Below are 125,805 nucleotides of genomic sequence, written 5' to 3'. Positions count from 1 at the left end.
TTGGGGATGCCTGATCTAGAGCCCCACCTCAGGATTATACTGCGGATTTAGGCTAGATAGCTCAGTTGGTTAGAGTGTGGCGCTCATAAGGCGAAGGTAGCAAGGTAGCAGGTTTGATCCCCGTATGGGACAGCTGCATAGTCCTACACTGCAGGGGATTGGACTATAGATGACCCTCAGAGTCCCTTCCAACTCTATAATATACAGTGGTACCTCCAGTTACAGACGCTTCAGGTTACAGACTCCGCTGACCCGGAAACAGTACCTTAGGTTAAGAACTTTGCTTCAGGATGAGAACAGAAATTGTGTGGTGGCAGCAGGAGGCCCCATTAGCTAAAGTGGTACCTTGGGTTAAGAAAAGTTTCAGGTTAAGAATGGACCTCCAGAACGAATTAAGTTCTTAACCCCTAGGTACCACTGTAGTGGGGACGCAGGTGGCGCTGTGGGTTAAAGCCTCAGCGCCTAGGGCTTGCCGATCGAAAGGTCGGCGGTTCGAATCCCTGCGGCGGGGTGCGCTCCCGCTGCTTGGTCCCAGCGCCTGCCAACCTAGCAGTTCGAAAGCACCTCTGGGTGCAAGTAGATAAATAGGGACCGCTTACCAGCGGGAAGGTAAACGGCGTTTCCGTGTGCGGCTCTGGCTCGCCAGAGCAGCGATGTCACGCTGGCCACGTGACCCGGAAGTGTCTCCGAACAGCGCTGGCCCCTGGCCTCTTAAGTGAGATGGGCGCACAACCCCAGAGTCTGTCAAGACTGGCCCGTACGGGCAGGGGTACCTTTACCTTTACCTTTACCACTGTAGTCTATGATTTCCAAGCCAGTTCAAATCTGCTGGTCTGATTGCAGCATGAACTTTCGTGAACTAGAGTCCACCCCACTTCATCAGATGCTATAACAATTAAGTTTTATCCCACTCACCTGGCAGGTGTGTGTGTGTGTGTGTGTGTGTGTTGCACACAAAGAAATTCAGAGGGCCAAACGACAATGAAAGGGGAACAAAGGTGCAATTCCAGTTAAGCTTCAGATAGCAGTAAAACAAACACCTGAGCTTTGCAATGTTAATTAACAGCTGTGCGGGGACAGAAAACCATTGTCTCAATTAAAGACAAAATAAACACAGCTAATCCCAAAGCCTGTCTTGCCTCTCGCTGGGAACCTTCCTTTCAAATTCCCTTTCTGGGAAACAGCAACCATCAGGTCAGCAGCAGGCTGTGTTGAGGATATTGATGAACCAAAATGTTCTCCAACTGGTGTCTGCAACCCCATTTCAGGGCCATCTGAGTTGGTGACTTTTACCACATCTTGTGGTAGAATATTCTGAAATTTAACTGCATTGCCTTCTGATTCTGGGTTTGCCTCATAATAGATTATTCCTGGATACCACTCCAAGCTCCCTCCCCCCTTCAGTGGAGTGTAAGAAATGCATATTGTAAATCCTTTAAATGTAAGTTGCTGTCCAATTACACTGGAACAAATGTGTACACACCATAAAGTATATTTGAAGCACATTTCTCTCTCAGATAATGACTTGCTTCTTCATAGATATGGTTAGGACTGTATTTTTGTTTTATTATATGCAGGGTTTTCAATGAGCTGCCATCCCATTCACCCATAGAATTTCTCATTGTATTTCTATCCTTGTAATAAGTGCCACTGCTTTTTCTAACAGCTTCACCAGCCAGAAATTCAAAGATCTTCTGAAGAGCTGAGAAAAGCTCCACACAAAACAAAACCCTTCTCTTTGTGAAAGAAGAGCATTTTGATTGAAGAGAACAGCTTTTAAAAGCAGGCCTCACAAGGGAACAGCTCTCATCTTAACCCAGCTGCTTCACACAAGCACGTGAGGACACGCTTTTAAAAATAGAAAATCAGACAAAAAAGGCTGCTTTTTTGTATTACCTTAATGATTTATTACAGCGCTGAATGACCCAACAGCTGTGCACTGCTGCCAACATTCATAAGCAGTGTCACTCAGTATCAAAACAGTTATCTACAAGTGGCCTATTTCCAGACACTGCTGCAAACACCCTGGGAGAACAGAACAGAATGCATAATAAAGGCTCCTTGTGAAAGTGTGCCGCTTCTGAAAGCTATTCAGAAAAAAAGGGTGAGTCACTGAAGGGGAAAAAGACGACTAAAAAAGGAACAACTTTCCATATTCAGAGATATGGTTAGATTAGAACATAAGTGTTAGGCAGGAATAACCAGCTGCATAAACATAAAATGGCTTACCAATAGTACATGTGAGGGTCTTAGTAGGCCACAAGCTTAACGTGAGTCAACAGTGTGATGCAGCAAGCAAAAACGTTAATGCTATACAAGGCTTCATTAACAGAGCTATAGTGTCCAGATCAAGCGAAGTAATAGTACCACTCTATCCTGCCTTGGTCAAACCACACCTGGAACACTGTGACCAGTTCTGGGTGCCACAATTTAAGAAAGATATTGACAAGCTGGAACATGTGCAGAGGAGGGCAACCAGGATGATCAAGGGTCTGGAAACCAAGTCTTATGAGGAAAGGTTGAGGGAGCTGAGTATGTTTAGCCTGGAAAAGAAGAGACTGAGAGGAGACATGATAGCCATCTTCAAATATCTAAAGGACTGTCACATGGAAGATGGAGCAAGTTTGTTTTCTCCTGCTTTTGGTGGAGGGTGGGGTGGGTAGGATTCATACTAATGGTTTCAAGTTAAGGAAATTCAAGAAAGGAGATTCCGACTAAACACCAGGAAGAACTTTCTGACAGTAAGAGCAGTTTGATAGTGGAACTGATTCCCTTGGGAGGTTGCGGACTCTCCTTCACAGTGGTTAGGTGTCCATTTGCTATGGATGCTTAGTTGAGATTCCTACATTGCAGGGGGTTGGACTAGATCAGTGTTTCCCAACCTTGTGCCTCCAGCTGTTTTTGGACTACAATTCCCATCATCCCTTGCCACTGGTCTTGCTCGTCAGGGATGATGGGAGTTGTAGTCCAAAAACAGCTGGAGGCACAAGGTTGGGAAACACTGGACTAGATGACCCTTGGGTCCCTTCCAACTCTACAAATCTATGATGCCCTCCAACATTCCTTGGATGGCCATATTTATTGTGAAGAGAGCAGATGTGAAGCCTCAATAGACCTGTTCCTGGCCCAGAATGGGATGTTGTGCCAAAAATTGCTCTTATTTGCTCCAAAACATGTTTTGCACTAAAAACCACCTCAGGAGATATCAGGAGGCGGATTTTCAGCAGGAAACTGGTGCTCAGCCGCAATCCATAAATACAGTACTGTAGCCTTATGAGGCTTTGCCCTCAGGTGGGAAAAATATTGTGCCTGGGAAAGGGAAGTGGGAGTCAACAGACACTCAAGGAATAGTTTCAGAGAAAAGGCTTTTTAATTCTACCATCCATGAACTGGTAGAAGGAGCAAGTGTGATAGTTCACAAAAAGCATGCACGAAGTTCACAGTCATGTGCACAAGCATATATACCCCTTTCTAGTTCCCTCCCCTTTTCTCCTCCCTCAGGAGTCCTGCCCCATGTTGAGGTTCCTGAGCATGTACAGAAAGCTGTCTTGGGACTATTGTGGACTCTTGGCACCCTTCCCAGGAAAGGGGGGGGGTGAGAAGCCAAGGGGTTTCAGTGTGTTCCAGACACGAATGGCACAGATAAGGCTAGGTTCACCGAATTACTGGCTGGCTTTATGTCAATAAATCAAAGAGCGCCAGTGACAATCTGCAATCATACCTTCCCAGCCTAAATCGTTACACCTGAGTCCACGCCAGGAACTCTTTCTGGCTTGGTGTGGCCTTCGGAAGGGGAAGGTAGTGTCTCTGCTCACAGACATGTGTCAGGCAAGCTTATGGAAGGCAAGCTTCTCATATCCACCCACAGGGATTCCCAGCCTACCGAATACCTACCATGGGGATTCCTGAGCAGGTAGCCACTGCACCCCATCGAAGGAGGCATTCAGCTGACCTAGCAACAATTGCAGGAAGCAGCTCCCAGCTCCCAAACTTGGGGCAAGCATCAGTGGCCTCAAGAAAGGATAGTGGTCCATTTGGGACAGGCCTGGCGGCTGTCCAAAAACAAACAGGGGGGAATGAAGGGACAGGATACCCAAATCCTGTCTGAAATCACCCCAGGCTTCAATAATCACCCCAGGCCTCAAAACTGTCCAAAACTCCTTTTGTCTTCTAAAAATCCAAAACAGCTTTTCTCTGCTTGTCTCTGCTTTTCTCACAAGATGCTGTGGCAAAAGGCAAAATGTTACTTTTAAAGGCTAATGAATGGGCTCTGTTCATAGCAGGTCTGGGAAATGAATCTTATCTCATTCTAGTTACAACACCTTTGCACATGCTGAAACACTTTCATTCCCCTTTCCTGGGAAGGGTGCCAAGAGTCCCAAAAGAGTCCCAAGACAGCTTTCTGTATATGCTCAGGAACCTCAACATGGGGCAGGACTCCTGAGGGAGGAGAAAAGGGGAGGGAACTAGAAAGGGGTATATATGCTTGTGCACATGACTGTGAACTTCGTGCATGCTTTTTGTGAACTATCACACTTGCTCCTTCTACCAGTTCATGGATGGTAGAAATAAAAGCCTTTTCTCTGAAACTATTCCTTGAGTGTCTGTTGACTCCCACTTCCCTTTCCCAGGTGCAATATTTTTCCCACCCGAGGGCATAGCCTCATAAGGCTACAGTACGTTCTCTATGGGGGCCATGCAGCTGCTTTTTCTTCAAAATAATTTTTCAATTTAAGCAAGCTTTTTAAAAAGCATGAGCACCATAGGGTTGTAGCCAATGCTCATCCTACTCAAGAGTAGACACATTGAAACCTAAACCATTCAGCTCCATTAACTTCAGTGGGTTTACTCTGCATAGGACTAGCCTTGGATACAACTCATAGTGTCTAGTTTGGTACTGTGTGCTGGTGTTAAGGGTCACAGCATGGCAGAAGCCTGATGGAGTAGAGCTGGGTCGCTCATTGGTGATGTCACTAGTATGACCAAATTCATGTCTATGACACAGGCAGAATCACATTCCAGAAAATGCTTTCAAGTCACAATGGGCCCTGGAGAGAGAAGGAGATGTGTGCTCAACAAAAACAATTTGAGATTTGAGTGCTGGGGAAGTGCAGTAACCTTAAAAGTACGGTAGACTTGAATGAAGAGGCCTATGTTCCATGCAGCAATAATGTAGGAAAAATCCTAGAAAGCAGCAAGCAAAGCATTGAACAGTTGAAAGGATATCAATACGTGACAGAGGTAGCTTGTAGTTGTTTTTTTGGCTCCTGGTTTTGCTACCAGGCCCTGGGAAGCAGCATTTATCAGACGCCCCCCCCCCCCCGAAATTATAATAATTTGGCTTCACCAGTAGTCTGAAATATGCATCACCAGTTGGTGGCTTTAGATTTGTTGATGTTTAATGCCCTTTAAACCTCTTGTGATTAACATTTGTAATGCTTCAACATGCTCCAGCTGTGAGCTAAGATCCAAGTGCCATTGAAAGAGCAGGTGAACTACGGCACCTAGAGTGGTAACTGGGAGTGGCTGCCGAGAAAATATAACACCAGTCCTAAAGGATCTTCATCGGCTCCCAGTACGCTGGCGAGCACAATTCAAAGTGTTGGTGCTGACCTTTAAAGCCCTAAACGGCCTCGGTCCAGTATACCTGAAGGAGCGTCTCCACCCCCATCATTCAGCCCGGACACCGAGATCCAGCTCCGAGGGCCTTCTGGCGGTTCCCTCACTATGAGAAGCAAAGTTACAGGGAACCAGGCAGAGGGCCTTCTTGGTACTGGCACCCACCCTGTGGAATGCCCTCCCATCAGATGTCAAAGAAATAAACAACCATCTGACATTTAGAAGACATCTGAGGCAGCCCTGTTTAGGGAAGTTTTTAATGTTTGAAGTTTTATTCTGTTTTTAATGTTCTGTTGGAAGCCGCCCAGAGTGGCTGGGGAAACCCAGCCAGATGGGCGTGGTAGAAATAATAAATTTTTTATTATTATTATTATTATTATTATTATTATTATTATTATTATTATTATTACACTGTACCATCATGGATGCTGTCTTATAGGATACATGCACTGTGATTTACTTGTTTGTTGCAAGGGCAGCTCTGGCCATGAGGTGGCACTCTTCTCTAAATCTCAGAGGCAAACCTTGGAATGCATCCAAGTGTTTCCCATAACATTTTCCAGTAGTTCTGAAGACAGCAGCTAGGCACTGTGACTGCCACAGTTATTGCATAATGGATTTAAATTGAACACTTGCCTGACTCCTACAATACCTTCCTGCTGCTGTCCCTCATTCCTTAGGTAGAATGATTTTTCTCCAAATTCTAACTGATGCACACTTATTTTTTTCTCTTGGAGAAGCATTCAAAAGATGCATGCTTCCTCACAGCCTGAAATGGAATAATCCAGAAAATAAAAATAAAAATTCATGGGACGCTGCCAACTGTATAACACACCAAGTTCATGAAAGAGACAAAGGAAGCAGATATTCATGGGGCCTTTCCACAGCCCCAAATTAACTACAGTGGTACCTCGGTTTTCGAACGTCTCGGAAGTTGCCCAACTCTGAACTGCAAAATGTAAATAAATGCCTCTCCGTTTGGAAGGGCTGGGGAGTGGAGAACAATACAGCGGTACCTCAGGTTAAGAACTTAATTCGTTCTGGACCTCCGTTCCTAACCTGAAACTGTTCTTAACCCGAGGTACCACTTTAGCTAATGGGGCCTCCCGCTGCTGCTGCACCGCCGCTGCGCAATTTCTGTTCTCATCCTGAAGCAAAGTTCTTAACCCGAGGTACTATTTCTGGGTTAGCAGAGTCTTTAACCTGAAGCGCCTGTAACCCAAAGTGTCTGTAACCCGAGGTACCACTGTACATTCAAAATGCAAATATAAAATATCCCACTAACATTTAAAACCCAGTTTAAAAAAATACTAAAGCCTGCTGGTTTAACTTTTGCTTCCAAAAGCCAACCAAACTAGAAATGCTTCTGAAATGTATTAAGGCAAGTTCTCAAGAGGAAAACTTGCCTGGGGCAGCCCCAAAGAATGCTTCTTACAGCCATGTAATACAAAGATGGCATCTCCATGAGCTGTCTTGTTGCCAAGGGAAGGAGAACGTCATCAAGTATTTTCAGAGTTTGGAAGGTCAAAGCCAGTGCTATGTAGGATTTGGGCTAGTGAGACCCAGGTTCATAATCTGTCCTCATTCATGAAGGTCACTGGGTAAAGCTTGGACTAGCCACTATCTCTTGGCTCAATCTATCTGTAAGACATTGGCAGGTGATGGGGTCAGAGGGATACTGGCCCAGGACTCCAACCGGCATAGACACACTGGAGCTCAAGCTTGTTACCACAGTTCATTTTATTATTTTTTACTATAAAAATGCATTACCCTTTTCTGCGGCAAAATGGTACTTACTCCAAGTAAATGATTTTTAGCATCGGGGCAGCAGAAGCACATTTCCTCCCATTTCTGTTGTCATGACGGTTCGAGCTATGAATTTAAAATGCCAAGCTGCACATGCTCAACACATTTATTTCATTTTTTTGAAGTCAGGGGCGGGAAATTGTTCTATTTGCTTTTTTGCTCTCATATATCATGAAGGCAGACATAGATGTAAAGCATGGAACTCCATACAGATGGAGGATTGGGAAAGACTATGGCAAAAAGATTTAAAATTCACGGCCTGTTACACAATAATAATAAAAAACTTCATGAAAATGCTATATAGGTGGTACATGACCCCCAGCAAATTTGCCAAAATATATAAATCAAAGTCAAATCTATGCTGGAGGTGTAATCAAGGGGAAGGAATGATGTATGACATGTGGTGGGGTTGTGGCAAAATGAAAAAATTCTGGAACACTGTCTATGATGAATTTAAAAAGTGTTCAGACAAACTTTTGAGGAGAAACCTGAAGCTTTTCTTCTAGGCATTATGGCAATTGATATTTCAAATGATAAATAAAGGGTATTCCTATATGCTGCAACAGCAGCAAGAATGTTAATCGCTATAAATTGGAACTAAATTGTATGAGTATTTGGAATTAGCAAGAATGACAGAGGCAATGAGGAACCAAACAAACCAAAAACTTGAAAAGGATTGGGAATGTGTAGAAGATTATCTGGGAAAACGTTGTTCTCAAATAAAACCCTTGATATGTTTTGACTAAATTTTGCAAAGTAAAGATCAGATAAAGGTAAAGGTAAAGGTACCCCTGCCCATACGGGCCAGTCTTGACAGACTCTGGGGTTGTGCGCCCATCTCACTTAAGAGGCCAGGGGCCAGCGCTGTCCGGAGACACTTCCGGGTCACGTGGCCAGCGTGACATCGCTGCTCTGGCGAGCCAGAGTCGCACACGGAAACGCCGTTTACCTTCCCGCTGGTAAGCGGTCCCTATTTATCTACTTGCACCCGGAGGTGCTTTCGAACTGCTAGGTTGGCAGGCGCTGGGACCGAGCAGCGGGAGTGCACCCCGCCGCAGGGATTCGAACCGCCGACCTTTCGATCGGCAAGTCCTAGGCGCTGAGGCTTTAACCCACAGCGCCACCTGCGTCCCACTAAAGATCAGATAGAGAAGATATATTATTATGTATTAGAAAGGCAATAAATAAAAACAACACATTTGAAAAGAGAAATATATTGTTATTGTTTGGCTTTTATATGTGTACAATACATGTTAAAGAGTGAATGGAATATGTATATGAATAACCAATTTAAAACTCAACAAAAAGCAATTAAAAAAAAGATGCGTAAAGCATGGAATGTGGAGCGGGGGAGAGGTATGTAAATTGTGTGCTCCACAACTGAAATAATACTGTCTAAATCCTCTGCCTCCCCTGTAAGACCATTAAGTCCAGGGTCTTAAATTACCTAGCTGTGCCACTGGCTGCGTTCTGCAGCAACTCATCCTATGTGAAGCAAAACTGCAAAGCCTCACTATTATGAAGGCATGGATGAAAGTCACCAAATCCAGACCTTATAAGTGCCCCTATTTTCCAGGGACAGTCCCAGATTTACAGAAGCTGTCCTGGTTTCTGATTTGATCCCAGAATGTCCCTCCCGCTTTTCCTTAGGACGAGCCTATTTTCATTGGAGAAATGTCGGAGGGTGTGCAAACACCACTAGTTTGTGTGAAAGAAAGAGCTGTATTCTGTTGTTTGCTGTACAATTCAACCCGCAATCTCCGGTAATCTGCACAACCACAGGCTCTCATTGTATTTCCCTGTGACCTTGAACGGAATCTCCCCCCCCCCCCCCCCCCCGGAGCTAGTCAAGTTTGAGAACATGGGCGAGTTTCATGAAGCCAAATGGTACCCAATTTACTCAGGCCTTTGAACCCATGAAATTGTCCCTGCCAGAGACAAATCTAATAACAGCTAATTGCAGGCGCATGGCTCTGTACCGGAGGAGCAAAGGACTCTGTTGAGAACACAGGCAGCTGAAGGTCTTTTTTATTTTTATTTTAGTACAAGTGTTTATTATTCGTTTCCCAGTCAGTACATACAAATCAGGCATAGCTCCAAAAGGAGCCCGAGATGAGGTTAGCTCGCATGCGTTCTTTTTTATTTAAAAAGTACTGAACGGCATTGTTACAATGAGACGATTAACAGCGTAAAACCAGGGTTCTCCCCGCCCCACATGCCTTAAGTTGTACAGCCACATATAAGATGAATGTATAAATTATGTTGCCATACATGATATGTACAAGTTATCCTTGATAAAAGACACAGTGAGTCGTTGCTGTCAAGTAATTAAAACCTCCGTGTATGCTTAGGAGGGCAACTTTTTGTACCTCTGCAGTTTTTAGCACTCTTAGATCGTGGGCAGTGATTGGGCAGAAGCATTTCTGAAGGATGTGCGGCCCAAATGCTACTCAGCCAGGCTGATGTTGCTTGAAAAGTCTCCCTTGCAATCCTACCCATTGCTGAAGAGAAGTGGACGAGGCATTACTCAAGGGAAATCATGTGAAGTGCCCAGGTTTGACAAATGCTTTCTGGCCTTTTTTTTTTTTTCATTTTTAGTAGTTGTGCTTTGGTGGGTTAACTGTTACACATTTGTGTTTTCCCACGAGAAGAGTTTATGTATTGCTTTCTGTCCCTGCGACACCAAGGTACAAAACGCAGAGCAGTTCGTTGGGAAATCTGCCTAAGCAAATCCGACCTCGCCAACGGAAGGAGGGAGGGGAGAGTTAAAAGGGATTTTGGGAAAAGCTGAAACCAGACCTGTAAGGCAGGAGTGGCCAACGTAGTATCTCCCAGACGTTGTTGAAATCGGCTCCCACCAGCCCCAGTGAGATTGGCCCAAGGGTCAGGGATAGAATCATAGAAGTGTAAGAGTTGGAGGAGACGCACGAGGGTCCATTGCAGCTCAACCCCCTGCAATGCAGGAATCTCAGCTAAAGCATCTATGGAAGATGGCCATCCAACCTCTGCTAAAAAACTTTCAAGGAAAGAGAATCCACAAGGGTGGTGGGAGATGGAATTCCAACAGCATCAAGAGGGCAACACACTGACTACCCCTGAGTAAAAGGATGCCCTGGAAATGAAATGACATTCCACTCATCCATTTAGACTTACTTGGATTCTCTTCCCACCCCCCAGAAATTCCTCCATTGCCAGCTGGACCATGGGCATAGCCAAGGGGGCGGTGTGCGTGTGCAAGCCCCGAATCAAGTAAGTAAATAAAAATACTTAGCTAAATGTATTTTTCCATGTAGAAGACTAGGTTTTTTTTTTCTTTAAAAATTATGCTAAAAAGTGGGGGTCATCTTATACATGGGTAGTGCATAGGGTGGACAGAGGAGAGGCAGATTTTGCTGCATGTGGGCGATTTTTGGCATTCCCTCCTAAAAAAAGCTCAACAACCTTGGGTAAAGGTAAAGGTAAAGGGCCCCCTGACCATTAGGTCCAGTCGTGGCCGACTCTGGGGTTGTGGCACTCATCTCGCTTTATTGGCCAAGGGAGCCGGCGTATAGCTTCCGGGTCATGTGGCCAGCATGACTAAGCCGCTTCTGGAGAACCAGAGCAGCACATGGAAACACCGTTTACCTTCCCACCGGAGCGATACCTATTTATCTACTTGCACTTTGATGTGCTTTTGAACTGCTAGGTTGGCAGGAGCAGGGACCGAGCAACAGGAGCTCACCCCATCGCAGGGATTCGAACCGCCGAACTTCTGATTGGCAAGTCCTAGGCTCTGTGGTTTAACCCACAGCACCACCCATGCTCCAAAATCCCCTCCAAAAAAGCTCAACAACTTTTCCCCATCCCCCCCCCATTTTCTTAAATTTGAGTCCCCCAAAATAGGGGGCATCTTATACATGGGGGCGTCTTATACATGGAAAAGTACGGTAAGTTTTAGTTTTTATAAGTTGCAAGATTTCGACTCCGAAGCTGAGCTGCGGTACACCATGCGGAAGGAGAAGAAACTCAGCAAAGAGGAGTTAAAAGAGCTGAACACAGCGGACCTAGTAAAAGAGGTGGAAATCTTTTACTCTTATACTATGAAAAAGGCTCTTGCTCAGCCATTCATCCAGTACCCTGTGGAGAGTAAAAACCTGGTTAAGGTCAACGATGGACAGTGGAGCGTCTCAATGGGCTGGGCTTACTGAGCGTGCACAGAAAAACTGCATGGGTGGGGGGGGGGGAGAAATTTGAGAAGGAAGTGCTGAAAAGGTTTTCAGCCAGTCCAAGAAAACTTGTTTTAGTTTAATTTTTTTGAAAAAAGATGTGCCCTTTGCAATTTTGCAAAATATACCGCATGAAAAGCACTCCCTGACCATAATTTTTCATTTAAATTCCTAATTTTCAAATGACTGAAGATTTTTGACAGATTTTTCTGAGCACCTGAGGTCAAAAAGAAAGCCATTTAAAACAGCTGTTGTTGAGACGTTTCATTCTGAAATCTGCTAGACAGAGGGCGATGACAGGTGGGTGTCCTGCCTGCCCCAACATAAATCCTGGCTACGCCCATGAGCTGGACTTAACTCAGAGACACACACACAGACACAGAAGAAGGGTAGAAGAGAATTCTTCTCTTCAGTACTGGGTGGAAATGGAAAACCATGTTTCATTTCTATTGGCAGCCAAAGTTGTGCTACAATCGCTGCAGTGATGAGCACCAGTTCTAGTTTAAAAGGACTCCCTCGATTAGCATCGATAGCTTTCAAGAGTCTCTAAAGACAGTAGGTGTACCACAATCCACGACTGGAGAAAAATAGATGAGACATTACTCTCAAGGGAAATTGTACTAAGACACTGTCTGTCAGCAGCACCTTAATGGGAATGGTTAGAGCAATTTCTCCCTATTACATACCAACCCAATTTTCATTGTTATTTTTATCCACCCTGCCCGCCCCAGCATACTGTGAGAAAAGAATGCTTGAATATGTCAAAGTTTCCCCCTGCACGGGCAATGGCATTTGATTAAGAAAAATCAGTGCTAAAAACAGAAATTTGTAAATTATTCAACATATTAAAAAATAACTCACCTCACATGTAATTAATAAAAAAATCTTTTAAAAGACAAAAAAAGAGAGATAAAAAGAGGTTATGCTCTTTGGATAGCCAATATAAAAACACTGGAAAGAATAACAATTATTGTAATACGAAGAACAAACAAAATGCATAAAAGAACAAAACAAACCCAGTTTGTTCTAAATAATACCTGAGGCCATTGAAGCAATGTTGGCTGAACTGCATGTTAATTCTATTAACCAATGACAAAGGGAGAATACTGAGTGTGGATCTCGTACCATTCTACACCAAAGAGGTGCTATGAAAAGGGCAATGATGAAGATGATGAAGTAGCAGCCAGAAATAGGCTTTTTTTTTGTGCAGAGACCTCTCTAGAGGAAAAAAGAAAATTCACTCTAGCGGTTGGTATTGCATTTGACTCCAAAAAGTGGGGTGCGTTTTTCTTTCGTGGAAAGCAGTCCACCTCCCTTAGGTCACTGTACACCGCGAATCAGTGTTCTGTTTTACTTGTACAGTGTACTGGTCTTTGTTATTTGCTCCTAATAAAACAAACAAAGTCAAAAAGGAAGCCCGAACCACACCATCAATGATGGGGGGAAAAACCCAGCCCTCAAGTCAGTGCAGAGAGAAAGCCTGTGCATAACCTTCCGACAGTCCAAACCCTAATTTCACCCCGTCTCTCCCCTGCCCCCCCCAAAAAAATAGGTTTGGGGAGGGCAATGCACTGGTGGCAGGAAGGGATCGGGAGGAAATGGCGAGTCGAGGAGAAGACTTCGGAGCAGTTCGCTCGAAGGATGGAAGCACCGGGTACCATCCTGCGTGTGCGAGAGAGGAAGACTAAACGTTGTGAGAGAGAAAAGGCCGTTGGTCGAGCACCTGGGAGGTTATATCCGTAGTGCCAGCGGGTGTCTTCTTCAGCCGACTCCCTCTCAGAGAGCCTTTCTGCATCCCTGCGGAGGCAATTCTATTTCCCTGCAGTCCGTGCGCCTTCAAGTTGTCACTGGGTTTTCCACTATAGCAACATCGTACGTTGTGGGCTTTTGTCTACAAGGTGAGTGCTAGGCTGGAAATTGGGGGCCGTGCTGTCGCCTGTGATCATCATTAACCGATAGATAGGTGGCTCGCATACTTGGAGAATACTAGGGAGAAGAGAGAGAAGGGGGACAGGAATTATGCGTCTTGCAGTTCTCTAATGGACAAAGACTATGAGATGGCCATCCTCCCCAACCCCACCATTAAATGCTTTTTATTTTAATAAGAAGTCCTGCAGAAAGAACATGGGATGCTGCAAAAACGGTCCAGGACTTGGCTCTTGGAAGCTACGTTGGGCTTCACCCGAGGTCTCATGTGGCTAGAAAACAACATCCTGACCATTGGCAGCAGGTGGAGTGAAATGAGGCGGCAATAGAAAGGCACCCAGAAAAAAAGAGCGAAATGCTGGCAAGGGGGAATGGACCTGGTGTTATTTGGAAAAGAAAGCAGGATAGTTGGAGGAAGTGGAAGCACACGGAACACCCCGCTGAAAATAAGGACCTATGTTTTCTCCACCGAAGAGTTACAGGCAAAACAGGGGGCAGAGAGGACCACCATCTGTTCTTAAAGTTTTGAGAGACATGGAACAAAATTCATCTGCTCACTATACCGGTTTTTGTTTGGGTAAATTCCTGCTACTGACACTTTTTTTTTTAATCGTCACAATGAATTCCTTCCTCCAACTACAGGTGATAAATGATGCCCCCTACTCTAAAATGTTTTCTACGAGTTCTTCCAACCCTCTGGAGCAGATCGGGTGGCGGTGAGGAGAGAGAACCATGATCAGGAATGAACTTACATTTAATTGGCTAAAAAGGGTTGTTGAACAATTGTTTAAAATTAAGGATGCAAAAAGGGGAAGGTATGGGGAAGTCCGGGAAAAGAGGTTTATGGAAATAAGGTAAAGAAAATATGATTTTTTTGTGTTTGTTTTTATGTTGTTGTTTTTGTGTATGTTAAAATTTGGAAATCAATAAAAATTATTTAAAAAAAAAAAAAAAAGAGAACCATGATCAGAGGACCCCTCAGCTGCTCAAAGGAGTGGAGGATACACAAATGCAAATAAACCACAAGGGCCTGCAGCGGATTTCTTCTCTTATCTACAGTATCCACTACCATTAGCTTCTGGAATGTGGTGAAAAAGTCAAGAGGCAAATTGTCACTGGTTAGGCAAGCATCATCCATAACTTCTCCCTCTTCCCACACTCCTCTCATTTAAAAAAAAAACATCTATTTCTAAATATTCCTGAAGAGAATGTTTGAGGGAAATTTATGGTGGCAAAAAAGGAGGACAAAAACTCCAGGTTCTTGAAGCAGCCATTCTCACCCAATGGACAGGAAAATACAGTGAGATCCAGTTTAATTTAACTGAGGAACCTAAGGATTATTTTCTGAAAGCTTTTTGTTTCTAGAGTCCCACTTTTACCCATCATTTTTCTTTTTTGGGCTTGCCACTAGTGCTTTCCCAGCTTTGTAGCTGATGTTTATAACCCAATACAACCACTCGTGCATTTATTCTTAATGCGCTAGTGGTTGTTTAGGGAGGTTGGGTCTTCATTTAAATATTTTGGTTTTTAAAGCTTGAAAAGCAGAAAACTCGTGACATCTCACCAGTCTTCAGTGTATAAAGCCACATTTTGAGCTTTCCTATGAAAAAAAAAAACCCCTCTCAAGAACTTTGTAAAGCCAGCTCGAGTTAAGTTTTGTTTAATAAACAGGATAAACCAATATGGGCATCTCACCCATCTATTTTGTGGGACAGGGTTCCTGCACTTCTGGTATTATTGGAAGTATAAGACTAAGGAAAACAGCTAGGTGGGTTTTTGTTTTTCGTTTTAGGTGTCAGGTCTGAAAAATGTGTGTTGAGGGAAAAGAGCGTCTTCCAAATCACAGCATTAAGGAAAACGATTCACAGTCTTATTTTTCTGCAGCTCAAAAAAGCTCAAAAGCCTTTCCTTGGGGGATTTAAATTCCATTTAAATTGGGCTGTTCAGAGTGTGTGGGGGGGAGGGGTTTGAATTAATCTGACTGCACTTATAGTTTCATCATCACCCTTGAGCTTTGCAACTCCAGCCTCTGCAACAGACCAATGTTTAAACACCCGATTTAAAAATAGTTCCCGTAAAAAGAAGGAAGAATTGTCACTTAGGATTAAAAAAATGGATGTTGCGGACGCTTGTATTCTAAGTGCAGCTCTTCTGCTCTTTTTGAATTACCATCAGGGTGGCAGTCCTGATGCATAGCCCAGGGTCTTGGTTCCCACCTACTGTTTAAGCTACACATAGAGCTTTCCCAGACCAAGACTTTAGGAACAGCAGAAGCAGTTGTGAAGAAAGGAGTTCTGGGATATTTTTTCAATAAGTTTTGTGTCTTTGCTTCTCAATTTGAACGGTGTTATTTTATGCACTGTGACTTGCTGTAATTTTTTACTGATTACGGTTTAGAAATTATTTATTGTAATTGTTAAGAGTGAGTTTGTTTAATTATTACTTCCTGATATTTTATTTTATTTTGCACTGTTATATTCTGATGGATGGTTGAACATTACTTTATTTGATACAGTTGTTTATTTGAAAGTCATGTTTCTATTATGACAATTTCGTATTTGATCAGATTGTTATAAGGTGCATGTGATCTTTGTTGTTTCTTCAACTTGTAAACCACCTGGTGTATAGTAATATAGAAAGGTGATATACAGATTAAAAGTGAAATGAAAAAATGAAATGAAATGGGAGAGCCGCCGGTCCCCCACCACTGATTTATTCACATTTGGGGTGAATGAAATAATGACGTTCTGGAGTGGCTGGTTGAACACCTCTTATCAAAGAGCCTCAGTGTCCTGCTTGCAACAAAAATATAATTTGCAGCAATGCTCTAAACTGAGTTACTGGATGATGCAAAATAAGCCCAAAGGGCAATTGTGTAATTTTGTTAAATGAAGGCACACTGTTTTACTGATGCATGATTTTTTTTTTGTTACTTAGGAGTTATTCCAGTGGCGATTTTATAGTTAGAATGCAATTCCTTCTCTAATTGGCCAATTTGTACATCTAATTCAGTTTCCCACGTTGGGTCTCTAGCTGTTTTTAGACTACAACTCCCATCATCACTAGGTAGCAGGGCCAGTGGTCAGGGATGATGGGAACTGTAGTCCAAAAACAGCTGGAGACCCAAGTTGTCTAGATAGCATAAGAGCAGGTGTTTGGTGCCCTCAGGTGCCTTTCGCTTTGCTTGAAAACGGGACTTCCCAATTTCCCCCTCCCTTTCTGTTCTAAATTGAGCTCTTTAATTCGGAAAGAGGCAGGGCACTGTTTGCACAAGGGAAAAAAGAGAGTGTCTTGCAGCACCTTCAAGGCCAACAGATTCCCAGTGACAAAAGCCCTCGTGGGACAGAACCCGCTTCATCACATGCACAAAGTTCTGTCCTCATTTGGCAGGCAGAGGGTGGTGATGGTGGAAAGTTGTTATTGCAAAGTGAAGCCAGAGAGGCCCAAGGCATGCATGCAATGCGAGTGCCACATTATGAGCATGAGTTGCAAAGGAAATTCAGTCAAAGGAGTCCAAGATGCAGAGTAAGGAGGAGCGACTCCTAAGTGATGATGAATAATGCACATAAAACATGTAAGGAAAGATTATTGCTTTCTGTAAGTGAGCAAGCCATTCCCAATCCCCATTGAGCCCCGTTCTGCTGCCATCAAACCTGCCAATGAACTCCAACATGGCAGCTTCATGCAAGAACCCGCCTTTTAACATTTTTTATCCCTTCTACCCCACTTTTGTCTGCAAAAAACTTAAGCCATGATAAATCTTTTAGTCTTTTAAGGTGTCATGACTCTTCCCTCCCTCCTTTTCGTGCAAAAGATTAGCATGAGTAAACTCCATGGGAATTGGTCTACGAAGCACAAGGGGAAATCCCTAGCTGGGTAAAGCGGAATGAAACTGCAGCACTGATGTTTCATTGTGTCATATTTGAAGAGCTTCTACTGATTGTCTATTTAAAGCAGCATTTGCTTGGCAAATGTTTATTCCAAAACAATAACAACCAACTCTATTCACTTCACAGGTTCTCAGCATCCTGGGGATCATTTGACTTGTAAACTAATCAAAGGATTTTGTTTTTTTAAAAATTGCTCTAATTCAGGCATAGGCAAACTCGGCCCTCCAGATATTTTGGGACTACAACTCCCATCATCCCTGACCACTGGTCCTGCTAGCTAGGGATGATGGGAGTTGTAGTCCAAAAACATTTGGAGGACCGAGTTTGCCTATGCCTGCTCTAATTACTACACCATTCCCAAAATACACTGTACTTTTCCATGTATAAGACTATGTTTTTTTCTTTAAAAATCATGCTAAAAAGTGAGGGTCATCTTATACATGGATAGTGCATAGGGTGCCACGGCTGTCAGCGGCTATTGTGCATGTTATTGGTTGCTGCATCAATGGGTGGTGTTGATTGGCTGATGCTCCGGCAGTTGGGCAGGTGATTGGCAGCTTCTGCCGGCAAAGGGACAGACAGGAGGTGGATATCGCGATGCGTGCAGTTGAGCGATTTTCAGCAATACTCCCTAAAAAATCCCCACCCAAAAAGCTCAACAACTCTGTGCCATCTCCCCTCATTTTCTTAAATCTGAGTCCCCCAAAATAGGGGCACGTCTTATACATGGGGGCGCCATATAGACGGAAAAGTATGGTATGCAGCAGGCCTCAGTAATGCGAAATCTCAACCCTAGCAGCCTGAAATTCTGGGTGCCTACCAAGCTTTGTTTTTTGCATTATCCCATTCTGGAGAAAACCTCCAGTTTCATCCAATGGAATCCACTAAACTAAGCACACCTACTGCAAATCAAAAGACTACAGGAACACTTTGAATTCTGGAGGTTCCCATGTTTATGAGGGTCAGGGGAAACGTACAGCACACAGGGAAGTGACGGGAAATCACCAGGGAGGGAAAATAAGCCAACTCCAGTCCCCAAACCAAGAAAAGATACAAACAGAAAACAGATAAGCAACTTACTCTTGAAGGGCAACATAGCTCCAAAACAGGAGATGCAAAAACAAAGCAAAAGTTAGCAGGCAAGATGTGTTTCAAAGGAACGTTATGCCAAACTTAATAAAGAGCTTTTGCTTAAGAGTGAAGCAAGTTTGCAGAAAAACATGGAAGGATTATTAAAAAACAAAAAAGGAGGAAAAAAGCAAGCAAAGAGTATATACTCATCTTCTAGATCAGGCTTCCCCAACCTTTGGCCCTCCAGATATTTTGGACTACAATTCCCATCATCCCTGACCACCGGTCCTGTTAGCTAGGGATCATGGGAGTTGTAGGCCAAAACATCTGGAGGGCCGCAGGTTGGGGATGCCTGTTCTAGATGGTTAGAACTTGAGCAGTTGAACACAATTTTAAATGCACACAGGGATTTTTTTTTTTTATGGCACTGTGTCACATGCTAATATATACAACACATAGAAAAGGTAATGCAAAGTCATAGACATCTATTGGCAAAACCGGCAAACGTTTGCAGGATATAACCTCACACCATGGGCTGCGAAGTACCAGTACTATAACACAGAGTTGCTCTCTGCCCTATTGCTACAAAGCTGCCCATAGCTTAGCCAACAAGGATGCAGTCTCAATGGACTGCACCCTGTGTTGCCAAAAGGTGAGAGTGCTAAAACGGCTGTGGGAACAAGAAATGCCGGACTCAAAAAAGCAGGACTTCTTGCATCAGTTTTCACCTTCTAGCAGATATGAATCTCTGGGTTAAGGACTGTCTTTTTTCCCTGAAAGGTGTGCATTCAGGGGAGGTTCCCCCCCTGGGCTTCTTTTCCTCATCTCTAGCATCAGAAACAAAACTATTTTGGCGTTTGACAAAAAGCAGGAGGCTTTCTCGTCCCGGGTTTTTTTTTATTTAAAAAAATTATTTTTCAAAAATGCATTTTAATATAGAGAGGTTAGTAAAAGCAGAGGAAATGATAATAAAAAAGAGGGTCTGTTATAAAAATGATTTGGCCTCCGACGCCCACCGTACCGTGGGGGGAGGCGATCCTCTTCCAATCAGTGGGACGTTTTCATAGCGTGGGTTCCCACCAAAGAGCACAGCTTGGTTCCTGCAGGTAGAGAGGAGTTAAGATCAGGAGGGCAGTCTGTTGAAACGAACTCCGTTCTGAGCCTGCGGCTAGGAAACAATCCCCGTTACATTCCTACACAAGCAACCAACTCGAGTTGTGGGTAGGGGACAGAGGAGGAAGAAGGGAAAGAAGAGACGCCAATTTAATAATGCTAGTTTTAATAATGCCAATCCTGTTCTTTGAAGCAGAGACAATCTATTCAACTCAAAAAATGTTGCTGGCCTGGTGCAGAGGTGGCAGAACATCAGCCACAGTCCGTTGGGTGGACCGCTATGATTTCTTTCTTTCTTTTTTGTACATAAACTTTTATTAAATTTTCTGTTTTACAGTTTAAACTACTCGTTTTTACATCCTTAAAATATCAATGACTTCCCATCTTCTCTTTCCACAGTTCATTTTACATATCATAAATCCCTGCATATTTTACAGAAACTATACCATTCAGTATTCCATTATTGCATCCACCATAATTTATTTGCACTGTTGAATTTATCTTAATGCTGCCAGCGTTTTCAGCAGCACACAGTTATTTCCCATACACTCAATAAGCATTTTCCAATCTTCTCTAAACGTATGTTCTTCTGTGTTCTCTTATTCTATATGTTAAGTCTGCAAGCTTCACATATTCTGTCAACTGAAGTTGCCACTCTTCTTTGTTTGGGACCTCGCTTGTTTTCCATTTTTGGCCTAGGAAAACATGGGCTGCAGTCGTGGCATACTTAAATAACACTTTTTGACACCTGGGAATTTCAGTCGGTTGACCTCTATGATTTCTAGAAGACTAATATCTTCCCTTTTACTTTACCTCACACCACAACAAGGAGTGAGGAATAGAGGAATGTACCAGCCGACACAATACATGGATCTTTCCACAGCTCTGCCCTTTATAGGTGGAACTTATGAAGCAGAAAGGAGTCATGCTGGCAAGCAGCTCCTCCATTTTCTAGAGGTACCCGTTTACCTCAGTGAGGGATGCTGGCAGAGGTGAGGGGCAGGCTAGCAAGAGCTGCGAGACTAGAGCAATGAATTAACAGGTGTGTGTGTTTTTCTCTCCACATGACAGGAGGAAACACACTTCCGTTGGTCTACTAGAAGTCAGCCAGTGATAGATAAAAATGGGTAAGCAATCTGCTTCCTGCCCACCTCTGGGCCTAAAAATTCTCAAGTCTTATCCAAGCAAAGAGAAGGACTGGTAACTCTGTGAAGATAACCTGATGAAGATTTAATCAAAACAAGCCAGCAGCTCAGGAGGCAGTACACGAGCGATTCTACCACATGCAGCTATGCATGCACTATTGTGCCACAGTCCATTCACGAGACTGTACAGATCTCTGAACGTCCATAGGGAAACTACTTGTTTGAAAACCTTGTCCCCAGGTTCCTATATTCTTTCACATGGAGACTTACAAGAGGTAAGGTAAGTCTTGGGAGGGAATGTTCCGTGCAAGGACTTAGTGTTGTTGCATGCTAGAAACAGGGTGTGTGAATCAGCTCCCACTTGTCCCAAATGTGGAACAGCTGGCTAAGGACTGCTTATTGGGGCTCTTATTTGGGACACATGTGCAGGAAATAAAAATCTCTTACTCCCCACCCCCCTCTCAAGAAGCACTGGGCGCATGCAACAAGGAAGCGTTTTGGCACAATAGTTTCAAAACTAGCAAACACTTAAAACGTTGTTCCGAAACGTGTACTTTATTTTAAATTAAAGATTCAAATCCTGCAACTTCAACTGGACTTTAATGATCTTTCCACATTTTCACTCACTGCACTCGTCATGACAAGCGTGCTGCCGTCATCCGGTGAGCAGAGACAAGCCTCAGCCTTCCTCCTAACCTTGGAGCTATGAAAATGTGCGGGGGTCTTTCCAGGGGTTGTACAATGACCTTCCCTGCCAGGCTCCAATGTTGGCTGGAAAGTTGTGGCTCATTTGGGTGCTGCTCATCTCAGGCCTGGGGCATTGCTAGGCACTTAAAAGATTCAAGGCAGGGGCCCAGAGCTACAAATTTGCGTAAGCTAATTTATATGCACAGATGCAAATGTAGAATTAAATGTCACAGAAGGCAAGCAAATTTGCCCTTCCAGGCAAATCTTTCCAATTAATTTTCACCCCACCCCAGATCACCCCAAATTAGTTCCTCTTCAATTCATTTACCCTCAATTAACTTTGCAACAGATCGTGCTCTGTATCAGCTGAATTACCCATCGACTGCTCCCATTCATTGCCTCCCAAAATAATTTAAGGTTACTTAAATTCTTATCCTGCCTAGCGAACCCAGATTACCCTACCAATTCATTCTCTCTCAAAATCATTCTGGGCCTTTGCTCCCCGCTGTAGCAACACTCTTGGCTCAGGCACTTTTGAGTGCCAAGACCAAGGAAGTGGCCAAACAGCTGATCTCCCTGCTTCCTTTTCCTGTAGGAAACAGCGATGGAGGCTTCTTCAGTCATGTGACATCATTCATTATTTAGAAAAGAATAAGATATATATACTGGATGCAATGCGTGTTTTGAGACATGGCGGAAAATGCAGGCAACACATACTCTTCCATCTAGGAAAACAGACACTCTTCTAAAACTTTTCAAATAGCCATTCTAGCAGGACTGTTTTTCCCCTCCTTCAAAACAATCAATCAAGAGCAACTCAGGTTAAGGCAATCCAGTGTTAGATCTGTCTAATGATGGGAAAAGATTGCCAGTATACAACTCTAATAATAAAGCTTCAACAGCTGACTGGAGGTCCAAATGACTGCCAACTGATGCCTTCCCTCTTTGCAATGTTTAGCTAAAGATGTCCTCAGGGTTCCTCCACCCAAACAACACTTCGCTGGCTACTGCCCTCTGAGGACAGAAAAATGGTACCAGGATACATGTTGTTTTAACTAAACATTACCAGAGGTGCATGGAAAGGCTGGGAGTAGTCATGCGTGCCTTCTTTTGCAAATTATGAACCTGAACCTCGTTTATTGTCATTCCTTCATCATTTCCTTCCAATCTACCAGGAATGAAAACTGAGGAAAACAAATGAATCAGGCGGAGGAAGCAAGGAGGAGCTAAGTGGGCAAGGCTCCTCACATCAAATCGAGCTGTTTTGAAACAGAGAAGCCACATGTTTCTCGCTTGCTGGATGACTAACTTCCAAAAATAAAAGTAAGTGGGGAAAAAGACCATATCATGGTAAAAGAGGATGCAAATTTAGACGCTAACACAGCACAGAAGAAAAGAGACTGTGTTAAATCAAACCTTCTGTAGATACAGTCGTACCTTGGAAGTAGAATGGAATCTGTTCCAGAAGTCAATTTGACTTCCTAAGCCAGGCATCCCCAAACTTGGCCCTCCAGATGTTTTGGGTCTACAACTCCCATCATCTCTGACCATTGGTCCTGTTAGCTAGGGATGATGGGAGTTGTAGTCCCAAAATATCTGGAGGGCCGAGTTTGGGGATGCCTGTCCTAAACATTCGGAAACCAAAGCGCGGCTTCTGATTGGCTGCAGGAAGTTCCTGCAGCCAATTGGGAGCTGCGGAAGCCCCGTTGGACATTCGGGTTCCAAAGAACGTTCGCAAACCAGAACAATCAATTCTGGGTTTGCGGTGTTTGGGAGCCAAAACGTCCAAGTACCAAGGCATTTATGATCCAAGGTATGACTGCATTACCATTTCAGGGTCTGTGTCTATAGGCTTTTCTTTAAAAACACTTCTTTCAAAAAGCAAGGCTTTTGTTTCTCTGTATCTTTCAGTGAGCCAGAGACGGCTCACCCATTGGGCAGTTGGGAACATCTGTCCAAGGGATCAAGTATAGAAGGGCTACTGGGTTGCCAGCTGTCGAAGAGGGTGGGATGGAGAAACACAGCGGTTCTCAAAAGAGGGATGGAAAGATGGAAGCAATATGAAAAGTCAGCATGAATCCCAGCAGGGACAGATAGTATCGAAGGATGGAGAACAGAGGATGGAAGGCACTCCTGAGCATACTGGGCCACCCGAAAAGGTTAGCCAATCCCTGTTGTCACCTTGAGAATTCTACAGACCCAGACAGGCGCCTCAGTGCTGATGTTTGGTACCCCAAGCATCTTGTACTCACATGTACTCTGATACTGGCGCGTTGGAGATGGTCTGTGCTGGAGGCTGCAGGCTGGTCTGGCTACCCAGGCTGCTACTGTAGCTGCAGAAACTACGAAGCTGCCCCCGGCTAGGGTTGTGGGCAGCAATTCGTCGGGCCTGCGGATTGAAGGGGTCTTCTTCATCTATGTCGTCATAATCCCGGTCCCTAGTCAGAAGGAAAAGGGAATAAATTAACACTGGACTGAGGCACCAACCCAACCTCTACTGGCCACTGGTCAAGAAGACATGAGTTGTAGACACCTGTGGACCTTCAGATGTTGCTGGGCTCACACCAGACCCATTCAAACTGGCCAATGGTCAAGAAGAAATGAGTTGTAGACACCTGTGGACCTTCAGATGTTGCTGGGCTCACACCAGACCTATTCAAACTGGCCAATGGTCAAGAAGACATGAGTTGTAGACACCTGTGGACCTTCAGATGTTGCTGGGCTCACACCAGACCTATTCAGAATGGCCAATGGTCAAGAAGACATAGGTTGCAGTCTAGCAACATCTGGAAATCCCCACAGGTTCTCTACTCTTGCTTCATCGGGTGGTATCTGGGACGCCTCTGTAGGCTCTTTGACAGGAACCATCAAATCTGCACAGCTCCAACTTGTGGTGAGGGAGAGAACGAAGTCCATGATCCTGGTTATATAGTTCCTGGCTTAGAGGCAGCAAGCATACAGAGCGACAGCACCCATTGTTGCCACTGCATTCATCCCCATTTAAAATCACCATCTGCAACGAGCAATTCTGTCTCCAGCATACCCATGTGTGCTCCTGGCAGACCCTCTTCCATTTTACCTGCTGGCTAAATGCTTCCAGGCACGTGGCACGGCACAGACGACGGTGGAGAAGGACACGGCAGCCAAAAGGGAGAAAAGAATGAGGTACAGCAAGCCTTCCACCCCATCGTAGCAGATCCCAATCAAGGCATCCAGGTAGTCCTTTAATTTGAGGAGGGGAAGAAGGGAGGGGAAATGTCTCAATTCCTTGTGTGGCAACAGGCCCCAATCCACACAACAGTGTCTCCTCCACACCTCCCAGCACGCTGTGCCTTACGCTGCTCACCTTGTGTAAGCCCCGGCAGTCCAACATGGCGGTCAGCTGGTGGAGGCTGCCCTCTGATTTGTTCAGTAGCTGCTGTATGCCTAGCAGATCTCTCTGCAGCAAGGGGGGTGGGGGTTGGCAAAGGAGGAGGAGGAAGCAGAGACATCTTTGCAGCAGGAAAAGGAGCATGGTTACTGTGAAGCTGCAACATGGCCTAGCAGCCCTATGAAGGTGGATACACTTCCCAAAACGCAGGACCGGAAGGGGGAGCCCCAAACTGGTCCCTTCTAACTGTGTGCAAACAGCTGGCTCCTTTCTACACACACACACACACACTGCTCCGTAACAGATGGACTGTGGTTGGGTGAATGGGGCCAGTAGGAACAGCCCCCGCTCTCCTTTTCATGCAACTTATTTGTGTGAGGGAATAGGGCTTGTGTCTTGCGTCAAAAACCATCAGGCTGGAGCCCTGGTCTGGAAGGCAACTAGGAAGTTTACCTGGTTCAGGAACCAAACTGCCAACAATTAGTTCCTAAATGTATACCCCTGATTATGACTTGTTCAAGAGGTGCTGAGCAGTGATCGGGTTGCTCCTAGCTTGACTGATTCTTGCTGCTCTGCAGTTCCTCTGTGTTCTGAAATTGGCTTCCAGTAGCTGCCCAGACCGCTCGTCTCTTGCCTCAACCTCTTTGCCTTACATTCAACATCTTTTCTGTCGCTTGCCATACCCTCGAGCCTCTCCAGGAGAGAACCTAACAACCTCCATGTTCAATTTGTGTCTCTCCCCCCCCTTCCCACATTGCCAGCCCAGTCCTTGCCAAGAACTAATCTCGCAAATGGAAAGTACAAATCTGCTTCAGCCCGGTTCTACGCAATATACGTTGACGTGGAAGGCTCCACAAAATGGCTTAGCGCAGCCCTGATTCGTTAAGACAACCCAGCACTGTGCTGTTTACCTCGGCTGTAGGGAAAAGAGGGAGAGCAAACTGCATGAGGCCTTGGATCTGGATCTGCATGGTTGTGAGAGAACGCTGGTAGATGGTCAAGGCCTGCAAAGAGGAAATGTAGTACAAAATGCATGAGCCAAGCTTTCACACAGAGGGCCACAAGTTCTAAGTCTTCACCGCTTTACAAGTCGACACAACCAGCCTCTTCCAAATCCTGGGAGCCAGTCAGCCCCCCTCCTTACATGGCAAAACTTTAGCCTCTCTCTTCCACCCCCCAACCCGCTGTGAAGTCTGGGTGGTTCGACCTACATTTTATGGCTTCTCCTTTTCCTCTTCTCCACGAAGATTACCAGATTTGGGGAAGCCCTAGGGATAAGCTCCACAACAGGGATTGAACTTGTGAGGCAATTCCTAAGTTCAGGCAAGGAAAACTCCTTTTATTGGAGAGGTCTGGCACCCATAAATCTAACTCCCCACTCTGCAAAACTTAGCTTCCGATGCGATGGGAAGTTCATTCGTAGAATGAGGGTGCAGCTATCTCTTGCAAAGTTGTAAGGAAGCCCTGTGGGCTATCTAGCTCAATGCAATAAATCTAGAATTAAGAGCGTCCTCAAACAGTCTCTGCATGGAAACCATCAGCATGGTTACCCCTCTAGATAATTGGTTCCATTGCCAAACTGCTCTTACTGCCAAGGAAGTTTCCTTCTAATGTTCAAATATAGTCCGCCCTCCTGTAATTTAAGCCTGTTAGATCTTTCCACTACAGGTAGACTGAAGACATACTATCGGGGAGTTCCTATCATCAGGGTACCCACATTTCTTACCTGCTGGAAGGGGTTGGTCAGACTCTGGCTGCAATACAGGTAGTACCGTACAATTTCTGCAAGGAAGAGGGTCATAGGTCAATGGGACAGTGGCACTCCTATTAGCCCAACCCAACTTGAGAACATCTCCTATCTGGGAATCTGCCTGCTTGGAACGCAACAAACCCTCTTGTGGCTCAGATAGCACCATAAATAATTGTCTCCCTTTCACAACGCTGACTCTGCTTAATACTGTTTTGAAGGGCGGTGCTGCAGGAAAGCCTTGGGTCTGACCAAAGAACCGCCAAGCCCAGGATACAAAAGAAAACAAGGCCAGGATGCCCATATTCCTGGTGCCCCACAGCACAGAATCTGCCATGGAGGCATGCTTCTGTAAGAATTCCAGCTTTAATTACGGGTGACTATTATTTATTACTGTTTATTAGTTTGTATACTGCTTAATATGCCAAAATGGCTTCTAAGCAGTTTACAACTATAAAAATCAATGCGTAATTAAAACACACAGTAACAAATCCACTGGGGCATTAAAACGCCCTTAATTAAAATATGTAATAAAACAAGCAAATTAAAAAGTGTAACAGTTGAAAAACAGTTATACAGAACGTTACGCTGACAAATGTCGTTCCCTGAATGCCTGTCTACCCATTAACGTGACTGTGTCATTTGCAGAGCATACTTGGCAAAGGGGTGGGGGTGGGGTGTTAATGCTTTTTGCACTGATTTCCCCATGTAAATGCTCCCCATGTGTAATTTTGTCCTAAAAAGGCGGGGGGATTGGAGTGAAGTTGTGCCCACAATTTCTGAAAAACAACAAGTCCTCAACAAATACTTACAACACAAGAGAACTTTTGACACAGCGTCCAAGAGCAATAAATGGTCTATACAATGTTTCTGTACCACTATGGAAAAGACCATCATTCCACCTCTTCTTCATCACTCCAAATTTATGCAAAACATTTAAGCAAAATCCTAACAAAACTTCCAAACACTGCAATCAAAGCTCAGGTTTATTCAAAACTGCCCCAAAACTGTGTAATTTATTATTTGGATTTTACATGAAAGGAACTTGTTGCAAAATATCCCAACCACCAAGGAGAGAGACGGATGCACTGAGAGTCTTAGAAGAAGTGTTGACAGGCCACAACATGCTCCCTGGTTCTCGTTTCATGTCCACTTCTGGTTGCAAAGAGACAGATTCTGCATTTATTGTGGGCCAGAGGCAACTGGGGAGGTTTTGACAGCTCTGGAATTTTTTATCAGCTACGAAAATAAAGCTACTATGTCCCTGGAGGTCCGTGGATTGGAGCTTCCTTTCTGAACTAAGTTGAATATTTTAAAAGCTAGACTGGTGACTGGGAGCGGCTGCCGAGACCATATAACACCGGTCTTGAAAGACCTACACTGGTCCCAGTACATTTCCGAGCACAATTCAAAGTGTTGGTGCTGACCTTTAAAGCCCTAAACGGCCTCGGTCCTGTATACCTGAAGGAGTGTCTCCACCCCCATCATTCTGCCCTGACACTGAGGTCCAGCGCTGAGGGTCTTCTGGCGGTTCCCTCACTGCGAGAAGCCAAGTTACAGGGAACCAGGCAGAGGGCCTTCTCGGTAGTGGCACCCACCCTGTGGAACGCCCTTCCACCAGATGTCAAAGAGAACAACAACTACCAGACTTTCAGAAGACATTTGAAGGCAGCCCTGTTTAGGGTAGCTTTTAATGTTTAATATGTTATTGTATTTTAGTATTCTGTTGGAAGCCGCCCAGAGTGGCTGGGGAAACCCAGCCAGATGGGCGGGGTATAAATAATAAATTATTATTATTATGAATATTTTAAAAGCCAAAAGTCCGTTCCAATGCAAGCACAAGTGTGACCTCGGGTGCCCTTTGTTTGAACAGGTTTGGCGGCCTCCCTCGATCCGAGTCTGCAGCTGTACACCCTAAGGATACCCTGTGGACAGCAATGCCTATCTGAGAGCAGGAACAGGGTCAGGCGAGACAAACGGCAATGTTTGTTGCGCTTTACCCAACTTCTGTCCCAACTGAGGCATCACCCACACCACCCAAACAGCATAGGAATCTCACCTGCACTGAGGTCGCTTTGCGTCATGTTCATGATGAACTTATCTGGAGCCATGCAGAAGTCACTGGTACCCTATGAGAGAGTTTTAAAAAGGGAGGCACTGTGATGGCTAGAAGGTTGACTTGAGGAGGTCATACACCTGGTTGGGTGGGGAGGAAGGGTTGTAGCTCAGTGGAAGAACATCTACAACAGCCTTTCTTGGGTCCTCAGATGTTGCTGAACTACAACTCCCATCACCCCTAGCTAGCAAGGCCAGAGCTCAGGGATGATGGGAGTTGTAGTCCAACAACATCTGGAGACCCACAGGTTGAGAACCGCTGATCTACATGGTCCAGTCCCTGGAATCTGCAGGTAAGGCCAAGACTCCCTGTCTGAAACCCTGCAGGGCTGCTGTCAGTTAGTGTAGAGAAGGCACGTCCAACTTCCAAGAGATTGCGATCTACTCCCACTATAAATAAAACTGGCAGTGATCTACCCATTGGATTGACCAGAATATTTTTTTTTTTGAAAGCTTCATCAAAGTTGTTGAGCTTTTTCCCCTTTGCTTTTTTTGGGGGTGGGGAAGAATCAGGATCCTGCGATCGACCAGAAGCGACAAGGGACATTCCGCAATCAACCAAGTACATCCTGGTGTAGAGAATGCAATTTTCATTACAGGTATGTGTGTCTAAAAACCACACCCGTAGACAGGGTGGATTTGATTAAAATCACGATTTAAATCACTAGTCAGTAAGACTTGATTTAAATCATTTTTATTTTTACAAAAAGGCTCATTCTTGGTGGTATAATCTTAATATTTACAACCAGGTGAAGGTTTCACTTTCGCAATAATAAATTTTCAGAGTAGGTTTTACAGTTATAATCAAAAATTACTGATATGGTTATACTATTGGAAATACATAGACAGATAATTATGAAATTATTGTGCAGGTTTAATAAGTTCACTGTTTATATTTGGACAACTTATAGGAAGGAGAAAAATAAATAATCATTTCCCTAATAACAATTTGAACAATTTATTTAACTAAAACAGTAACATTACAGCATATGTTTACATGTTTGTTAACTGATGTGGTTAAACATTTTTTTTTTTTAAAAAAAAAACCTTAGACTGAGTTTTAGCACACATGAAAAACTTAAATCCTTATTTCCTGATGAATAGCCTTTGGACTAAAATGCAACTTAAATAGAAAACTATCTTTAGAAAGATTTTTGCTCCAAAAGCATTTTATTTTTAAAATCCGATTTAAATAAAAAAAAATCCAATTTAGATAAAAAAAATCAATTTTTTTAAATTTAAATTTTAAAAATCATTGATTTTTTTTAATCCACCCTCCCCATAGAACAGGCAACTGCTTTTAAGACTTTAGCACTTTCTATGAAGGTACATTTGATTTCTATCTTACACTTCCAATTCCTCTCCTGTTATCTACAGCATTCATACAAATGTGCAAATATGTGTGTGTGTGTGTGTGTGTGTGTGTGTGTGCGCGCGCACACACAAGTGTGAGGTGCTTCTGGTGGCCTCTCATCCACAAAACCAACCTTTTGGGGTGTAAACAAGAGCAGATCAACAAAGAGGCTTGTAAAATACCTCCTGCCTCCAGTGCTGGAGAAAAATGGAACTATTTTTGACTTTTTAAATTTAAGGCATTTCTACATTGCCTTTCGTTCATATTGCACTCACAAAGCAAATTTGAAACACCAAAAAAAAGGGGGGGAGCCAGCAGTAGCAGTAAATCACACACACACACACAAATTTATAACCAAAAACCAGTTTGTAAATAACAGAAAAGGAACTGGGAACCAGCCTCCCCTGAACCACCAGCAGAAGATATGCTAAACCCAAGTCCTACCTGAACAACACATAATGAGAGCTTTTGAAAGGGGGCTGGCAAATCCATGAGTCTGACAGCAATGACTGCCCTGTGCCAAATCAAATTGGAATCATGCAGACTGAATCTGAGCAGTTGGACAACTTAGGGAAGCTTACTCAAAATCACTTTTCGCACTTTAATAACTGACCCCTTTCGTACTCCCTATCAGGTTGGCAGTGGGAATCCCAGTACATGTTCGTGATAAATGAAAATGGAACTAAGAGCATCTTGGCTGTGAGTCCTGGAAGATCTGCTCCCTGACTTGCAGGCTTTTCCCCACCTGGCCTGGGAGGGGCGGGACCATGACTGACTCCAGCTACAAAAATCAGAGGCTGCTGAACAGACTCTTGGGTTGGGGTCTTTGTTTAGGGGTTTTTGTTGCTGTTGTGGGTATGAATTCTTTGTATCTTTATATTTAAATCTTACGTTTTACATGGAAATTTCTATTTGGCAGCTAGCGTACTTTTCGATGTGTTTTATTTATTGTTTATGGCTACTCTTATGTTTTTAATGATGTGAATCTTTTTATGCTGTCAGCCGCCTCAAGCATCATTTTTAAGTATGGAAAAGTGGGATACAAATAAAAGGATGTTGTGGCTGTTAAGAGGTGTCGTTCCTCCAGAAACAAAACGAAACAAAACTACAAAAAGGACAGCGGTAGGCATAGCGAGAAGACCAAAAAGTTTGCCCTGGCTTACCGTATTTTTCGCTCTATAAGATGCACATTTTCCCCTCCAAAAACTAAGGGGAGATGTGTGTGCGTCTTATGGAGTGAATTCAGGCTCCATGGCTTCAGCGATAGCAACGAGAAGCTTCCGAAGCGCAGTGGGAGTGCTCCCACCACGCTCCGGAGGCTTCGGGTTGCTTTCGCTCTCCAGGCTTCAAGGATAACCACCTGAAACCTCCAGAGTGCCTCTGGAGGCTTCGGGTTCCTTTCGCTGAAGGGAGGAGAAATGGAAGGGGCTCCATTTCTCCTGCCGCTTCGCTGAAGGGGCGCTGCGCAGAGAGGGGGAGAATTTTTTTTCTTGTTCTCCCCCTCTAAAACAAGGTGCGTCCTATGGTCGGGTGCGTCCTATAGAGCGAAAAATACAGTATATGCATCCAAAAATCAGAAGGCTTCAGCAGCTCACATGCTGGGAAGCTGGGTTAGGCAGGCTTTCACCAGCCAGAGCTACCAGGTGAGCGAGGAAGGGAGCACAAAAACAAAACACAAGCCATCGCAAGGCACACAGATATCATTCCAGCTCTTAAAGCAACCTCAGATATATAACACAAGGGAGGAGAGAAGAAGCAGGATGCTACGTCCCAGGTTTCGTGCTTACCACCGCTCCCGAAACATCTGCCGCAAAGGAAGACCAGCTGAGAATGAGTGTGAAAAGCCCACAGCACAGAATCCTGTGGACAAAAGGCAAAACGGTCAGTGGACAGAAGCGGGGCTCGCTGAGAGGGTGTCGAGGCAGGAACCCCCCCACCACTTATGTACACAGCGCTTAGCTTAGCGCAATGAGCGGCTTTTGGTCTTCGCTGCCCGCAGCCTTACAACGTACCTGTAAAGCAGGTTGCGACTGCACCTATTTTACAGACGCAGAATGGAGGCACAGCAGGGAAGGACTGTGGAAGCAGCGCCCAAAATGAGCCTAGGGACAACTATGCAGACTTAACGTGCCGTGTGATGGTTTATATATTCATTCCGGTGATTTATAGCCCAACTCTCCAGTAAAATCTATCCCAGAGCAGGGCCCCAACATGAAACATTGCAATACATAATGAAATAAAAACGACCTGAAACAAAATATGAACCCTAACAAACAAGAAAACTATAGATTGCATTAAGGAAGCGTGAGAGCGACAAAATGCCTGCTCCGGTCAACTAACCCAAGTGCAGGAGTCCTGTACTCACACAATAAGCAGACATTTGGAGTGCTTTGCTAGGCCCAGGCAGGCAATAAGGCAGATCACCAAGTCCAGGATGAAGAGCAAGAGGTAGGAGAGCCATCTGCGGAGAGAGGGGAGGCTGGATATAGAATCACAGAATTGCAGAGTTGGAAGGGACCCCGAAGATCATAGAGTCCAAACCCCCAGTAATAGGCAGCTGCTCCATACGGGGATCGAACCTGTAACCTTGGCGTTATCAGCACTATGCTCTAACCAGCTGAGTTATTCAGTTATGATTCGGGCAATCCTGCAGAAGGGCTGGAAAACGTGAAATGCAAGCAAGACCACAGATATTAAACGTGAGGAACTGCAGTACCTCAGAACCAGGCTTCTCCAAGCTGGAAACTCTGCCACATATTTTGGAATACAACTTCCATCATGCCCAGCCAGCTTGCACCAAGCCACGCCCAGCCAAACACTTTCGACATCTGTTAAGACTGGCTGTGGCATGGAATGGAGGTGAGAAACAGCCCAACCCCTCTCTCCCAACCCTTCTCCTCCTTTCACGTATTACTCAACATTTTGCAGGAGAAATCACAGGCAGCTACGTCACTGTTTTCTTGGGGGACAGTTATATTTTTGTGGGATGCCAACACAGCAAATGTGAAATTTCATGGCATAGGCTTTCCTAAATTTTCTGTGTAGAAACCCCCCCCCCCGCCCCCTGACAAATATATTTATGGACACTATATGGCCCTATTCCTCGTTATTGTGGCAGTAGGGGGGTGAGGGACTTAAAACAATGCAGTTGTGCAACAGCTCCTTTGATTTTTATTGGCATTGTTACGAAGAACCATGTTCTCCACACAGAGAAGCAGGACTTTGACTTTGGGATGTGTGGGTAGGCATCAAAACACAGAAGGAACACTGTCATGGCTATGTCTGAAATTGAAGAGTGAACTCGGCCCTGCAAATTACTGAAAATAAAGGTGACAACTGTCCTTTCCACATACTTGAAAAGCGTATTTCCTTGTTGAGGCTAGGGCTTTTCAGTGTCCAAGTCAGAAGATGGGCCAAGACAGCTTCCCTGCAGAAGAAGTCTAGGCCTGAGAGATGTTGACAGCAGCTTCACTCTATCAGCCTCAGGGCTCAGTGCAGCATATTTCCTTACAGGGATTGACAAGGAGAGGTTGGATCTCCTGCCCTTTCTCCCTTTTTAAAGTTTCTTTTTAACCCTTTGCTTACAAGGTGGTTTTCTTTTCAAGAGGTAAATGAAATCTGCAACTACATATAAAAATGAGCATATCATATGCAGCTTTTTAGCTGAGATCCAGCTCCAAGGGTCTTCTGGCGGTTCCCTCATTGCAAGAAGTGAGGTTACAGGGAACCAGGCAGAGGGCCTTCTCGGTAGTGGCACCCGCCCTACGGAACGCCCTCCCATCAGATGTCAAGGAAATAAGCAGCCTATCCTATTTTTAAAAGGCATCTGAAGGCAGCCCTGTTTAGGGAAGTTTTAAATATTTAATGCTGTATTGTTTTTAACACTCAATTGGGAGCCACCCAGAGTGGCTGGGATAACTCAGCCAGATGGGTGGGGTATAAATAAATAAATAAATAAATAAATAAATGATTATTATTATTATTATTATTATTATTATGCTAATTTGCATCACGGCCCCATGCCCTGGATCTAGCAAACATCCCTGGAGACCAGACAAGTGCTTCTAGGACAACCAGAAGCAGGGTCTGAAAAACTCTAGTCTTCTGACAAAGCCATTTCTGAGTTGCTGTTTGTGATATATTCCAGCTTCAGTTCCCAGCCCCCTCGGCGGTTCTGAGAATCGTTGCAATTTCCAGCCTACACGGTTGTGAAGATGTGCTTGTGCGTGCGTGGGGAAACGCTTGGAGAAATCTTGGAAGCTGTTGAGTGGGGAAGGGTGTGCTGAGCACTCAAGGGGCAAGAGGGCTTCAGCACCTTGAACGGTTCTTTGCCCTTCTCCGAAAAGGAAAGTGGAAGGATGAAGACTTGCTTCGTTCGAATAATTTATTCGGGTTGCAGAATTCACTATTCTCTGGCAGGGAGTTCTCTTTTTTCTAAAAAAAATGTTGGCATCTGTCTGTCTTGAGAGAGAGTGTCCCTCCAGGGATGAAGTCAAACTGTGTAGGGACCTCTCCAGGGTGGAAGCCTGGGCAAATGTATATGGAGGTCTTGGGCTGCCCAGATGACAAGACCCCCTTCTCAGCCTCACTGATGTGGTCCAAAGGAAATCAGAGCAATACATTTGGCATCAGCTTGGCTGCAGGTGTTGCCGGAAGGAGGCGTACAAGGCACCATCGAACTGTCTTAAGGACTCCACGCCAGATTTGTGTAGGGTTTACTCCTTAGCCCTTTCTTCTCCCAAAGATGTCCCACAAGGGTGCAGGTTTAACTATATATACAGTGGTACCTCGGGTTACATACACTTCAGGTTACAGACTCTGCTAACCCAGAAATAGTACCTCGGGTTAAGAACTTTGCTTCAGGATGAGAACAGAAATCGTGCTCTGGCGGTGCGGCGGCAGCTGGATGCTCCATTAGCTAAAGTGGTGCTTCAGGTTAAGAACAGTTTCAGGTTAAGAACGGACCTCCGGAACAAATTAAGTTCTTAACCCGAGGTACCACTGTGTATATATATATATGCACACAGAATATACAGTGGTACCTTGGGATGTGAACGGGATCCGTTCCGGAGCCCCGTTTGCATCCTGAACAGAACAACAGCGTGTCTGCGCAGGTCGTGTTTTGCCGCTTCCGCACATGACGTCATTTTGAGCGTCTGCGCATGTGTGAATGGCGAAACCCGAAAGTAATGCACTCTGTTACTTCCGGGTTGCCACGGAGCACAACCCGAAAGTGCTCAACCTGAAGCACATCCAACCCGATGTATAACTGTACACACAGGTTTGGCTATTGCCACTAGCTAGATTTGGTGATATTTCTGGCTCCCTAATACAAGATGCTCTGAAGGGAGGGATTCCACTGCAACACACTGCAGCTTGTACAGTGCCGTACGTGTATGTGTGCGCATGCAGCAGTGCCATGCAGCAGCTTCTCCCCCCAGCCTTCCAGGGCAAACAAATACGTTCTCTTCTTGCTGGCAAAAGATGGGCTTTTGATCTCTCCTACCCTGCCTATGCTGCTCTGCTCTGTCTTTATTCACAGCCAGTGGCTTTCTGCCTCATTAACACTACAGAGGAGAGAAGGAGGAGCAAGATCAGTGGGTTCTTCCTCTGTTTTAATCACTGCCTGGAGTCAGGAGAGACCCAATTAAAATTCCTCTGCCTTGGTCAGGAGCTGGGCACAAGCTAGTGGCTTGGGGTCCACTGTCACGGCTCTCAAGGCAGATGCTAAATTTGGAAAGCGGGAACCGTCAGCGGGGAGCTCCAGCCTCATTTGTGGCCTCTGCTGCCATGCTGTTTAACACTTGCTGCCTCCCGAAGGTAGCTTACAATAAGGTAAAGGTAAAGGGACCCCTGACCATTAGGTCCCGTCATGACCGACTCTGGGGTTCATCTCGCTTTATTAGCCGAGGGAGCCGCCGTACAGCTTCCGGGTCATGTGGCCAGTATGACTAAGCCACTTCTAGCGAAACAGAGCAGAGCACGGAAACACCGTTTACCTTCCCGCTGGAGCAGTACCTATTTATCTATTTGCACTTTTGAGGTGCTTTCAAACTGCTAGGTTGGCAGGAGCAGGGACCGAGCAACGGGAGCTCACCCCATCGCAGGGATTCGAACCGCCGACCTTCTGATCGGCAAGTTCTAGGCTCTGTGGTTTAACCCACAGCGCCACCTGGGTCCCAGCTTATAATAAAAGGTAAAGGTACCCCTGCCCGTACGGGCCAGTCTTGCCAGACTCTAGGGTTGATGCGCCCATCTCACTCAAGAGGCCGGGGGCCAGCACTGTCCGGAGACACTTCCGGGTCACATGGCCAGCGTGACATCGCTGCTCTGGCCAGAGCCAGAGCCAGAGCCGCACATGGAAACGCCGTTTACCTTCCCGCTAGTAAGCGGTCCCTATTTATCTACTTGCACCCAGGGGTGCTTTCGAACTGCTAGGTTGGCAGGCGCTGGGACCGAACGATGGGAGCGCACCCCGCCGCAGGGATTTGAACCGCCGACCTTTCGATCGGCAAGCCCTAGGCGCTGAGGCTTTTACCCACAGCGCCACCTGCGTCCCCAGCCCAGCTTATAATAAGAAGGCGCAAATTATAAACCGAAGGGGTTAAGTCACCGAAAACACAGAACCTCTGTGCTGAATTCAATGTACATTAAAAGCTGGCCACACAGTAAAGCGGGTGTTTAGAATTTCTGCTGCACAGTCGGTTTGATTATAAGATCCTTATGACAACACAGGATGGGAAGTTAGCACGGGAGAGGCCTTGACTAAGTGGGGAAGCACATGTTTTACATGCAAATGGAATCAGGTTCAAACCCTGGTGTTGCCCATTAGAAGGGTCAGAGGAGCAGGTGATGGGGAAGATCTGAGATCCTAAAGTGTGCAGTGGACTGGTGGTGGGGAACCTCTTCCAGCTAGGGGACTGCATGTCATGGAACTGTAGACCCCCTGAGGGCCATCTGGTCCAACCCCAAGCAATCCAGGAATATGCAACTGTCCCGTAATGGCATCGAACCTGCAACCTTGGCGCTATCAGCACCATGCTCTAGTGAACTGAGCTATCCTTCTGGGCAGCCACATGCCAGTAGTGGGAGGGGCTAGAGCAAAGGTGAGGAGGGCAATTAATGCAAATGTTACCTCTGTGCAGTAGGCTAATTTCTACGCACATACATTCACCCTCCTGAGTGCTTAAGAGACTGCTACCAATTTGTGCGAGGCATTCAAGCGCATACTGGAACATAAGGTTTGCACAGCTAAATTGGACTAGAGCACTGTCACCCTAGCACATGAGATCCACTTTATATTTTTAAAAAAGGCAACAGAGTTTGTGGTTTGCAAAGTGACGAGGCAATACAGTGAGAAATGTGGGGGAAACAAATGATTAAACGGGAAGAGAAGCGCAAGCACTCTGCAAGAAAACCAGAATGAACGTTCATAGTCATATAGGTCTCCCCATAAACAAACTGAGAGTGAACGCTGAATAAAGGAGTTATTTGGAGGAGCCCGCTCTCTTCCATCCAGGCAAGCAAAAAAGAATTATGGGGGTTCAAGGACATTTTCCAGCTAGGCAAAAACTCCCAAAGAAGATGTGATGGAGATAATTGCAGGGTATGTGTGACCTGGGCAGGAGTCCTGAAGTTCTCTACGCCTGCCATAAGAGAGCTGCTGCCAGCAGACAAGGGTGTGCTAGACCAGGGGTCAGCAACCTTTTCCAGCCGTGGGCCGGTCCACCATCCCTCAGACCTTGTGGGGGGCCGGACTATATTTTGGGGAAAAAAATGAACAAATTCCTATGCCCCACAAATAACCTAGAGATGCATTTTAAATAAAACCACACATTCTACTCATGTAAAAACACCAGGCAGCCCCCACAAATAACCCAGAGATGCATTTTAAATAAAAGGGCACATTACTCATGTAAAAACAATCTGATTCCCAGACCATCCGTGGGCCGGATTTAGAAGGCAATTGGACCGGATCCAGCCCCCGGGCCTTAGTTTGCCTACCCCTGTGCTAGACAGACAAACACTCTGACCTGGTAAAAAGCAGCTTCCTGTGTTTGGAAAGTCATCTGCCAGCATTGCAGAACTACCAAGTGACCGCTTCCCTCTGCCGCCACGTGTGACATGTATGGTACTTGCATTTATCAGCCTTTATGCAGGCGGAAATAGCACACATGGTCACATGGCCACTTCTGAGCTCTTGAATGGACATTCTCCTTAGGAAGGTCGCTTTCAGCATTTATTAAGGCAAGAGAGCTTTCCCCAGTTCATGAATACTCTGCACATTTTTCTTCTTCTTTTAAACATACAAAATAGGAAGGTTTGCAATTGCCAAACGACATAAGCAGCCACAAGGTTCCCACAGTATTTTGTTCAATATTTAAGGTTGCTGTGCACTTGGATGAACTCCTAGGCGAATGGCATGCGGACAACTGACCCGTGAGAATGGAAAACCGTTCATGTGGACTGCACAAACCCATGCAAGCTCTCTGCCGATACCTGCGCAGCACTGTAGCAGCGCACCTCGGGGCAGAATAAAGCTCCCCTAAGCACCTGGGCTACCATCAGGAGTGCCTAAACAGATCCCCGGAAGAGAAAGCCGTCTAGACGTATCTACCAACAGCCCAGCCATCTAGTAAACCTTTTATACGAATGTAGTTTACAGGAAGCTTAAAAGGCCTGCTCGTATTTCCCCTTCACATTAAGCCATTCCTCTTTTAATTAGCAGGTCCTTTTAGCTACGGCAGTCTTTTACTAAGCAAGCATCATTCTAGACATTCTGACGGCCTTTCAGATAAACAAAGCTGCGCGACTGCCAGTCATTCAAGCCTGAATCAAAGACCTTGGATTTGGCTGCCACAACCTGCTGCTGTGCCACATGACCGGCTCAGAAGACCACTCATTCAACAGACTCCTCCCCTCCCTAACAATTCATAGAATCATAGAACTGGAAGGAACCCTGAGGATCATCTGGTCTAACCCCCTGCAATGCAGGAATATGCAGTTGTCCTATACAGGGATCGGGACACGGGTGGTGCTGTGGGTTAAACCACAGAGCCTAGGACTTGCCGATTAGAAGGTCAGCGGTTCGAATCCCCGTGACGGGGTGAGCTCCCGTTGCTCAGTCCCTGCTCCTGCCAACCTAGCAGTTTGAAAGCACGTCAAAGTGCAAGTAGATAAATAAGTACTGCTCCGGCGGGAAGGTAAACGGTGTTTCCGTGCACTGCTCTGGTTCGCCAGAAGCAGCTTAGTCATGCTGGCCACATGACCCAGAAGCTGGACGCCGGCTTCCTCGGCCAATAAAGCAAGATGAGCGCCGCAACCCCAGAGTCATTCACGACTGGACCTAACGGTCAGGGGTCCCTTTACCTTTACCTTTATACAGGGATCGAACCTGCAACCTTGCCATTATCAGCACCACGCTCCAACCAACTGAGCTACCCAGGCATTCAAGCTCTACCGAAACCCCAAGTGCACAGAGACATTCAAACTTGTGCAACAGCCGCGTGAGCATTTTCGAATCCAGAAATCTTTCTGATGCCTGCCTTCTCCCTCAACTGTAGAGGCACACTCAGTTTCTACCTTGGAATCGTACTGACACAACTTACCCTTACATCTGAGAACAGTAGAATTCCCCCCCCCCCCCAAAAAAAAGTGGAGCTTATTTTCCCCAAGTGCCACAGGCTCCTTTATGCAGAGCCCATGCAAAGAGGTGCCATCTGCCTTTATGCAACGCTAACATTTCCTCCTGAGCAGAAATGTCACAAATGCCTGCAGCGTGACGGGCTGCTAGGTTTGCCTCTTAAGAAGAAACACCTTCCTTTTAAAGGGTGCTGCTAAGCACTGAGAAGGATACATAACTCAAAACATATTTGCTTTGGCGAAAACCTGGAGGCAGTGAGAGGAGGGGGTAGCGGCAGAGTTTGACTGAGAACAAGGTTAGGACAGTGCGCTCACAAGACCCACAGTTGCTCGACGCCACAGATAATTCTCCTTGTGCCCTTGCTGCCTTAACAAATGCCCCGAGGGTTCGCACAACAGGAAAGATGTCCTCGAGTTGAGCCATCATCCTCACCCTTCGACTAACATGTGGGCATCCCATTCAGACACAATCCTGCTTCCATTTATTCAGCCCAAAAGGACCATTGAAGGATGGGGACAGTAACTTACGACTCTTCCTCCCCCTTTTTATGGCTGTACAGAAGTGGTTCACCTGGTGGGAGTGGAGATGTAATGCTAGCTTCCCAACAGCGGGGGCGCTGCTGACACTTAGTGGGAGAGGGAGAGGTGAGGTGGCAGGGAGATTGCAACAGTGGGAGGTGCCAGATTGGCTCTGCCTGTGTGCCCACACCATGCTGACCTCAGCCATGACCCTGCAGCTGGAAAGCTAGCGTTGCAGCTCTTTCCCTATTGCGAGACTTACTTCTGCTGCTGAATTAATCCCAGTCTTCCAATTCTGTACTCACCATTACCAGTGCGGATTAAGACTGCTGCTATGATGCACTGATGTGATGAAAACGTTATAGCGCTTTGAGCATATCACCTTCTTATGGTGCAAAGTGAGTGATCCTGAAAAAGTGGCCTTATTTACTGCCCCATGCCATTGCTATTACAGAACGGCTGCATGGATTGCAGCCCCTTTCTCTTCCCCACGTTCCTCCTGTTATCTTTCCAACCACTTTCCTACAAGACACCACCAAGAACGGGGAATCTACAAATATGTCTGGATTGCAACTCTCACCAAGGCCATCGGCCACGTTGACTGGGGTTGCTGGGAATTGGAGTCCAATAATTTTTGGAAGGCTCCCACCCCATCCTAGGGGAGGGATTCCAAAGCGGAGGAGAGAGATGAACAAGGGGATTCCCACCTCCTGACTCCGTGATGATGTAACAGTTTCCATGAGTCTTAGATTAAACACGTCTCCATTGTCTTATGGGATGCTGGTGGCGCTGTGGTCTAAACCAGAGCCTAGGGCTTGCCGATCAGAAGGTTGGCAGTTTGAATCCCCACAACAGGGTGAGCTCCCGTTGCTCTGTCCCTGCTCCTGCCCACCTAGCAGTTTGAAAGCACGTCAAAGTGCAAGTAGATAAATAGGTACCGCTCCGGCAGGAAGGTAAACGGCATTTTTGTGCGCTGCTCTGGTTTCAGCAGAAGCAGCTTAGTCATGCTGGCCACATGACCCGGAAGCTGTCTGTGGACAAACGCCAGCTCCCTGCAACCCCAGAGTCGTCCGCGACTGGACCTAACGGTCAGCGGTACCTTTACCTTTGTCTTTGAGATGCTCTGCTTTTGACAGGAAATGCAAGGCTGCATAGCAAACTCCATGAAGTCTCCCAATGGGCCATGCACCCCGCCCTCCGCAATATCCCCTCTCAACTTACCTGTAATATTCCACGTAACCAACTTCACCAGCGACTTGAGACAGGTCTACAGTGACGTCGTTCCAGACAGGGAGCCCCGAGAGCTGCAGCACAATATTGCCTGCCATCTGCTGCAGGAACTTGAGTGTCTGCACATAGTCGCCTCGGGTGGCAAAGATCTCGTTCAGCCGCGCCAGGTGCTGCTCCAGAGCCACCTTCATCTGCACAGAGGTGTTTGAGACCTGGCAAAAGACAGCAGACAGAACATTCAGAACCAGCAAGCTGGTTTATTTCTGAACCAGTCATATTTTCTATGGGTAGAAGGGACAGCCAAGAACAGCTCAAAGTCAAAGTCTCCTTCGGCTTCCATCATGTGCACAAACAGGACTTTGACCAAATCTCTTCAAATACACTCAAGGAAAAGATCCGCTGAAACCAGAATAATCACCACCACCTCAGTTTCTATAGCCCAAATCCCAAAAGCAGATTGGTGAAATTACGTATGCATGCACTAGAACAACAGACCAAAAAAACTCTACCCTAATAATGGAACTGTAGAGTTGGCAGCGACCATGAGAGTCATCTAGTCCAGGGGTTGGCAAGGTTTACTTCACCTGGGCTGGTTCACTCCAGTGGAGGTCCCTCCATGGGCTGGATCGTGTGTGTGTGTGTGTGTGTGTGTGTGTGTGAGAGAGAGAGAGAGAGAGAGAGAGAGAGAGAGAGCGTGCACGGATGCAATTTCTGGTGTCTGCATCTGTGCAGATGCGATTTCCGGTGTCTGTGTCTGTGCAAACGCGATTTCCGGAGTCTGAGCTGCGCAGACGTGATTTCTGGCACCGCAGAAGCGAGTCCCTGCATCGCACTGCACCCGTTTAGCGCACTGTGTGGGGACTTGCAGAGAGGGCGGCTCGGTTTGGGGGCGGCTTGTGGGATGGTCAAACAACCCCATGGGCCGCTTGTGGCCCATGGGCCTTGGGTTGCCTACCCCTGATTTAGTCCAACCCCCGGCAATGCAGGAATCTTTTACCCAATGTGGGAACCCTGAGATTATGCTCCAGCGACTGAGCTATCCCATTTTAAATCCCAGTTTAACCACTTGAATGGCCTCCATTATGTGAACAATGAAGATGGCTAAAGTCTGCTCCAAGTAATCTCCCTGTTTACTGGTGTTGCACTGGTACCCACAAAAAGGAACTCTTTTCCAATATAAAAGCTGCTATGGAATCTATCTATAGGCCTCCTTCTGGCCACACGGAAGTCAAAGGATCAAGAAAGCAAGGAGAAAGCTCTATGCAGCAGAGCCTCCTCCCTTCAGAATATTCTGCAAAGTCAGAAAATCCATAATTGACATTTTTATAGTAGTTTTTAAAAGTGAATAACCCACCTGGAGGCATTAGGGTGAAAGGTGGGTCCATATTGCTATTATTATTAGGCATAAAGAGGAGCTTGGCATGCTAAAAGGCTCAGGCACTCCAAGAGCCAGTGAAAGCAAACCAACTACAGGGAATGGATATATACTGAAACTGAGGGCATCATCTGAATACACTGTGCTCCCCGCCTAGTACTTAAATATCGCTAGGCTTTTTGGATTACCACCACCACCACCACTCAGAAACAGAAAACCCAGTTTGTGTATATGTGAAGTAAACCCAGGAGAAACACAAATTAAACCAAGATGCTAGGAGTACCATTAGTCCCCTAGATGGAAAGAGAGGTTTCATTTCCAAACTGGTCACCTTTTGGTAGTAGTTTGTTGTTGCTGTTGTTGTTTTGCAGTTGGGGGGTTTCCATCTCAGGTCTTAAGCACTGCTGCTGTCTTTTTTCAGCTGTGACTTTCTGCCAGGAATTCCTGAAGAAGTCATGAGAAGAATGGACCCAACAGACTCCCAGGTGATACGCTACTAGTTCTCCCTGGGCACGGTGCCATCTGAATTGCTCCAGAGCTGTGTTCTCAACAGCACCAGAATCAGAGGTGTGCGGCAACATTTTTGGCAGGGGAACAGTTAGGGCCAGAGGGGCCAGCTTCTGAGGGCGACTGGGAGGGGAGAGGGACGCCATGCTTGTGAGCATCACGCCTGCTTCCTTAAGCTGGGCAGAAGCTTCCGGGGCTTTGGGAAGGAGGCGCCAGGCTTTAATACTCTAATTTACTACCACCAGCAGCTTTAACTATAGCCCCCACCCACCAACCCTGTGCTTTCAGCACTGGACTCTCCAGTCTTCTGTGATTCTGGGGTCTAACAATCTCCCCTGATCTCAAGTTCTACCTTTTCTAGGCACTGGGTTTTCAAAGGTTATCAGGAAAAAGCTATGATCTGCAACTACAGAGAGTTGCACCCAACACTGACAGAGGGGAGTAGAACTGCTTTGTGCTTCCCATCCCTTCCTATCTCTATCCCAATTTCTGAAACGAAATTGTCTCCATTTTCGCCTCTGGGAAACACAGAAAGTAGGGTCAGGCTGTGAATTCTGACAGCAGAGAGCACATGCTCTCCTCCGGATTAAAACGGAGAGAGACGAAGGAGGCTTTAACACAATGTTTGGCTTGTTTGCACCAGCCTCTGTGCTCTCCCTAGGAAGAGACATTGTTGTTCTCAGACAGCTGCTCTCAATCTCAGGCATTCCAGATAATTCATCAGGACCAGAGCGCTTGCATTAGATGAAAGGGGGGGGGGAGAGAGAATAATAATATCGGCTCAACCCATCAGATTTCTTACCAGCGAATCAATCTCCGAAAGAGTGCGATTAGCATTATTTAGGGCGTAGATCAGTTGATAAACCCCATCGTTGGTTTCGCTGTTGCCATAGAAACCAATGCCAACAGCAGCACTGGGAATGAAAGAAACACAGAAATATGGGTTAGAAGAGGAGAGAATAAAAATCAGTGTTATTTAAGGTAAGGGCTGAAACAAAGGCCTCATTTAGGCCAACCCGTCACTTTAAGATACCATTCTCAATTCCCCACAAACAGAGAAGTTACACCTCCCCTTGAATATACAAAGTACATAATTGGTTTTGTCTGGCAGAGAGACGGAGGATAGCCCATCTCCCGATTTCCAAAAGCTGTCGAAAACACTTTCACTGACAGAGCCACTTGTCAATCATGAAACTGAAAATATGGCCCTTGCCAAACAGTCCTTTGTCCCTCTAAGCCCCTCAGCTGGACTATCAACATTGCTGCATTACACATGAGGAGACCAGGTGCCCGTTTGTAAGCAGCTGCGATAGGACAGGCTTGAACTGAAACATTTTCTTTCTTTTAGAAGCACCATTCTGCTTTTAGCTTTGTCCTCCGGTCCTTTTATTCTGAATCAACTTCATAAAAGTTGTATGATGGAGTTTGGGGTGCATTTCTGCCAGACTCAAAGGAAAGTTCCCCCTCAGGCGCCCAGATCAACTTGAGTCATGGTGTGTGTGTGTAGTGACAGAGAAATCAAACTATGCTGGTATCTGGGGAGAGACACAAGAATATAAGAGTCTGCTGGATCACACCAATGGCCCATCTAGTCCAGCATTCTGTTCTCACAGTGGCCAGCCAGATGTCTGTAGGAAATCTACAAACAGGATTTGAGCAAAAGAGAACCGTCCCCTGCTGTGGTTTCCATCAATGTATATTCAGAACCATTACTGTCTCCAGCTGTGGAGGCAGAGTAGCAGTCCTCTATAGTCCTCTCCTCCGTGAAGTTGTCTAATCCTCTTTTAATTTTTTTATGTTTCCAGGTGTCATAAGAAAGCTGCAGAGATAGTGCAGGATAGTGCACACCCCGGAAATTATCTCTTTCAGCTTCCGCCTTCTGGAAGAAGGTAAAGGGTTATAAAGACTAGGACTAGCCGCCTGAGAAACGGTTTCTATCCAAATGTGATTTGGGTTTTAAACGCAGTGTAAGGTAGTCTTTATGTGAGTACAGTGGTACCTCGGGTTACATATGCTTCAGGTTACATACGCTTCACGTTACAGACTCCGCTAACCCAGAAATAGTACCTCGGGTTAAAAACTTTGCTTCAGACCGGCGCGGCAGCAGCGGGAGGCCCCATTAGCTAAAGTGGTGCATCAGGTTAAGAACAGTATCAGGTTAAGAACGGACCTCCGGAATGAATTAAGTACTTAACCTGAGGTACCACTGTATATTGTATTCACTTATGGGGTATCAGAGTTTTTAGGGGCTGACCAGGCTGGGATAGCAGGCTTGAGGGTTTTTGAATCTCTGATGTAGATTTTTTCAATTTCGTTGTTCTGTATGGGACAATGACAATAAAAAATATTGTATTGTATTGTATTGTATCGTATCGTAAAGCAGTCCGTGAGGCAGGCAAGATAAATGTTCTCTTTGATTCCCCTTGCAATTATTTGCTTTGCACCCCTGGAAAGCCTTCTCATCTAGGAGTCAAGGGAAATGGTCTACCTAGACTGACAGCAGTGGAAGGGAGGGAGTGAAAGTTCTCCCCCCCACCCCGCAAACAGACTTAAAGGGGCTTTGTAAGATATTCACCAGGATAGTCAATCTGCCCAAAGAGGAAATGCAGAAACCCCTCCAAACACAGCACTCTGCAACTGTATCTTGGGTGTGATTTGTAAGAACTAGGAAACAGCTGGAGTAGGTTTGTTATAGAAATCCTAAGGTCTCGTGTGTATATATATAAAATAAATGTACAAGACAAACACACACGTAAGTATATAAACCACGTGTCTGAAATAGTACAGGAGAACAATCCTAAAGCCATTTTGACTCTTCTAGTAACCTCAAATATTCTCCCCATTGTCTCTTTGCTCACAAATCCTGTTGTAAGGGTGAGCCTGTGACCTGGATTCAGGGACTAAGTATTTACAATCACAAAAGATTGGCCAGGCTGCCCAGGTAGAACAACGATTGACAATTATCAGGTATCCTGACAGACAGGTTTTCCACTGTAGACCGCACCCATGGTGTATTTCTGGTGGGGTCCACCTCTTTTTGTGATGTAGGTATGATGTGCAAGTAGATAGATAAATAGGTACCGCTCCGGCGGGAAGGTAAACGGTGTTTCCGTGCGCTGCTCTGGTTTCGCCAGAAGTGGATTATTCATGCTGGCCACATGACCCGGAAAAACTGTCTGGGGACAAATGTTGGCTCCCTCGGCCAGTAAAGCGAGATGAGCGCCACAACCAGAGTCGTTCGCGACTGGACTTAACTGTAAGGTGTCCTTTACCTTTACCTTGAGCTACAGGGTAGGCAATTTCAAAAGTCTATGTAAGAGCTTGCACACCATTGTTCTGGGTTCCTCTCCTCCCTCTCTGCGTGGGGGGAGTGGGTGACCCTGTTGCAACAGTTTAATAAAGATCATGCTTATTAGCTGCTTTGCTTCTCAATATTCTCTGGTTGGCCTCTGTTATTTTCTCCTTCCAACAGGGGACCTACTTAAGGATTCTATATGGGCTCCTGGATACCCCATAAGGGGAAAGGAGCAGTTGTTGTTTTTTACTATAACAGGTTCCTGTGTACAATTTGAGGAGGTGGCTGGGTGGTCTTGAGGTTCCATTTTTTAAATAAATGCTGAGCTAAGCCAAGCCCTTTTCGCTCAACTTGCCCCAGAAACAACCAAACGTTCTGCCGGCAGGATCGTAGGATGTCTGGATGAGCCCCACTATGGCGTGTGCTTTATGTATCAGCGCAAAAGAGCAATTGGTGCAAGACAGTCAATACTGGAAATGGAATAAAGCCAGAGAGAACTTGCTCACATATTTCAAGTGTCTTGTTACAACCCACAGTGTTTAACCCAAACAGAGAGATGTTTTTAAGCCACCGATAGCGGTCAAATAGGAAATGATTGTTTCACATTTGTAATAATGTAAGAACCTTGCCAGTTTGCAGCTAAAACAGCTTTTTTTCGGAGAGAGCTTACAATTTACATTAGATAAGCAGGACTGGGGTCAGAGAGAGGCCAGAGGATGACCATGATTTAGCGCGCGGGGGGGGGGGGGATGTTCCAGTTCTGGAGGGAGAGGAGAACAGAAGTACTGCGAAGGTGCCAGTAGAAACTGTCTCCTCTCTTGGCCTTTTAAGACATTAGTGGTCCCCTGCCAATTGACAACAGAGCACTGCCAACCAGAATCACTCCCTCCAGCTCTGGGGCTTAAAAAGGATGCTACAAGCCTGCTACACACTGAGCTGTAAGCGAGTTCTCTCCCAAACCCCCAAGAGATTTAGGCCAAAAGGCGGTGGCGGGGAACCCCTCCAACCTCGCCCCCGCCCCTAAGCAGATTATCAGAATCTGTTGAAAGAAATGTTCCTCTGGATTACAGCCGCTCCTTGGTTTAACCTTCAAGAAAGAATTCTAGGGTCTCTGGAAAACTCCAGCCAGAAACAATTCCTCTATGCCAGGGTAAATGCCAAGGACCCGGAGTCAGCGATCAGGACAGTAAATTGATGGCTCTTTTATTTATGGAAGGGAGATGGGTGTGGGGGGAAAAGACTCCTTTGGCAAACCCCTTCTTCCAGGTAAATCACATTATATCTACAGTAAGGGCCTGGGGGGCATTATTGTTTTGGTTAGTTATTTACTTGTATTTTATTCTGTGAACCACCTTGATGATAGGCAGTACAGTGGTACCTCGGGTTACATACGCTTCTGGTTACAGACTCCGCTAACCCAAAAATAGTACCTCGGGTTAAGAACTTTGCTTCAGGATGAGAACAGAAATCCCCATTAAAGTGGTGCTTCAGGTTAAGAACAGTTTCAGGTTAAGAACGAACCTCCAGAACAAATTAAGTACTTAACCCAAGGTACCACTGTATATGAATTTAATAAACAACAACAACACACCAAACACACGCAGAAGGGTAGTACAATGGTACCTTGGGTTACAGACGCTTCAGGTTACAGACGCTTCAGGTTACAGACTCCGCTAACCCAGAAATAGTACCTTGGGTTAAGAACTTTTCTTCAGGCTGAGAACAGAAATCACGCAGCGGCGGTGCAGTGGCAGCAGAAGGCCCCATTCGTTAAAGCGGTACCTCAAGTTAAGAACAGTTTCAGGTTAAGAACAGACCTCCAGAACGAATTAAGTTCTTAACCCGAGGTACCACTGTATATAAATTTAACATCAACACATGCAGAATACCACAATTCACATTCATTTCAGAACTGCTAACACACTCTGGTTTTACAACCAGGTTTTTAGAATTCCTGAGCGCTGGAAATGTAGGTTCGTGAAATGAACCCATTCCTAACTGCTCAGCAGAAGCAGCCAATAAGGAAGGCTGGTTGACTCCGACTCACACTTCTCCTTGCTGCATTGGCAATAAAAATGAATCATCCTGGCCAGTTCTCCCCTATTAGCCTTTGAATGAGCTCCCTATTTCAAATAGGCCCCTGCTGTTTGGCTACAGCATATCTCTGGCTGTAAATAACAACAAAAGCGATGCTCGGTTATGGCTATGCTTCTCTCCGCTGCTTCCGCTGTTCACTGAACGTTGAAGGTTAGCTCCGAAATTATGGCCCCCGTATGGAAGCCTGCTGATGCTGCTTCCATGGGGAGGCTGCAGCACAACTGCACCATGAAAACTCGTGCTTTAGTGGATAAGAATGTGCTCCACCGGCATGGAAATTCCCTGTAGCTCAAATTCATGTGGTTGATGCATCTCAGAAGTAATGGCATCTAAGCAGAGCTCCTGACGCAGGGGAACTGTTTCCAGCGGTCAGGGATGGCATGGTTCTTATCAAGGCACCGTTTTTAACCAAGGGAAAAAATAGGTTCTCCCACCTGGAGAGGCACTAACAGCTCCTATTTTAATATAACTCTTATTCGCACATGTCACATTACTGTGAGTTACAATCCAGCTTTAGCTACACTTCAAATTGCGTAAACCTCAGGGTTGCACACACGCACACACACACAACTGAAAGCCAGCCTGAATACACCTGAATACCTGGGTTTGAGTTGTGTGTGTTTACATTGCTGGGAATGCTTGTGATAGATCTAAAAATTCAAACTACTGGGCAGTGTAAGTGGGTCTCTCTGCCGTCCCTTTTAGGACTCCATTTGCAAATGCTTAGCAGAAGCCTTGAGAGGTTCTGCTCTTTTTAATAATGGCGCGTTTTGCAAAAAAAATCCCACCCCCCAATTAGGCTTGCCTTCCCATTCAGTTTTTCTTTGCCATTTCTGCATCTAAAGGCTACTTCTTCCACGGTTGCTGGGGGTGGGGGGAGAGAAGTGAGATGCTGCCACACTCCCATCAGATATGAAGTGTGCACGCTTGCAAATTGTAATGTAATAAAATAGTTACCGTATTTTTCGCCCTATAGCCCGCACCGGCCCATAGGGCGCACTTATTTTTTTTTGGGGGGGGGGGGGACTAAAGGAAAAAAAAATTATTCCCCCCCTGAGCCCCAAAGAACAAAGAAGCCATGACAGCGAGCGGGATGAATCCCGCTCGCTGTCCTGGCTTCGTTTTTAGCCTCGGGGCTGGGGGTCCAGGAGCAATGGCGAGGTTGCGCAACCTCGCCATCGCTCCCGGAGCTTGCTGGGCTGGGGCCCGAGCTTCCCCCGACCCCAGAACAGGCTGCTTTCCGCAAGCCTTGGGTGCGCACCGACCCCTCTCGCTCTCCAGGCTTCAGTGAAAGCCTGCATTCGCCCCATAGGACGCACACACATTTCCCCTTCATTTTTGGAGGGGGAAAAGTGTGTCCTATAGGGCGAAAAATACGGTACTTTTCCCTTAAAGAGAAGCGGGTGGGGAGCCCTTCTGATTATAATGTCAGCCCTTTGGGATCAGAGCAAAAGACCTACCAAATGGCTATTTGAGGAAACCTGTAAGCTTCGCTGGCAGAAGAGGAATATTTGTCTACATACTTCCCCTGTTCTTCTGCAGGTGGGTGTTTTTTTGTTTTTTTATGGCTCCATCGATGCCTTTAGTACTAAAGAAGGTTCTTTTGGGTGAGTAGGGATAGGGGAGAATGCAGCGTGAAATGATTTTAAGCAGAAAGGGGTCTGCTTATATAGGAAGGAGCTCCAGCCTGGAAAGGCAAGCTTGACTGATCTAAAGTAATAGGTTTGAAGAGCAAGAACAAACCTGAAACTCTGGATTCTCCATTCCCACAGATTTCCCTAAATCATCCATTTTATAGCATACAGCAAGCAGAAAATAGAAGTCTGCTAGGTGTAGCGTAACAGGCAGGGAGCTTCGCTCTGATCGATGCTCTTGCTACGCATTTAAGATTCGAAGAACCAGATGCCCGCAGTCAGTGCAAGAGCTGCTCTATATTGTTGCACTCGCAATCAAAGCGCCCTGGGGACCTGAAAAGCACTTAGGATATTTATTACTCTGCCTACCCCTCATTGCACTCATCCAAAGCTTATGGATAGGAGACAATATAGCCAGAATTTCAACAAGCCTAAAGCCCCAGGGGTGGGGTGGGGGGGAATCATGTGTTTGGGTTAGGGAAGAAGGCAAGTCATGGGAACAGCACGCCGGTTTAATCAGCATGTTTACTCCCAGATACAGATACTTCCATTCAGCGAATAAAAGATCACCCTCAAACTATTAAGCACTAAAGCCCTTTGGAAGTCCCTGGAACGTAGAATTGAATGAGCTGATTGAGAAGGGTTTGCGCAGTATATGGCTGAAGCCAAAAGAGTGACATGAAAACCTCCCAGCAGATGTAGGTAAAAGGTAAAAGGACCCCTGGACGGTTAAGTCCAGTCAAAGGCAACTATGGGGGTGTGGTGCTCACCTCGCTTTCAGGCCGAGGGAGCTGGCATTTGTCCACAGACAGCTTTTCCAGGTCATGTGGCCAGCATGACTAAACCGCTTCTGGTGCAACGGAACACCATGACAGAAACCAGAGCACACTGAAACGCCATTTACCTTCCCACCGCAGTGGTACCTATTTATCTACTCATACTAGTATGCTTTCGAACTGCTAGGTTGGCAGCAGCTGGGACAGAGCAACAAGAGCTCACCCCATCGCAGGGATTTGAACTGCCAACCTGTTGATCAGCAAGCCCAAGAGGCTTGCTGGTTTAGACTACACCGCCACCCGCGTCCCTCAGCAGATGTACGAATTGGGGGAGACATACCAAGCTGATAATACAGTGGTACTTTGGGTTACAGACGCATCAGGTTACAGACGCTTCAGGTTACAGACTCCGCTAACTCAGAAATAGTACCTCGGGTTAAGAACTTTCCTTCAGGATGAGAACAGAAATTGTGCTCCGGCAGCATGGAGGCAGCGGGAGGCCCCATTAGCTAAAGTGGTACCTCAGGTTAAGAACAGTTTCAGGTTAAGAATGGACTTCCAGAACAAATTAAGTTCTTAACCCAAAGTACCACTGTACAGCGGTGTTATTTCCTCTGTGTTTGCAGCTATGGGTGGCCAGATGTCGAAAACCATTTGCCTAGTTCTACTATTTCTAATCTCTGTGAAAGTAGAAGGAAGATCGGGGCCTGAAGATGGGCAACCCCCACTCCCAACTTCATCCTTACAGCCAGAAGTAACCCAACCATGAAAGCCTCAGGCAACCGAGTTCATCTGATCACTCTGCCTTGCACTGAGCGCAGATCTGCCACCTGGGATGAAACCACGTGTCTCAGGCAGAGGCCAGGGTTAAGAGTGTAAAAAAATGGGGGAAGAGGCTTTGTTTTCTCCAGTACGCCCAGGTTTGCCATCCCAACCACCTCCCAACCTGCGTATGAACCCCCCTATGCAACCCGAGCGATTTGCGCAATGGCGACGCGAAAGAGGCAGAGCCCATCGGTGCCCAAAATGGACGCCTCTCCTCGCCTCACAGCTGCAGCTGCCCAACACAAGCCACACTGAAGGAAAAAGACGAACAGGAAGCGAAATGAGAACATGCGCTCACAAACTGCTCCACTTGCGGTATAAATGTTTCCCCCTTTCGTCTGTGGCACTTAACTCACACGTTAACGCACTAGCAAAATTCTGCATTCCGTTTCCACAAAGGGGTGGCTTAGCAGTTGTGAGCAAGAGAATTCATTTTCTGTAGGTGGTGCAGTCAGGTAACTTGTGTAACGGTGGGAAGGGAGCAGCCAACACAGGGACACAACAAACTGTAGCTGCCATTAGGAAGGCAGGTGGGCACCCCAGCCCTAAATTGGGGGAGCAGAGAGAAAGGGGACCCCTTTGAAGGCAAGGCGGCATCTCAGCAACTAAACATTTCCCCCATCTCAGGGAAAATTGATGAGTTTCACTTGCACTGATTATTTTACCAAGATACAATCCCCCGCCCCCAAAAGCTAAATTAACTGGCAACTGTGCTGTGCTGTGCTGTGTGTGTGTGTGTACACACACGCCACAACAGATGCTGGTATGGCTTGATCAAGTCAAAGCACTCCTTGTCTTTCTGTTTTACGTATTTATATAAAAAAAATATTTACATACATATTTACATATTTATGAATTTTACATTCATAAAAATTCAAGAGTGTTTACAACAATTATATATGAAACCATCCAATTAAAAAACAAACCACCACACATACAAAAAGTTAAAAACAGAAACCAGCAAACTATTAATGGAAAGATGCATTATTTATTGCCTGCATAAGCCTGACAGAAAGGCGGCGGTGGGGGGGGGGGGGAGAATCTAGAAGGCGTTTAAAAGTTGAAACAGAAAGCAACTGATTGATCTTTTTTGACAGAGTATTCCACAGAGTATTTGGCAGAGTACTGGGCTGGTGACACCAAAGCAGGTTTTTTCCCCTCTGGGCCACACTTTTCAGAATAAAAAAATTGCTCAGGTCGTACCAATTTTTTTATTGGTAAGAAATACAAAAAAACAACTCATGGCAGAGCTGCATTTTGAAAAGATATTTATCCATATTCTGCAAATTATTGTTTATTTTATTTTGATAATGTTCTATGCAACACTACACTGAAATGTTTAAATATTTCTTTGGTTGTTCTTGGATCCTCCTGCCACACTTGCCATCCTCTCCTGCCGCACCCTTTGAGAACCCCTGAACTAAAGGCTCAGTTTCTCATTGCATCCAATAAGCTCCACCAATTCAGGGAACAACCAACGATGCTCATGCCAATGATTGCATGCAACACGCAACACTAGTGAAGCGCATTGGCCTCCAACGACTTGCAGCAGCGGCACTAACAGCCGCATAACTCCTCGGTTGATGCCTTATATTGTATACACGTTCAACCATTAGATTTTTTTTTTTTTAGGAGTGTTTGGAAGGTTCTGCGGTGGGTAGACTTGATGCAGGATGGAGAACCTGTGGCGCTCTACACGTTGAGGGACTCCAACTCCCATTAGCCCCAGTTAGCATGGCCAAATGTCAGGGAAGATGGGAGCTGTAGTCTGGCACCATCTATGACATCGCAGGGTTGCAGGTTTCTGCCCCTGGACTTTGCAATTCTGTGATGTAGCTATGACCTGTGCTAACATCACTTGCCTACATCATTGGGGTCAGGTGGGGCGAGAAGTGGGCTGGGCTTATTATCAGTTACTTTAACTTAGGGTGAAGTGACGATTTCTTTCTATAATGGTTTTTATTAAATCTTCCAATTTATTACATAACTCCAGTTGTATTTATTAGGATCCCCCCCCTTGACTTCCCATTCCTCCTTCCCTGATTTTTTTTAATTCCCCCTTAATAGCTGCTTTAAAACACATCTACACTTATTTTCTAAGCCCCCCCAAATCCGTTCTCTACATTCTTCCCCCTATATCAAATTCTGCAAGTGATTTTATACAAGAATTATAATTTGACAGATAGTCCACCAGTGGCCTCTGTTCTTCTATGAAAAGATGACATTACGATTCCTTGCCACATGCAGTATCTACCTCTGGACTTGCTCAACCAACCGAGAGATGAAATACCACCCTAGACATACAGGAAGCCTCTAGATCAGCCTTTCTCGACCTGTGGGTCCCCAGATGTTGTTGAACTACAACACCCATCACCCCTAGCTAGCAAGGCCAGAGCTCAGGGATGATGGGAGTTGTAGTCCAACAACATCTGGGGACCCACAGGTTGAGAACCACTGCTATAGATGAAAAGTATTCTTCATCCTGGAGAGGTATGGGCAATGGAGAGAAAGCAATAGACCAGAACCCAGGGACCACCAACCCTGCTCTCCCTCCTTTGAGTCAGACTCCATACACAATTAACCTCAAGCCTCACGTGACCCTGGACAGCCAGCTGTGCCATCTGCTTAGTGGTGGGATTAAAAGCTAAAGGACTCCTCCACACCCCCATCTCCCTCCTCCTCTTGGGATTAGCCCAAAGAGGAATGAATACTGGAGCAAAGAAGCCCTCTCGAGGAAACAGCGATTAAAGTGAGGCACCCAGGAGCATCTGCAAATGCGCACAGCATGCTCGCTCCTCTTGAGCCAGACAGGGAAGGGCCTTCAAGAGCATTGAATTGCAATGTCCAAACTAGGGGACTGGTGGTGGAAGATGAAACATGAGTCTTTGGCTCAAGGAATAGGAAGCTGTCAAACCATGCCCTTTAGCAAAACAGGCACTGAAACAGTAGCTGAACTGTCTCCCTTTCCCTTGTGGAACCTTTGTTTCTTTAAGGGTGAGAGAAATACAATAGGACAAACGGAGTGTGAGCTGCCATGTGTGCATGTGATAAAACAGAGGCGTGTGCCACGCATTATGGCCTACAGGCAGTTTTCCAAGGTGGAACTTGACCTCTGAGCGTATTACAGTGGTACCTCAGGTTACAAACACCTCAGGTTACAGACTCCTCTAATCTGGAAGTAGTACCTTGGGTTAAGAACTTTACCTCAGGATGAGAACAGAAATTGCACACCGGCAGCACGGTGGCAGTTTCAGGTTAAGAACGGACCTCCAGAACGAATTAAGTTCGTAACCAGAGGTACCACTGTACACCGATCCTGGTGGCCAATTAAGTTCCGGGCCCAATTCAAAGAGCTGGTGTTTACCTATAAAGCCTTGAATGGCTCGGGACCACAATGCCTCGAGGACGTCCTCTCTCCATGTCAACCAACCTGGACTCTGTGGCCATGATTTGAGGCCCTTCTTCAGGTGCCTCCTCCACGAGATATCCAAAGGGTGGCAACGTGAGAACGGGGCCTTTTCTGCGGTGGCTCCTCGCTTGTGTAAAAGGTCATATATTTAAGCTCTGGGTAGCCAAGCACAGACAGATTTACACATTCGTTGGCACATGCGTGTGTGACAAATTCCAGAGGAGCCATCTTATTAGGCTGCAATAGATTGCAATGGGTTACTTTGAAGTCAATGCAGTACCAGATTGGGGGGCAGGGAGAGGCCCCACATTATATTTTTTGTCAGTACAAAGGTGGAAACCCTAATAGTGAACCCACCCGCTCCATCACCCATGGGCCTTCTGCTCTCTAGGCTCCAAATGAACTCACCAACAGATGAGGCCGGCGACCACAGCAGTCCAGGTGATGCAGCACGAATTGGGCCTCTTCGTCTCGGACTCCTCCTCCCTCTTGCAGCAGCACAGACAGATCAGATAAATACCAAGGAATACCAGGTTGAGGCCCAGAAAGACAGCTCCCACGAGAGCCAAGAGCAACAGGGACTAAGAAAGGAGAAAAAGAGAGAGAGAGAGAGATGATGAGCATCTGCTTATGCCAACAGAGAACAAGTCGCATCCCCTCATTCCACTTTTCACAAACATACATTTGAGGCTACGAAAGCTAACCTATGAAAAGCCCATTGCTTCAGAAACCTTTTTAAACACTATTTCTTCCCCTGTTCCATCTATTAATAACCCTTAGCAAGCAAAGTGGCCGTCGTTTGTCTTTCTCCCATTAGAGAAGGGCCCTTTTGTAAAAAGATTGCAGCATGGACAGACTCAGCCAAGCACTAACCCAAAGCAGTGGAACTAGTGACTGGCCACCACCAATGGAATGAGAAGCTTCCCTGGAGGAGAAGATTTTTGCCTTCTGTGTATCTAAGGCTTGTTTTCTGCAAAGCAAACACACTTTATCTCCTGAAGAGCCTGCTTCGTGTAATGTGTGCCGCTCTGCGGTTGTGTACACACTATAACTTTAAAGCACATGTGAAGGACAATTTTCCCCTTCAAAGGTTTCTGGGCACTGCAGGTTGTTAAAGGCCGAGGGGAATCGTAACTCTGCGAGGGGAAAAACTACAGTGCCCAGAATTCTTTGAGGGAAAGGATTTTCTTTGAATGTGCTTTCAAGGTACAGTGGTACCTCAGGTTAAGTACTTAATTCGTTCCGGAGGTCCGTTCTTAACCTGAAACTGTTCTTAACCTGAAGCACCACTTTAGCTAATGGGCCCTCCCACTGCCGGAGCCCGATTTCCGTTCTCATCCTGAAGCAAAGTTCTTAACCTGAAGCACTATTTCTGGGTTAGCGGAGTCTGTAACCTGAAAGGTATGTAACCTGAGGTACCACTGTATAGTGTATGACGCAGGAAAGGAGGTGTCTCCCTATATATTCCAACAGGCACAATGTAGGACACCTCTATATTATTTTTCAAAATAACAATCCCTCCCTCCCTTCCTTCCCAAAGAACTCCAGGGCAACAAACAATAAAAATGCAAAACAACACAAACATTTAAAAACATCCTCCCAGCTAAGTAAGGTCTAGGTTCAGCTCAGTGTTAGAACTCAGATATGTAATTTAGGTGCCAAATGGCTAATTAAACCAGGCTTAACAGTCACCAAAACAGAATGCCTAGTTGCCATTTTGGTGGCCAGAAGGCTCAAAAGTTGTATTTTTTCAATAAGACTTTTTGGTTCCTGAAATTCACTCTGATTGTGTAGATAAAATATAATGGATATGATTCTACAGGATGTGTTGCTACTGTGTGAAAACAGTCAAGATCCGAGGATCCCCAGGCATGCACCTCCAGGTGATGGAGACGTCAGGCCCCATCCTGGCGCCCGGGCATCTTCGCTTGGTCACAAGTGGCCGATAGCCAGGTGCAGAATACGCCTGGGGGGTTTCAAAGGCTGTTTCAGTTATCTAACACCTCGCTTTACTGGCCGAGGGAGCCGGCTTACAGCTTCCGGGTCATGTGGCCAGGATGACTAAGCTGCTTCTGGCGAACCAGAGCAGCGCATGGAAACGCCGTTTACCTTCCCGCCGGAGCAGTACCTATTTATCTACTTGCACTTTGATGTGCTTTCAAACTGCTAGGTTGGTAGGAGCAGGGACCGAGCAACCGGAGCTCACCCCGTTGTGGGGATTTGAACCGCCGACCTTCTGATCGGCAAGTCCTAGGCTCTGTGGTTTAACCCACAGCACCACCCGCGTCCCAAAATTCCACATAGATTTTAATGAGGGAGATAAGACACACCGCACAAGGGAGGACATTTCATAAACAAGGAGTCACTAGGCAGCACCCATTGGCAGCCACCCACAACAGGGACTCCTTGCAGTACCCTTTCTGTTCAAGGAGACATCAACAGGCAAAGCAGCTACATTGGCCGCAAGCTGCATCTTCGGGAAGAAGCCCTACTTAGACAGTCACCAAGGGAAGGATTCTGCTAGCATGTACAGATGTATCAGGCAAGTGTGTCATGCAGTCTATTGTGTGCTCCTCACTTCCAATAGCCTTGGGAAATATTTTCCATGTTGGAGCACAAGATCATCCCACTTCCATGGGTGCTTTATTTCTCTTCAATTCTAATCAAAGTTAGCATCCTAATTTAACAAAATCCCTCATCTGTATCTGCGAGCAACAGCTGTGCCCAATTCTTTCTTCTTCTTCTCCTTCTCCTTCTTCTGCTGCAGAATCAGAATCATAACAGCAGCACAGAAAAACCTCGCTAACTCAAAGCAAGCTGTTAGTTCTGCCACAGCATCTCCACAGCTATTTATTTACAGTGCAAAGCGTCGCATCATCCAGGGAGCTGTTGAACAAACAAGGTAAATAAAGGTTTCTTTATTTAAAGGGCAGGGGGTTAAAAATCAGCCTATGGGAGGAGGCATCACAGTATGCAAATGATGTTCATTTTCCAAGAATGCATTTTTGCAGCCTAGTCTCAGTGCCACACAACAAGCCACATTAGATTTCCAAATACACCACACGGAATACGCACAAATTATGTAAAATGGAGGAAGTCATAAATCTGCGAAGATATGGAAGCGGGTCTGAAACATGCATACTGCGTGGGGGCACAAGAAGCTTCCACACGAAGCGTGAAAAACTAGCCAATTTCATCCATGAAGGATAAAAACCGTGGAGATCCATAGCCCCAGTGACTACTTCAGCCTTGCAAATAAAGTCACAAACATTAGTAGCCCACAGATACTAGGTGTGTCGAGATGTACCTATACAGTGGTACCTTGGGTTAAGTACTTAATTTGTTCCGGAGGTCCGTTCTTAACCTGAAACTGTTCTTAACCTGAAGCACCACTTTAGCTAATGGGGCCTCCCGCTGCCACTGCGCCGCCGGAGCACGATTTCTGTTCTCATCCTGAAGCAAAGTTCTTAACCCGAGGTAATATTTCTGGGTTAGCGGAGTCTGTAACCTGAAGCGTCTGTACCCTGAAGCATATGTAACCTGAGGTACCACTGTATTAGATACAGTATATTATTGCCACAAAGGGTCAAAAGCAAAGAAAAACCAAGTGCCACATGCTGATTTTCATCTTGCGAAAACACCCCTGCTTGATTGCCAAGAATTCATACTTGCCACAGGCAACCAAGTTAAGCGGCTGTTTACAAGCCAAATATAATGTAAACAGAGTCCATTCACTAGACTTTGCCACAATTGCTAAAATGAAGTTGCTGGTGTGGATTCTCTCAAAGCTCCCTTCTGACACGACACTAAAAACCCCACTTTTTATTTACTGCTTTATTAGTCGTTCCCAAGAGCATGCACCTGCTTCTCCCGGCAGGAACACCAAAATTGGAAGGTCCATAGCCAGTCATTCCAACATACAAAACAGTTGTTGTTTTTTTGTAGCCACAGCCACACTGCGTTTGAAACATCTGAACAGCTTAAGCGTTCCGGGGAGGCCCAGTGCTAAAATCCAAAGGAGGTCAGGAATTAAGCAGAAAAGCAGCACAGGGTTGCTCTGATTACACACATTCTGAAGCAAGGAAGAAAAGCTTAACACCCGCCTGGCTAAGGGCAGGCTTGCAAATCACGTGACCTCCAGCTCGCCACGTGACCTGTGGCAAGGCTACGTTTCCAGTCAAGCAAAGTGAGGTCCTGGGCATGGGATGTAGCACGAGGCATTCTCGTACTGGTGAACATATTTTACTCCAAGCAAAAAACAGTCCCTACCAGCCTTGGAGGAACATCTGGCAGCAGGGAACAGAGAAAGAGAGGAGAGGCAAGGGAGATTTTACATGGAAGCCTAGGAAAGTTGAGCTGCAGAATGAAGGACTGTAAGAGACATACAGTGGCACCTCGGGTTACATGCACTTCAGGTTACAGATTCTGCTAACCCAGAAATAGTACCTTGGGTTAAAAAGTTTGCTTCAGGATGAGAACAGAAATCACATGGCAGCAGCGGGAGGCCCCATTAGCTAAAGTGGTGCTTCAGGTTAAGAACAGTTTCAGGTTAAGAACGGACCTCTAGAACGAATTAAGTACTTAACCTGAGGTACCACTGTATTTCACTTCCTGGTTCCTTGCCAGGATTCACAGCTGTCTAACATTTTTACTCTCTTTTTGTTAGGAAATAGAGGAAAGAAGCTACTGTATTTTTTTGCTCTATAAGACGCACCCGACCATAAGACACACCTAGTTCGCTGCACACCGATCCCTCTTGCTCTTCTGGCTTCAGCAAAAGCAATGCAAAGCCTCTTGAGCGAAAAGGGAGGAGCGCTCCAGCTACGCTCAAGAGGCTTTGTTGTGGTTATCCCCGAAGCCAGAAGAGCAAGAGGGATCACTGCACACCGATCCCTCTTGCTGTTCTGGCTTCTGAGATAGCTGCGCAGCCTGCATTCGCTCCATAAGGCGCACACACATTTCCCCTTACTTTTTAGGAGGGGAAAAGTGCGTCTTATAGAGTGAAAAATATGGTATCTAGCTAGGCCGGGGTTTCTTTGAGATAGGTGTTCCCAACTATCTGCTTTCTAAGTAGAAGGGGGGTGGAGCTACATTTGCAGAGAATGATTATTGGGTAGGATGAGAGGGACAATTAACTATTCTTCTGGAGCCCCCTCCCCCCGGCTCTGTTCCCTCACCCAGTGCACAACCACAGTGGGCAGGCCTGGGGGGTTGGTGTAACACTCCCCTGAAAATGCTGCCCACTTCCTGTGGCCAAAGATATGTAGGAACCATGAGCTTGTTGGTGTACCATGTGCATGTAGTTTTTACACGTGCACAACTATTGCACATGTAAAAAATTGTCACCCGTCTCTCCTCCACAATGACTTCTTGTCAAACAGAAGTGGTTTGGTTTTCCAAACGTGCGTTCTCAGATCCGTATATCAGAAATCCTTGGAGCATTACACAACATATCACAGCGTTACTGTTCGAAGGAGAAGCTGAACAAACCTATTCTATGATGTTTTCCTTCAAACAACCAATGTTCAGCTATCCCTTCAAACCGTATTTCACAACCAACATTTAAGAAGCACGTTTGAGTTTCTGACAGGGCCCCTGATGCCTAATGCAATCATTATTCAGAAAGGGCAGAAAGCATGAGAACCATGTTAAAAAGCAAGTGTACATTTGGGGCAGTGAGTATAGGTTTTACATTTCCATTATGAGATAAGCCTCATGTGTATAAAAGCTTTTAACAGGCAAGAGTTGAACATATGAACCATGAGCTATGGAGAAAGCTACAAGTACTTAAGACATGGATTCAAATTACCCCAAAGCTTTATTTAACTCACAAGACAGAACACCTATAAAATAAGAATCCAGTTATGAGAAACCAAGGCCACTTACCATATACATCAATTAGAATGTGGAACAAGGACTGCAAAACACTCTGCACAGTATGGATAAGGGAATCTAAGTCCAGCCGCTCTGTTAGAAGGCACGTTGCAAGCTCAGTTTTATTTGATATAACCATAGCAAATATATCAATATCCTCAACGGGAAAGTATTTTTTATCGGGCAATTCAAACTATGGACTGCTCTCAATATGGTGCAGAGCTTGCCTCATCTTAATGTGTTGCATATGCAAGGCTTCCATGCTAACAGAGCTCAAATAATAAAACACAAGCCATATTTTCCTCAGAGAGCCGCTTTGTTATTTAGCCTCTCCTATCCCATCCCAGAGCACACAGTGGCCTTTTCATTAGGATGACCGAATGCCTGCTCATGCCTTGGAACCATGAAGCAAAGCTTCCCCCTGCCTTCTCTACATCTCCACAGAGCTGTTTGGTTCTCCCTTTTGTTCTCATTTCCTCCCTCCAACAGGATCTTGCCCTCCCCACCTCCCAGACCCACATTCCATTTAAAACCATGGCATGAGAGTAGCTTTCCTGTGGTTACAATCCATGGCGTTGCTGTAATAGTTGAAGGCCCAACATCATGCAGATGGGGCAATATATCGGGCCCTTGCCACACATTCGCTGCCTGCAGACCTGGGATGAGATACTCAGCCGGTTCCTAAACATGAAGCATTAACTTAAGCCAGGTATGGCACTGGTGGAGATCACCTGGGCATCCTTTGGCTTGGAGCATCCGTCTGTCTCGGGAGACAGTGGAAGAGTGTGCCTTTGGGGGTGAAGTCAAGCTGTTTGAAGGCTGCATCGCCTGGTTTTGGCTATTGCAGAGCATTCCATACTGGTGCTGGCAATCGCTACTCTATTGAATCAGCACTTCAGGAAGGGATGCTTGGAACAGTTTCACAAGGCCTCCGAGAGTAAATAAGAAAGGTGTGCATTGATCTACATAAACTAAATTCCCAGTTGTTGTGCAACACCCACAATCACCTTAGGATTAAGGAACAATTTGGGTGGAGGGGTGGTATCTCCTGGTGTTTAAGATTTCGGCACAAAACCCTGTTGACCTCATCTTGCTCCTTTATATTGTTACTTCAAATCAGTTCTGAAAGAGATAAGCTGTCATTCCTAAAAGAGGAAATGATACAACTGGGCAGTTGTGTGCTTCCATTTGATGAAAAGGATCGCAAAACACCAGGGATGACATCAGGCAGTTCACAGGATCAGTGAAGCCATATCATTCTATCATGTTCCAAAAAGACTGCTAACCAATGAGCAAAGGAACAAATGGTAAATGTGGTGGCAGATTGCTATTTTCAGTCAACATCTAAATCCAACGCACTTTAATGAGTAGCATGCCATTCACCCATCATATCAATGCTCGGCAGGTGGAAAAGTGTGAACAGGATATTACCAAGCTGAATTACTCATACAATCAACAAAACAGTAGATACCCTCAACTTTTCAAGTGATTCCCATGACAAAGAAGCTCTGTGCAAGTAAGCAGCTCTGTCTTCTCCGATTTACTCACAGTGAACCAATCAAGGAGGAATTGTGCAGGTTAGAGAACACTCTCAGCTTACGTTTTCAAAGTGGTGTTTTGAAAACTGTAGTTCCCACTGCCAACCTTGTCTATAGCACCTTAGTTTCTTCTCCAGACCACACTTTCTGCACCCTGCATCTGAAAACATGCATATCCTTGTGCATTATCTTCATAAAGCAGGGCAGTATATTTGAAAGGGGAACAACTAAGGCACAGAGTTAATTAAGTTACTTGGTCAAAGATCACTCTGAGGTCAAGGGAAGTACCCTCAGTTAGGAGGATGTGGACACAGCTGCCAGTGCCTCTTTCTTCTCCCCAAAGGCGCTTTCTGAGAAATTATCCACAGCACTGCCTGGAACAGACTTCAACCTGCTTAAGGTTGACTAAATAAAATTCTGAACGGCAAAGCTATTGACAGGCTATGTGCGTGAGCAACAGACCTGGGGGGAAGGCTGGTCTTTGAAACTTTTAGTTTCCATTGCTTCCTCAACAGCATTGAAGCCCTCTTGTTTTCCAACCTTCCAGGAACACAGTGGGCTTTGCACATTGAACCTGCCACATATTAGGATATTTGTCTGAACAAACATCTTTTGATACTTTGGTTCCTAGATTCTTGGGAAAAAGTATATTAGGCAGAGCATTTTCTTCTGAACTGTGAATGTTTAAATCATGCACCCAAGAGCCTGGTATAAATTGAGGGTGCTTGCTACAAAGCCCAGTGAATTAATCTTCATTATCTCTAGACACCCCCTGCCAGGAATATACTCAGGATTTGGGATGGGGGCGGGTGGGTAAATAATGCAAATTATGAAAATGAAAATGGTATGTCAAGGGTGACTCCATTCCAGTACCTAAGAACAAGCAATGAGCTCACTCTTTCTTTCTCTTGACTTTTCATCTGCAGCCTGGCTTTGCATTTCTACTCTACCATTAAGGTTGCTGAGTGTTTGTGGGCACGAATCACAATTGCATAGCCTAGCCTAGCCTACCTCACCTCACTTGTTGTGAAGATAAAGTAGGATCATCCTCATGTTTAATATTCCTTAGTGGAAGGGTGGAAGTGAAAATAACCTATGCAAATTAACTTACGCTATTTATTTCTGTACTAGCCAGCTAAAGCTCCCTCACACTCGCCAACGCAGAATCTGACCCCTTCTAAAAATGAGTATGTTGGGGGTGGAGAGGGGGTGTTGAGTGGAAGCCTACCATTATCTGATGGAAGTGGTTAAAACAATTGTCTAAATACACCAGCAGCTTTTGGAATAACTAAACAGCACAGAGAACTACAGCCTTTTCTGTGTCTTAGCAGTCAAGCATTAAAATCATTACGCCATGTTTATAAACAGCCAATCCCCCAATTGTCTGTAGGAAATAAGAATTGTTTCCAAGCAACCAAGCAGAAAAAGGAGACTTGGCTGTTCTATTCCCTTGCAGGCGATTTTGACGTCCTATAAATGACTATTTTTTTGAAGACGTGTGGGCTGGCGGGCAACTTCTGAGAACTTATATAGATAAATGTAGCTTCTTCCATCACAAACCTCCTCACCTGAAAGTTTCAGGCTTCTGTGGTTGGTAGGTATTGACTACCGGTAATCTAATCCTCCGTAAGGTAAAGTAAAGGTAAAGGTACCCCTGCCCGTACGGGCCAGTCTTGACAGACTCTGGGGTTGTGCGCCCATCTCACTTAAGAGGCCAGGGGCCAGCGCTGTCCGGAGACACTTCCGGGTCACGTGGCCAACGTGACATCGCTGCTCTGGCCAGAGCCAGAGCCAGAGCCAGAGCCGCACACGGAAACGCCGTTTACCTTCCCGCTGGTAAGCGGTCCCTATTTATCTACTTGCACCCGGAGGTGCTTTCGAACTGCTAGGTTGGCAGGCGCTGGGACCGAGCAGCGGGAGCGCACCCTGCCGCAGGGATTCGAACCGCCGACCTTTCGATCGGCAAGCCCTAGGCGCTGAGGCTTTAACCCACAGCGCCACCTGCGTCCCCCAGTAATATGCCTCCGTAATATGCCACAAATAGAATTAGATCTCTAAATGGCTACTACAATGTAGCTTCCAGTGTATGAATTTCCTTTGGAAGAAATAATTCAGAAGGGCCCCCACACCAACAGACTCCACTCTCTACTGTTGTGGTCCTTGCTTTCCAGGCCAGTAAGATTATTTTACCATGTGGGGTTAGGAGTTGAACTTGCAGTATTACACTCGTCTCAAGCTTTTAACTGAAAGAGATATTTGTATTGGTAAACATGGAGATGGAGACGGAGACAGACAGACAGACATCAATGAACACAGCTTAGGAAAGAAAGCAGAGCAAGCGAGGCACATAAATTCTAATTTTCTGCTCTGTCTCTACATTGATGGTCATTTGCTGAACCAGCCGTAAGGTTTCTAGAATGTATGAATCAGCATTCATATATCCACAACTGGATTGGTCCATGATAGACAGCATTTCCCCCAGATGGGTGATTTCTAACTCTCTCTCTCTCTCTCTCTCTCTCTCTCACACACACACACACACACACAGAGAGAGAGAGAGAGAGAGAGAGAAAAAACCTTCTCATTTCCAAAAAGAGACAATGAAAAGTGATACAGCGGTACCTCAGGTTACATATGCTTCAGGTTACAGACTCCACTAACCCAGAAATATTACCTCGGGTTAAGAACTTTGCTTCAGGATGAAAACAGAAATCGTGCTCCAGCGGTGCGGTGGCAGCAGGAGGCCCCATTAGCTAAAGTGGTGCTTCAGGTTAAGAACAGTTTCAGGTTAAGAACAGACCTCCGGAACGGATTAAGTACTTAACCTGAGGTACCACTGTATTTTCCTTTGGGTCTCTCTTGGCCAATCAGGAATTGAATGTCAGATGTTTGGTTTATTTTAATAATAATTTTTTACTTGGTGGTTACATTCAGAAAATATAGACACAATCTAGAGCCTGAACGTAACAACCAAACTATATGCACACATTGTGCGCATTATAATGAGATCTATTATGATGGGTCATGATTGATTGCCACTTAACTGGGATTTATCCATGTGAAAGGAAGTGCATTGTGACTTCAGAGACAACAGGTGAGAGACATGAATCCCCTGGGCATATTTGCCATTTCCTAGGTTAAGACTAATGCAACATGCACTCAGGGCAACCTCAGGGCAGTTTTCAATTTATAGGCAGTTTGCCTATAAAATACATCCTAGAAGAGGTTTCTCATGCATGAAAGAGAAGATGCGTTTGGCACAACATAAAAGTATAGAACAGACACATTTTGCCACAAAATATTGGTGGGTACGACAATTGGCATGGCGTAGCTAGCCTCTGAGGACACCTGCAGATTGAAAGACTGGACGGGAGCTATAGCAAAATAGCTGTGGCCAAAAATCCAGGATAACTGCATCATATCAGGATGCCAATAACCCTTATTTACTAGAGGTTTTTCTTTCCTGACCACCTTGTAAAGATGGCACGAAACTGCAGCCACCATGTATAATGACACAGAAAAATACATTACTCAAGAGAAAGCTGCTTAGAATTCCACCCAGAGTCTCCCTTTAGCACTTCATATACCCTGTGTGTTTTCTTCTCTATGCAGTGCAGGTTATATTTCAAAGCTGACCCCCTGAAGTTAGAATAGAGTTTTGCCAGAACTGACTAGGAGTGATTACTATACAAGTTGCAAACTTCTTGTACATATTCTGCAGCAGCACACACTCCAGATGCAATTCTATGCGCGCGTTTTAATTGCTCAGTAGTCCACTTGTGCAACAAACGCCAATTTGCAATACAAAACGGTTGTTGTGGAAGGGCACAACCTGACAGAGTTGGCTGGGCCCTAGGGAACACTCCTATGCTTTGGCTTTAAGAGGTGGATCTATAGTTCATGTCAAATGGATTGCAGCTGTCCAGGGCACAGCTGCTTAGCAGGCGAAAGGCTCTCCTTCTCCCATCTGCCAAGCTGCTTAGAAAGGCGAAAGGAAACTCCCCCCTTCTCCATATATGTTGGGACCCTCATTGCTTCCCTTGCCCTCTTCCAATTGCCCCAATAAAACTATTATTATAATTGCATTTACACCAATATTCTTCCTCCAAAGCATACCTTATAGTTCTCCATCTAGGTAGCTCAATGCTTAGCTTCATTAGTAAGAACTTTGACACTTGCCTTAGGACCATATTAAGCAGGGGTCAGCAAACTTTTCCAGCAGGGGGCCGGTCCACTGTCCCTCAGACCTTGTGAGGGGCCAGACTATATTTTTTGGGCGGGGAAATGAACGAATTCCTATGCTCCACAAATAACCGAGAGATGCATTTTAAATAAAAGCACACATTCTACTCAGGTAAAAACATGCTGATTCCTGGACCGTCCGTGGGCCAGATTCAGAAGGCGACTGGGCCGGATCCGGCCCCTGGGCCTTAGTTTGCCTACCCATGATATTAAGCATTATCCCATGGCATCTGCAGCATGAACTGTAGACCACTTGAGGGGAACCTTTGGCCCTCCAGATATTGCTAAACCACAATTCCCATCGGCCCCAGCAAGCATGGCCAATGGCCAGGGACAATGGGAGTTTTATTTATTCAAGTTATATCCCGCCCTTCCTCCCAGAGGAGCCCAGGGTGGCAAACACATCCATAACTTTTTTTTAAAAAAGGGTTTTAGTCCAGCAAAATCTGGAGGGCCAAAGTTCTCCCCATGCCTGCTCTGGACCTTCATACCTCTCACCAGTGATGTTGATTTTTCTGGGAAATGTTGAAAGCAGAAGCTTTTCCAGAAAATTTTCCAGTGACTGTAAACTGATTCAGCATACTTGACTTAAGAATCATAAGAGTTCGATAGGACCACAAGGGCCATCTAGCAATGCAGGGATCTTTTGCCCGACATGGGGATGGAACTCACAACCCTGAGATTAAGAGTCTCCTGCTCTGCAGACTGAGCCAACTTGTATTTCACAAACATAACCTTTTAAAAGCATGTCATGCAAACTGCTTTTTGCTGAAACGGGTGGAATTTGACATAATTTTAAGTGGGGTATGTGAATGGGGAATGAAGTCCAGGAATACAATGAGACTTTTCATGTTCTCTTTCCCCATGTATTCCCTAAATCTATTCTAATCTGTTATCCCCCAACCCTCCGGAGTAGATTTGGGGGCACAGGGGAAGGAGAGGGAGGGAAACCCCTATTGTGCAAGCGGACCTCGTTTCACACATGCAACAACTTAGCTGGATTGAATCCCCGCCCAATGTAAAACCTTTTAATACACAACAAACAAACAGCTTATGCGTCCTTTAAATTGTTCGGATTTTCAAGGGGAAAATGAGGCCCTGAAAATTAATTTCTGCATGCCCCCAAAAGTGAGCATTCAGATGATATATGAAAGAATGCTTCCATGGAAGAGTCACCTGAAAAATATATATACTAAATTGTAGCATTGAAATTTCCTAGCTTGACTGGTGTTGTATACATGCACACAAATTAGGCCACAAATTAATTTTGTGCAACAATGCATTTTTTTGAAACAGAAACATTTCAGCAGGTAAAAAAAAAAAAATCACTTCTTGCCTCTACTTTTCCTACTTCGTTTGAAGCTTGCACAGTCTTATCTATTGCTACAATAATTGCTTAACGCATCCAAAATCTGTGAAAATTCCAAAGATTGCACTTGAATTGAGCAAGCATGCTAATTCACTCAGCTTCTATAGCATGGGTAGGCAAACTAAGGCCCGGGGGCCAGATCCGGCCCAATCGCCTTCTAAATCCAGCTCGTGGACAGTCAGAGTGTTTTCACAAGAGTAGAATGTGTCCTTTTATTTAAAATGTATCTGTGGGTTATTTGTGGGGTCTGCCTGGTGTTTTTACATGAGTAGAATGTGTCCTGTTATTTAAAATGCATCTCTGGGTTATTTGTGGGGCATTGGAATTCATTTGTCCCCCCCAAAAAAATAGTCTGGCCCCCCACAAGGTCTGAGGGACAGTGGACCGGCCCCCTGCTGAAGAAGTTTGCTGACCCCTGTTCTATAGCCACCCAGCCCCAAAAGCTCTTCAGCAGAACAAATACTCAGGGCAGCTTAGACACAGTGCCCCACATCATGCAGAAAAATGCACATCTGAAACATAAATTTTGGGTAATGTGATTTAATGTGGGCAGCCAAAGACTGAGATATATGCTCGCTGAGCACTTTGCCAATATGCTGCCCCTGCTCTCTGTTTAAGATTCTCAGCCGTGATAAAACACAGCTGTGGAGCGGTTCAGGCCAGCAATAGCCTCCTAAATAGCAAACAAACCATTTCCTGGAGAAAGGGGTCAGAACTGTCTCATGGCCCATGACTCAGAAACCCATGAATGCTGCTTCTCATTTCACCCCTGCTCCCTGCAAGTGGCCAAGTTTAGGTCTGAACAGCCTTAACCTTCCGTGCAGATAACTTCTGAAACAAAGCGAGACGGCCAAATGCCCAGTTCTGTTTCTCCCCTCCTTACTACATACCACAACAGGGTGGAAACGTGGTACTAGCTGGTTCCAGAGCCGGATGGCAATTCGGCCAGAAGCAAAGAGAAACCGTAGAGAAACTAGGAGGGAGTCTGGAGAAAGTGGGGGAGCTCATTGAGGGCTATTCCAAAATGGAGAGTTCTGCAAGGACTGTGAGTGATGGCATTTGGAGCACCCTGCCTCTCCCACAAGCTTCCTAGGGAAAGTGGCAAAGTCCTGTCTGATTATTTTTGCCCTAAAGGTAAAGGGACCCCTGACCATTAGGTCCAATCGTGACAGACTCTGGGGTTGCGGCACTCATCTCGCTTTACTGGCGAAGGGAGCCGGCGTACAGCTTCTGGGTCATGTGGCCAGCATGACTAAGCCGCTTCTGGCGTACCAGAGCAGCGCACGGAAACGCCGTTTACCTTCCCACCTATTTATTTATTTGCACTGAGTGCTTTCGAACTGCTAGGTTGGCAGGAGAAGGGACCGAGCAACGGGAGCTCACTCCGTCGCGGGGATTCGAACCGCCGACCTTCAGATCGGCAAGTCCTAGGCTCTGTGGTTTAACCCACAGCGCCACCCGTGTGTGATTATTTCTAGCTGGCAACAAACACCTCAGGAGCACAGCACATGACACAGCGAGACAGCCATCCTAGGGACAAATGCTACCAAGTAGGATGTCAGGAGAAACAAGGTAAAGGTAAAGGGACCCCTGACCGTAAGGTCCAGTCGTGGACAACTCTGGGGTTGCGGACTTCGATCATAAAACACTCACTCACCCTGCACTAGTGACAATGGCTGGATTCAGACATTTCTTCCGTTTTCCTGGTGTCTGCCTATATGATACTTTCCATGTTATCTTTCACACAACATACAAACCATTTCTGGAACTCTAGCAGAGGTTCAGCACTCATTTCCATGTAAATTGCTTCCAGGAAGAAGAAAAAATCCATGTGGCAACCCTGTTAACCCAGAAAATCACAGGACGAAATTTGGGGCAGCACTCCAGGCATGCAAGTTTCTCCCCCTGGGTATTTTTGGGGAGGGGGGATGGACAGAATTAGTTGCACAGGCATAAGAAGCGTGCTGACGATACCTTCTGTTGTATCTTACACCACGCCTGCTGGTGCAAATGAAATTTACTGTAACACGGCGCTGCATCAATCCAAAAGCCGCAGTTCCGTAATGCAACAGGTACTTTGCCATTTAAAAGAACATTATAATGCCATATATAACTGCCCCAGTTTCTCACCGGAAAATGAACTCAAATAACACCCACATCTGAATGTGCTCACTGTTAAGAGATTTGCTTCTGTGCTCATTTTAAGATGCTGTTGTTGATGTCCTAAACCAGGTGTGGGGAATCTGTGGCTCTCCAGATGTTGTTGGACTCCCAGCTCCAAGCCAGCATGTCTAGTGGTCAGAGACAAAGTGATTTGTATGCCAACAACATCTGATAAGCCACAGCTCCCCCAACCCCGCTCTGCTTGACCTAGGACCCCATTATCTACTGCCTACACCTATATTAACCTTTGTAGTATTAAAGACCTTCCTCCCAAGCCCGGCTCTCGTCTCCTGCTGAAGCAGACCGATTTGGAGAGCACCAGAGACAGGACCTACTTTGCAGTGGCCCCTGGACTACAGACCTCTCTCCCTGAAGAAACTCAACAAATACTTCTCTCTGCATGTTCAAGCAAGCTTTGAACATGCTTTTGATTTGGATTATTATTATTTTTTTATCTTCATTTGCTGGCATAATAACACCATGGGAAGGGGATTTCCAGCTCCCACCCCCTGTCTTTGGAAGGCTTGCAAGTTGCTGCAGGAGAGGGACCGTAAGTAACATTTCTAGGACAAAGGTGAAACCAACACACTCCTTTGTTATTTTGCCATTTGTTATTTTTTGCTATTTTGTTGTTAAAGTAATCTTTGCTGTTATTTATAGTACTGAAACATTGTTTTCTGTATGTTATACTTGCTATTGTGTTGTTGTTTCACTATGTTGTTAATAATTTTTTTGTTCTGTTTTTGCTGTTGCATCCCTGTTCTCTGTTGTAAGCCACTTTGTGCATGATTTTTATTTTTATTTTGGCATGGAAAAGCGGTATACAAATACAATTATGAATTAATGAATGCTGATTTTTTAAAAAGGCCTTTTAGCCTTGGTTTTTATCATTGTGAGATTTATATAGCTCATATGATTCTTCCGTTGCTTAACATTTTTTCCCAGGCCACCTTGTAAAGCAGCTGGTGTCTAAATCACTGAGCCTCTTGGGCTTGCCGATCAGAAGGTTGGTGGTTCAAATCCCCGTGACGGAGTGAGCTCCCGTTACTCGGTCCCAGCTCCTGCCAACTTAGCAGTTCAAAAGCACGCCAAAAAGTGCAAGTAGATAAATAGGTACTGCTCTGGCAGGAAGGTAAACAGCGTTTCCGTGCGCTGCTCTGGTTTTGCCAGAAGCGGCTCAGTCATGCTGGCCACATGACTCGGAAGGCTCCCTCGGCCAGTAAAGCGAGATGAGCGCTGCAACCCCAGAGCAGTTCGTGACTGGACTTAACTTTCAGGGGTCCTTTACCTTTTTTAGCCACTTCCTGGTGGTACTAATCTCTTCCATTTCTAGGCTAGTGCTTCTCCCTACAGGTGCTTGCGGGAAATCCTTGTATTTCTCATCTCATCATCAGTTTAATATTTATGCCGGGAACTCCTGGAGTATGCTCCCCCAAGGGGCTGCCTGACATACTTTTAACAAAACAATTTGATTTGCAAAGCAGTCTCTCCCCTCCACAAAATGTACAAAGCTCTTCACATATTTATTCCCAGTGCTTCTAGACTACCCCATAACCAATGCTCTCACTGAAACTCACTTGCATTCGCTATCAGCAATTCTTATAACCACCACTTTGTAACGTACACCATTATTATTATTTTCAGATTTGAACGGAGACTTCCCAATTCACAACTCATAAGTGTAACAGCCAGTGAAGTGGTTAACTACATTCAGTGTTAGAAACTCAGATCTGTAAGCTAGGTGCCAAATGGCTCCTTAAACCAAGGCCACAGTCGCCAAAATGGAATGTCAAGTTGCCATTTTGGGGCAAGACGGCTCTCAAGCCTTATTTTTCAAATGATGGACTGTGACTGATCAGTTAAACACCTGGCTACTTCAGATGACAACCTTGAGCTAGGTTAAGAACTTTGAGAACTTAAAAGAAGAAAAGTCACATGATCCCCAGGGACAGTCCACACAGATATTGGCATATACCAAGCTCTTTTTCTTAATGTTGACACAGATCATTCATAATGTAATAATATTCTTCACAACCGTGAGCAGGGCTCTGGGGTGAGGTAAGTGGAGACAAGCTACAACCATTAATTATAACGATGTTATAACTGCTCCTGCTCAGGCTGCACAGAAAAAGCATTTTGGTTCCAGGAATTAATTCTGATTTTGCAGAGATAAAAGATAACTGATAGAATTGTACAGGATGCGGTATTGGTGTGGTGAAACAGGCAAGATCCAATGATCCCCATGCACCTCCAGGTGGCGGAGATGTCAGGCTCCATTCACTCAGTCGCAAAATGCGCCTGGCTAATTTCAATCCCTGCCTACAGTGTATGGAATTAATTGAAATTCTGGGCAGTTGTAAGAGAACAGTAAACCCAGGAAGAAATATTTCACATACATATACATACACAAATGGCTACACACATATAAGTTGTATGGAATTATGATGGCAGAGAAGAGGAAATGTATGAACCGACACATCAATGCAGTCTCCCACGCTGTTTCCCCTCAATAAAGCATTATTGAGCCCACTCACTTCAGAGGCTGGTTGTGTGGGGCTGTTTTTCATCAACCCACCCTGGAAACAGTAAGGGTCTTGTGGAGGAGAGGGGCCAAACACGAAGCACGCCCCCCCCCCCAAAAAAAAAAATTGGGAGAGGGTTTTTGTTTTTTAAAGAGTTGCAAGGAGTGCTTCAGGCACAGAGCAGTGTTTCCAGGCCTATTCCTAGCCGCTGTCAAGAGGCCTCTCTTCCACCCACGGGATAGAAGGATGCTTTGTCAGACTGGGTTAAGATCAGAGGCTCCCATCAGCAGGTTCAAACCAGCGCTGGAACACAGGGGTAAAGAGAGGCGCAGACCGTCAAAGCACACAGCCATACAATGTCACTTGACAGCAAAAAAAGGCCTAGCTCTGATTATGTGGAAAGTCAAATGAGAGGCTGTAAGGTTTGCAAGGTCACACAGGGGAATAAAAGGGCTCCCCCGCCCCAAGACCAGCGGCAAACAAACAGCAAGTGTTTGTTAACAGAGAGAGCCTTCTGTGGCAAGGGAGACCTTTAACTTGAAATGACAGAAGAACAAAGGCAGGCCTTGCTCAGTGTGATATTTTCATGCTTCGGGAGCAAAAAAACACAACCCTCCAAGCTATCTACAGCAGACACCAAGAACCTGTACTCTTGTCATAGCTTCCTCTGATCTAAAACACACAAGTCACTTCTGTAAAAAGCATTTCAAGGTGACAAGGATTATTCCATAGCCTAGTAACTGACAATCTAGAGTATGCAATTTAGAATAAAAAAAAAAAATGAATTAATACAGCATTGTGAAAAAGTTTTGATGAAAGGTATTTTGAAGGGTGGGGAGAAGAAACACACAGAGCCTTTGATCACACTTTAAATTTGGTAATGAACCAAACATAAAATGTACCAGGGCCATCTTTTAACCCATGCTCTCTGTTGCTGTGGTTGTTGTCGTTTTTCAGTGCAGGAGAGGTTGCTTAGTCTATACAGAAGCCGTGGTCAAAATATGATAGCAATATGTGGTGTAGTGGTTAAGAGCGGTAGTCTTGTAATCTGGTGAACCGGGTTCGCTTCCCCGCTCCTCCAAATGCAGCTGCTGGGTGACCTTGGGCTAGTCACACTTCTTTGAAGTCTCTCAGCCCCACTCACCTCACAGAGTGTTTGTTGTGGAGGAGGAAGGGAAAGGAGAATGTTAGCCGCTTTGAGACTCCTTCGGGTAGTGATAAAGCGGGACATCAAATCCAAACTCCTCTTCTTATTCTGTCAAGCTCAGGATGGCTACCATCATGCTATAAACAGAGACCACAGACCACAGGCAACTTATTTTGTCCACCACCAACACATATAACGTACTCCTCTCCCTACTGGCCATTGGAGAGACTCACATCAGAATAGGAAATGAATGAGGCTCACGAAGGAAAGCCTGTGTTTAAAACTGGAGCCAATTTGGAGCACAGAGGTGGCAAGGAAGGAAAGGATTAAAAGCATGCCACGAGCGCCGCATTCCACATCAGCCCTCTGGAAGCAGCACTGCTAAAAGAAATAAAAGGCGCAGCATTGAAGGTCTGGATACAGAGAGTGATACAGAAATACCTCCTGCCCTGTAAAACTTAATTGGCAGTTTTGACCTCTGTGTATAGTTCAATGAGAAACAGCCACTGGCAGAGGTGTGTGTGGACCTGATGGATGAATGCACATGGGATAAGACAGTTGCATTTTTAAAGCAGAGGTTGGATGGCCATCTGTCCTGGAGATTCCTCCATTTCAGGGGGTTGGACTAGAGAACCCTTAGGATCCCTTTCCAACTCTAGAATTCTACGATTACAGAGACCTGTGTTTAGGAAGGATCCAATACAGTGGTACCTCAGGTTATTGGTGCTTCAGGTTACAGACTCCGCTAACCCAGAAATAGTACCTCGGGTTAAGAACTTTGCTTCAGGATGAGAACAGAAATCGCATGGCAGCAGCAGGAGGCCCTAAAGTGGTACCTCAGGTTAAGAACAGTTTCAGGTTAAGAACAAATTAAGTTTTTAACCCGAGGTACCACTGTACTGTATTTGACTGCGCAGCAGTTGGTGAAGTACTGAGTTATGCTGCACTCAGGGACAAAGCTCAAGACACAGTATGCAGTCACCTGCCACAGGCAAAACAGCACGCCAAAGATGCTGCAGTCACATAGCTTTGATTGGCAGCAGACCCCCGTCGCCGGTTTATTCTCTGCCTGCAAAGAGAAGCATTCAGTGCACGTTTCATCGCCAACACTCACACCACCAAGTGCCCTTGGGAAGGGAAGGATTACCATCAGGGATCCCCCAGAGTGGGCAGCTGCTGTGCCACGCTCCAAAGCCCGCTTCCCTGCTGGCACCAATAATCCCAAGCTGTGCCAAGATCGCAAGAGGCAACGGTCCGCAGCCTGGCCTGTATCTGCTCCCACTTGGGCCCCTTCCAATCCTGAGCTCAGAGCAGCGTTTCACAAAGGGGTGTGTGTGGGAGGAGAAACAAGAGAAGGAAGAAATAACTCTGCCCACTTCCTTTCCCCAACCGCCAGCTACAGGGCTGATAAATGGCCGCTCAGTTTCATCCTGGCACAGCGCCCCACGCACTCAGCCCTCAAACGTCCTCTCTAATGTGGCCTAATATCACCAAGCAGGGAAAGGTCTGTGGTCTTGCAAAAGGCATGCCTCCCTGTCCACGTGGGACCCTGCAGAAACCTTCGTATTTAGAATGGACATCGCACATAGTCCCTGTTATAAGGTCATGTAAATATAATAAATGCTCATAAATGTATCAATGTCTGGAGCAGCACAGGAAGACTTTCCTGAAACCATTTTGACTAACTGAAACCATTTTGACTCCCAAAGTGACCAAATGTTTTCTCTGCAAGGAGGGAGGGGGTGGGGGAACTTTCCCATTGTCTCAGGAAGTGGGTAATCACCATTTCAAAGGAATGGGCAGACCACCAGGAAAGGCAATCAGATAAGGCATTATCAGAAAACCTGCCAGACAGGAAAAACAACAACACTCAAATTTCTGTTGTAGATCACCTTTTCTATGATGTAGGTATGGTGTTTGTGGGAGGAGGTCTTGGGTTACACCCCTACTGCGATGTATGTATGATGTATGGATGGGTGGTCTTGACCTTTGGGGCAGGGAATTTAAAATGTCTGCCAGAAGCAGCTTAGTCATGCTGGCCACATGACCTGGAAGGTGTCTGTGGACAAATGCCGGCTCCCTAGGCCTATAGAGTGAGATGAGCGCACAACCCCAGAGTCGTCACTGGACCTAATGGTCAGGGGGTACATTTACCTTTATATAAGGGCAGGCACACCTTTGTTCTGGGTCCTCCTCCTTTCCTGTATGTGAGTTGCAACAGATCAATAAAGATCAGGCTTACTAGCTGCTTTGCTTCTCAATATTCTCTGGTTGGCCTCTATTATTTTCTCCTACCAATAGGGAACCCACGTAAGGACTATATGGGCTCTTGGATACCGCATAAGGGAAGAAGGGCAGATTTTGTTAAAACATCCCAAATCACAGTAACCTTCGCATGCTGGTTCTTGTTCAGTATTGTTTACACTGACTGGCAGCAGCTCTTCAGGCTTTCAGGCAGGAGTCTCTCTCAGCCGGTGTTAGAAATTCAAATGTATAAGCCAGGAGCCCAGTGGTTCCTTAAAGCAGGGTTAAAGGTAAAGGTAAAGGGACCCCTGATCATTAGGTCCAGTCGTGGCTGACTCTGGGGTTGCAGCGCTCATCTCGCTTTATTGGCCGAGGGAACCAGCGTACAGCTTCCAGGTCATGTGGCCAGCATGACTAAGCCACTTCTGGCAAACCAGAACAGCGCACGAAAACACCATTTACCTTTCCGCCGGAGTGGTACCTATTTATCTACTTGCACTTTGACGTCCTTTTGAACTGCTAGGTAGGCCCGAGCAGGGACCGAGCAACGGGAGCTCACCCCGTCGCGGGGATTCGAACCGCCAACCTTCTGATCAGCAAGCCCTAGGCTCTGTGGTTTTAGACCACAGCGCCACCCGCCAAAACGGGATGTCTATTTGCCATTTTGGGGCCAGGCGGCTCGAAAGCCGTATTTTCCCAAAACGACTTTTTGATTCCTGAAATTCATTCTGATTGTGCAGATAAAATATCACTGATAGAACTCTAAAAAATGTGGTATTAGTATGTGAAAACAGGCAAGATCCAAGGGTCCCCAGGCATGCAGCGCCACATGGTGGAGATGTCAGGCGTTATCCTGGCACCCAGGCATCTTCACTTGGTCCCAAGTGGGCAATAGCCATGTGCAAAATGCGAATTTCAAATGCTGCTCTCAGCCCTATCTAAAGAAGCTGGGGATTGAACCTGGGAGCTTCTGCATGCGAAGCAGATATTCTATCACAGCCCTTCCCCAGTTTGTTACCTCCCCATCGTAGCAAGGCAGGGATGAGCTGAGCCATGGATAGGCTACCTAAGGCCCGGGGGCTGGATGCGGCCCAGTCGCCTTCTCAATCTGGCCCATACACGGTCCGGGAATCAGTGTGCTTTTACACGAGTAGAATGTGTTCTTTTATTTAAAATGCATCTCTGGGTTATTTGTGGGGCATAGGAATTCGTTCATTCCCCCCTCCCCCCCCAAAAAAATATAGTCCGGTCCCCCACACGGTCTGAGGGACAGTGGACCGGCCCCCTGCTGAAAAAGTTTGCTGACCCCTGAGGTGAGCTCACTTGATATCCTCAGACATCGTGAACCATCACCTTTCGCTCTCTTTGCCTCCTTACTTACTACTCCCAATCTCAATGGTCACCTTATTCTTCAAACGCCGCCAAACTCTTGCCTTTAGCTTTTCTGCAGCTTATGTCTGCTGCAGGAATGGCAGAAGGAGGGGAAGGAGAGCAGAATCAGAACAGCTCTAAAGTTATCCCGAAAAGTCAACCACAATGTCACCGGGAAAACTGAAAGGGGGGCTAATTTCACAATGATACTCACTCAAGTTCCTTCATGAACATACAGTTGTCATTCGTATATAATGCTAAGTCATGCGTGGATACTTTAGCTAAGATTCCTGTATTGGTCCCTTCCAACTCTACAATTCTATGATTCTACTGTATGGGATTCTGGAAGAGAGACTGAAGCTGCTTTGATCTTGCCTGGTCATTCTGCTGCTGTGCTAAGTCACCGTTTGGCTTACCTTGTTGCCCCAACCTACGCTAGTGGTTTCATTCTCCAAAGTAAATCACAGGACAAACCATAGTTGCAGCTCACAGTTTGTTTGGGGAGAGCTAAACCACAAACCCAGGTTCAGATAACCCAGGAGGTGGGAACCAGTTTTGGCTCCATGGTCCAGATCCTTATCAGGATCTGACTATCCCGCCAAATCATGTGACATTATTTTGGTTGACAGTCACAATCCTGTTCGCTCAGGTCTTAAAGCTGGAGAAGGAAACTCGCAAAAGCCTTTAAGATTGGACTTGGAAGGAGAAAAGCTTTCGCAAGCCCCCTCCCAAGTTCCCAATCTTCCTCCGATTATACAGGGGGGAGGGAGAGGCTCACAAAGGCTTTTGCAAGCCTCCCCACTTTTAGACTGGCACTTGCCGTTCTCTCCTGGAAGCCCTAGCACGAACTCTCTTGGATTCCATGTCCTTAACCAACCTTTCAAATGCATCTGCACAGCGAATGGTGTGCAGAGTTGGAACAAGTTAAAATTGGGGTTCTGAGGATTCAGAATAAGTTATCCCTGTACAAGTTGGGTGACATAATTACAAATGACATAGTTTTCAATAGGAATGAGGAGATCCTCACTGGTTGTTGTTTTATGCCTACGTTTGGTGCACTTTGAGACTGTACCCCTCTAGCAGCACAATGACTTATCAGTGCAAAAGCAAAGAAGTCTTGCACTAATCTACAAAAACCAGAAGCTCTCCTAGCTTTGCCTGTGAATCAGAGGTCAGAAGTGCCAAGCAAGAAGTCCAATACAACTGTGCATTGTCTAAGTGCTTCCTTCCTGTCAATATGCTTTGGTACAATACTACTACACACACTCACACCCCACTCCTAACACATGCAGCTGAAAACAGGACACCAATCACCAGCTAAACTTCCAATACAATATTTTGCAGCAATACCAGCAACCTGGATGTTATCTGCATGCACAAACACACATCACACACAGTGTGCATGCAGTTTTTTGCAGGCTTTTGTCCATCACACTGGTCCAAAATGTGGCATAAAAAACTGTCATTTATTTAACAGCACCTGTCAGATAACTTCTCCCCTCCAAAGTGAGAAAGAACTGAGCAGCTCTCAAGCAATAACTGTGAAGGATTTAATCCCAATACTGGGTGATACACTTTTGATTTATGACAATGCAGTTGACTTCATAAAATATAACACCCACTCTGGAACACTCTGACATCTGCCATCAGAAGGACATAAGGACACTATCAGTGACTTTTTAAAGCATTCTTCAGGCACAGAAACCTGGTTGCACATGGAACTTTATAGGAACAACAAGCTTTAACAAAGGTGTTGGTTGCTAAGCCTAATGTCATTAATGAGCACAATGTCCCACGGTCTCCCCTACAGTCACAGTACCCCAAACAGTTTAATTAATGAAAATAATAAGAGAAGGCTCAAAGACACTGAGTGACATTCACCAACTGCAACCTGTCAGCGCATAACAGGACTCCCTGCTCCTTCCCCCATGCATGGCCTGCACCCTCCTAAAATCTGCTCCAGAGGGTTGGGAAAACCCCTAAAACAAATTTAGAGGGCACACTAGGGGAGGGGGAACATTTTTTTGTGCAGAGAGAAATCCTTTCAATGATAGAACAAGAGACTTAGCATTATGTCGAATTCCATCTATGATGTGAACAGTGGCGTAGAAAGCGCTCTTGCAAATTGATGCATAAAAGATTTGGTCTTGCAGACGTTTCCAAATTACAACTTGCCTCCTTCTGCACATGTACTGTATGCACATGTGAAGGCAAAGAGGAGGCATTGCTAGAATTGTAATCAAGACACAAAAAGTGCCAAACATCAAAGTGGAGTTAAACGGGGAGTTTGCATTCTCACCTTCTACCCGTTTGCTCAGTGAAAGATTTGCGACATTGTCCTCCATTTGTTTTGTTGTGGTTTTGCAGGCAACAATTCTTACAAGTATCAGAAGTATCCGACCTGGTGCCTTGCAGATGTTGCTGGACTCCAACTCCCATCAGCCCCTGATCATGCGGATTAGGACAATGGGAGTCCAACAACCTCTGAAAGGCATCATTGCTGGCTGCTAAATGCTGACTACCTTGCATTATTTCACAGCCTGTTTTTATAAAACCAGCCTGTGCATCTGACAGCAGAACTGCAGGAGCCATTGGTACTTATCCCACGGAGGTTTCACATTAGCCGCTTAATGGAGACATAAGTATCTCCCACTTTCTGCTGATAAACAACCAACATTACCTTCAGCAGCAATTAGACGAAGCACAGAGCATCTCTCTCCTGGGATGCTGGTAAGTAATTCTGTCCCACACAAACAAGTTTCACGCCACAATCTGCAAGAGGTCATGATTCCAAATGCCCCTTCAGCACTGAGTCTGGGAAAACCCAGCTCCTCTCTCCCTTAGCCAGCAAAAGCAAACTTCCCACTTATTTTCTTCTGGGCAGAGCACACTGACCCTGAAACTGTGAGAAATCCCAAACTACATCCTACCAGCCTGGCTTTCACTCCCTGGAAATGACAGCATGGCCCCAAAGAAGAGCATTTCAGAGTGGCGAAATGAATCAGAACAGGAACGTCCCCTCTAAACAACAGACAACTTTGTATTTATCTGGGGCAGCTAGAAGCTGAACTGTCTGGTGGCAACTTAAAAGACTAAACAAATGGATCTTAGCAGAAGTTTTACAGGGCCAGGAGCCACTTCAGATACATACCATGTTGCTGTCTGCTGTCTGTGTATATCTGAGTGTATAGTAGAGCTGGGTGATATATTGTCCAAAACCGGTTTCAAGTCCACATTGTGATACCCGTTTCATAATTTTTGACCTGGCAATATATCACATATCATGCTGTGTGTGCGTGCTATGCAAAAACCATGATGCGGGGAAAAACGTGAAGCCAGCCAATGCCTCTACATAGCTCCATCTTCATTTCGGACATCATGATAGCTCGGTATATTGTGATGTTTTTAGCTGGTGATAAATGTTGAAAACCAGATATTGCCCAGCCCTCGTATGCAGAGACGGAATGGGTGAGGGGGGGGAGGGGTAGAGAGGTTATTATGCAGTAAATCTAAAAGTCTGTGTTATGTAGAAATTTAATAAATAATAGTAAAAAACAAAAAAACCCACAGTCCCATCACAAATCACCAGCTACTGCTCCCAAATAAGACTTTGTCAAATGCATCATCAAGTATCTATAAGCCAACTCTGAGGGAGGAGTCTTCCACTACACAGATGAAAGGGCTGAAAGGGCCTGGGACTGTTTACAACAGGCATAGGCAAACTTGGCCCTCCAGATGTTTTGAGACTACAATTCCCATCATCCCTGACTACTGGTCCTGTTAGCTAGGGATGATGGGAGTTGTAGTCCCAAAACATCTGGCAGGTCGAGTTTGCTATGCCTGGTTTACAGACTCCCCACCCCACCCCCCAAACACACACACACACACACACACACACATGCTCCACATGCAATGGCTCACTAGTAGAACTACATCATTCATCAGGAATACAACCCAGGAACTAGCATCCCCCACCCTAAAACAACCCCAATGCCAAGTTTAGCCCTCATATCTACTCAAGATCCACTTATCATGTGGCCTCAACCTTCCCATCAAAGGCCCATTCACCTTTACATGTATGAACATGATATATGCCACCACTACGTTCCTAAGACGATGTTGTGCCAGCAAGGCCCTTCTGCCATGTAGGTTGCCGGGCTACCTGTACAAGAGAATGGATGTACCCAAATCAGACATTAAAAACAGCGAAGACTCAGAAATCAGCACAGAAGCAACTCAGGTTTACCTGGGCATTCAGAAAGACACCTGCCAGACTTCAGCAAAAAGGTTTCAAAGGGAGACTTCAGCTGCCAAGCTGGAATTCATGTGCTCATTCTAGCCTATCACACTTGGGCTCAAGAGGGACTGGGAGTGACAGGTTCACTACTGAACGCAACTGCCCCTCTTTAGGCATACAGGGAAGACGCTATTCATCTCACTTTGCAAATTCATTAGCAGCCAGGCGCAGGCTATTCCCACCTTGTTTGGCACTTCTGCTCTCAACTGGATCTCTTTTGCACATTCTCTGCATAGCATTTTAATACAACATCTTCCTCGCACTGCATTTGCTGGCTTTACTGTAGCAGCATCCTTCCAGTGGTCGTCATGTGTTTAGCAGCTGGAGAAAACACACTAGCTCAACCCCTGTCCCCCTTCATAAATTGCAGGATGATTATCTGAAGCAAGAAAGCCTCCAGTACATGTGAAGGTGTCTGCAAGAAGAGGAACCCTGGGAAATCAGGGTTCTCTATTGCATGGGGAGCCCATACTGGGAGAAGCAGGCTCACTGCTTCAGACAGTCAAACTCATGGGACAGGGATGATGGTGGCAGAGGTAGAGACCTCATCCCCATCCCATGTTGCTTTCTCCAGCTTCTGAATGCCTGTACAGTGGTACCTCGGGTTACAGACGCTTCAGGTTACAGACGCTTCAGGTTACAGACTCCGCTAACCCAGAAATAGTACCTCCGGTTAAGAACTTTGCTTCAGGATGAGAACAGAAATCGTGCTCCGGCGGCCCGGCGGCAGCAGGAGGCCCCACTAGCTAAAGTGGTGCTTCAGGTTAAGAACAGTTTCAGGTTAAGAACAGACCTCCAGAACAAATTAAGTACTTAACCCGAGGTACCACTGTACGGGGCTTCTCTGTTCCTGTGATCTGTCACTCAAGCAGAACACTTCATGCACCGGATGAAAGAGAAAAAACCTTACACCGCAATAAATTTGTAATTTTTCAGATGCCATAGGACTATCTTCATCTCCAAGGCCAACTCAGATCTCAACCGCATTGCCGTTTCAAACAATTTTGTAGTGAATTCAGGGAAGCCTTATTTTTAGATAGATCCAACCCTCCTTGAATACTAACTTATGAGAGAGCAGATTCTTTTTTCAGTTCCTAATATTTGACCAATGCTGGAGCCTCTAGACCAAGTACATTCATTTTCTACAGGCAATTATGCTTATTCTTAATTGGGGTTTTCTGCAAATTCAAACAGATTGGGATTCGGAGAGGTCAAATATAATACCCAAGGGTCGATTAACTCTAGTTAAAATTGAAAGAATGTGTTAGTTTAATTGTGCCATTCCTGACCCACACACGTTGTGATCTGAATTCTCTATTACCAGCAATGCCTTGTAGCTGTATCTTGAAACCCTGTTTCAGGTTGCACCAAAGATGTTTACCAGCTATCCGTCTTGTGACAACAAGCTTGCAGCGAATCTGTTAACAACTAGGGAACACATTAGGAGGCTGCATTCTCTTTTAGGCTGAGCACGCCCTATCTTAGGGCAGCAGAAACCACCACAAAACATACCACATCCGTAATGTTTAGCTGGCAATTGCTTATCTACATCAGTCCTTAATGTGGAGAGATAAAAGCCAAATCATAGAATCATAGACTTGTAAGGGACTCTGAGGATCATCTAGAGTCCAACTCCTTGCAGTGCAGGAATATGCAGCTGTCCCATATGGGGATTGATGAAGCTGCAACTGTGGCACCATCAGTACCACGCTCCAACCAACTGAACTGTATCTTGTCATTGTTGTGAGTGCCAACCCACAGTTCAAGATATTAGGGCTGGAATCATGCATTGCAAGCTGTTCTCCAATCGAGTTGCAGACCCTCTCTTTCACCTCCGATACTACTCCACAAGGGCCTTCCAACCTTCAGGAGCACATGGAGCTTTTTTTGGCGGGGGATGTGAGGGACTGCAGTGAGAAAGCAGTGAGGCTGAAAACCCTCAGTACTGGGAGCCAATGTAGGTCTTTCAGGACCTGTGTTATATGGTCTCAGCAGCCACTCCCAGTCGCCAGTCTAGCTGCCGCATGGGACAGCTGCATATTCCTGCCTTGAAGGGACTACAGTGGTACCTCGGGTTAAGAACTTAATTCGTTCCAGAGGTCCGTTCTTAACCTGAAACTGTTCTTAACCTGAAGCACCACTTTAGCTAATGGGGCCTGCCGCTGCTGCCGCACCGCCGGAGCACGATTTCTGTTCTTATCCTGAAGCAAAGTTCTTAACCTGAGGTTCTATTTCTGGGTTAGCGGAGTCTGTAACCTGAAGCGTCTGTAACCTGAAGCGTCTGTAACCAGAAGCGTCTGTAACCCGAGATACCACTGTAGCCTGCAACTGCCCTTTAGACTGACTCTTCTCTGTGGAATAAAATATAGCGAAGAATACAGTGGTACCTTGGTTCTTGAACTTAACCCATCCCGGGAGTCCGTTCGACTCCTGAAACGGTTCGAAAACCAAGGTGTGGCTTCCGATTGGCTGCAGGAGCTTCCTGCACTCAATCGGAAGCCGCAGACATTCAGCTTCCAAAAAAACGTTCAAAAACCGAAACACTCACTTTGTGGCGTTTGGGAGCCAAGCTGTTCGGGAACCAAGGTACCACTGTACTTGTTCCTATGGAATACCCACGGTCTAATTTATGTAAACAATGTTGGGGCTTTGCTTCCTGAACCCAAGCCTCATTCATTTCTTTTCCAGGTAAACACCTAAAGACTGGCTGCCATCATGTCCAGTTCAATGCTATTCTCCGCCTTTTCCTGCTACGGATCTGCCAATGCCATTACCCACTTATGCCTCAAGCTAGAATCGCAGCCAATCACATGCCTCAGCCACACGGGGAATGACTTGAAGTCCTGGATTCAATTAGCCCAGTTTGGATTCAGCATTTCTGCCAACGGAATTGGAAAGCTTTCACCCGCAAGCTGCCAAACCTTCCGCGGACAGAATATTTTGAGACGTGCAACCAGAGGTAGTACGACTTGCACTACACCGTGAATAAAAAATTAATTACGGCAGTGCCGCAATGAAACACAACCACCTGCCAAAGTGGAAGGTAACATCTGACCAATGCAGCATACAAGAAGAACTCAGGTGGGCATCTAACTAGGTAGGCATTCTAAATTTGGGTTAGCAACTTCCAAAGGAACAAACAGTAGTTCCTCTACATTAGAATCACCACGCTGAGGTAATTAATTAGGAAACAAGAAAAGAGCTACTGCTTAAACTACTCTTTGTACTGAAGGTGCCAGTCCTATACAGTGGTACCTCTGGTTACGTACTTAATTCGTTCCGGAGGTCCGTTCTTAACCTGAAACTGTTCTTAACCTGAGACATCACTTTAGCTAATGGGGCCTCCTGCTGCCACCGCGCCGCCACCACACAATTTCTGTTCTCATCCTGAAGCAAAGTTCTTAACCTGAGGTACTTTTTCTGGGTTAGCGGAGTCTGTAACCTGAAGCATCTGTAATTTGAAGCGTTTGTAACCTGAGGTACCACTGCAGTACAAAATACATGTATTGGACATAAGAAAAGTCTAGTTTCCAATTAAAATACATGTGTGCACTGAGTGGAAATGGACTGGGTGCTGAGACCCAGCCTGCAAGATTTGGGTTTTTTTAATGGGAAAATGTGCTCACCCTTTACACACACACACACACAATCAGATTTCTAGCTATTAACCAGCATGTAGGCTGCTATTATTAGATGCAGAAATTGTGAAGTAAAAAGTGAATAAGGCAAGCCATATGTGTGTGGGTGCGTGTGCAAAACGCAGCAGAAGGAATAGAAAACAGAATTTCTGATGATCTCTACTAAAGGGTTTGCCAATACAATTCTTAAAGTGACAGCAGAGGCAATACTGCGTTGCCTAGCAGCATGAATCCTTAGATCTTTCACAAGGCTTTGCAGTAGTGTATGCTTCCTTCAAAAGGAAAACGAAAGTATATCTAGCCCAGCAGGTGTTAAGTGCTCGGTATTCAAACTCCTGCCAGCTATGTACAATCCATAGATAAATCTATTGCTTTATGTAATATGAACTGAATATATGTATTCATAAAGGACTATAAAAAAGGAAGTGTTATTGCCTGACCTACACAGACTCGTGAATTAAGATTCTTTCCAACTATTTTTTTACCAGAGCGGTAAAAAAAAACACCTAGGTAAATACTATGCCGAACCTGACTTGAATCTTTAAGAAAATAACTTTTATTGAGCCAACTATGTTAGAGAAGGTTTAGCAGGCTTTAAATTGCACAGAAGGCGCCTTCAGGCAGAAAAGCATCTCAGCCAGAGGCGAACTTCAAGCTTCCAGGGAATGAACTTGAGTGACCTTTCCTCTAGTACTCATGAATGGAGCATCTTCCATACAAAGCCTAAGTACTCTGCTTTTCCTGGCCCATATTCTAACAAATTGACAGCAATAAGGTAGTTGTAAAAAAAGTCACTGACCATCTTCATAGCAATTGCAATGAGCTGGCCTACCAGGCTCTGCAAGAATAATGAGAATCAGACAGCCTCTATTAGAGAGGGAAAGGGAATGGTTCTCACCTTTGTGGCTTTCTGAACTAATTAAGGGCACATTTAAATAACTGCAGGACCCTTGGTTATTAATAGTAATTTTGAGGAACTGCCAGCAGGGAAAGAGACTCCCAAATACATCAAAAGGCAAAGTGAGCACTAAACATTGTTATCACAGGTTAAGTAATCACACAGGGAAACTTTGAGACAAGTCCCACAGTGAGGGTCGAGTCCCAGTTGGAACTTGGAGCAGCACACATGTACACATCTTCCTGCCGACAAAGCAATACCAGCTAAACACATACAGTGGTACCTCGGGTTAAGAACTTAATTCGTTCTGGAGGTCTGTTCTTAACCTGAAGCACCACTTTAGTTAATGGGGCCTCCTGCTGCTGCTGCGCTGCCGATGCACGATTTCTGTTCTCATCCTGAAGCAAAGTTCTTAACCCAAGGTACTATTTCTGGGTTAGTGGAGTCTGTAACCTGAAGCATCTGTAACCTGAAGCGTCTGTAACCCGAGGTACCACTGTATCACACTCCATAATTTCCAAGAGAGTATAGAAGTGACCTAAGCAGGCCTAAGGGATGGTTAAGGATGCAAAGCTACTCAATTTATTTTTATATTGGACAAAGCCTCTTTCTGCAGATAGTTTCTACGGACACTACCTTCCCACTTTTCCATCTTTGGAACAAGCACACAGCCACCCAAAAGAAATGTTCGTTTCCTAGAGCAGTGGTTTCAAGCCTTTTTTTTGTACGGCAACCCGTAAGCCCAAATTTACTTTGTGCAGTAACTCATCGCTGTATTCTCACATGAATTTTGGACCACAGGTCTTCGGTGGCCATTGGTTTTGTGCATTTAAAATGCAAGTCTGCCTATTTTACAACCATTATGTGAGACATATACGCAACATACATAATTTGATGAAATATTTATAGGGCTTACAAAGATAATCATTGTTGTGCTCATGGGAATGTAAAAACAACCAACACCTGATTGGTAAGTAATATAAATTTGGTGCTTGACCTCTGGAGGCGCACTCCATTGTCTCGAGACAGACAGATTGCAACAACAACTTTATAAATTCATTCCACAAACGCAGTTACACAAGGCCTGTTAAAAATACTTGTACTTCATTATATCTTATGATTTTTTCATGATGAAGTCCACTTTGGCAGGTATCAATGGGATGACAGAGCTTGCATTTTGCCAAAGAGCAGGTGAGTGCAGGGTTTATTGGCTGTCAGACACAGTCTCAGATCCTTCCCGAAACATAGCCTGCTTCTGCATTTCAGTCTTCATAGCAGTCGTCGCTGAAAATCCTGCCTCCCAAAGGTATGGGCTACCAAATGGCAGCAGCGCAGATACTACTTCTTCATCAACAAGTTCAGGCTACTCAACGGCAACATGAAACCAACATTCTGACAATTTTTTGAAATGCTGTTGTCTTTGAGGGTCCTGTCACATGATAGTTCAATGAGCCATTGTTCTTTCTGCACAAGTGGTGAGATCTGGTTGCAAATGGGCTTCACATACACTCAAACTTCTTTGTTTCTAAGCAAACTACAAATTACCCTTGACTATTAACGGGTTCTGAGATGGTTCACCAGAAAGTGCTCATACAGGGAGTTTTTTGAGTATTACAGCTTGCCTCTATTAGCACTTTGTGGGAAACCGTCCCCAGAAGCATCACCAGCCAGCAGAGAACTGGCCAATGAGAATCACAGAATCATAAAATTGAAGAGCTGGAAGGGACCACAAGGGTCATCTAGTCCAACCCCCTGCAAGGCAGGAATCTTTTGCCCAACATGGGACTCACGACCCGGGGATAAAGCAGTGCCATGCTCTACAAGAGTCTTTCAGACATGCGGTTACAAGCATCAACACAGCATTATAATAAGCCAATAAAACAGCTGTAAGAGGTACTCCTTCATGCCAGTTAAAGGCTGCAAGTGATATTTGGGATTTACTTATAAAGCCCGCAACCCATCTGCACTTCTGGGTCAAAACCCACAGGTTAGGAAACACTGTTCTAGACTATCAGCCTAAGAAGACCCACTTAGCCATGAAGTTCTCACTGAGTGACCCTCAGATGATCAAGTCACCATCTCTCAGTCTAACCTAACAGGCTTGGTGTGAGGATAAAATGTATGCCATCTTGAAATTGGCAGTGGAAGGGGGTGGGAGAAAAAAACAGAAATGCAATCAATAAAGACCCAGAGCGCTGAAGAACTCTGCCACATCATTACCAAGGCAAACCAGTATATGGACAGCAAAGGAAACACAACAGCACTGGCTCCAAATACACAGATGACAAAATACAACAAACACTGTGCATCCAGAATAGATAGCAGCGTATCTGAAGCATTCAGCTAATCAAGTGAAGTTAATGGGATCGCTACTTACAAATAGATTTTCCACCCAAACAAGGATGCACAGGGAACTGAGGGGGAAGATAAAGGATCCAGCTATCTGAAGAGCAGACAAGGAGGGTTTCTAGCATATCACACATGCAAATAAGAGAGAGGGTTAGTTTTGCAAGGGTTTTTTTTTTTAGGGGGGGGGGTAAGAATGTTATATTTTGTGGGCCTGAGGGAGATGGGGAGAGGAGGGTGGAGTCAAGTTTTGGGGAAGCCAATGGAAAATGTTACTGCCTTTGCATGTGCAAGAGCAGAGCGAAACATAACCTTCAGGCAGGACTCAGAAAGATGCCTTATTAACACAGAGACGCCTGCTTCTTTAAAAAGATTTGCAAAATTCAAATGACAACTCTCATCATCGAATGCGCGCGTCTATTTTAATTTGCAATTCAGGTCAATTCCCCCCAAAAGGGTGGGGTGGGTGACGGATGGAAGGGATAAAATGCTACACAGCTTAATATTTAAAATCAGAGCCACTGGATCTTGCCCACAGCAGAGGACACAGGACCTGGCGTGTTTGGGGTTTTTTTTTCCGGGCTGCCCCCCACATAGAATCTTAATTACCAGGCGATCGGCTGGGATACCGCAAAAAGGGGTCAAAAGAGGCACTGCGGGAGACTGGATGCTGGTCTGCTTTACTTCAAAAGAGTACAGGACCGGCGGCCACGAGTCATTTGTGTCCTGATCGGATACGCACAGGAGCATATATGAAGGTGCGCAAGGCAACAACTGCCCACGAGGATTTCACGAGACCACCACGCTCAGAATAGCCATCGGGGGTGCGGATGGATGAGCGCAGGGGTGATAACTTGAATAAAATAGGGGGGGGGAGGCAAGCCCCGCCCCGCATAATCCATCCATCACAAGACGTGGGGCACCCACACTATTTGAACAATGCCCATCAACTTGGGGGGGAGCGGGAGCGAACGAACCTCGGCCCCTAGGAGTTGGGGTAGAAACAAAGCGGGGCAGCGAGGACGGCACTTGACGGAGTTGCAAGCCCCTTCCATTAGAGGAGGCGTTTTGTCGAGGGCAGGCATTTTGTGGGAAACCGACGGGGGGGGGGAGCCACTCCGGATCTCTCTCCCTCCCTCTTCGATAGGCCGAGGGATCCAGTCCGGGGGGGGGGGCTCCCACCGCAGGACCTAGCAACCGCCCCAGAGCTGAAGGTCGCGCTGCGAAGCGCGGGAGGCCCAGCCAAGAGCCGCAGTGGGCAGTGGGGGTTTGCATGGAGAGCGCCCCATTCATTCTACCCTACCGGGGAAGAGGAGCATGCATCGGGCGGGCGGGCAACGCACCTGCTGGTAGTCGGCGTCCCTCGGGCGGAAGGCGCTGGAGACCGGTTGCAGGCGGAGGCTCAAGTGGGGCAGCCCGTGCAGCCACGACGCCCACCAGGGCGCCAGGTAGTCGGCCCGCGCCGCAGGCAACATCACGACCCCGGGCCTGCCGGCTGCAGATGCTGCAGCTGCTCGCCGCCTCCCCGGACAGGCGCCCGCTCCTCCTGCCGCTGCCGCTTCTCGTGCCGCGTCCGCTCTCCGCACGCCGATCGCGGCCCGGCCTCCTTCGCCGTCGCGGAGCGCGCTCGCCAAGCGCCGCCCCTTCTATTCTCCGCGATGGGGAGGCGGGGCAGGGCGGGGACGGGGCGGGGGGCGCAAGCCGGGCCATTCTGGGAGGGAGCGGACGCCCCCTGCGGGATCCGCCCGACTGGCGGGGGCGATGCTTGCAAAGAAGTTCCCAGCAGCACTCCGTCTTCCTTCTCTCCCTCCCGGCAAGAGATTTTGGGGGGGTATCAATCCTTATGTGGGGCGCATGGTCGCAGCAGGATTTATGCTATATTGGGGTGGGGTGGGGTGCAGGACACCCACCTGTCATCATCCTCTGTCTGGCTCCGTCTAGCACATTAGGAATTTCTTTTGACCTGAAGTGCTGAGAAAAATCTGTCCGAATCTTTCTCCTTTTTTTAAAAAAAAGTATTTTTATTTATTTACTTGATTTTTTTTGGATGGGGGCAACTGTCCCCCTGGCTATGGTGGGGCGGGGTGTGCATCTCTGACTCGCATGCAAACATAATCCTGTATTCTTGCTTTTAATGTCATCTCCTAGTGAGGGGGAAGTGAAACATCTACAAGGGAGGGGCTGCCCCAACTATGGAATATCCTCTCCAAAGAAAATGCGCCTGGCACAAACTTCATTGTCTTTTAGTCACTGGGCCATAACACACACTCTCTCTCTCTCTTTCTCTGTTAAGTTGTGGGTGAACATATCAGACAACACAGCAATTCTTCAAACAGCTCTTGTTTATTCACAGGCCAGAACAGAACAGAACTGAAGGGTTCAACCAGCCTGCTTATATAGAGCTCCAGTACCACGCAACTGTAACAACTTTCTAAAACTATCCAATCACTGAACGTCACTTTCAATCCCTTATTTGCATATGTGGACCTGAGTGAAAACTATCTACAGTATCCCCCTGCTGGCCCAGGGTGAGAACTTCAGTACATAACACCATCTATCTATCTATGCATCTTCACTCATTTTTCACACAGTCATTTCACTCAAGTCACTCAGACATTTCAAAACATGTTTACTATATTAAATATTTCAAACTCTCCTACTGTCTATTGTGCTTTGTATTTCCTGCATGTACTGTTTATTTTTTATTTTTATAACCCTCCTTGGAAATCATTAGCAAAATGCAGCACATAAATGTTTTAAATATAGTTCTCTCTTTAAAAACAAACAAACAAACAAATCCCCACACCTTTCCCACAAAGCCTTTGCCCTCAATCCAACTTGTTCAGCACACACCTTGCCTCAAGGAGTAACTGAAGAGGCATGTCAGCAGGGAGAAATGTGTGAGGGGAAGCTGGAAGATTCAGGATAGACAAGAGGCTTCTTCACACAACAAAGCATGGATTTTGCCCTCACTAAATGTAGCGACAGCCACCAATTTGGATGGTTTTAATTAAAGATGGGACAAATTCATAGGAGGATGAGGCTATCAAACGCTACTAGCCACGACTAAAACTAACCAACTAAAACATTGGTCACCAGCAACATTGGTAGAAACCGTTCCAAGAAGAGAGACATTCAAGGTCCCAACGCCTGCATTTGAAACACGTCTTATGTCTTATGACCACAAATAGGAATTCTCTGTCGTTTCTCAGTTGGTAATGAGGAAGTTCTGAATCGGCCTAGGGATTGCTTAACTTACAGAGCCTAACTGCTTCCTAACTTACAGAAAATCACTACTTTGACATACTACTGCCTGCTATGTCGCGAAAGTGCTAATTTGCAGTTTCTCTTCCCATTTTTTTAAAAATACAGTGGTACCTCAGGTTAAGAATTTAATTTGTTCTGGAGGTCCATTCTTAACCTGAAACTGTTCTTAACCTGAGGTACCACTTTAGCTAATGGGGCCTCCTGCTGCCGCCACACCGCCGGAGCCTGATTTCTGTTCTCATCCTGAACCCGAGGTACTTTTTCTGGGTTAGCGGAGTCTGTAACCTGAAGCGTCTGTAACCCGAGGTACCACTGTAAAGCATAAACCTCACAAAGTCAAGCGCTGGTGCATTCTGCAGGGGACGGATCATGTACAGGAAACCTACATGCACACAATTTATGTTCAGAGATCCAATCAGTGCAAGATGGTAATGGCCATTCTGATCCCTGTCTCTACACCAACCCCCAACCCCCCAAATCCAGCCACATGCAACTTCGTTCATGTATTCATTGAATGGTAGTGTCTACATGACAGTTATCTCCACCTTTAGCCTTCTGTGCAGGACTTGAAACACTTGGGTGCGATTTAATGCATACTTTCATAAAAAACCTCTCCCTCACTTCTTATTAACCCAACCCTAACTGGCCTCTGGATTATTGCCGGCATTACTTTTATAATACATTACTTTTATAATACCATCAATATATGCATTAAAGTCTATATGGAAGTTGTAGTGCCTCAGTTGTCTACACACTTTCATGTGGTGGGTGGGATATCCTGTGTTATAGAGAAGGATCAATAAACCTTATTTTTATAACTTATTTAAGGGCAGTAGAGAAGCGATCCTTGTGTCCCAGACTCTTCATCAGACCCTCTCAGGCATGCCAAAGCATGCTGCCTTTTTGACTTTACTAGGTTAACTCAGGAAGTGGGAAGAAAGTGCATAGGGACAGCCATGTGGCAGAGTTGTTTCATGCTTTCCATTCATGACCATGTCCATGCTTTCAGGAAGCGACAGATCAGCATCAACATGGGAAGGGTAAAAAGGTAAAGGTAAACGTACCCCTGCCCGTACGGGCCAGTCTTGACAGACTCTAGGGTTGTGCGCTCATCTCACTCTATAGGCCGGGAGCCAGCGCTGTCCGCAGACACTTCCGGGTCACGTGGCCAGCGTGACAAGCTGCATCTGGCGAGCCAGCGCAGCACACAGAATGCCGTTTACCTTCCCGCTATAAAGCGGTCCCTATTTATCTACTTGCACCCAGGAGTGCTTTTGAACTGCTAGGTTGGCAGGCCCTGGGACTGAGCAACGGGAGCGCACCCTGCCGCGGGGATTCAAACCGCCAACCTGACGATTGGCAAGTCCTAGGCGCTGAGGTTTTACCCACAGCGCCACCCGCGTCCCTATGGGAAGGGTAGTGTTACCCATTACCAGAACTTGAGCTTTGTCAGTTCCATGGAAATCTGGCAGGGCCAATTATCCTCAAACATCAGTGTGACAGCAGTTTTTAAATATCTGAATGAGAGGCATGGAGGGATGGAGTTTGAGGAAATTGCATAGATTAAACCCAGCTTCTGCAATGACACTGTATCTCCACCTCACTTCAAGGTCTCAGCATCAGCAGAAACAATGGATGGGGAAATCATACAAACCCCAAATAGCAGCTGTTATTTAAGGAATGCTGCAGTGCTAGCTCAGCTTATTTCAGCACCATTTTCTTCCCTGTAGAAATCCTCTTTCTGACATTTGGAAGAGGCCGCTGTGGAAGAGAAAGCAGCGTCTACCCCAGATCTCACTTAGTCCTTTGCCATATACAGCACTTACCTAATGATCTCAGATCATCTTGCCAGCCTTTGGAATTCTCTTGGGAGAATTGGGCTACATATTGTGAATCGACATTTTTATCAATGTAGTGCAGAAATGGGCAGGCCCCCTAGCAAATCAATAAGAAAAAAAGTGAATTAAATCAGATCTGAGCTGCTAGTCAAAGGAAAGGGAGAAGAGCCATTTTTCACTTTCTAGCAGCACAAATTCTTGGGCAGAGGGATACATGTTCTCTCTCTGAATCATCCTAGAACACAAAATGTCCATCACTGGGGAATACTGCCTGCAGAAAACCATCTTTAGTTATTCTTCTCACCGATTCTAGAGGGTAGCTGCATTAATCGACTGCAGCAAAACTAGTAAGACCGTCTAGTAGATACCAGAAAAAGAACAAAGCAAATTCTCAATTATTTGATTTTCTTGGATTTCCAACACAGAACATTTGCCTGGAGATACTAGTCCATAGGATGTGGGTGGCGCTGTGGACTAAACCACAGAGCCTAGGGCTTGCCAATCAGAAGGTCGGTGGTTCGAATCCCTTTGACGGGGTGAGATCCCGTTGTTGGGTCCCTGCTCCTGTCAACCTAGCAGTTCGAAAGCATGTCAAAGTGCAAGAAGATAAATAGGTACTGCTCCAGCGGGAAGAAGGTAAATGGCGTTCCCGTGCGCTGCTCTGGTTTGCCAGAAGCGGCTTAGTCATGCTGGCCACATGACCCAGAAGATGTCTGCCGACCAAAAGCCGGCTCCCTCGGCCAGTAAAGCGAGATGAGCGGTGCAACCCCAGAGTTGTCCACGACTGGACCTAATGGTCAGGGGCCCCTTTACCTTTTACTAGTCCATAACAATATTGGTTTCTGTTTTTATATTTGTTAAAACACACTTGTGGAATGCAGTGCTCATTTATTATATAAAGTGCAAAGGGAAAACTGAAAATATGTACCTAGAGCACTTATGATGTTGGATGGTACTACAAGTTCTGCTGTTTTAGAAGTTAAAAATAATAAGATTCGACTCCTTTTAACATATAAGACTTCAGTACATATACAGTGGTACCTCAGGTTACATACGCTTCAGGTAACATACGCTTCAGGTTACAGACTCTGCTAACCCAGAAATAGTACCTCGGGTTAAGAACTTTGCTTCAGGATGAGAACAGAAATCGTGTTCCAGCGGCGTGGCGGCAGCAGGAGGCCCCATTAGCTCAAGTGATGCTTCAGGTTAAGAACGGACCTCCGGAACGAATTAAGTTCTTAACCTGAGGTACCACTGTATAGTGACTGCACAGTTTAAGGCTTTGATGTTTTGTCTAATGTGTGTGTGTTGTGTGTATATAACGTTTAATACAAATAAATGTTTTTGCCCCCATCCCAATAAAATGCTTCCAGTATTTTCACAACCATTTGCTTCTTCTGACATCATCTCAGACCCAGTTGCAGCCATACCTGATACTTCACCCAGTCTTAAGGAGGAAAAGCATTGCTTCACAACCTTGCCACATGCTTCCCCCCCCCAACATCACAAAAAGAACTGCCTGTCTTAAGTGGGTCAGACCATTGGTCCATCAAGTTCAATATTATGTACACTTAGCAACAGCTCTCCAGGATTTCAGACAAAGGATGTCTCAACTCTACCTAGAGATGCTGGAAATTGAACCTTGGGATTTTCAGCTTGCGAGAGACACACTCTGCCACTGAGTGATGGCCGCAGTTTTGCTCTTGTTTCTTTCCCCTAATGTTGTGACAATCTGTTCCATCTCTGCACACAGCTCACTTGAGGATTGAACTTTACCTGACATTTAAACACTTCCCTAAAACAAGCTGTATTTGTGAAAAAGCTCTTGAAAAACCTACATTTGGAGGAAAATATTGAGCAGTGGCTCAGCAGGAAATTAGCCAGACTACATAATAGCCCATCCGGCTTTGTAGCCTCTATGAATCACAGTAGCTGTGAGCTGTATTTATAGCTTCCTACGCCTTTGGTTAATAGAGTGTATAAATCCCAAAGCTTTTTCAGCATGATGTCATGACCTCCAGCCTGATGCAATGAATCTTTCACACTCTCCCAACTCAAGGCTTCTTTATAGGGAATGGTAATTATCACACTGCCATTGAGATGGCCCTCTCGACAACTCCAGGATTGTGCTAAATGCAAGTGATATTTGCATGAATAAACAATAATCTTTCCCTACTTCGAAGATTAGGCATCAGATGTTTTCATGCTACACCTAAATGCCCCTTATTAAAATGCCAATGGTCTTGATGGTACCTTTATAACAGATATAGACATACTTCAGAGGATCAACTTGTTTATTTTCACTAATCGTCTTATACCACTTACGCTGCCTTCAAAAGCCTATCATAAAAGGTCACCTGTTTCAATACATTTATTTATTACTGTGTTCCTGCCAAGCCATACGTAACTAGCCAAGCACTGGTAATTTCCAGACCTTATATACACAACCACATGGAATCCTAGATCTTTTCACCTGTGATGAAAAGGTAATGGCTACATTGACCCACTGGGATGTGGGCGGCGCTGTGGGTAAAACCACAGAGCCAAGGGCTTGCCGATCAGAAGGTCAGTAGTTCGAATCCCCGCGACGGGGTGAGCTCCCGTGGCTCGGTCCCTGCTCCTGCCAACCTAGCAGTTCAAAAGCACGTCAAAGTGCAAGTAGATAAATAGGTACTGCTCTGGTGGGAAGGTAAATGGTGTTTCTGTGCGCTGCTCTGGTTCACCAGAAGCGGCTTAGTCATGCTGGCTACATAACCCAGAAGTTGTACGTCGGCTCCCTCGGCCAGTAAAGCGAGATGAGAGCCGCAACCCCAGTAATCCGCGACTGGACCTAACGGTCAGGGGTCCCTTTACCTTTACCTTGACCCATCAGCCTGAGTTATCCTAGCAAAACCAGATGTTCTCTTAAGAATAGCGTGTATATATGATATACCTGGACAACTTCCTAAGCATGTTGAACTTCCCCATCAAATGTTTCAAAAGATTTGGGCTTTCTGGTTTTATCAACATAAACTTGGGTCCAGATATCTTGTGAGCTGAAGGGCACATATGCAGTGCCTCTGCTGTTGAGACGGCTGATTATATTTACTATTTCCCCCCTCCATTGCAGCACCCTGCAAATGTACATCACCCAACACCAGGTGATGTTGCAGGGTGAAATCTCTGAAAATTCCCTTCCACCTACAGAGTCCCCTGCTCAGTCAGATACTGTACTTTTCTGTGGTTGGAAGGAGCTCTTACCACCACACGCAAGAACAAGTCTGGATCCAAGCCATCGTCTGTACACCTGAGATAGCTTGTGAAAAATAGTTTGACTTCTCAGCAGCACGATGTCTTTTGTTTCTGTATTATCGCTTCCTGTTTGTATTCATTCCTCAAGTGTAAACAGAATTTCTTCCAAGCGCGTGTTAACAACCTGTAGCAGTAACTACAGCCAAGGGGGAGGTAGGAGTCAAATTTCAGAAAGGTATAAGATTTTATGAGAATCAACCGAAATTGGAAAAAATACAAACATGTGCACACACACACTCACAATCTATGGTGATCTGGTGTTGTGATTTTTGGAGGCAAACAGGATCCTGCTTTCGGAAATGATTAAGAAACCACCCATTTACCACTGCAAGGCAGCTCAATCCTACAAAAGCTGTTCCCACACTCAGTAGACAGGAATGATTAACTGCTAGTTAGCGAATGAGATTCATGGCTATTGCAACCCCCCCAAAAAACCCACCAGTATTATGTATACCAGAGTGTACTGGAAAACACAAGGGGGGAGAGGATGGTTTTCTATGATGTGAATCAAGCTATATTTAAAAGCACCATTCTAGAGGAAATGAGAGGCAAAGTTCACATTTGGATTAAAATCTCTCATGTGCTCCTGGTGAACCCCAGGGTCACACTCTGCTTTTGCTTTTCTCTCATGCAGAATTTGCTTCTGCTCCTTCATTTCCACAAGCAGCACAAAGAACAGAAACAATAAGCATTAATTCCTGCAGGCGAATTAAAAAGCCTCTGGAGCAAATGTTATCTAGCAAATGTTTCCCCAGCGTGAAACAATACACAATGGGAAGGCCTGCTTTGTGCCAGAGGAAGAGCTAGGCGTCTATTATTAGATATCAGTGTGAACCATTTTGGAATATGGAACGGTAGTTTAAGCCAGAGCTTCACACAGATTGCCTCTCTTTCCATTGCAGTTAATGTTCAGCTATATCCAGCAAAAGGCGAGCAAAACCCAAGCATGCATTGTGATTTGGCAAATTTGATTCTCCCATTCCACCCCAAAACACATTATAACCAACACAACTTTTCATCTATTGTCTCACACTACAGTTCCCATGATCCCATGATACAGGTCCTGCTAGCAACAGCTGATGGGAGTTGTAGTCCCAAAACAGCTGGAGACCCAAGTTGGGGAAACACTGAACTAGATGACCCTTCTGGTCCTATGTGGTTCTATGATATAAATCAAACATTCTTCTTAACATACAGCACCATCTAAAGGCACGATTTTGAATAGCATTCACTGTGAGTTTACTGTACTGTATTTAATAGTCCAACTTGGTTCTTCATGCAATCAATAGAGTCCCCATCTGCCATCTGTTCAAATAATCATTAGTGACTAATTTGAATGCCTTGAGAAGGTATTGGCTGAAGCCACAGACAAGTAACTGCCATTTTGGGAAAGCTGCTATATGCTTCCAGTGAGTAAATATTTGGTGGGGAATTTCCACAAGAAGCTTAAAAATGGGTGACTCCAGATAAAATACTTGCTAACCACCATCTACAGATCAGCAGCTTTTACAACCTCAGAGGCCCCAGAGATACTGAAGCAGTTGATTAATTCTTACACAACAAAAAAGACTGGCCATCAATATATATACACCTTTGTTACTAGCAAATCTATTTGATATACATGTAATGAGAGAGGAATGGAATAAAGAATTAGATATCTCAGTTTCGACCACACAGTGGGAAACTGTTTTAAGTGCCATAACAATAGTGTTTCTGGACCTTAAATTGAAGCTCATACAACAAAAAATAATATTTAGAATATACTAGACCCCACTATGTTTGTTTAAAAAAGGGTGGCGCTGTGGGTTAAACCACAGAGCCTAGGACTTGCCGATCAGAAGGTCGGCGGTTTGAATCCCCGCGACGGGATGAGCTCCCATTGCTCGGTCCCTGCTCCTGCCAACCTAGCAGTTCGAAAGCACAACAAAGTGCAAGTAGATAAATAGGTACCACTCCGGCGGGAAGGTAAACGGCGTTTTTGTGCGCTGCTCTGGTTCGCCAGAAGCGGCTTAGTCATGCTGGCCACATGACCCGGAAGCTGTACGCCGGCTCCCTCGGCCAATAAAGCGAGATGAGCGCCGCAACCCCAGAGTTGTCCGCGATTGGACCTAATGGTCAGGGGTCCCTTTACCTTTAAGGTATCTAACTGTTGGAGATGCAATAGGGGTAGTGCCTCTCTAAAAAAGTATGTTTTTTATTGTTCTATATTGAAATATTTTTGGCAGAAGGTAACTGAAATGATCAACAGAACTGTATGGAACAAAGCTTACATTTAGAGCAAAATATCCTTTTGAATTATATACCCAGCATATGAAATCTTACAAAAGGACAATATGAGTGGACTCTCCATGCCCTTACCACAGCAAAAAGACTGATACTTACTGATGAATTGGAAAAATAAAAATGTGGCTCCCTTCTACGATTGGATTGAAGACTTATACAAACTCGCAACATATGAACAACATGCATATAAACACAGACTCACCAGGGACAAATTCAATGATATTTGGAATCCATTCTTACAAATACTGTAACAGGTTTAAGATCTGGTGAAGTACATTACAGTGGTACCTTGGGTTACAGACGCTTCAGGTTACAGACTCCGCTAACCCAGAAATAGTACCTTGGGTTAAGAACTTTGCTTCAGGATGAGAACAGAAATCACGTGGCGGCAGTGGCAGGCCCCATTAGCTAAAGTGGTGCTTCAGGTTAAGAACAGTTTCAGGTTAAGAATGGACCTCCAGAATGAATTAAGTTCTTAACCCGAGGTACCACTGTAACAACTTTGATTAGTATGGTTTTGGGTTTTTTCCCCTCCCCCCTTTACTTTCCCTTCTATGTGGGTGCTGTTTCCCTTTTTCTTTTTCTGTCTTTTCTTTACGTCTCACCGTGTTTAGTGCACATATAATTATGTACTTTTAAACTTTCAATAAAGATGTCTGGAAAAAATAAAAATAAAAATGAGTGACTCGCTCTGTGCAATTTCAGAAACAGCAACTTTCACACCTCAGTCACATGGTACCATCACTCTCCAACCACAGAGGTTTCTTGGCTGGCAGCTTTTGCATGTAACATTTTACGCCTGATGGGGGATTTGCCAAATAAGGGAGAAAAACGGTGAGTGCAATTGGAAATGACCAATACAAAAACTTTTAAGTTGCACACATATATTTGTGGGTAAGAGGAATAGAAAGGGTTGAATACTAGGCTTATTCTATACAGTGGTACCTTGGTTCTCAAACGTCTTGGTACTCAAACAACTTGGAACTCAAACACTGCAAACCCGAAAGTAAGTGTTCCGGTTTGCGAACATTTTTCAGAAGCTTTGGTTTTGGAACAGACTTCCAGAATGGATTAAGTTTGAGAACCAAGGTACCACTGTAGATGGAATCTTATCAGAATCTACAGCCTCTACTGTAACAAGCAAAATCCTAACTTTTCTCAAATACCTTGGAGCATGGTTTTTATGTAATGCTTCTTAAATTGACACTTTGAGCCTTCCTTGATCAATAGTTTTAACAAATGTCCTTAAATTCTATTGTCACCTCTTATTCAGAGCTGTAAATGAGGAATTTTCTTTTGCTTCTCAGTAAATCTAATAATTCGTTTAACACAATTTTTGGAAGGAAGAATTCCTTTAAAAAATGCTTTATTGATTAAAAAAAATAACAAAAGACTAAATGCTACTGTCGCATAGATGAATATTTTCCTTAATCTTTTTGGGATTTCATTATTCATTATACCTAGTAGGAAGCCTTCAGGCTTCTTTGGGAAGGAACATTTAAACATTTTTTAAAAGTTTATTGCAAATTATTTCCCCCAAATCCCTATTTTTTTTAGTTCCACCACATGTGGATCATGGTGCCTTCCACCTCCCCACATCTCCAACAGATGTTTGATTTAGCTTTATACATTTTAATGAGTTTTACAGGCGTTAAATACCATCTGTAGAGCATCTTCATGCAGTTCTCCTTCAAATCGTAGCACGCTGTAAATTTAAAGTCCTCCCTCCACAGCCTCTTCCATGATTCCATCTGGATGTTGTAGCGTCTCTAGCCCATTGCACCATAACAGATTTCACTTCTTCCACCTTGACCTCTCAGTCAAGAAGTTTATACATATGAGAGCGTTTTATTTGTATTGTCTTTTTCTAATCTTGAGAGTTCCATGGAGAATCATTTATCCTTTCGAAATGTTTCATTTAGCTGAAAATACTGCAACCAGTCAGTCAGATGTGTCCTAATTTCTTCAAGAAAAATTTAGTCGTTTTCTTTTTCTTCCAATAGATCTTTATAAATTGCCCAATTACTTGTGTTTTTTTTTCTTGGCTGAGAATGCTTCCCTGCCCCAGCCATACCCATCACTCACCCTCCTTTTTGCCTTCTAGAGATTTTACCTTGCTGGAGCGAGTCCTTAAACTGTGCTGAGGCATCTTGCTTGCATGGATGAAGCATGGTGTAGTCTGACCAAAGTGTTTTGCCCCTGGCATGCAGCCCCCCCCCCCATTACCCATGAGGAAATGTATGTCCTGGAGGGAATAGGGTTTCCCACTAGCAATGACTCAGAACACACACCTGGTGAACAGAGATCTAGCATCAAATTGCAGATCAGAGTTGCTGGAAATGCATTTTTTTTCATATGCTCTGGAGCACCAATGTCCTTATCCATTAACAACTTCTAGGGTTAACTAGGTCTTTCAAAATGAGCTCAGACAGTCTTAGATAAATTCCGTCTTAAAACAGGTCTGTTCTGTTCCTCATCTGCAGATGAGACAGAAACCAAAACTCTACTGCAAGTTATATTTGGCACTATGCAACATCTGTGTTTTGCCCTGGAAGCCTTTAAAGGGCTCAGAACTGACAAGGACTGCCTTTCCCCATATGAAGCAGCCCAGGAACTGAGGTCATCCTCCGAGGCTCTTCTTGTACCTCCTCTATGAGGGTGGCAACCTGAGATGGGGCCTTTTCTGCAGTGGCTCCCGTTTTGTGGAATGCTCTCCCCAGGGTTCCACTGGAGCCTTCGTTATATATTTTTAGGCAAAAACATTTCTTTTCAAACAGGCCTTTAGCTAATTGACATCTGATGCCATTGTTAAATTTGGTTGTGGTTGTTCTTATTTTTACTAAGTATGTTGTGGTTTTCCCATTTTAGTTTTATGTTGTGCACCTCCCTGATATTCACAGATGAGGGGAGGTATACAAACCAACCAGCCACCATTAGCCCTCTGGATGTCATGCAATCTTCCCCATGCTATGCCCTTCATTTTTGCCTGGATGGAGAATAGAAAGGAGCGTACAAGTGTGTGCAGAAACTAGGCTACTGTACAGAAGTAAAATTTACTTGTTGCTCTGCTACTTTTGTCTGTTCCCAGGTGCAATGGATATGGGGCCCGAAAGGGGCTTGCAAGAGGAACTGGAGCCAATGAAATTAGCGTTTAGAACTCTTAAAAAAACACACCAAAAAAACCCCCAGCCACATCATCCTTAGTGTGGTCTTAGTAACACTTTATACTTTCTGGCCATTTAGAATGAGCCATGTTAGAATTTAATGTTTTCCTCCCTGGTAGATCGCAAGTCTCTTTAGATAGCAGACGCCACTGAAATAGAGTGTGATATCAGAATCAGTATGTGATGCCAAGGATCACATGCTACTTATTCCAGCAGAATCTATATAGGATGCCTCTATTCCATATGCTTGATAAAACATGTCAACCGCATTAGAGTGTTTCTTCAACTCTGTCGCTGTAATGAGAGCAGCAGGGTCAGATTGTACATGGAACAGTCCCAATTAACCCAACTCCCAAGTTAGAAATGAACATTCTCTCTTCCTCCATTAAGCCCATGGATTTCACACTGGAGATTCTGCAAATGTCCTGGGGGCTGTTTTGTGAAACATATTGAACTTGGGTGCTAGTTCTTGTGTTTTTCTGCAGATCTTTTAACTCTGGAATTTTAAAGAGCAGTGTATCAAGTTTATCAGCTTGTTAAATCTTCAAACTGTTGGCCATATATTCTACTGGTATCCAGAATAGCTATTAGCGATTACTGAAAGAACCCCATTATTTTTTTGGATTCAATTTGAGATTGATGAAGAGGAGACCAACAAGCTGACTGAAGATCACAACACCTCCCCTCTGGAGAAGAGCACACAGTCCCTGCAGAAGACAGGTAGCTGCTCCCCTCTAAGGAACAATGCTGCTTAAACAGTAGTTTGCCCATGCTTCCCTTTGGAAAAAAGAGGACACCAAGAAGAAAGAACAGTTCAGTCCTTTATTACAATCCACGGCCAAGATTTCAAGCATGAATGGCTCATTTCAGCTCTTTCACAGCCAAACCTAAAGAGAAGGGAGAAAAAGAGGCTGAGAAACTGAAGAGACAGATTCTGATCTCATTACTTCTGCTCATCAGGCTGGCAAACCCTCAGAGATTTTCATCTATATCCCAGATACAAGCTGCCGAAACTTATTAGCAGGTCTGAGCGTGCAAAGAAGCATGACTTTCAGGCTTGTGAACCAGGTGACCTGAACACTCACAGGGCTTTTCGTACGTGAACTGCTACTGTGGCTTAGTATGAAATGTCACTGAATATCCAAAGTGTCTTTACTCTGTCCAGTAGTTTTCCTTGTAAGCCAGTGACATTTAGACAAGTCTTTAAAAGCCAACCTTATTAGGTCAACACTTCCTGCTGAATGCACGACTGAGGGAATGGTGTTCCCTTTTCTGTACTTTGAATTCCTGCCCCCAATTGATGCAACTCTTGAATCCGTGTCTATCAAACACTTCAAACTACAGCTTGTTTTTACATGTACAAGAATGCGGCACAAAGAAAAATGTGGATTTGTTAACCAAAAAGCGTAGCTATTCAGGGCACAACTGAAACAGAGTTAGTAATGATTCAACCTTCCTCTCACACCAGGCTAGGGGGAAAGGGGTTTGAATGTGTTACTTTACCTAGCTGTACCAGAATTTTCCAAATGGGTGCAAGTGCCACTACTGGGTTCCACATTGGCGGTACCCGTAACACTCCAAAACAGGGTTCTTGAGACAGGGAGGGGCTGAGCTGGACCAGGCCCCATGCTGCGCTTTGAAGTTCTGACAATTGGGACTTCAAAGCACAGAATCACCTGACATCATAGTGACTAACAGGTGGGCAGCCCTACTCTGTTAGATTTGCCCCATCAGGGTTGGAGATCTATATCTTGCTGGTCAGAAAAGGTTCCTGACCCCTGCTTTACAGGATGCCGTAACATACATGGTTGTTTTCAAAGGGGGATCTTCTTATATAATACACATGAGAATACCCATCAACTTCTGTTACTATCAGGAAGCACCAGATGCTACTCTGCCACCACCCAAGCCTTCTCCCATGATTAACAATCTCCTGCATGGTTCAATTACCTGGTGGAAGAGACTGCTTCAGTTTTTCAGCCTTTTCCTTGTCTGTGATGACCAGCGTATACAGATACCGGCTGCAACGGACCTTGAACTTCACGTTATCTTTGTTCTTCTTGATCTTGACGGCTACAATGTAATATCACTGAAGTTAGCAACATACCCTTAATATATTAAGCAATAGGTTAGCCAGAATCAGAGCCTAGTACAATACACTCTCCTTTAAAGACAAACAATTTGATTAAATCCTGCTTTATCCCATAATGAGTACAAGCAAATGACATCTGTACTTCAGTGCCGTTTTGCCATTTATTTTGTTCCTATGCATGTAGTCTCCTGCCACGACAATGCCCCGCACTATATTAATATTGAAACAAACTTGTATCAGGGAAAAGCTTTTCTAAAAAGACACCTACATAAAAAAAATACACAAAAGCTAACCAAATTCCAGACTGGTGCTATGATTTGATCCATTACGTTTGACTTAATGATAATAATTATTAATGTTTACAGACTTATGCAGCTTTGCTTTGTTATTTCTGTTCTCCAAATCTATTACAAAGAAGTAGGTAGCAAGATCAGTGTGAGTAATTGTATAAAGGTGCTTGGATTCTGGCGAGTTGGACATAATGTGAATTTAAGTTTCTTTCTAGAAATGATCTTCATGGAACATTTATAATCAGATTTTGGTGTCCTGAGCGGCTCTTTGGGTACATAAAGTTGTATGGGTTTGAATGCATCACTTCAAAAGATACTAACCAAAACTATCTTGCAAATTGGTTAGGGTGTCAAGTCTCATTAAACTTCCAAAAGCACAAACTGCTTATAATTTTCACATATCTTTCACAAGCAATGATATCTTTCTACCTGACTCTTATGCACTCTGACACCAGAGGGGTTATTTTCAATTCCATGCCGTATATAAAGCGCACCGGAACAGTGAAAAATCCAATTTACATTAATTTCAGAAGTGTGAAAACTGAAGCACATTCATAGTTAATTAGGCACTTGTACAACCTTCTTGCTTTGCTCGCAATTCAAGTAATTGTAAGTGCTGCTTTTAAAACCAGAGGTTACACACACTTTAGAAAATTATGCTGTTCTTTAAGCTCGATATGAAAGTCTTTTTGATGCTATTTAGCAAAGAACTACTAAGCATTAGCTTAACAGAATACAAAGCAATGTGCTATGCCATCAGAATGGAACACTTTTGCATACATTACTCCTGGTTTTTTTTATGCAAGATGAACAGTTAAAAACTCAATTCTGTGCAAACTATATATATTATCAGGCCACATGATTTCAGAGCCAGCATTAGGAGAAATACAGAGAATCCATAATAGCTACAATAATTTAGAACTTCAATTATCTACTACTGGGGAAAACTTCACAGGTTAAAGGCTCTAGTTTGGATAAACTAGCTAGCATAACAATAGAAGTGTCTGCTGAATCAGGCGAATAGCCCATCTACTCCAGCATCCTGTTCTTACAATGCCAACCAGATGCCTATGGGAGGCCCTCAAGAAGAACCTGGGCACAATAGCATTTCCCTACTTGTGATTATGAGCAACTGGTATTCAGAGGCATACTGCCTCCAACAGGGGAGAAAGACTACAACAATCATAGCTAGTCGCCACTAATAAACTTCCACAAATTTGTCCAATTTCTTTTGAGGCCATCAAAGTTGGTGGCCATCACTATCAAATTCCATAGTCTAACTATGCTCTGTGTGAAGAAGTATTTTTGTTTGCCTGTCCTGAATCTTCAAACGTTCAGCCTCGTTGGATGTTATGGTATTATTAGAGAAGGAGAAAAGAATGGGTAAAATAAAAACAATTTATATTGTAAGCTGTTTGTAATAGCTCATTTTACGAAACTCAAAATATTGCTAGTTTAAAGACAGTTCAACTACTGGCTTCACCACAAATATCACTGGGATTTTTTAAAATGCAAAAATGTTATTAATTATGATGTTATAGAAACGTTTGTTGTTTAAAAACACCTTGGTTTTTCTTCTTCAAAAGAACTGTGCACCTTGAATCCACCATGCCCCAAATCCTGCTAACACCTCCAAGTCTGGGGGGTTAGGGGAGCCATGTCAAAACAATTTGCTTTTATGGAACAGATACGCCCTCATTCATATTACCAATCATTTTACATTTTAAAAAGTTCAAAGTTATGCTCTATTTTTAGGTACTGAATTAGAACTTGAATTACTCTATTCAGAAAGCGGTTTGAATTGAATTATTCATGACATGACAGTAGATTACAATAGATTAAAATGTTTGACTTGGTGCAGATTTATGTTACTTTTCTTCCACCCTCACCATACACATAGTAATATTACGAGTCTGTCTAGTACAGTGGTACCTCAGGTTAAGAACTTAATTTGTTCTGGAGGTCTGTTCTTAACCTGAAACTGTTCTTAACCTGAAGTACCACTTTAGCTAATGGGGCCTCCTCCTGTTGCTGCACCGCCGCCACACGATTTCTGCTCTCATCCTGAAGCCAAGTTCTTAACTCAAGGTACTACTTCTGGGTTAGCGGAGTCTGTAACCTGAAGTGTCTGTAACCCGAGGGACCACTGTATTTCGGTTTCGCAGTGCAGCTTAATGGAAGAGGGCAAGTTGCAAATGCACCAGTGAGAGCACCAGACTTGATCCACCGGTGTGTTTGTACCATGCCAGATATGACCTCTTCTGGCAAGCTGTAGTGCAGCTGGTAAGCCAACCTCCTACTGGGAAGCTCCCTATGTTCTTCTCTCTTTGTATATGTGGTACACCCATACTGGGAAATTCTAGGTATATTAGCTGCAGGGTTTAGATGACCCTTGCATTTTAAAGTCCTTATCTAGTAATGGATATGAGTGAGCAGGATGGTGGACTTGGAGCAGTCTTGTGGAATGCTCTCCCCAGGGAAGTTCGCCTGGTGCCTTCATTATACACCTTTAGGCACCAGGCAAAAATACTCCTCTTTAAGCAGGCCTTTGGTTGATTGTCATCCAATGCCCCTTTAAAATGTGTTGGGGGGTTACTGGGATGTTTGTGTTTCGCTTTTGTTTATGTATTTTGTTTTTATGTTGTAATTTCATCCTGTGAAACACCCTGAGACCTATGGATATAGGTCAGTATGCTATTATTATTATTACTATTATTATTGTTATTACTATTATTAAGTATTGCAACCCTCCACTATGCTTGGCATAAAAACCCAACAGCTGCCAGTGGAGGGAACCTTCCTTCTCCATGCCCAACATAGAAAGGGGTGGGAGACTCCCTTTTCTACTAGCCCAACAAGATAGAGCTATTTCTTGCAGGCTAGTAACTTTAATCTTTAATCCTCTGTACCATTTCCAAGTCTTGGGCAAGAGCAGTATCTTTGCCCAAGACTTGGGAATGGTAGGGAGAATGGAAGTAAAGGGCAGAATGTGCAGTGCTGCCACTTCATAATAAATAATGCAACTCCAAATAATTTGTGCTACATTTTTAGCACCAGTCAAAATAAAGAAGGAATCTAAGACAGGAAAACCCTCCAGGAAAAGATCAAGAAACAGGGACAAAACAGTTAAGTCATAAACAGCTACTTACATTTTGCATCCTTCCTTCTGGCTGTCAATAGAAAATCTTTGATCTCTTCGATTTTGCGAGGCTGTAATTAAATAAATACAACGTTAAATAGGAGCTGGATGCCTTGCACAAATATATGGTATCTTCAATTCTTAGTTCTGCAGCCTAGACACCTTTTCCTTTGGCACTTAAACCCATCTCTAACAAATACCCACAATAGATAGCTTGCAAGCGTGCAAAATTTGAGGAACTGCAAATACAAATCGTTTTCTTTTCAAGAGCCTTTCCGATTTCAAGCCTGCAGAAAAACTGGGGAGGAGTAAGGCTCCCTAAAAAGACATCTTCAGAGACCTGCTGATGGGCACCTGGCTGGCCACTGCTAGGAATAAGATGCTGTGCTAGAGGCACTCTTGGTTTCATTCAAAAGGGCTCCAGAGCCCTTTGAAAAGGGCACTATCTAAAAGCCAGGCTCTATGTTTAGGGAATGGAAGTGAGAGCTGGACCATAAAGAAGGCTGATTGCCGAAGAATTGATGCTTTTGAATTATGGTGCTGGAGGAGACTCTTGAGAGTCCCATGGACTGCAAGAAGATCAAAACTATCCATTCTTAGGGAAATCAGCCCTTAGTGCTCATTGGAAGGACAGATTCTGAAGCTAAGGCGCCAATACTTTGGCCACCTCGTGAGAAGAAAAGACCCTGATGCTGGGAAAGATGGAGGGCACAAGGAGAAGGGGATGACAGAGGACAAGATGGTTGGACAGTGTTCTCGGAGCTACCAGCATGAGTTTGACCAAACTGCTGGAGGCAGTGGAAGACAGGAGTGCCTGGTGTGCTCTGGTCCATGGGGTCACAAAGAGTCGGACACGACTAAATAACAACAATGTTTAGGGAAGTTTTTAATGACTAATGTTTAAATGTATTTTTAATATTATGTTGGAAGCCGCCCAGAGCAGCCAGATGGGCTGGGTATAAATAACAAATTACTGTATTAATTATTATTATTCAAAAAGGGCAACAGCAAACCTGTCCAGGTACCGGGACACGCACACTGTGTCCCCTCTTCCGTATGAATGATAGTCATGCTTGCTGCAAAACACACGTGTCCCCCCAACCCTATTAAACAGGGAAGTCTCTCTACAACCGGCTGCCTTCCTCTTAACTCGCGACACTTCTAAGACCTCCGCCCGAATCGTGAGGGAAAGACGGGGGGGGGAGGAGAGAGACGCTTCTCCCACTTCACTCACCATGGCGACGGCTTCTGGCGACGGTTACCTGCAAGAGAGAAATCAAAATGGCAGAAGAGGCTACTCGGACGCTGCGCGCTAAACAGTCTTGGCCGCCGGATCTCTGCTAGGCCCTCCCCCAATTCCCCCGCCGCCAGGCCCTCAAGACCCCCGCGCCCCATCATCACCCTCTTACCGGCTCCCCAAATCTAGCTTTACCGCGGATGGCGCCGGATCTCAAACGCCTCTTACCGAGATGCTGAACTTCTCGGCTGCAGCACCCGAGAGAGAAAAGAGCAAGCACTTCCGCATCCGGGTAATTGAACCCGGCTTACGTGAGGTGGGTGGGCTGGGCTACGGAAAGTGAATAGGGTCAGAATTGTTAAAGGAGGGCAAAGCTGGCTCAGACCGCGCTGGTTTTTTTTTTTAAGAATGGGAGTCCTGAGGATTCCAATGGCAACAGCAAACCCCGGTTCTTTGGCTCGATGGGGTGTTTGGTTATGTCCGCTGGTGGAGGAGCAGGGACGAAGCCCTGCCGCTTATTCCACAGCAGCAAGGACGCTCTTGGGGCGCTATTTGCCAGCACTCTGCATCCCAAGTAATTGGCTTTTCTCCACCCAATTAGCCGAGCAGAGGGGGAGGCATCCAAAGTGAGCCCCCAGCCCCCATCAGCTCCAGTTGTTTGGAGTCTAGCAACATCTGGAGGGCCAGAGGTTCCCCACCCGTGACCTGCATGGTTGAGGTGATGCTGGAACCAGGAACTTGCCAGTTCACATTTTTAGGCTATGCACACACACCTGTTTGCTCAACCTCCAGGGAAGCAGTGTGCACACGACATTAGCCACAATCCACACCTATCCTGTTGTTTCTTCTTGTTCCTTGTCAAATACTTCGTGTTTTTAATGTATTTTACCTTCAAGCCCGCTTTTGGTCCAAATTGAGAGTAAGAACAACCTAGATGCATTTTAAACCGGTAATGTGTACATAGCTTTAACTAAGAAATCATGCCAGCTTTCCCTTAAATAGGTCCTGATACGGCTCTAATCATTGGGAAAACTTATTTAGGGCAATATGCATGGTCTGTTGTCTTCTCTCCCTTCAGTACTCATAAACCTGTAAAGCAGGTTGTGCTGAAAGAACCAAAGCCAAACCATAATCATCCAGGGAGGATTTGAATCCATGGCCCATCACACTAGCCACTACAACACCTTAGCTCTCAACAATAGCTGTGTTTTGAGTGACCCATAATGATAATAATAACTTTTATTTGTATCCTGCCCTCCCCGGCCAAAGTCAGGCTCAGAGCAGCTAACATCATATAAATCAGACAATATGCATAATACAATATACAAATAAAATAACATTCAACATTCATTAAAATAATATAGAATATTAAATATCAGGATTTCAAGATTAAACAGAAATCCATTCTTAACAGTTAATGGGACACCTCAAAAAGTTGCATCCAGACAGTACAGCAGGGATCCAGATGGAGATTGTGGGGGTGATGGGGCACTTCATTTATGCAGCAGAGCAGAAAGAGGAGTGCAACTAATGTGCAGCCCTATTCCATTTTAGGTGTGTATGTAATAACACAAGCAAGGCACAAGAGGGCAGTTCGATTACAATTTTTAAATAAACTGGGAAAATTAAAAGGCAAACAAACATGCCCAGCAGTGAAAGTAATCATACCTGTAAAGTAGTTCACCCTGTCTGCACAGAAAACGGTTCATTCTGTTAGTTGCCTATTAGGAACATAAGAAGTTGCCTTGTACCTTGTCAGATGCTTAAGTTACCCACCTCAGTTTTGTAAACACTGGTAGGGCAGTGGCTCTCTGTCAGGAATCCCTAGCATCTCCCTATCCGGAGATGCCAGGAATTTAATGTGTGACTTCTTGCATGCAGAGCACAGCTATGGCCCTCTCTTTCATTAGGTATCAGGAACATTCTGTGTCCACAAATGGACTGGGGCATAGCTGGTGTTTTATGGAATGAAAGCCACAAACCTACTATGCAGGAGTAAGCCTCATTGAACTTGAGCTAGTGCACTGTAAAATCATTTGCAAAAGACACTGAGAGACATATGCTACATATACATGACAGCTTACTCTGGCTCCTGTGCACTCCCACCACTAGTGTTTGAAGCCAGGTATGTGTGACATTATGGGATGCGGCTGGCGCTGTGGGTTAAACCACAGAGCCTTGGACTTGCTGATCAGAAGGTTGGCGGTTTGAATCCCCGCGACGGGGTGAGCTCCCGTTGCTCGGTCCCTGCTCCTGCCAACCTAGCAGTTCGAAAGCATGTCAAAGTGCAAGTAGGTACTGCTCCAGCGGGAAGTTAAACGGCATTTCCGTGCGCTGCTTTGGTTCGCCAGAAGGGGCTAAGTCATGCTGGCCACATGACCCAGAAGCTGTACGCCGGCTCCCTCGGCCAGTAAAGCGAGATGAGCACTGCAACCCCAGAGTCAGCCACGACTGGACCTAATGGTCAGGGATCCCTTTACCTTTACCTTTACATGTGACATTAGTCACCATCTGTAGGCACACTGTAGCTTCTTGAGAATGTGACTTGGATGTTTGCAGCAGGGAGGAAATGACCTTATGTTTCAGACTGCTTATGTGTATGCAACCATAGACATAACGTTGGTGTTAGACAGTCCTCCCTTGGCAACTCTCTGGCTATGATACGGTCTCAGTAGGTTCACTGGTACAAACAATTATCTGCTTGAAAGAGAAAATGGTTCCAATTTATTGCAACAGGAGAAGCAGGAACTGCTAGAACTCAGGATCCAACATACACAAACCAACACACAATCCTATCTGTGGTCCAACCACCAGAGTTTCTACTGGACTGCAGTGTAGATGGTTTTATAAGAAACTGTTATAAGAAAAAATGGCTCCTTTTCCCTTATGGGGTACCCAAGATCCCATATAAAGTCCTTAAGTAGGTACCTTATTGGAAGGAGAAAATAACAGAGGCCAACCAGAGAATATTGAGAAGCAAGGCAGCTGGTAAGCCTGATCTTTATTAACTGTTGCAACAGGGTCTCACTGCCACAGGGGGAGGAGAGGAACCCAGAACAATGGTGTACAAGCTCTTATATAGACTTTTTAAATTGCCCACCCTGTAGCTAAAACCACCCCCCAAAACATCATACATACATCACAGAAAGAAGCGGTCTCCAGCAGAAATCCTGTCTGCCAGGATACTTGATAATGGTCACTGATTGCATTACCTGGGCAGCCTGGCCATTCTTTTGCGATGGTAAATTAATTCCTCAATCCAGGTCACAGACTCACCCTATTCATACACATGTATGCCCTCAAGACAGGTAAGCAAAAAACAAGGGAGAGGCTTCCCCATTTCCTTCCTCCTTGCAGAGAAATATTTGAGGCCACTGGGAGAGTCAAGATGACTTCAGGATTGTTCTCCTGTACTATTTCAGACACATGTATTGTTTGCTTCGTACATTTATGAACTCTTATTTTATATTTGGACCTTAGAATTCTTATAACATTGGTCTTGGGAAACGGGAGAGGGCGGAGCTGGGAATGGGGCCCACTGGCATCATGCGGACCAAAAATCAAATCATATCTGGGGTCATTCCTGAAAGCTGTTCTTGGCAAAGCAATGTAGAAATACTGTCTTTGCTGTGATTATACAGGCTCAAAAGCAGCTTGTGCCCATATAAACAGCTGCACAGCATCTCACCCATGACAATCTGCATAGCTTCTTCCAAAGGAGGAGTGGTAAAATGTATGTGCATTTGGCTGCATAAAAGCGAGCAATTATTATAATAACTTATTTGTACCCCACCCATCTGGCTGGGCCTCCCCAGACATTCTGGGCGGCTTCCAACAAAGATTAAAAATACATTAAAGTGTCACAACAAAGATTAAAAATACATTAAAGTGTCACACATTAAAAACTTCCCTGAACAGGGCTGCCTTCAGATGTCTTCTAAATGTTAGGTAGTTGTTTATCCACAGGGTGGGCGCCACTACCGAGTAGGCCCTCTGCCTGGTTCCCTGTAGCTTTGCTTCTCGCAATGAGGGAACCACCAGAAGGCCCTCAGAGCTGGACCTCAGCGTCCGGGCAGAACGATGGGGGTGGAGATGCTCCTTCAGTTATACTGGGCCAAGGCTGTTTAGGGCTTTAAAGGTCAACACCAACACTTTGAATTGTGCTCGGAAACGTACTGGGAGCCAATGTAGGTCTTTCAAGACCGGTGTAATAGTTCAGTAGTAGTTCAACAACCTAATGCTTAATCAGAAATGGAGGAAGCCCGGAAAGGGGAGAGAAAAAAAAAAAGAGGTGCAAAGCTTCAAAAGGGCTTTGTGCAACAATGACTGGACATTTTTTCACTTTTGCTGTGTGCTACACATGTTGATCTCATTGATTCCCATGTCTGCTGTTTGGACCAATGTGGGCATTATTATAGTTTCTGTGTGGGTATCAAGTACCACCTGAAAATAATTATTATAGTTTCTGTGTGGGTATCAAGTACCACCTGAAAATAAGTGCAGCTACAAGTGGGCTAGAAAGCCTGTGGCCCTCCAGATGTTGTTGGACTCCAACTCCCATCAGCCTCAGTCAGTATAGCCAATGGCTAGGGATCATGGGAGTTGGAGTCCAACAGTGTCTGATGTGCTGCAGGTTCCTCACCTCTGAGCTAGAAGCGCCTGTTTTGTGCAATTGCAGCACATGAATTTTGACCTAGAGGGTATCAGAGGCAGGAGGCACGCCATCACTTGCAACCTTTAAAGTGGAGATTAATCTTCTTTCTAAAAATACTAATCTTAATGGGATCTAAATGGGAACTGTTCCACCAAGTTCTGAATAGGGGACAGCAAAGATATCTCTTGTCTCCCAAGACTCCAAAGCTCTGAACCACCCATGCCATATCTGCCGTGAGAAAGGAAATGAGGACATTTCCGCACATCTAGGGAAATGATTTTGGAGCAGGGAAGCATCCATCTTCGGTCTAAGAGAGAGATGGCATCTCCCAATCTATCAAAACTGTGACGGAGAAAGGGAACATTAGCTACAGAGAAGTGTACCAGCCCTTCAGAGAGTAAGGGACAAGGGGGCAGCCTATCGGCTTGTATATATCTCGCATTCTGCAGCAGGAGAGAGGAAATCGATAGAGCTGTCAGGCCATTAATGCATTCAAGGAGTGCAAACTCTCCAATCATGGCAATCGCCAGATGGATGTTTCAAATTAAAAAAAGAAAGAAAGAGAGAGAGAGAGAGAAGGGGAGATAAGCATCTGACATGCTGGAGGGGGAAGGCAGGAAGAAGAGCAAGTGCTGGGGAAAATGAAAGACCATAAATCACAGCGACCTGCGGAAAATCCAGAACAAGTTACTGACAGAGCAGTCCCTTTAAATTTTTAAAAAAGAGGGAGAGATTGCATTAGCGTCGCTGTCGCTGATTTGCTGGGGCTTACATGTCAGCATCTTTCAGTGCAAAAGGACTGTTTTGAAGTGGTGGCTCCAGGCTGAGGAGGAGGCAGCAGAGAGACCATTCAGAGCCAGGGAGAAGTCATCCCCTCCCCCAACCAGCTGACCATTGGATGACCGCCGCCATTTTGGAATAGTTTACTGACAGACATCACCATAATCAGCAAGGCTCTGGGAACTCAAACAAAACCTAACTGGCTTGTGCCAAGGAGACCCAAACAGTCTGCCCCAAATAAACCATGCACATGGTGCTTAACTTCCTTAGGTTTGGGTGCAATTAAAAGTAGCGCAAAGATAGGGTCAGGGACGCGGGTGGCGCTGTGGTTAAATCACAGAGCCTAGGACTTGCCGATCAGAAGGTCGGCGGTTCAAATCCCCGCGACGGGGTGAGCTCCCATTGCTCGGTCCCTGCTCCTGCCAACCTAGCAGTTCGAAAGGACATCAAAGTGCAAGTAGATAAATAGGTACCGCTCCGGCGGGAAGGTAAACGGCGTTTCCGTGCGCTGCTCTGGTTCACCAGAAGCAGCTTAGTCATGCTGGCCACTTGACCCGGAAGCTGCACACTGGCTCCCTTGGCCAATAAAGCGAGATGAGTGCCGCAACCCCAGAGTCGGCCACGACTGGAACTAATGGTCAGGGGTCCCTTTACTTTTTTAAGGTAGGGTTGCCATATTTTGAAGAGCAAAAAAGAGGACATAAAGCCTAGAGTGCCCCTGGGAAGGCTACACCAGGCTTTGTGGCCGCCGGGGACAGTGCAAGGCCTGGAGTGGCCCCCAGAAGGACACATGAGGCCTCATCGCCACCGGAGATGGCATGAGTCCTAGAGCGGCCCTGGGAAGGTCACCCCAGTCACTTACTCCGCCGGCTGCCAGCTGCGGGTGTCACAAACAATGGCACAAAGTAATAATAAACTCTTAATAATAATAAACATTTTGCAAAATTTTTAAAATCCGCCCGGATGGTGATTTTTACCTCTGAAAAAGAGGACATGTCCAGGAAAATCTGGATGTATGGCAACCATAGCTAAGGGGATTGCTGCATTAGCATAAGCATTTTTCTTTGCCTGATGGAGCAACCTTCCCTCTCCGCCTACCACCCGCTATTCTGGGGAATCTATTGACGCAGCTTAAATCGGGACGGTTGAGGGGTATGAAAAGGTTCACCAGTCATCATATGAGATTTCAGAGGGAATTATATCAGGGGGTACAAAGTTCCTTTTGGGCCCCTTCCATTCTCTATTAGTCATTCTGATTTTATCCACTGTAGTTTCATGCCATGAGCTGCAGCAGACCCACCCAAGTGTCTCTGTTTTCCACGGACAGTCCCAGATGTACAGAAGCCATCCCAGTTTCGGATTTGATCCTTGAATGTCCCACTTCCCTTAGGACATCCCTATTTTCATCTGAGAAATGTTGGAGGGTATGGAATTATGTGACCCCCAAGCCAAGGAGATAAGCCAAGGAGATAAATAGATACAAGCTTTAGAAGACATCTGAAGGCAGTCCTGTATAGGGAAGTTGTTTAATGCTTTGCTGTGTTTTTGTATATCTTGGAAGCCATCCAGAGTGACTGGGGCAACCCAGTCAAATGGGTGGGGTATGATGATGATGATGATGGAATAGGACGTCCCTATTTTCATTGGAGAAATGTTGAAAGTGTGCTGTAGCCTGACAGGTCAAAAAGGGCATGGAAGACGAGATAGGGATGGAGCAGAGTGCTCTGTTAATATTCTGCATTTAAGGCCTTATGCTCTTATACTTCCTCCATGATAAATATAAATACATACAAATAAAATAGAAGAGGATCAGAGATAAGAAAGCACATTTGATTTGAACATCTTTGCTTATTCTACAGTACAGATAAGGAGAAAAAATTCACACTGAAACATCCTTTTATATGGCAATGCAGATTAGATCACCAGAAGACATTAGTGTTAGGAAAAAAAAAGGTAGATAAACTTACTATTTACTTTTAAAACAGCTTTTCTGCCCTTTTTTGTGAAAAAATACAATTCACAGCATGAAAACCAATTGTTCCCGCAATATTTGATTCAATACTTAGTCTGGCCAAATCCAGAAGGCATTCCTCAGACATTGTAGACCTTTAAAAAAATCTTATTTAGCTTAAGTTTGCTAAATGACCTGTCTGCAGAAGCTACTGTATCTGGAATTGTTAACAGCATTCTTAAGCTAACACAAACATTTGGAAACAGGCTACCAAGTCTGTACTCTGTTAACAAGTTCAACAAATCTAATGGCTTTAACTGTGCATTTACAAAATTTGCTTTTTCTTTTCTAAAAATCATCACCATTAAGGTCAGCAGGATATTGCTCTAATAAAGACAAAGCTTTTCGATTTGATCCACATGGTGAGATATTTCCACAGGAAATCTCTCCCCCCCCCCCGCCAACTGCTAACAGCATTGAAGCAGACAGTTAATCCTGCTATAACATAGCATGACATATGTCTACAAAACATAAAACACACTTTCTGAAGTAGGCTTCTTTTGGAGTATCATTTCTGCCATTCATTTCGTCCAAGTTTGCAACCAGGTATGCTGTCTTCATGATGCCTTGCCTTCTTGAGCCTAGCACCATCACACAACCTAACCATCTTGTTTCAGAAATACCATGAAGAGAACAACCAATATGGGTTTTTTTTTTTGCAGTAATTCCCATTGCTTAGGACTGGAAATTAACAGGTAGTACACACTTTGCATTGTTCCAAAAATAGGCTATTGCTTCAGATATGCATTTAGCAACATCACTTCCACGTAAGTTGAGTGTTTGACAGCCGCAAGATGAAACAATTACTGTTGAGCATTGCTTTTGTATTTTTGCTTGTGTGCTGTTGTATTTTCAGGTTATGTTTGCCCCATTATGTAGGCTTGAGCGCTACAATCGCTGAGAGGAAGTACGTTCTTTTCAATGTTTGAGTTATCAACGGAGCAATTTATTTGCCTCTTTCGTTGCTTCGATCGGCAATCTGGAGGAATCTTTCTTGAAATCTCATACTGCGTATCTTTCAAAAGTACGTATCTCCAAAGAAACGTTGTTCGTTCAGTATGGTGTGGAATCTGGTGTGGAATCTACTATCGCTGCAAAGTAGTTTGCAGGTTGCCTCTCAAGCAAAATGTGTTGTTTCCCCATTTCTTGAGCCCTGGATGTGAGATTTGCAGCAAGAGTTCTGTAGGTCTGCACAGGAACCTCTTGGTATGAGGTTTGCACTCTTAATAATAATAATAATAATAATAATAATAATACCCCGCCCATCTGGCTGGGTTGCCACAGCCACACTCTGGGCGGCTTCCAACACATATAAAAACATAACAAAACAACAAACATTAAAAAGCTCCATATATAGGGCTGCCTGTAAAAGCCATTGATGGATTGCTTCAGGGCCAGGAGTGAAGAGCTAAAGGCCACTGTGGGGCTTCCGCTTTCTATTAAAGAGCCCTCTTGGAGCTATTCTTATAGATCCCCTAGTAGACTTTTCCCATTGATTAAGCATTTAAAGTTAATCAACTAAAAGAAGCTCTAATCAGCTAGTGTCCCTGCAGTCTATCTTCCTAGGCTTCTGGTTTGCTTCCTCACATGCGGATTCCCTGTTTCTCAGTGCGAAGACACACCTCTCAATAAAGAAAGAAAGAAAGAAAGAAAGAAAGAAAGAAAGAACGAACCCAGGAAGAGATTAACAGAGTGATGTCTTCAGTGTATTACAACCGACTCAGGCAACAGGTCTGAGCAATTAAAAGCAATGGCCATATATTCCAAAAGTAATTACTGGAGCGTCAGTGCAGTCCCCAAGGTGAGGAGATTAAAAATATCTTTTTATATATATAGTGGCTGGCTTTCAAATGAAAGCCTCCTTTAATATAAGGACAAGGCTGTGCAAATCACCTGCTATAGGGGAGCAAGCAAGGCACTGGGACCATCACTATGGGATGCCAGTGTTCCCAAAGAGCACCCAGATCCCATCTAAAGGCAGATCCCAGAAATTTCAGTGGCTTCATATGCTGAGACCCACCATGGTAGATGCTCAGAGATCAGTGGGGTGAATCATCTTCCTTCAGTCAGTTTGGGTAAACAGCTCCAGAAGCTGGAATGGAATAGCAAATATATGCCATCCACATAAATGTGATTTTCTTGGGGGGAATTCTTCCATGCAGTAATACATATTGGAACTTGGTAGGGGGGAGGAAAGGAAGTCATTGAGCTGGTTCCAGATGCGGAACATAAAGGGAACATAAAGAAGGTTAGATATCAGTGGCCACCTTCTGATAGCAAATGACTCAGGGGCTTTTGTTCATGGGAAAAAGTTCAGGGGCGCAACTTCTCCTATGACAAATAGTGCCGTGAAAGACAAATGACTCTCATGGCTTCACACTGCTATTAAAAGTGAAGGAGCATCCTTTAATTAAGCCCAGATGTTGGCAGCCTTAATACCAAGCTATTAGCTGGGGCAGGACACAAAGCATTCTTTGAACAGAGCCAGCTAATTAAAACCCTATCAAGTTGTTTTTGGTTTTTTTTTAGTGGTGGCCAGTAAAATTGCCATTCCCACCCCTCCTAGACTTTGTTCGCCTATCCAAAAATGGGATATCTCACACCGAAGACATCCCTGACATATCCCACTCTGAATATCCAAGAAAAGAGATTCTTAAATGTTCTCCACAAGTCAGTATATCTTCTTCCTGTCAGGAGCTCACCCTCCTCTCGAGTAGGACCCTGGCAGAGAAAGATGCCCGACTGGCATGTTCTCTCTCTCCTGGTCGATCGTTCGGGAGCTTCAAAAGCTTTCTTCTGCCCGAACATCACAGCGACCGATACCAACCGACATCGACACACTTAGGGATCCGCAGAGTCTTCGCAGCTTGCGTAACAGACCTCAGCAAATCAGCATTTTGGCTAATCTACTTTATTTACACATAGAAACACACACGGAGCATTGCAACATGGCTCCCTCTCTCTCTCTAGCATCAGACAGCAAAGAGAAAAAGAACAAAGGACAATAGTCCTACTTCACAGAACACAGTAACACAAACATCCTGTCTCCGTCACTTCCCACTCTGTGGGGTCAAAACATACGCCGTCATGTGATAGACAAAAATCCCATGACTGCAGTCATGGAGCAGGAATTCTAACACTTCCATGGGCTCCGCTCACAACTTAGAACATTTATCTGTAGTTTAAATTCATTGCTGTTGGTACTGTTCTCAGTTGACTTGGTGCACAATGGTCCTTTCTCTTCTTTTTAAAGAATTAAGATGCTTCTTCTTTTCTCTAGACCAGTGGTTTTTAACCAGTCTGCCATGGCTGGTTAACCCATCATTTGGGTTAGGGGTAGCTCAATGTTACTGGAGTTGAGTGCTGCATTGAGTCCTGATCAACCTTCCTGAGGCCACATATTAAAATGGGCACGGCCAGTGTAAATAATGGTGTGGTCGAAGTGGGCATGGTCCAAGTGGAAAAACAGCTTATCCCCACCCCCTCAAATCTTTGTAGCTCTTCCATGAATCCTTTCCAGGATGTTAATGTCTTTAAACTGTGGAAGCCAGTTTATCTTATTACCGTATATGTGCAAGAACATAAATGAACAAGGCAAACTTTGATCCTTTTGAAGGCCATGTCCCGCAAAAATCGGTAGGGAGAAAGATCCATTGCCGACCCATCTGATCATTTTGGTTGTTCCTGCATTTATTGATCATTGATGTCCAGCTTTTGCTTATAGGTCCCACATCAAAGAACCTATGCAATCTATTCCCCTATTTAGCTTTTGATCTCAGTTTCTCAGCTTCAGGCAAAAGAGAAAATTAAAAGCAGAGACGGAATGATTTTTCAAATGTAATCTCTGCAAAACAGAAGTATTTTGGTTTCCCTTTTTATCGATTGCTTTCCACAGAAAGCCTCCAATAGTGTAATTACAGAAGGACTTTGGATGAAATAGCAGAGAGAAAGCCTCAGTCCGTCCAAACTGCGTTGCAATAAATTGGGGGGGGGGAGGGAGATGTCAGGTGTCCTAATAAAACGAGCGATAATTTTAACTGAAATCCAATTCCAGACAAGGGGGAGGGGGTGCGGTGCATTCAGATGATCTGTTCTTACGGAAGGCAATTGGATTTGATGTTCCCGTAGTCAAGAGCAGATATTAAAAGGGTTAGATAGAGAAAATTGGATGATTCACGAAGTTTGAAAAGATTTTTTTTTATTGAAAAAAAAAATCTCAGCAAATGGAAGAGGTAATCAGGGACAACTTATTCCATTTCTACCTCACATTTCTTACAAGGAATTGAGGGCAGTGTACGTATTGGCTTTCCCTATTCCGTCACCACTAAAACTATGTAAGGAAGGTTTGGCTGAGAGATAGTGACTGGCCCAAGATTACACAGGAAGCTTAATGGGAGAGCAGAAATTTTTAATGAGATTGGCTCAACATGCTTTTCATTGCGCCACTAGGCCTGTCTGCACTCTGTTTAATACATCACTCTGTCTCTCCATGGACTTGCCAAACTTTAGCAGTTGTCCTATACCATGGGTAGGCAAACTAAGGCCTGGGGGCTGGATCCGGCCCAATCGCCTTCTCAATCCGGTCCAGGGACGGTCCGGGAATCAGCGTGTTTTTACATGAGTAGAAATGTGTGCTTTTATTTAAAATGCATCTCTGGGTTATTTGTGGGGCATAGGAATTTGTTCATTCCCCCCCATATAGTCCGGTCCACCACATGGTCTGAGGGATGGTGGACCGGCCCATGGCTGAAAAAGGTTGCTGACCCCTGTCCTATACCATGGGTAGGCAAACTAAGGCCCAGGGCCCAGATCCGGCCCAATTGCCTTCTAAATCTGGCCCACAGATGGTCCGGGAATCAGCATGTTTTTACATGAGTGAAATGTGTCCTTTTATTTAAAATGCATCTCTAGGTTATTTGTGGGGCCTGTCTGGTGTTTTTATATCAGTAGAATGTGTGCTTTTATTTAAAATGCATCTCTGGGTTATTTGTGGGGCATCGGAATCCATTCACCCCCCCCAAATATAGTCCAGCCCCCCCACAAGGTCTGAGGGACAGTGGACCGGCCACCTACTGAAAAAGTTTGCTGACCCCATCCTATACACACCCTAATGACCAAGTCATGGGAATCGCTCTAGAGAGGGATGAAAATTCACATGTGCTACCAACAATTTTTAAAGAGCCAGCATGCTTGCATATTATATAAACTGCTGCACCATCAGATTTCATGGTACCCAGATTAGGCGCATGGAATTGATAGGTCCAGACACAGATCCAAATGTTACATATTGTGAAGATGCAAAACATGGTTTTGCACTTTCCAAGGGAAAGAGGGTAGCACTCCCAAACTGATCTAGGTTTTATCCTGGGCTATGTTACATTTCAGGGGTAGCCAATTTGATACCTTCCAACTGTTGCTGGGCAGTGGGCTCTTACCTCTCCCATCATGGCCAGGAAATACTGTCCAACAATATCTGGAAGGCTACTCCTGCCACATCTTCTGCTTGTGATCTTAGGCCAATTGCTTAGCCTAAACTATAGTCATATCTATAGCCAGTGGATGGTGAATGTGTGTGTGTGCACACAATTCGAGAACTTTTTTTTCAGAGTAGGAGTGATGATGTGTCAACTGCTGGAATGCCAGGGCAATTGAGCCACACTCTGGCAAACTAATGAGGTGATAGGAAGTCTTTCAAGTCAAAGGTTAGCATAGGGAAAGGTCCTCAACTTTTTTGGGCCCATGGACACATTTGGAATTTTGCGGGGGTGTTGCGGATTCTGCCACTGCCTCGAATCCCAAGCGATTTCAAAAGAAGCTCAGAAAACTCTCTGTTAAGTTGTGGGTGAACATATCAGACGACACAGCGATTCTTCAAACAGCTCTTGTTTATTCACAGGCCAGGACAGAACTGAACTCAAGGGTTCAGTCAGCCTGCTTATATAGAGCTCCAGTACAATGTAACCGTAACAATTTTCTAAAACTATCCAATCACTGAACGTCACTTTCGATCCCTTATTTGCATAACTATCTACAGTATCCCCCTGTTGGCCCAGGGTGAGAACTTCAGTACATAACACTCTCTGCCTGGAAGTTTATGAGTGGCTTATTGGGAAGAGGGCTGCCACAATCTTCTGCACTATTGGAACAGTTTTCTAGGGTGGCCTCAAGGTGAGTGCACTGCAATGGGACGGTAGCATGAATGATGATTGGCAGAGCCTCATCAGCTAGGGAGGGCCACAGCTAGGGTGGCTGGATGTGTCCTTGGCCACCAGCGTGACTCGACTTTCTATAGGCCCAGCTGTAGATTCCAAAGCACCCCCAGGATATAAAACCCGAATTTCTCATCACCCAGAGTAATCTGTGGAGGGGCTTGCTCAGAAAGACAGATTGCTGGTGTGCAGCAGTAATTATGGCTGTGTACCTGGGGGAGACGTTTATAACTCACTAAAATCTACCTTTTGTTGTCGTTGCAAACCTATTAAACAAAGCTGTTTAACAGAGAACAAGGAATTACAGCTCCTCTGGGACCCTTCCGTTTTGCTGTTCGTATGGCAGGAAAGCCTTTGGATCTTGACTCCCTTGTTTCCTTTCCTGGGGGAGTGGCAAGAAATCTCTCCAGTTAGTCCATATAATTCCAGCTTTTCAGAGCCTCAGCTCACGGCTTCTCTTTAAGCACTACGTGGGCATCTTCATCCTATCAATATGCATTGCTTCAGCAACTGATAGAGTGACTTGTGTTGAGGGAGCTACGAGCAGTGGCCTCTGTTTGGCAAGTGAAGTGTCTGCTCTGCTGTGCTGTTTGTCAGCTTTAAATAATAATAATAATTAATAATAATTTATTATTTGTACCCCGCCCATCTGGCTGGGTTTCCCCAGCCACTCTGGGCGGTTTCCACAGAGACCAAAAATACATTGAAATGTCATACATTAAAAACTTCCCTGAACAGGGCTGCCTTCAGATGTCTTCTGAATGTCAGGTAGTTGTTTATGTCTTTGACATCTGAAGGGAGGGCGTTCCACAGGGCGGGCGCCACTATCAAGAAAGCCCTCTGTCTGGTTCCCTGTAACCTCACTACTTGCAATGAGGGAACCGCTAGAAGGCCCTCAGTGCTGGATCTCAGTGTCCGGGCTGAACGATGGGGGTGGAGATGCTCCTTCAGGACTGTTAGCCCAAGATGAGTTTAGATCAGCACCTGGGTTTTAGATGCTCCCATTTGCTCTCATTGCCTCCATGGCTCCCCAACCTGCATTCCCCTTACATCCCAAATCTATCTTGTCACCCACTTTCTTCTTCTCAGAGAACCCAGGTTCTCCTATTTTGTGGCCCAATTTGAGATTTTCCCAGTCCCTCTTCCTTCTTGACTCCAATCCCTTGCCAGTCCAGACAGCTGTTCCTGGCAGCAGCAATCTTGAGCAGTTAGAATATTCATGAACATTCCATGATATCATGGAAGCTCAGCCAATGGCCAAGGCAGGCGACTTTTAAAGCTGTTATATGCTATATATATGCAGCTGGCTTTCTGTAAGCACAGATCATTCCTGACTGCTGCTGGAGATCACTTCTCTCAATCCACGTTTTATTAAAGTGAGTGAAGGGGGTGCTGCCATACCCTCCATTACGTTGCATGCACTGCTTTGGCAGGCATGTATCATGCCGTAAACATTATGAGCTGCCACTGCAATTTCCCATCCTCCAGTCTGAGGGTGGACAAAGCACATGATGTGGGAACTCTGGTTGTGTATACACATTCAGCCCAGGCAAGGCTTGGTTTTGTGCTTTTTCGATGCACCCTGTACATTCCAAGTTTCAATCATTAAGACAACAAAATGTAATGTTTACTGATTTAACACGAGAACCCCCTGACTAGTGAGAAAATAGCAGCGGTGATGTCTTGGACTAAGTGTGAATCAAACTTCAGCTTTGGGTCTCTGGAACAGTGGTGGCTGGTGTCCATTGGGACAGGTAGGGTCAGTGGTGTTGCGTGGGGTGGTTGCCCTGGGCAAAAAATTCTTAGGGGCACAAAATTTCAACACCTGGTACTGCCTCAATACAGCTACACGCTTCTGTTGCTGGGCTCTGCTGAAAACAGCTTCTCCATGAGAACTGGGAAGTGATATCTTCAGATAACGGAACTGTGCTGGGCCCGGGGGGGGGGGCTGTTGCCGTGAGGCATGGTCAAAGTCCGGTCCTGGGCCGAGGGTCTGGAGACTGTCCACCAAGGGGAAAGCGGGGTCCAAAGCAAGAAGCCGGGCGTGGTTGGGAACTCCAGAGAAACAGGTCTGGGTGCTGGCAGAGACAAGTTTCCAACGTCGTTGCTCCCGCAACCTGGGACTGGGCTGACTGGCCTTTATCTCCTCTGAGGCCAGGGGCAGTCCTGGCCCACAGGTGACCCGCTTCTCCTGGCCTTAAGGCGAGCACTCCTCCTGGGAGAAACCAGTTCCCTCCGCCTCTCTGCCCTGAGCCTCTGCAGCTCAGGAAAGGCTGGAGGGTTACTGGACCCAGGGGGAGACTCACCTTCCCCTGACAGGGCTGGGAGAGGCACACCTGCAGGCAGTGGGTCCTCAATCACCTCCAGAGCCAGAGTGGATTCACCTGGTGCCTGCTCCTGAGGATCCAGCACAGGTGCAGGCCCTTTAGATTCAAGCCCCTGCCCCAGCTCAGCTGGCCCTGGAGGCAGGGACTTCTCTGCAGGCTGGGACTCCTCAGATTCAGCTTCTGAATCAGATTCCCAGGCCATCACAGGAACAACTCT

General features: G+C 45.3%; 2 protein-coding genes across 4 annotated transcripts; both read right to left on the bottom strand.

Annotated features, from left to right (window-relative positions):
• Positions 1-9,435: 9,435 nt before the first annotated feature.
• TTYH2 (tweety family member 2) lies at positions 9,436-90,623 on the bottom strand. 2 transcript variants are annotated; one of them, XM_079965506.1, is made up of 14 exons: positions 90,350-90,623; positions 55,766-55,938; positions 44,124-44,235; positions 41,431-41,651; positions 32,414-32,509; positions 31,836-31,908; positions 28,639-28,708; positions 26,559-26,614; positions 25,744-25,836; positions 24,809-24,901; positions 24,542-24,684; positions 23,715-23,900; positions 19,539-19,617; positions 9,436-13,616 (listed from the first exon to the last, which is right to left on the bottom strand). In XM_079965506.1, exons 1-14 carry the CDS (start codon positions 90,479-90,481, stop codon positions 13,536-13,538), a joined length of 1,608 nt encoding a protein of 535 aa, XP_079821632.1. In that variant the 5' UTR covers positions 90,482-90,623; the 3' UTR covers positions 9,436-13,535. The 2 variants fall into 2 exon arrangements, with proteins under 2 accessions (XP_079821632.1, XP_079821631.1); XM_079965505.1 differs by lacking the exon at positions 19,539-19,617.
• A 13,034-nt stretch (positions 90,624-103,657) lies between these two features.
• Positions 103,658-109,945, bottom strand: RPL38 (ribosomal protein L38). Of its 2 annotated transcripts, none has more exons than XM_079965730.1 (5): positions 109,836-109,945; positions 109,605-109,632; positions 108,381-108,441; positions 104,800-104,922; positions 103,658-103,736 (listed from the first exon to the last, which is right to left on the bottom strand). In XM_079965730.1, exons 2-5 carry the CDS (start codon positions 109,605-109,607, stop codon positions 103,711-103,713), a joined length of 213 nt encoding a protein of 70 aa, XP_079821856.1. In that variant the 5' UTR covers positions 109,608-109,632; positions 109,836-109,945; the 3' UTR covers positions 103,658-103,710. The 2 variants fall into 2 exon arrangements, with proteins under 2 accessions (XP_079821856.1, XP_079821857.1); XM_079965731.1 differs by having other exon boundaries at positions 109,780-109,897.
• Positions 109,946-125,805: the final 15,860 nt, after the last annotated feature.

This window comes from Podarcis cretensis (genome assembly GCF_951804945.1).
Source record: "Podarcis cretensis genome assembly, chromosome: 2".
Lineage (NCBI taxonomy): Eukaryota > Metazoa > Chordata > Lepidosauria > Squamata > Lacertidae > Podarcis > Podarcis cretensis.
The sequence above is the reverse complement of the archived record's forward strand: the minus strand, read 5'-3'. Positions and strand labels throughout refer to the sequence as shown.

Excerpts from the sequence above, each read along its gene's own strand:
- TTYH2 (XM_079965506.1), bottom strand. The coding sequence starts at position 90,481 with ATGTTGCCTGCGGCGCGGGCCGACTACCTGGCGCCCTGGTGGGCGTCG. Across the intron at positions 28,709-31,835 it reads CAGATGTTTCGGGAGCGGTG|GGTACCAGTGACTTCTGCAT; the intron begins GTAAGCACGAAA and ends ACTCTCTCATAG. Across the intron at positions 19,618-23,714 it reads GCGCCAGTATCAGAGTACAT|GAACCAAGCTGTGCTCTTTG; the intron begins GTGAGTACAAGA and ends CTCTACCTGCAG.
- RPL38 (XM_079965730.1), bottom strand. Across the intron at positions 104,923-108,380 it reads CAGAAGGAAGGATGCAAAAT|CCGTCAAGATCAAGAAGAAC; the intron begins GTAAGTAGCTGT and ends ATTACATTGTAG. Across the intron at positions 103,737-104,799 it reads GAAGCAGTCTCTTCCACCAG|GTTTGGCTGTGAAAGAGCTG; the intron begins GTAATTGAACCA and ends CCTTCTCTTTAG.